Source organism: Tenrec ecaudatus, chromosome 18, assembly GCF_050624435.1.
Source record: "Tenrec ecaudatus isolate mTenEca1 chromosome 18, mTenEca1.hap1, whole genome shotgun sequence".
In the NCBI taxonomy this organism is placed as follows: Eukaryota; Metazoa; Chordata; class Mammalia; order Afrosoricida; family Tenrecidae; genus Tenrec; species Tenrec ecaudatus.
This window is the reverse complement of record NC_134547.1, coordinates 8622310-8726885: the sequence shown is the minus strand read 5'-3', so window position 1 is coordinate 8726885 and position 104576 is coordinate 8622310. Positions and strand designations below refer to the sequence as shown.

Sequence of the window (104576 nt, the reverse complement as noted above, 5' to 3'; positions counted from 1 at the left end):
TTATTGCTAACCAAGGCTTACGTATCTTTTGGGGTGTGCATGCCCCCTGATTACAGGTAAAAACATAGGGCACAGGAAGGAGTTGTACAATAGGCAACACAAGTAATAGGAGGGGGACATACAATGGGTTTAAGCCTAACAGGAAGGGGATGAGCTGGGGGTGTACACATGATAGGAAGGGGAGGGACTAGGGGTATACATGTGACAAGAGGGCGGCCTTGAGTGGGCTTGACCTCCCTGGGCTCTCCTACAGGGGAATAATCTACTACCATTCTTATCAGAAGGTAGTGGACCCTACTTAGGCTGGGACAGACTATACAGTCTGATTGCTCTAGGTGGCCAATAATCCTTAGGGAGACTAACCCCTGACCAAGTATATAGTATAGTCATTTGCCACGTGTAGCAAGCAACTAAGTGAAAAATATTTGGGGGAGACAACTTGGGCGAAATCTTTGTTTCCCACAAATTGTTTCTCAACTTCTTTCACTTCTTGCTCCAGACAGGAGACGAATGGTGTACTCTGCACACTAGCCTTTAAGACCCCCCAGGGAAGTGGTCTTAAAAATTGTCTCCCACTGATCCTTGCTGTTGTGTGCCATGGGGTGCCAGTGTGATCCAGCAGCTCCATAGGACAAAGCAGAAATAGCCCACGGAGTTTCCTAGGCTGTTACCTTCACAAAAGCAGAGCTCCGAGTCTCTTCTCCCACAGAGCCTCAGAGCCACTGGGTGAGTTTGTGTTGCACACCTATTTTTTTCAATCATTTTATTAGGGGCTCTAACAGCTCATAACCATCCATACGTCCATTGTATCCAGCACGTTTGTGTAAATGTTGCCATCATCATTTTCGAAGCAGTTTCTGCTTGAGCCCTTGGTATCACCTCCACTTTTTTCCATCCCGCCCCCACCTTCTTACCCTTATGAACCCTTGATAAATTATAAATTGTTATTTTTATATCTTACACGATCCCCTGTCTCCCTTCACCCATGTTTCTGTTGTTCATCCCCCTTGGGAGGCGGGGGGTGGGGTGGTTATACATTGATCATTGCGATCAGTTACTCTGTTCCCCTTTCTCCCCCCCCTACCCTCCCCCCACCCTCATGGTATCACTACGCTACTCCCATTACTGTTCCCGAGGGGTTTACCTGTCCTGGATTCCATGTGTTGAGGACTTTTATCTATACCAAAGTACATACTCTGGTCTAGCTGGGTTTGTAAGGTAGAACTGGGTCATGGTAGGGGGGCGGGCAGGGAAGCTTTAAAGAACCAGAGGTATGCTGTGTCTTTTATCCATCAGTGATGCACCGTTTTTGATTAGTGGCCGAACACTGAACCATTGAGTCTCCAGAAGTGAGGGCTTCTTGCTCCAATCAAATCCCTATATTTTCTGTCTCATTTACAATACCAGCTGCCCCTGGTGCAAAACATGATCCAGGCACCAGATGCCACAACCATTAGGGGAGTTTGGGGAAGAAGATACTGACATGGCGTGGAAGTCTCCCAACTGGCTAACCTCCCTGGGAGAGATGGAGCATCAGGAGGAGAGGCCACATGGACAGTTCACGGACAGGTGACCAAACTCTGTGTCATAAAGGTGAACCCACCTGGTTCCTCCACCCCCCAAACTTTTCAGTGTGAATCAGATGGGGGATTTTATATGGGTTCATCGTGTTGACGTCCCACAGAACTACCTGTCAAATGCCCCAGTAGCTTGCACTCCCCACCCCTTTAATTTCGCTCTTCCTCTAGTGGAGTTCGGCCTTCAGCTTCTGGGAAATGAACCCCTATCTACCTTCTATCCAAGGAGCCCTGGTGGTGTAGTGGTTACTCGGTGGGCTTCAATGCACAAGGTCAGAAGTTCAAAGCCACCAGCCACTCCGCAGGCTCTGAAGGCGACGCAGGACAAAGGTGGGACTTTGTACTCCCGTAAAGAGTTACAGTCTTGGAAACTCACAGGGGCAGTTCTATCTTTGGTAACTATCAACATCTCTTTCTTCTGATAGGAAGACCTTTTCCTTATTTTATTAAATGGGCTTTCATACATATATCATTCCTTATTTCAATCATGTCGAGTAAAATTGGACAATTGCTACCACAGTTTCCAAGCTTCTTTTTCTACATGAAGACCTACGCTTGATTAAAAAAATAGTAACAGTAGATATTCTATTTGGTATTGGCATTGATATAAATTTGTAGGTCACAAAACTGTGGCCACTTCAGCTGTCTTCCCCTGACCAGTTCGGTGACATTGAATACATTCGTCCCGTTCACCTTTCACCCTTCATCGCTCTGAAATGTTTCACTCTTAGTTTCCATTTTACAGGCAAACAGGGATAAAGAAGCAAACCAAGCTCCAGGAGGACAGAAAATGTTCTCCAGGAAATGATCTGCACTCACCCACGAGGAAAACAAGTAGGAATCACCCTATGGGGAAAGCAGGCTGTTCTTTACGCTGCTAGCTACAAGGTCAGCAGTTTGAAACCACCAGCAAGTACTCTGGAGAAAGAGGGGGCTTCTACTCCTGTAAAGAGTTACAGTCTCAGAAACCCAGGGGAGCAGTTCTACCCTGTTCTGTAGGGTCGCTGTGAGACTCGATTCGATGGCAATGGGGTCGACCATCTTCTATATTAGAAGTTAAAGAGAAAGGGCAATGAAATACAATGTGCGACCCTTGATCGATCCTGCTGTTAGGTGTCGCTGAGTTGGTTCGGTCCCATAGAGATCGATGCACAACAGAATGCAACACTGCCCGGGCCTGCGCACCATCCTCCCAATTGTTCTTAGGTTTCAGCCCCTTGTTGCAGCCACGGTGTCAGTCCATCTTGTCGAGGGCCTCCTCTTTTTCGCTGCCCCTCAACTTGACCAAGCCCAATGTTGTTCTCCAACGACTGGTCTCTCCTGCCAATGTGTCCAAAGCATCTGAGATGATGTCTTGCCACCCTGGCCTCCTAAGGAACCATCTAGTTGTATTTCTTCCAGGAAAGATTTGTTTGTCCTTTGGGCCGTCCAAAGTACTTTCAATATTCTTCGCCAGCGCCATAATTCAAATGCACTGAGACTTCTGCACATTTTCTCTCTCTTTTTTGTATTTTATAAATTCTTTGTTTTTAAAAATCATTTTATTGGGGGCTCGTATAATTCTTATCACAATCCCTACACACATCCATTGTGTCAAGCACATATGGACATTTGTTGCCCTCATCCTTCTCAAATCGGCACTCTTTCTTAGTCAATGTCCAACTTGATTGAATCCTAGTTGGGTTCTGTGTTAATACGGGTTAACTAGAGAAACAAATCTAGGGAGACTCATGTGTATAGGAGAAGGCTTTATATAACATTGTAATTGTATATTAAGAAAACATCCCAGCCCAGTCCGGATCAAGTCCATAAGCCTGATGTTACCCCATACATCAATACTAGTCCTCAAATCCCTCTTTGGACTTACGCAGCCATACAATGATGCTGAATGCGGGAAGATCACTGGACAGTGGGTGGAAGATCTTGTGGATCCAGTGGTGGTGGAAACATCTCAGCGCTGGTGTGGGTCTCTGTGTGGCTCCCCCAGCTCTAGGGCTCTGGCTCATCAGCATAGCTCCATGTGGCTTGTCATCAGGAAGACAAAGCAGAGTGTCTGCTCTCCAGCGAGCTCTTTATCTTTGTCATGCTTCCAAGTGAGGTCATCAAGCTGCGACCTGATTGACAGGCTAGACTCCACCCCTTCACAAGTTGACAGAAGATTATGTAACTGCCACCGGTTCAAGACAAGGTCATCTGGTGTTAATTTTGTGTATTACAGTGCATTCCATACATGACGCTTGTAGCTGTAGTCTTTGTGACTTCCATGTGATGACTGGGTGCCGTTTTGTGGGTAGGTCCCATCGAGTCAGTTCTTATTCAGAGCAACCCTCTACCCTCGGTGCAACCAAATGAACCACCATCTGCTCCTACGCTAGCCTCGCTGATGTTTGTTTGAGCCCACTGATGCAGCCCCTGTATCAATTGACAATAGAAAAGTATAGGGGTGAAGTCTTGCCTGTCAATCAAGTCACAGGCCGATGGTGTGACCTTGTGGGCGTAACCTCCTCATAAGGAGGGTCCTGGGAACGTACTGCCACCCTCCCTCTGCCTTCACCTTCCTATTGATGAGCCACGCTGAGACCTCTGAGAGCCCTGTGATGGATCCACAAGACTTTGCACCCACCAGCCTGTGATCTTCCTGCATTCTGCATCATTGCCTGTGGCTGCATGAGTGTGAAGAGGGACTTGTGGACTAGTCTCAGACTTAGGGACCGTTTGTGGACTCATGCCCCTTGATGTGCACTGGGCTGGGATGCTCTCCTGATATACACCTACTTCTTTTTTTTTTAAACCTATTTTTTGGTGGGGGTGTCTTGTGGTGGTGGTGTGGTGGTGGTGGTGGTGGTGGTGGTGGGGTGGTGGTGGTGGTGGAACACTTACTTCTTGATAGAAAGCTCTTTCTTATACCTATATGAGTGTCTCTGGATTTGTTTCTCTAGTCAACACAGCCTCACACATGGGCCTTCCTCTTTGTTTGCTGACCCCCTCCTTTACATGTTTGTCTGCAGGGACGGATCTTTCCTGACTACGTGCCCAAAGCATGTGCCACAAAGTCTGGCCATCCTGCTTCCGAAGAGTATCCTGGCTCTACTTTCTCCAACAGTTTTGTTTCATGCGCCTGGAAGTCCACAGTGCCTCTAACAATCCAAAGGGATCTATTGCAGCAGTTTCACCCAGTGTAATATGTAGTCTGATTTCTGGACCGTTGCCTCCATGAGTGTTAACTATGGATCCGAGGGGCTTTATTCAAATACGAGGCGTGCTTCAGAAATTCATGGAAATATCCCATTATCTTTTCTTTCTATTTCTCCATGAACTTTTGGAAGGCCCTCTCATAAGGTGCTTCTGGATCACCACGGTGATTGGAAAGTGGGCTGCGAATGTGACCAAGGTGTATGGACTTCTGGGGTGGTTACGAGTCTGTGTGATTTGGTGGTTATGTAATTTGGCAGTTATATTATGATGATGTAATGCTTCTCCATTTTGTGGTGTGACTCTATGCCTGCGGTTATGGAAGTGAGTTGTGTGTTACATTAATGAGACAGGATTAGGGTAGGATGTATCGCGTCCCACTCACCTCCCTTCACACACTTGTATTATTCTAGTAAAGTAAGTTTCTTTGGCGGTATGATCTGCATCTAACACACACGAATACTCTGGCAACATTCTCCTTTTTCACTTTGGATCCTGCATCTGATTCAGTATCAACTGATCTCTGGTTCTTGCAACTGGTGCCAGCAGCCTGTCGTCAGACCTGATCCAGTAGTTTCTGCAGCCTTGTAAGCCAGCAGCCTGTCGCCGGACCTGCTTATCTGGGTTCCTCCACTGCAGCAACCACACGAGTCTCAAGAAGTCTCCAGAATGGGGGCTGACAACACGAATCTGGGATTTGCTGAGCTCCACAACGGCCTGAGCCAGTTCTTTGATGATGTAAGAACATTCTGTGAGAAATGTTGCAGTGGCTTATGGAACCCAGAGACGGGAGGGAGGATCCCGAGACCGGAGCAGTTGTGGATGTTAGAGAGGATGGCGTGGCACAGCAGCATGCAAAAATCAGACATGTGGGATGACTTTAAGGTCTCTTACAAGAACAAGCTTCATGCTGAGCCTCCCAAATTATTCACGCCATTGGAGAAATTGGAATAGGGGATGGATAGGCTTTGAAGGGAGTGAAAATGATTTTGTCATTATGGGGGGGGGAAACTCTGTTCTTTTTCTTGGGAAATGCATGTTGAGGGAATTAGGGATGAAGTGCTGGTACAATCGCCTTCCGTTTGTCCTGGAGGGGAAGGGAAATGTAGTTCCGCATGAAAATAAAGCAAATTTGACACACACACACACACACACACACACACACACATATATTTTACTACGTGCTCTTCGATGACATATTCTTGAGACATGAAATAGGAATTAAGATGTAATCATGTCCGTAGTTATGAAACAATTGAACTCACCCTCAAAGCTTAACATACCACACTTGACTCATTAGACGTCTAAAGGGGTCTAAATAAGACCTGGGTAACATATGGTTCCTGCCATCTGGTCTCAACTCGGGACTTTTTCACCAGAAAACCAGATGTCTTAGATGTGATTCTGACTTGTGGCCACCCATATGGGTCAGCGTAGCAGTGTGCCCAGTAAGATTCTCCATGGCTGATTTTTTATAAATAGATCGACAGGACACCCCCACGCTCCGCACCGCCCCCATGCTCTGGTTGGATTTGAACAGGGACTTCCCAGAGCCTTTGCACTGGCTGTTGACTGTGCCCACTGTCTGAAAAGGTCGATACTTTTGTTCAGATTTATGTATTTTAAAGTTAATATTGATTTTTATACTGAATCAAGTGCCAGAAAAATATTTTTAAAATTACCAGTCAAGAGACCAGACCAAAACCAGGGATGTACATGGTAGACAATGGTGGAGGAGGTGGGGAAAGGAAAACAAAAGGATGAATACAAGGAAGAAAAGGGTAGTGGGGTCATGGGGCATTAATCCACCCGAGGGGAGGGTATTGTTTATATCTCCACAGGGAAAGTGGGACCAGACTTCAACCCAGTGTCGCAAGGTGTGAATGCAATATCCCGGCGTGGAGGAGGGAACCGGTGGAGAGGTCTGGGAAGCTGGCCCCAGCACCATAAATTAAGTGGATCCTGCCCCTCCCCCGAAAAGAATTTGTTCCAAAGGACGACATTGACTCTGCAGCCCCGGGAGATGGACATATTTGATCAGAGCACACGGGAGCAGATGAAGGGGCAGGAGGAGAGAGTGGAGCAGCCTGGCCCACCAGGCCGTGATGATGATGTTCCTGAGTAGAGCAGCCAGTCCACAGAGAGAACAACATGGCTGGCCCCACTATGAGAAATGATGCCCCTTCAGTGACTAAGGGCAATACAGGGGACAGCACCGGAGACACAGTGTGGGAATTGCACCTGACCTGATCCCACCACACCGAGGCAAATCACTGGGGGAGTGCAGCGGAACAGCAAGGGAATGGAGTGGCAAGGTCCCCAGGGAATGCTGAAAGTGGACTTTGGGGCCAGGGCGTGGTACCCCAACAGACTGGACTGGAAAACGCTCCTAAGGGCCAGCAAATGATCCCTGAACTAACTACAAGCTTTTCTCTTGTGAAAAAAAAAAAATTACCAGTCAATAAATCTGCAGTGTGTGTGGTTTTTGTTTTTTTTTCCCCGCTTGGCTTTTACATCATAACTATCTCTTCCTAGCGGCCTTCCATTCTCACCTTTTCTAAACCAGCTCGGCTCTCATCGCCTATTCTTTTACCCTGAATATTTTTCTCCATTGTGCCAGCCGCTATCTGAAACTGTTATTCATCTAAATGTCTATTGTTTGCCCGCATAGAATGCACACTCAATGAAGGAGAAGCCTAAGTAGTCACATGCTATCATCCTCAGCGCCCCAAACAGTGCCCTGAACGCATTATTGACTCTAAAACCCGTTAAGGATCGAATGCACTAGACGTCAACCTAATCGGTATTCACGTATGGACTCTTTACCTAGCGGCGGAAGGGTACATACAGTACGTGATCAACACGCATGCGCGTAAATCCGGGAAGTGTGTTAGCAGAAGGGGCGGGGCATCGGGGGCAAAGTCTCGCGGACGGCGGCGGTTAGAGCAGAGAACGTGTGGTGGGGTGTTGGGAGTAGGTCGGTCGCAGGTGCAGGGCGCGTGCGCAGTAAGACCGCCAAGCTGTGGTGGCAAAACGGCCGGGCGTCTCTGCGCATGCGCCGGCGCCTTCGGCGGGACTCGGCCACCGGCCGTGCGTGTGGGTGGTTCGCCGGGCGCGCGGCGCGTGCGCAGTGCGGCCAGCGGAGTGATCTGACGGCGGGCTCAACCCCTCATTCCCGTCGCGAGCCGAGGCCGCGCGGGTTTGTGAGCAGCGGCCTGGTGCGCGCGCTGGGCCGACCGAAGAGGCCGACGGACGTAGACGCCGGCGAAGTAGAAGCCGGAGCCAGCAGTCTTTGCTGCTGAGGGGCCGCCGCGAGCCCCCGGACCGACGCCTGGCCGAGGAGGGCGCCGCGCGGCGCGTAAGTGACTGGCTTTACCGGGAACGGGACCGCTACCCACAAGTCCGCGCGGTGGGCCTCGGTCCCGCTCCTCGCCCCCAGACCCCGCGCCCCGCGCCCCCGCCACAGCACGCTTCTTCCTCGGCGGCCCTGCGCCCGCGCGCTTGGAGTTTTCGGGCCCTTTTCTCTCAACCTCCCGCGGCCCCCTACCCAGAAGCCCTTGCGGTGCGTCGCTTTTTTCCCCCCTCGTCGGCTTCGCCCTGGACCCTTACCCATAATTCCTTTCGCCCTGGGGGGTGGGGTGGAATCCGACCTATTACCCACAAGCCTTTGGCTTGAGGGGTTTGCTGCCTAGGCTCCCCGACCCATTCATTGGAGACTTCCGGCGACCCCTACTCCATAACGTAGTTTGCGCGGCACTGGGACTCTGGAGCCCCGGTTGCCCCTAGTCCACCCAGGACTCCAACGGTTTTCGCCTGAAAGCTGTTCCAGTCTGTTTCTCGCCGCTCTCGAAGAACTTCTCTTTCAGGCTCCCCCTGTGGCCTGCGACCGAGGGCCCGTGTCCTTTCAGAGCCGCTGTTGGCCCCTAAGGCCTCTTTTCTTGGGTCCTTCGTTTCTCTTGGGAGTCAGTGGCTTCCAGGGGGGGGGGCAGCCCACCCTAACTGGTTCCGGTTCTGCCCTCAGACTTGGCAAGATGACCCAGTTCCTGCCGCCCAACCTTCTGGCCCTGTTTGCCCCCCGTGACCCCATCCCATACCTGCCACCCCTGGAGAAACTGCCACACGAAAAACACCATAATCAACCGTACTGTGGCATTGCGCCGTACATCCGGGAATTTGAGGTGAGTGGTGGAGCCCCCGTGGATGTGTCCTGGGGCCATCGGGCTCTCCCTGGAGTCCAGCCTGGGGCTGTTTTCCTTCTGGTGGGGTTGAAGCAGGTGAGTTAGTCTTTTGGGTCCCTCTGTTTGCCTGTCTTCCATGAGGTTGGTAAGGCCTCTGTGGGAGGGCCCTTCTAAAGGACGCCTGGTGGTGCAATGCTTCAGCATCTCATGGTGAACTGACAGGTTGGTAGTTTGAACCCGAGGGCCTCGTCCCTTCCCCCACAGTACTGCAGGAGAAAGACCTGGCAAATTGCTTTGCCAAAGATTTCAGCTTAGGGAAACCCCGTGGGGCCCGTTGTCTATCACTTGAGGTACTTGAGAGCTAGAGTGGGAAGTTAACTCCACCCCTAAGCAGGAAGGTTGTTCTGAAGATTGAGAAAGTAGCCCCTTTGTGGCAGGTTCTCGAGACAGGTAGAACCTGGGGGGCACCTGCTCTTTATCGATCAGGCCCCGGCTATCCGCCAGCGGTCTATCCATTTAATACTCTGATCACTTTATTCCTCTCTGGTAAGGTGGTACTCTCTTGAGATTGATGGAGAGGTGAAGGTCAAAGTTCACAGCTGAGCCTGACATCATCCCCTACCACCAGTGTTAGTAAAGGGCAGTGTCCATGCAGTGCTTACAGCTGTGGGCACAGGAGTGAGTGGTGAATGTGTGCTCGAACTTGCTGTGTGTTGGCGGAGCTCACAGTCCTCCCCTCAACTTGCACCCAGACACGTGAGAGGGGTTGGCGCACAGCCAGAAATCTGAGGGATAAAGTTCTGCCTTCAGATGGTGGGGCTGGGGATTCAACAAGCAAGCTTGCAGGAGCGGGGAGGGTCTTTAGTAGGTTGTTCCGCCCTCAGCGAACGGTACTTGGTGGACATGTTATTAGCCAATTAAATGAATTGAGTGGATGCATGTCTGTAGTGATGGGAGTTGTGTCTGTTTAACAAGAGGATCATGAGGCCTGGCCCTGGAGACTTCCTTCTGAGCACTGTGGGGCCGTTTTGGTGTCTTGGCCCTCCTGTCAGCCCACAGGGTGTTGTATGACCCTCTACTCACTAGAGTGATGAGTGGGGGCTGTGGCCAGTGGTAAGGCACTGCTGGTTGCGAACTGCTGGCTTTGCTTGCAGTTAGCAGCAGCACAACTCATGACGCCGGGGCACCCTTTTGGTGATAGTAGCTACATCCACCATCTTTTTTTCTTTTAAAAAAAATACATTATTGGGAGCTCATACAGTACACTCACCATCCTACTGTAGCCGTTTTTACTATCCACTTTTAATATCTTTTCTATGCCGTATCTACTAGTTTCTCTTTGAAGCAGGGCTTACATTCCACATTTCTTTAAAGTTTATACAATTGGGTGCAGCAGGCAGGTTGAGTCCCTTAATCTTCATACCTTGAGTTTGTGCCTTTATTGTCCTGGAAGCGGTGGCAAGCCTTGTCAGGGCCGCAGGCTCCTTGCCACTCCCTTCCTCCCCTGTGGGGCTCAAGCTGCCCCTGCTTGTTGTTGTAAGAGGATGGCCCTTGCTGTTTCCCCCAGTCCTTCCCACCCTGTCACCTCTCTCATTCCCAGGACCCCCGAGATGCCCCTCCTCCAACTCGAGCGGAAACCCGGGAGGAACGTATGGAGAGGAAGGTACGCTGCACGATTGTTGCTTCCAGGCTTTGTCCCCCTTTGGTTACCTATTACGGACTGTCCTGGACTCGGGACACTTCTGTCTGCATTCACTCTTCCGTCCTCCCCTTTATCTGAACAGAGGCGGGAAAAGATTGAGCGGCGACAACAGGAAGTGGAGACTGAGCTGAAGATGTGTAAGTCGCTCCTTCCTCCCCTCGCCTCCCTTCCCCACATCTTGTTTTTCTCTCCCGGGTCTTCCCTACTCTTGGGAAGGTGTCTCAGTGCAAGCTTGTCCTTAGATTGAGTTGGCACCACTTGGCAAGCACTGGGTTTGGTTCTGATTTTGAAGCGTAAGAATGAGGGAAGGGTTGACAGGCAGGCTGAGCCCACTCACCTGTGTTTCCAAGGCTGCTGGTTTGTGACGTGTCATGGCTTCTCCCTTGGACTGGGCTTGTGCCTTCCCTTGAGTGAGGGAGACATGGCAAGATTTGTGATATATTCTTGTTAGTCACCCACCCACCTTACAGGAGAAAGGCTTGGTTTTCAGAGGAGCTGGGTTTGCCTCCTGCCCCGTGGGGTGCTGGTTAGCAACTTCTCTGGGTGAGTGGGTTCCTCAGGTAGGACCCTTGGTGGGTTCCTGCCTGTGAGCTCTCTCTACCCTATCCCTCTTGTGCAGCTGCCTGCCTGTGTACTTGTCCCCAAGTCTCCACTTGAGTCAGGTGCTCACGCCCAGCCTTGATTCTGTAGGCGTCCACCATGCCACTCATAACCTCAGCTTCGTCACCCAGTTTGTCTTTAACATCCCTTTTGCCCAGTCTCCCGATGCGTCTCCAAGGCTGGTCTGCTTACTTGGTACAGGCCATCCTGCCTGGAGACCCAGGGACAGGGTAACTTTTCGCCCAGCCCCTGAGTCTTTGCAAGAACAGCTCCGACTGTCCTCCTGTGTGCGCAGTTTCCCTTTGCTCCCCACCTAAGGGCCAGAGCCCCTTCCTGGCCCCTACTGTCAGCCCTGTCCCGCCTCTAGTAGCAGGCTGCTCGCAATCCTTCGCTCATGGCCCCTTCATCTGTCTTCAGAGTGCCTCACTGCAACCTCTATTCTACACCTGTCTCCTCTGGCCTTTGACATTCCTGTTTCCCGCCAGGCTCCTTGTGACAGTGGGTTCCCCCAGGTAACCAGGATCATCTCCCTCCTTATGGGAAGAGCCTTCCCTTCACAGCTATAAGGAGCCTTTTGCCATGTGACTTAAGGTAGTCAGCAGTCTCTACAACTTGGACGTGGACATCCTCCTCGTCTTGTTGAAGCCTCTTTTAGTACCATTTTGCCTTATCAACAGGGCAGGGTTCCCACAGGCCAAATGCTGCCTTAACCTCTAGGGCCCTGCGGTTTAGAGGTGGAACCATGTCTCACGCTACCAGCCTGGCCCCAGCCAGGGTCATCATTGCAGCCTTTCCCTGGTTCCCCGCTCCTGTTCCTGCAGTTCAAGAGTTTCAAGTTGAAATTCTCCCTGTAAACCTTCCCCAGGCCCCTGCTGGTGTCTGAGGAAAAGCTCGGCATGCCTTTAGCCATGACCCCCCCACCCTTTCTGTCTGTTTGGAACTCTGTCCCCTCCTCAGATTGTCAGTTGATGTCAGCATCAAGACTGATGACTGTGTTTCTTGAGCAAATTAAAATCTGCCCTTTACTCACCTGCCCTGTCTTAAAGAGCCATGTGGCTAACTGTCAACTAGCTGTGCCCTCCCATTGGCCCCTCAGCCCTGTGATGGAAAGACTCTTGGTCAGTTCAACACAGTGCCCCTAACACCTGCGACGGCACCAGGCACATAACCAAACTCCCTCAGACTCGGAGTAGCCTTATAGGACAGGGTAGAACTTCACTGTATTTGTCCTCAGGCACATAACAGGTACTTAACAAATACTCGAGGAATGAATGAGTGCCTGAGTCAGGCCTGGTGTGGCAGAGAATGTGCACAGAATGGCTGTGCTGAGGGGTGGGGGTGGGGGGTGGGCAGGACCTGGGATAGGCAAGGTGGAGCTGTCTGCAGGTTGGCCAGCACTGCTTCCTTGGGAGAAGTCCCCCCAAAGCCCCCTGATGTGCCTGCACAGCTGGCTTTCAAACCTATTGCAAAGTTCAGCTGTGGTTAGTGGAGACCAGAGACACGGGCACGTGGAGTACCTGTCAAGAGCCACAGGGCCACTGCCGGCCTCCAGCTGTGGGTGGTGGTTTTGACATATCACTTCCCTCTGTGAGCAGCGCACCGCCTCCTGTCAGTCGCTGTTGCCTCCTGTGTGTCTGCTGGCCATGACTGGGCCAGACTCAGGGGAAACCAGTCAGTGACCTTACTTCTCAGGATTCTGTTACACCTTGAGCTGCCTTCCTGCGTAGCTGGTGGCCTGAGCGGGGAATGCGCAAGACTGGATGGAGCTCAGACTGGCATGTAGAGCCAGGCCCTTGGTCACTCTACAGGCCTCTGCTGCCCAACAAGTCGGTTCTGGGCATCCTCCAAGTTGGCTCCAAACCACCTTGTTCTCCCAGGACTTGGCTGGCTCCCTCTGCGGGGTGACGCGATGGCATGGGAGGTTACCCATAAAGATTTGTCTACTCTGATGTGTGGGGAGTGGGTACAGGAGTCCTTGGGACCACCAGGCTTGGGAGAAGAGACTTTCTTGTGGACCCTGCCCCATTGAATCACCTCTGGGGAGTGGCTTTCTAATGGCTTCCTGGTCCACCCTTGCAAGTTATTACTGCGTGGCCAGATGGGACAAGTTCTTGCCTTGTAGCACTCTCTGGCCTTGCTCTGGTACCAGGCCTGGGCCTCCCTCAACTTCCTCATGGTGCCTGGGTCTCAGGTTTCCTGTTGCCTGCACTTGCAGTCTGTGTCCAGTGGGTGGCACTGCAGCTCCATTTTGGGGGATAGTGCTCCTTCCCAGGGTTAAAAGCTGGTTCTCAGCGCATCCGTTTTGATTCACAGCAACCTTAACGGGCAGAGTAGAACTTCATTCTCGGTGTTTCCAAGACTTAAGTCTTTTTGTAATTTTTTTCTAAGACAAGTCTTTACGGGAACAGCTAGACTTGTTTTATCTGAGTGGTGAGTTTGGACCGTCCACTTTATGTTTAGTAGTTCTAGGTCTGGGCCACCAGATCTGTCACCCTGCTGAAGGCTGGCTCTGTCTCCAGCAGTGGGCTCCAAGGTGTTACCCCTGCCCCTTGGGACCTGTAGCTCTGGGCTGGTTCTTACCTTCCTCACTTTGCCCTGCTCCCCAACACTGTGACTGCCTGCTCCTCACAGACTCCTCTTCCCTCACAGGGGACCCTCACAACGACCCCAATGCTCAGGGGGATGCTTTCAAGACCCTCTTCGTGGCGAGGGTGGTGAGTGTTCAAGATGGTGGGCAGCAGGCTGGGGCCCGGTGTGCTCAGGAGGCCCTGAGACAGCACCCCCCCCCCCCAATGATACTGTATCTGTCATCTTGCAGAACTACGACACGACAGAATCCAAACTCCGGAGAGAATTTGAAGTGTATGGCCCCATCAAACGAGTAAGTGGTTCAGAATGGTAGGAGGGTGGGGAGGTTGTCTCTTCAACAAAGAGAAGTTGACGGGGGCCCACCAGGGCTCGGGCTGCTGCTGGGTGTGAGGCAGGGTTGAGTGGTCCCATAGATGGCCTGGCCTACAGCCATGCAGTGTCTTGCTACTCTGAGCCTTTGTTGTTGGTTGGCTCTGGGTCAAAAAAAGCCTGATGGCCGTGTGGTAGATGGACCTTTATAGGAGAGGGGTGCCACTCCTGGTGTTAGCTGAGATTCTCCTTCATGTCACTTTCTTACTGTGCCCATTGTAAACAAGCCTCATCTCAAATGGGAGCGTCCCCTCCTTGCTGCTTGTCCTGGGGCTCGAGGGCCTCAGCCACATGAACTTCCAGGCCCTGCAGCTGTCCCCAGGGTGAGCTCAGGCACCAAGTAGACTCGGTGTGGAGGCGGTTCCCCAGCCAGTTGGAGCATAGGTCTCGCATCCCAGAGATGGGGAGAAGGGGCTACAGGTAGTTTGTGGAGAAGTGGAATTTTCCCGCAAAGTCTCCTAATAACATGGCCATCCTTCAGCGAGCAGTTCCCAACTCTCATCTCCAGAGAGCCTTCTCTGAGTCCTCCTTGCCCCCTGCTGGCCCCCGAGCGTGCCTCCTCCTTAGAGCCTCCTGGGCCACCAGCCCACCCTCTCTCCTGTTGGCACCCATCTGTTCCTCCAAGTGGCCTCATGTCATCTCCCCAGAGGCCACCTGGCCTAGCCCACTGGGGTCCTCCATGGTTAGAGTCTTCCAGCTAGACAGAGGGACACCTCAGCATCCCACCTAGCCCCCCAAGGCTGGGGATGCATGACTATTTGCTGCCACTCTGCTGGCCAGCTTTCCTTTTGTGCCCCATCTGCACTCTGGATCTAGGCTTGAGTGTCCTTCCCCAGTGGCCAGGGAGGCTGTCCCCCCTTAGTGACTGCCCTGTCCACAGATCCACATGGTCTACAGCAAGAGGTCGGGGAAGCCCCGAGGCTACGCCTTCATCGAGTACGAGCATGAGCGGGACATGCACTGTGAGTTGCGCGCCCATCTGCTGCCCCTCCTCCTCCGCTGCCCCTCACATGGTCGTCTGTCCCCAGACCTGACCTGAACAGTGCCTCTTCTCCGCCTCCCTTTGTTCTGATATCTTATTTTTTTGTTTGTTTTTTTTAATATGTGTGTTTTTTTAAAACAAAAACCAAACCTCCCCCCCCCACAATGTGTGTATGTGTGTGTGTGTGTATGATCCTGGGGAGGTAAGTGTCACACGTTGGACCTTGGCACAGAGGGAACTGGGTGGGGGCTGGGGTGAACTGGAGGTGGGGGAGGTGGGGTGGACCCTCGGGGAGCTTCTTTCCCCGTTGTTCCTCCCCACGTCCCCAGAGTTGGGGCGGCCAGCGTGGGATGAGGACTGGCCTTTGAACCTGTCCTTTTTCCCTCACAGCCCACCTGGGTGAGGCCACCTGACCCTCCATCCCCCACCCTGTTCCTTGGTGGGCAGTGGGACGGTGGGCGTGTTTAGTGCCTGCCCCACACCCCTGAAGCCCCCCTGAGGCTGCGGCGGCCACACGGGCAGGGCTGGGTGGGCGGGCGGGCAGGGCTGCGGCGTGTCCAGGGGCCGCCGTATTAATTGACTGTTCTTATTGTCACTGCAGCCACCACGCAGCTGGCTTGCAGCTGATGCTTACGCTCCCCTTACAACACCTCAGTGTATGGTTGGTATAAGGGTTTGTATCATGGGTAAGCTCGCTCAGCACCGCACACCAGCCCAGCTTAGCCAGGCAGCGCAGGAGCAGCGAGGCCCCCTTCCGCCGCCCCTGCCTCCCCACACCCAGAGCCCTCCTCCTCTGGGTGCCCTCGGCCCCTCCTGCCCCAGAGCCAGCTGCTCTCAGGAGGCCCTTGCTGGTCCCCGGAGGGGGTGAACCCTGATAAGGAAGGCACTGCCTCTCCAGTCGGCTTCACCGCTTCCGACCCACCCAGCTTGCTCGCTCAGGACTTGGGTGGGGAGAGCTGAGTCCCAGGGGCCAGGCCAGGGCTCTGGAGGAACCCTGTACCCCCTGTCTACGGGCTCCTTTGGGGCCATCACTGGCGCCCCATTCCCTGGGCTGTTAGGCTGCTAGGTGCACAGTACTCTGCCCCCTCCCTGCCTTACTGACTGGGGGGGCTGGCGCTGGTGCCATCTGCCCCCTAGGGGCCTGGTGTCGGGGGCAGGGTGGGGTCAGGAAGTAGCGCAGGTCGCTGCGGTGCCATGGTTCCGGGCCAAGGCTCTGTGCAGTCAAGAGACTTAGCGAGGGAGAGAGAGAGAGCGTAGCCTGCAGGACATACCGCCTGTCTCCTTTGTTGTCCCTGGGTTGGGCCTCTTTTGGGGTGGGGACATGAACTAGAGCAGGCTTCCTGGGTTTGGCAGTGGCCCCCAGCCTGGATGCCTTCCCCCACCCCTCTTCTGGGCTCAGGGGCCAAGTGGCCCCCCTCGCCCGATCTCAGGCAGCACTCAGTCTCCTGAACCCCAAGCCCCCGTGTGCCGGCCTTGGGGTGAGGCAGGCGGGGGAGGGAGTGTGGCGTGTGGGGGGGATCATCCTCCCACAGCCAGGTCAAACACATGCCTTGTGCAGTGGGATGAGGGGGGAGCGGATGAAGGCTGGTGGCTTTTTGGACTGTGCCAGCCCTCTGTAAACACAGGCCCAAGAGCTGCCCACTCTTGGGGTTTGGTTTGAGTCCTTGGTGCCCATGTATATGGGCTTGGACCCACGGTTGCCCCCCCGCCCCCGCCTGTCTCCAGGCGCTGCAGGTTTGGCCCTGGCCTCGCCCCCTAGAGCCCCCACTTCCCCTCCCTGTAGCTGTAGCTGACTTGTGGCGGGGGTGGGGTGGGGTCTGTGCGCGTGCTCAGGTAAGCTTGGGGGCTCCAGGTAAGCGGTCCCGAGTCCCCCCCCGGGAAGCCCGCCTCCTCGCCAGGCCCCCAGGAGTTGCCGAGCCCCCCCCACCCCGCTCGGTTTGGACGCCCGCAAGGCTGGCATCGGTAAATGGCACCTTTTTCTCTTCCTCTGGTTGTTATGGGGGGAGCGGGCTGGGATCGGGCAAGGGATTGGGGTTGGTTGAGGACCCCCCCACCCCACGCCAGGGTGTGGGGGGAGCAAGGGCTTGCTTGCCCTCCATCTAGATTGCCCCTGATGATGGCCTAGGGTACCAGGGCACCCTTACAAGAGCAGGCCCATGCATCTCCCCTCGTCTCCCCCTCTGTCCCCTGCTCCCAGAGGCGCTCAGGGGCCCCCCTACCAGCGTTGATTGAGCGGGGGGCAGCGAGGGAGAGGACGGCAGGCAGGCAGGGTTAGTCATCTCAGGTAAGGCAGGAGTTGTAACAGCACCGCACGTCTCCTGGGCCTTGCCCTGCTCCATTCCCCTACCCTGCTGTGGGGGCCCCGCTGGGCCCCCCTCAGGAGCGTCCGCACCCTGCCATGGGGAGGACTCTTCCCCCCTTCTGCTGCATTCTCTCTTTGCTGTCTGTTCCGATGGCTCCATGCTCACCCTCCCGCTCCCAGAGGAAGCCAGAGAGCGAGCGGTGGTGGCTGGGGTGTGGAGCGGCTGGCTCACGGCCGGCCTCCTGCCCCAGCATGCTGGTTAGGGTGCATGCCCGGGTTGTGCAGGAGCCCCCGGGGGCCCCCACAGAGCCCAGCACTGAGTTAACCTCCGGTTTCTTTGCAGCGACTTTGGCCGCCTTGGCGGGAGGGGGTTGCTCTGTCGGGGGGAGCTGGGAGGACTGGGGGCCAACTGGTTGGGATGAACTGTAGAGGGCAGGTCTTAGCCCCCTTCACCCCCCAATCACACTTGGGGGTGAGGAACAGGAAAGCCAAGATGGAGCAGCCCCCTCACTGGGCTGGGAGAGGTTGATCTGGCTGTTGGTTGCCTGACTGTGGTGGGTGTGCGTGCGTGTGTGCGTTGGTGGTGACAGGGTGGGGATGTGGCCCAGTGGGGCCCTGTCCTGACTAGAGAACCCTCTGGGGACTCCTCCCCCTCCCCCCCACATCTGTTGCAGCCGCTTACAAGCACGCAGACGGCAAGAAGATTGACGGCCGGAGGGTCCTCGTGGATGTGGAAAGGGGCCGAACTGTGAAGGGCTGGAGGCCCCGGAGGCTGGGTGAGTCCCCTGCCTGCCCCCCCTTGCTGCCTTCCATGTGTCCAGCCACTCAGCACATCCCATTGTGTGTGGGGCCGTTAACCCATGAGCACGGGCTTGAAGACGCCAGCTGGGCACCACTGCTGCCAGAGTGCTCACTGGCTGGCTGGCTTGGCCTCCTCTTGCTCTCTGAAGGGGGTTGGCATGGGGCCAGCTTGGCGATGCTGCATTCCTCCTCTTGGCTGCGCTTGTGTCCGGGCCGCTTTTCCATTCTCTTGATTCTGGGAATCTTTGCTCACCAGTTGTGCCAGGCCCAGTTCAGGCTTGGGCAGCCCCGCCCCGCCTCCTTCATTTTTTCTCACTGGCTGCTGCTTGGCCTGTCCCTATTGGGATGTTTCTGAACTGGCCACAGGAGCCCTGGCAGCACAGTGGTTAAGCATCTGGCTGCTCACTGAAGGTCTGAAGTTGGAACCACCACTGCTTGCTCGGCGGATAGCTGCAGCAGTCGTTCCCCTCCAGCCTCGTGACACTGTTACACTCCAACAGCAGTGGGCATTTGGTATTTTTGACGGATGATTAGTACCACCCTCATGGTTCGGCGGCTCGCCTCAGCACTTTGTGTTGGACCAGAGAGCTTCTGGAATCCTCACCAAAGTACCTGGAGCAGGAGGCTTTTTCTACCCAATGTGAATGTCCCTTACGGTGGTCCCCTACCTGGTTCTGCCCGCCCCCTGTGCTGGTCAGTGAGCACACCCAGACGTCGGCCTTCCTTCATGGTGCACTACAGCCTGGCCGGGCGGGCAGGCGGCTTCCCAGAGGGCTGGTGGGGGAGGGGTAGGAGTGGACCTAGCCTGGCCGCAGAGGTTTTCTCAGTAATTGGTGTTTGAGCTCCCGTGTCAGGTGGGTCCGAGCTGAGTAGCCAGGGGTGCCTGTGGTTCCCGCTGGGTGTGTGTGGGGGGGGTGCCAGTGTGTGGGTAGAACCACGTGGAAAGGAGGTGGGTGGGTGAAGGGAGGAGATTGGAAAGGGCCCTTGGTTTGGGCTGGGGCTAGCTCTTGGAGCCAAGTCGGTCAGGAGTTTGGATTTTGTGATGGTGGGAGTTGGTCCTCCAGTGCCGTCTCTTACCTGCTCCCTTGACAGCTACCGTGTGGTGGTCTGTCTGCTGTGGAGTTGCTAGAGCACGACACGTGTCGTTTGGCATTGTGTGAAGCTGGTAGTTGGGGAGCATGGCACCCAGCTCTAAGGCATGGTTTGCTCTGGCTGGCTTTGGGGGAAGATCTGGCTTTCTTTACAGATGCTCACGTTAAGCATTAGCGCCAGTCTTCCCCTTGGCCTAGGAGGAGGTTCTCAGCCCTGGGGCCCTGGGTCCACAGAGCATGTTCTGCTCCCAGCTCTTTTTTCATGGTAGTCCTGAGGCCCCTCGCTCCTCTGCTCATTTCTCTGTGAGGTCAAGGGTGGTGTAGGCCATGCCCCTTGAGCCCCTTACATTGGATCAGGGTTGTGACCCAATTAAGGGAGGTGTAACCTCCGGTAATCCCCTTATAACTGACTGGCTGCTCCAAACCAGATTGCACCATTGAGGGGGATGAACCTCTTTCCATAACTACCACACCACTGAGAAAGGACCAAGTCCCAGTCAAGTTGACCCAGCACTGGGGGAAACAGTTCAACCAAGGTGTCATGTGACATGGACAGACCACCCCATTTGGTCATGGGGGCCCAGTAGTGGTGGGCTTGCTCTTGCTCTGCACTTGGATACCCCTCATTTCCACCCCTGGGTGCCCTTCCTTTGCCCTACTGACCCTCTTTCTGCCCCGCCCCCCAGGAGGTGGCCTAGGTGGTACCCGGAGAGGCGGGGCCGACGTGAACATCCGGCATTCAGGCCGAGATGATACCTCCCGCTACGATGAGAGGTGAGAATTGGGCACCCGGGTTTCCAGTACGGGGTGGTGACGTGGGGAGCCCAACTGCAACTCTCTACTCCCCTCATCCAGGCCCGGCCCCTCCCCACTTCCACACAGAGACCGGGATCGGGACCGCGAGCGGGAGCGTAGAGAACGCAGCCGGGAGCGAGACAAGGAACGGGAACGACGACGCTCCCGCTCTCGCGACCGGCGGCGGCGCTCCCGAAGTCGAGACAAGGAGGAGCGGCGACGCTCCAGGGAACGGAGCAAGGACAAGGACCGGGACCGGAAGCGGAGAAGCAGCCGGAGCCGTGAGCGGGCTCGACGGGAGCGGGAGCGCAAAGAGGAGCTGCGAGGGGGCGGGGGCGGAGGCGACATCGCAGAGCCCTCCGAGGCCGGCGATGCACCCACTGATGACGGGCCTCCTGGGGAGCTTGGTCCCGATGGCCCTGACGGTCCTGAGGAGAAGGGCAGGGATCGAGATCGGGAACGACGCCGGAGTCACCGGAGTGAACGTGAACGACGCCGGGATCGTGATCGGGATCGTGACCGCGAGCACAAGCGAGGGGAGCGGGGAGGGGATCGGGGCAGGGATGAGGCCCGAGGCGGCGGCGGTGGCGGTGGTGGCGGTGGTGGAGGGGGCAGCCAGGACAACGGGCTGGAGGGTCTGGGCAACGAAGGCCGAGACGTGTACATGGAGTCTGAGGGGGGTGAGGGCTACATGGCTCCCGAGAACGGGTATCTGATGGAGCCGGCTCCAGAGTGAACAGGCCACGGTTTTGTTCGGCTGTGTTCTTCCCGCCCCGCTGTCATCTCCCACCTCTACTCTGTTGGCCATCTAAGTTTGCTAGCCAAGGGGAGGAAGCCGCTATTTGGCCTGACCTCTTGGATTTAAAAATAAAATTAATTTCCTGTTGATAGAAGCCATCTTGGTTTTGTCTGGCTTAGAAGGGGTCTGATGTCTTCTCTAGAAAGCTGTTGGGGTTTTGAGAACCATCCTTCCCAGGGCGGGCCTGGGACTTATGCCTTCTGACCCAAGTCTGAGACCCTGCAGGGAGCAGCGCTGCTACAGCCAGGTGGAAGAGACCCTGCCCCATGGCTGGGTTTCTCCCCGAGCCTTTCCCCAACCTGGGTTGACTGGAGGGCTTCCAGGTTCACAGAAGCACTCGGTGGTGCCCCAGCTATGGGGGCGGTGGTGGTGGTGGTGGGGTGTTAGCTGCACAGCCAACTCTGCAAAGGCAAAAGATTTAAAACAAGGTGTGCTGATAGGTGGTTAGGTAGAACAAAGGCAGCTCTAGGCCTGACTTCTAATGTGAATACAAGACTGGGAGACCAGTGGGCCAGGCGCGGTGGGGATCCATAAATGTGAGACCAAGGAGACGTGGAGGGGTTATCAGGGAAAACCCTTGACTTTGCAAGGACCCTTCACCAAGGCTTCAGCCCCAGGACTAGCACCAGCAGCACGCTGGGGACAGCCAGCCTTTTCCTCGTCCCTCTGTGCCCAGATTTTGCCCCAAGAGGCTGTAGGATTAAAAAATACTAAAAAAAAACAAACAAACCTGGTCTTGTATATTTTGTAAGGCTTCTACCCCCAAGGATGTCTAGAGAGTGGTGGTGACTTGGAAGGGCAGTCTGTTGGACCGACAGACCAGTCAGAAGAAAAGCTGATGAAATAGAGATACACGTGTGTTCAAGGTTTTGAAGAGCAGTCTGGGGGCCTGGACTTGGGCAATGATTTCCAAGAAGGAACCAAGTGCCTGTTTTTGGAGGGCATTTACCAGTATAGTCAGGCTGGACCTCGCTGGTTAACGGGCTGGGACTTGACAGCAGGGCTTTGAGCCCTGTAATCTACAGGCCATCTTCCACCCAGCCAACTCCCTGAGTGTGATGGGGCATCCCAGGGACACTGGTTCATATCACAGAGCTGGAACCTTCCACCTGCACCCTGGCAGAGATGGCAGACTGCCTCCATAGAGATGGACAGCCTTGGGGATCAGCAGCAGTAGGGTGGGGATGTGAGCCCTCCAAGGATGTCCTGAAGAAAACGGATGCCTTCAAACTCAGGAGGGGAGGGGAGAGGCACCCACAGAGAAGCAACATGTGCCTACTCAAATTCAGTGAATCACCACCCTCAGGCAGTCATTCAAAGCCCTGGTTAGCCTATGGGACAGGGCAGAACTGCCCCTTGGGGTTTCCCAGGCTGTCAATCCTTCCAAGGAACAGAGCCCAGCTCCTGTGGTGCAGCTGGTGGATTCAAGCAGCCCAATGCGTAACCCCAAGGTGCTACCAGGCCACTTCCAGCTTCCACAGACCAGGCATAATCTATCCTGCTGCCCTTGCCACCTTTAGAGACCAACCTTCCTTGTCATCCAGCCAGCTGGCTGTACCTTCAGGCCTTCAACAAACTCATACCCACCCTTCTGCCTGGCAGATGACTCAGGCCCCACCTTCAAGGACTCCATACCAATGCCCTTCCCGGAGCCGGATCCCACAGCCCAGCGCTCCGGTGCTGGCTTGAATCCATTTACTGGTGCTGTGGACGAGCAGGTTACAGCCATATGGGGCAGTGTAGCCGTCACACGGGGTCTCCCGAGTTGGCACCCAGTGGGTGACATCCAAGATGCCCATCTCATTTGGTGCTACAGGCTTTGCTGGTTGGCCGCTTTCTCAAGACTAAGCTGCGCCAAGGGAGAGCAGTGGGCTGGCCCTCCCCACCTCCCTGGGCTCAAGGTAAGTTTAAGAAGTGTGCTCTGAATGAATGAGGGAAAGCGGAATAGAGGGGGGCACAAGCATGGCAGGAAGGACTGCCAAACCCAGGCGGCAACCGGAGAGGTCACAGCCAGGACAATCCGCAGGGGCCCCGAGGGCAAGTGCAGACGGTGGTGAGCCAGGGTGCCTCCGCGGGGGGGGGGGGGGGGGAGGCGGGGCCTCCAGAGTCCCCGCCCTCGCCGGCGACGGGCAGCGGGCGGCTTGCAGCGACGGCGCTGACATGGCTGCGCTGGTGGAACCACTGGGACTGGAGCGGGGTAAGCGCGCTCCAGGGAGCCCCTGGGTCCCAGCAAGCGTCCTCCAGCGAGTCTCCGCCCTGACCCAGTGGTGGCCCGGGCCAGAGGGCGGGCAGCCCGGCACGGTGGGCGGGGCGTCGGGGGCTGGGGTGTAGGGGGGTCCGTGGGCAAGCCAGCCAGGGAGGGGGTGCCTGCTGCCACCCTGCCCGTCTTGAGGTGGGGGGTGGGGGTGATGCTGGGGACCGACGGGCCGCAGTTCCTCCGTGGCCCCCAGTGACTGCGGGTGAGTTGCCTGCCTGGCTCTCGGCCGTTTTGCACGGTGTGCCTGGCGCGCACCTCACTCCACCGCTCACTGCCTCTCCCCGGTCCCCGCGTCTCCGTGCTGGGCGCCGCCGCCCCGCAGACGTGTCCCGGGCCGTGGAGCTCCTCGAGCGGCTCCAGCGCAGTGGGGAGCTGCCTCCGCAGAAGCTGCAGGCGCTCCAGCGAGTCCTGCAGAGCCGCTTCTGTTCCGCCATCCGGGAGGTGAGCACCGCCCTGAACCTCCAGAACTACGCCTCCCAGCAGCGCCCGGGGCAGTCCGCCTTGAGGTGTCCGAGCTTCGACCCCGGTGCTTTTTGGGAGTTGTAGTTTGTTTGGGCTCGGCGTGCCAGAGTGGGCGGAATCTTGAGTGGGAGAGAAGAGAGGGTCTGGGGTCTGGGATTTCAGGGTCTGAGGGAGGAGGGGTCTGGGAGCGGGGGTGAGGGGGAGGAGTGAGGCGCTGAACTCCCGGGCCTGAGGGAAGATAGGTAGGGGGCCTGGACTCCTGGACGCAGAGGAAGGGACTATGGATCAGTACTCCCAGTTCTGAAGGAGGGAGGAAGCGCTGGGGGTCTGAACTCGAGTCCGATGAAGGACGGGGCTGGAGATTCCTTGATGTTGCTGCGTCCTCTCCCAGGTGTACGAGCAGCTCTATGACACACTGGACATCACCGGCAGTGCTGAGATCCGGGCTCACGCCACAGCCAAAGTAGGTGACCCCTACCCCTACCCCTCTAGTATCCACCGACAGCTTGGCCTGGCTCTGTATTTTCTTAAGGCCCAACTCAGTCATTCCTGTTTTCTCCGGTGTCACTTTCACCCAATCTACATGCCGTGGTTTGTGCATTGACTACTAACTGAAAGGTTGATGGTTCCAAACCACCCAGCGGTGCTATGGAAGACAGGCCTGGCGACCTGCTTCTGCCAAGCGTCCGGTCAAGGAAACCCTACAGGAACAGTGCGGGTCTGTAACACAGGGGGTTGCTGGGAGTTGGCTTACTTTGCATCGTGTGTGTGTTCATGTGCATTCCCTATTTAGTCACTTTCTTCCGAGGCTCGCTCTCTCTGCTCGCTCTCTCTTTAACTCAAGCAGATGTCATACAAACGCCACTTTGTGGTAAACTGCAAACTGAAACCAGGGCTGAATCCAGGAATAGAATTCCCCAGTTAAAAACAACACAAAACCCCAACCAACGCTATACTTAAAAAATGTATTAAAGTCAAAACCCCTCAAATCTGTTGCTACAGAGCCAACTCTAACTCATGGGTACCCCATAGGTATACAGTGACACATAGGGTTCTCAAGGTTGTGACCTTTCAGAAGTGAATCACCAGGGCTTGCTTCCGGGAGCACCTCTGCGAGGGTTCAGTAGTCCAGTGTTTAACTGTTGGAGCCATGGAGGAACTCCGTATTAAAATATCATTTGCTGCTTTCCCCGTTTCTTGGAGAACTTCAGCTCTCTGCGGGCCTTGTTTCCCTCTGAAAAAGCAAGATCGGCACGTGTCGGGGATGAAAGAACTGAAGCATCTCACGGAGACTTGCTCTGTGACGTGTCAGAAGCATCTGAAAAGGACAGGGTCACCGCTGGGTGACAGTGCTGAGCTGTGGCAGGAGCTTGGGTCCACTGATTGTCCCTCAGTCAACCCTCCGAAGGCCTGCCAGCAAGGGCCCCTCACCCGTGACACCTTCTTTCCCCCAGGCCACGGTGGCAGCCTTCACGGCCAGTGAGGGTCACGCACATCCCAGGGTGGTGGAACTGCCGAAGACAGATGAGGGGCTGGGCTTCAACATTATGGGGGGCAAAGAGCAGAATTCACCCATCTACATTTCCCGAGTCATCCCCGGGGGCGTGGCTGACCGCCACGGAGGCCTCAAGCGTGGGGACCAGCTGCTGTCTGTGAATGGCGTGGTAAGTAGGGGCTGGGGACACAGGCTGCCCAGACCAGCAGAGTCCCTTGTTTTAACTCGCATTAAATCCACATACTGGTTGAACCATGTCTGGGCCCAGCTGCACATCCTGAGAGAGGTTGGCCTTAGCTTCCCCATGGGAAGACTTCTTTTCTGTAAGAGACGGAGGGAGCGAGAACCAACCCGAAGAAGTCCTCATGCAGGCAGATAATGGGTGGTAATGGAGGATCCCAAAGCATTGTGAGAGCCCCGATATGACTCTAGCCCAGTCTAGATGAGGGCAGCTTTGGCAGAGGAATGGGCATTTGAATTGGGTTTTGAAGGATGAGGAGGAGTTCTCCAGGCAATCAAGATGAAGAAGGGTCTTCCCGGCTGAAGGTATTATAGGCTGTGACTCTGCCCTCCTGAACTGAAGAGGGCCTGGCCTTGATGAAGGTCTGAGGCCTTCAGGTAATTCATTAATTGCCTGTGGTTAGAACTGGTGGACAGAGCCCTGGTCATTAGAGTTGGTGGACAGAGCCCTGCTGGCCCAGCTACCCAAGTATGATCACTGGTTCCAACCCAACAGCTGGATGGGCAGTGGGACCAGCCATGGAGGTCTACCTGAGGATGCTGGGAATCTTTCATAGAGCTGTGAGTAGACCTAGTGAGGAACAGACTAATTGGAGACAGTGGCCATCAGAAGGCCAGGAAGGAATTGTGGGATAGAAGGCCAGGAAGGAATTGTGGGATAGAAGACCAGCTGTGAGCTGCAGGGATAAAGAAGAGGGAGTAGAGATGGGAATGACAGGGCTTGTGAGGCTGTCCCTGCCATGGAGAGGCTTGGGAGAGGACACTGAGCCCAAACATGGACCTCAGGCTCACAAGTGGTTGGTCCTGGGTCTGGGCCGGGGCCTGGGTGACAGCCCTGCCCTAGGCCCAGCCGTGTACCTGGCCATGCAGAGCGTGGAGGGCGAGCAGCATGAGAAGGCCGTGGAGCTGCTGAAGGCGGCCCAGGGCTCGGTGAAGCTGGTGGTGCGCTACACGCCCCGCGTGCTGGAAGAGATGGAGGCCCGCTTCGAAAAAATGCGCTCAGCGCGCAGGCGCCAGCAACACCAGAGCTATTCGTGAGCGTTTTGCACGATGCCCCTGCCCACCTCCACCCCCGCCCCCCTTCCATTGGGATACTGACCACTGATCTAAGCTCTTACCCCAACCCAAATCCAGAGTCCCAGACCCACTTTGCTGCGTCTTTACCTCGGGCCCTATCCTTTATCTGTCCAGACCCCTCCCTGAATCTGTCATCCCTCTCTCTGCTCCACTTGCAGGTCCTTGGAGTCACGAGGCTGAAATCACAGATCTGAACCAACTACTCCACATACCCAGCCGGCTTCCTCCCCCCCACCCCTTCCTGCCCTTGTACAGTATTTATTGTCATCGGCCCCCTATTTAAAGATCTCTGACCCCCATGACTTGTCTGTGTGTCTGCCCTGCTTTGTAGGGGTAGGGTGCGGGAAGGGGGATTTGAGATCTGAGCTCTTTCTGAGCCTGAGGGCAGAGGGGGGAGACATCCCCTCCTCTCGTGGGAAGTTTCCCTTGGATGATGGGAACGCAGAGGAGGAGACAGGCCAGTTTCCTGGGGGAAGGTCTGAGGATGGAGGCCCGGATCTGAGTGCCGGTGCCAACGCCCCCTACCCTTATGGGGGAGTTCGGATAGGGACTGCACCCCACGCTCTAGTGACCCATGGGTCCAGCCTAGTCCCGGGACGCTGCAGGAGCGGGCTCAGTCGGGGCCTGGTGGAGCGAACCATGGGCCTTGTCCGCCAGGGGAGCCCTGCAGGCCTCACCACCGTCTGCGTGGGAGGCGGGGTGCCGCGTGCAGTTCCCAAGGCGGGCGCCAGGGCTGCGGGCCAAGGTGCACTCGCCGACCGGCGCCCCACCTCACCTCCCAGCCCTCCCAGTCTCTCCAGGGCCCGCCCGGACTCGACAACCCAGCCTTTATCCCCACCCAGCCCTCCAGTCCCGTGCGGCGGGAAGGGCGCCGCGCGCCCCCGCCGGGATCCGAGGTCGCGACTTGCGTTCCACGCCGCGTTCACTCGCTTTAGGTGACATCATCCCCCCGCCGGGCTCCGCCCCGCACTCTAGCCGCCGTTCGCCGCGCGCCTATTGGCTAACGCGCCTTTCGCCCCGCCTCTCGCTCTCCGCCCGCGCGCCCCCTCCCGGGCTGCGCGGAGGCGGGGCCTGGTCGCCGGCCGGCGCCGACGCGGCCTCCCATTGGCTACTCAGAGCGGTCTGTCAGTCTTCTGTTAAAGGGACCACGACCGCCCTGGAGCTGTGGGGGGGTGGGGAGGGGAGGAGGATTTTTGGGGGGGAAGGTGGGATTTGGGGGGGCGCTGGTGGGCACCCCTCGATCTGTCGGCTGCGGCCTTGAGGGGGAAGCTTGAGAGGTGACCGGGGAAAGGGGCTCTTTTGGGGGGGGCCGATCGCTGTGAACTGAGGGGGAGGAGGGTCCCCAGCGCCCTAGCCGGAGCCAGAGACGCGGAGCCCGCGCGAGCGGCGAAGACAGGGCTCCAGAACCACAAATCCGGGCCCCGGCCGCCGCCTGGGGCCCCGCCCGGTGCCCCCACCCCACCTCACGTCCCTCCTGCAGCCCAGCTCCGCCCGCAGCCGCCGCGGACCAGGTAGGTAAGCGCCCGGCCCGCCTGGCAGCGCCCACCCCGGGGACCCCTGGCCGAACCTCCTCCAGATCCCGGATTCTCTTTCTCATCCTCGGGTACCGCGAGCCTAGACCACACAAGCCCACCACCGGGGACCCAGGCGTGCCGCTTCCGGCGCACAGAGTCCCCACCGAGCCCCGCAAGCCCAGGCGGACTGCCTCAGTGCGCCTCCTCAGGGCCCAGGAGCCTGGCTGTCTGGGTCCAGACCCCGGGACCCCCTCTGAACCTGGCTTCCCCTCCTCGGCCCAGGCCCCGGGGGGACTCCAGACCCCCAGCCATGGCAGGCTGCGCCCCATCGCGCTCGCATCGCACCCCCCCGCTCACACACTGTACCCCGAGTCTGCCCGTCCCCAACCCTCCGGGCTTGGGCAGTCCGTCTGCCCAGGCCGGCTCGGCGGCGCCCTGGACACAGGCCCGCTCTGGAGCTGTCCATGGTCGGGACTCGGCGCCTCGCCTTCTCCGCCGACAGCGCCGCCGCCGAGGAGGGGGATCCCCCAGCCGCGCTGTTGACTCGGGGATCCCCGGGCCCTCCCCGACCCCAGCGCTGGACCTCAGGCTTCCGTCGGCTGGCCTCTCAGCGCCCATCTTCAGCCTCCCAGTTGCTCCGTTTGGGTTTCTGAATATCCCTGCTCAGTCTACCTTAGGGACCCTGACATAGGGTGGGGGTGGGGGTGCTCCAGCACCCACCCAGCTCAGGGAACACTGCTGGTTCTCACCCCATCTGTCTTAAGGACCCAGCTGGTAGCTCTCACCCCCTCAGCACCTAGGATTGCAAGCTCCCAGCTTCGCCCCCTTTGGAGACCCAGTTCCATAGCTCCTGCGCCCCTCAGACAAAACACCCAGCGCCCGCCCTGGCATCCCAACATCTGCCCCTTAGGGATCCAGCCGCCATGAGTCTCTTTCCCTTTCAAACCTTGGAATGTAATTCTTGGACCTCTGCCTGCCTCTTCCCCTTGGAGACCTGGATGCCTTGTCCCCAATCCTGCACTTTCTCTGAGACCCTTGGAGCTTAGACCTTTAGCCTCTGTAACCTTCCTGAGGTCTTAGACTTCGGGAAAGAAGCCAGGTTTCCAGGCACCCCCCCCCTTCCTTTGCCTTTCTTTCTTTCGATATTTATTCCTCAGACCTCACTCTTAGGGAACCATGTCCCGATGGCCTCCCATCCCTCTATCAACATCACATTTTCTGTGGCCTTGCTAGACAGTGTCCCTCACCCCCTCTCCATCTTTCCATGTCATCTCAAGTGTTGGGCTCATAGGGACCCTCTTCTCTGTTTCTCTGTTCTCCCCCAAATCTAGCTTCCTGCAAGGTTCCCATCATCCCAGGACCTCCAGAGACTCTTGTCAAGATGCCCCATCCTACAAGTACCCTCTCCATGCTAATGAGCCAAACATAACACTCCTTCCTCAGGCTGTGTTCCATGGTGTACCAGGTGTCCACATGAGCCCGCGGAGGACATTTATCCAGGCCTCCGGTTGTTTTTGCCCCGTTTGTGTTTTTTTTTTACTTCAAAATGAGTTATGTGCAGTGTGCATAGGAATTTGTTCATAGTATTTTTTTAAAACTATAGTCCGGCCCTCCAACGGATCTGAGGGACAGTAAACTGGCCCTCTGTTTAAAAAGTTTGAGGACCCCTGGTCTAGACTTATTGGAGCATCTAAAACAGTGGTTCTCAACCTGTGGGTCGCCACCCCTTTGGGGTCTAACCACCCTTTCAAAGGGGTCGTCCGATTCATCACAGTAACAAAATGACAGTGAGGCAGTAGTAACGAAAATAATTTAATGGTTGGGGGGTCACCCCACTGTGAGGAACTAACTGTATGAAAGGGTCACGGCATTAGGAAGGTTGAGAACCACTGATCGAGAACCTCATCCCACTGCCCATCTTCCCCATCACTGTCGAAACCTGTGCTGTTGCAATGGCTGCTTCGATTCTAGATTCCCTTCCAGTCTTAGAACAGACTCGGGTGACACCACTAGTCCATCTGCACCCACGTTCTAAGTTCTAGGTCACATGCAAGATTCCAGGTCTTTTGTCAGGTGCTTTCATATGCGCAGGTCATGCCCCCAAGGCAAACTCTGATGCCCTTCTCTTTTTTAGCACGTTCGAAATTTCTAGCATCCACGCCTTCATCTTCTCTGCTACGTGTTCCCCTAAAGGTATCTTCTAGGTTCCAGGGGCAATCGTTGGCTTGCTTTAGATGCCATTATCTGCCCAGGAGCAGTCAACACTCTAAGATGTGTACCTTCCCAATTGTGATCTCTGGCCATTTTCCAAGTCGAGCTATCTGGTCCAGAATGTCTTTTGGCCATCTAATTCCACAAACTTAAGTCTAGAGGATTTCCATCGATGGGCTCGACAGGCCACCTTCCTGCCTTCAGCTTTCGATGGTCTCGACCATCGGTCCACCTTTCCATTCCTGGCCTGCCTTTTTTCCCCTATTCCTCTCCTCGGATGGCCTTGGTTGAGAACTTCTCTAGCGAATTGTGGAACCCCGACTAGCTACATATGTTGTAGGCTCTCGTCTCTTGCAGAATTTCTTTAGTCTAGAAATATTCTAGAACATCACACCTTATCCTAAGAAATTTTCAATTCTTTATGTATACTCCCTGTCTCTCCCCCTCCCCCATTCACACCGCTTTTCCCAGGCCTTTCTAAATTTCAGGCCAACTCCTTGCTCCTAGTTTCCAGGCTTGCCTTGGCTGCTAGGGCATGTTCTGCATTCCAGAGCAAGTCATCTGTTTTCTGAAGTCTAGCCTTTCCAACCACGGGGTACAATCAATAGGTGTCCCCTGCTCAGTCAGGTGTGGAACCTGCACCTCACTGGTGGGGTCTACATTCTAGATGCTGTCTCTTAACTGAGTATGGTGCACATCGCAGGGAGTTTGTTTCTCAGGTGGCATCAGCCATCCCTTCTGTGTTTGGGATTCTGTGATAATCCAGGCATTTTTAAATGACTGGAAAATTTCTGGTCGGATTCTAAATTCTAGGCTTCAGACCCAGGTTCTAGAATATGACACCCCCCTTCAAAAAAAACCCACGGCTTTCTGTGTGGCTCTCGCTCCAAGCATGTAATAAACATAGAATCATATGTCCTGTCTGCACTTAAAACCTCATTTCAGTACCTTTCTAGATTCTTCACCCAGGCTGGCTGGCTTTTGGATGGTTTCTGAGTGAATTTGAAGTTCTAGAGCAGTCTACCTAGAACATATTGTATTGCCTCTTCTCAGCTCAGTAGGTGCTGGGTTCTTTGGAACTTTGTCCTGACTCCTAGTGGCTGAAGGCTCAGGAGTCTGGATTCCTAGATCCGCTGTGTGAAATACCCAGCTCCCTCCTCTTCCAAGATCCAAGGCCCCTTGTCCCTTCCTCTCCTCCCAAGAGTGCAAGGTTTCAGTCCTGGACTTTTAGATGCAGTCTGTCTGCATGTTGGGTGGGGTTGGGAGTGATCCACACTCAGAACCGGTTATGCTGGGGGAGAGAGAGAGGAGGGCACAGAATGAAAGTCCTGCAGCTTTCTGCAGGGCCAGTCAGACCCGTTGGACCAGCTGTCTGGGGAGGGAGGGGTGCAGGGGGGGGCCTCTATTAATCTTTCCTCCACCCCTGGCTCCAGTGACCCAAGTCTTGCCCTCCTGCCCGAGAAATCCCGCCCCTTTCCACTTCCTCTCAGCTGCAACTTCAAGAGGGCTGGGGAGAGGATTGAGTCTAGACTTCTGGGGTCCCAAGAGAAGCAGGATCTGACAGCTGGGATTTCTGGGATTAAGGGAGGAGGCAATTTAGGACCCAGATTATGTATCTTGGGGAGGAGTGGGCTGCGATTTTGACTCTTGGGATTGAGTGAGAAGGGGCCAGAAACCCAGACTTGGACTTCTAGATCCCAAGGAGTATTCGCACCCTACCCTTAAAAAAAAAAAAAAAGTCAAGTGAGTCGCTAAATTCTCACCAGCTGGGTCCAGGTATCTGGACAACAGGAGTGGGGTTGGAGAGTAGGTGAGACCCATTGCTGTGACTTATACACATAACCACATGCCAGTGACCTAATTCCTGACGCCCAGCATGGTGGCCTCCAGAGAGCATGGTTTCAAAGGGTTCTTGCTTGGGCCTCAGTGTTCCCATCTGTGCAGTGGGTTGGGTTTCTCAGCTGATCCAGAATTAAGTGGAACCTGGGTTTTCCACACTCGCGCATCCAAGGCCCTGTCTGAGAAGGTTACACCTGAGTGGCCAAGCCTCCGTTTTGCCGCCAGTGCCTTATGAGAGTCTGACCTCACTTTCCCCAATTGCTCTGGCCCAAGTAGCCACGCCTGCTATGGCCAAGAGCAGTGCACTTTCCCTTGATCAGAATGAACGGGCCTCAGCGTCTCCAGTGTCATGCTGGGTGGCCAGGCCTCAGTTTCTCCGCCTGTGCTTGGAGGCCTGCCTCAGTTACCCGCCCCTGCCCCCGCCCGCAGGCCGGCACCGCCGCCATGATGTGCGAGGTGATGCCCACCATCAGCGAGGATGGCCGGCGGGGCTCGGCGCTGGGCCCGGACGAGGCAGGTGGCGAGCTGGAGCGCCTCATGGTCACGATGCTCACGGAGCGCGAGCGGCTGCTGGAGACGCTGCGCGAGGCGCAGGACGGGTTGGCGACGGCGCAGCTGCGGCTGCGCGAGCTGGGCCACGAGAAGGACTCGCTGCAGCGCCAGCTCAGCATCGCGCTGCCCCAGGTCTGGGCGGAGCCGAGGGCGGGGCCTAGGGGAGGCGGGGTCTGGGCCCGTGCCGGAGCCGAGGGGGCGATCAGGGAGAGGTGGGGCTTAGCGCTTGGAGGGGAGGAGCCTGAAGGAGGTTCGCCTTGAAGGGCGGGGCCGCAGCAGGAGGGAAGAGCAGGCGGGGCTTAGCAAGAAGGGGCGGGGCCTGCAGACTTTAGAGTCCCCTGGAATGTGAGAGAGGGGCAAGTGCTGATCTGATGCTTGGGACCCGGCTCATTTCCGGACAGGAGTTTGCAGCCCTGACGAAGGAACTGAATCTGTGTCGGGAGCAGCTGCTGGAGCGGGAGGAGGAAATTGCGGAGTTGAAGGCGGAGCGGAACAACACGCGGGTGAGATTGGGGGCGGGGCCTAGTTGGAGTGGGCGGGGCCACAGACGGATGCTTCCTCACCTGTCTTCCTTTCTGGTTTTCTCCCCTTTCCCGACGCCTTTCTTCCTTTATGGCCCCTCCCCAATCTCCATATCTTCCTTTTTATCCTTCACCTCTCCCCCTTTTCTCCCTCCCTCTTTTCCTGACCTGCCACCTTTATCCATGTGTCCACCCCACCTCTCTGGACCACTCTTCCTCGACCCTTCACCACCCCATCCCCGCTGATTTCGGACTGATGCCCTGACCGTTAGCTTCTCCTGGAACACCTGGAGTGCCTGGTGTCCAGGCACGAGAGGTCTCTGCGCATGACCGTGGTGAAGCGCCAGGCCCAGTCCCCAGGGGGGGTCTCCTCCGAGGTGGAGGTGCTGAAGGCACTGAAGTCCCTGTTCGAGCACCACAAGGCCCTGGATGAGAAGGTGAGTAGATTCGGAGTGGATGGAGAAGGAAGGGGAGCGAAGACGGAAACCCACCTCCGGTTGCTTGGGGCTGCCTGGCATGGGAGGGATTGTGGTTGTGATTAGCTGGAGCTGTCCAGTGTAAGAGGGACTCGGATTGTGATTGGTTGGTTTGTCCCGAAAGAGTGGGATTTTGGCTGTGGTTGGCTGGGGCTGTCCAGTGGGGGAAGAATGTTGATTGCTGTCAGTCTGAGTGATAATAGAAAGCAGTGGGCTGGGACTCTTAGGGAAAGGGACTGTCAGGGTAGCCCATTGTGATCGCCTCCCAAGTATGATCGTAACTCACTACCATTGAGTGGATTCCGACTGATAGTGAGCCTTTATAAGACAGAGTCGAACTGTCTTTTTAAAAATAGTTTTATTAGGGGATCATACAACTCTAATCACAATCCATACATACATCAATTGTGTAAAGCACATTTGTACATTCATTGCCCTCATCATTCTCAAAACATTTGCTCTCCACTTGGCATCAAGTCCTCATTTCCCCCTCCCTCTCCGCCCCCCCCCTTTTCCCGTGTGTGTGTGTGTGTGTGTGTGTGTGTGTGTGTGTTCTGGTACTGTAAATCTTTATAGGAGCAGAAAGCCTCATTCCCCCCCCGGAAAGCATCTGATGGATTTGAACAGTTCGCTGATCTTGTGGTTAGCAGACCAACAAGTAATCTACTGCACCCCCAGAGTGGGCAAAGACATTCTAACCCGGCCCACCTCACTCCTGTCTTGCCTCCGTTCTTAGGTCCGCGAGCGGCTGCGGATGGCGCTGGAGCGGGTGGCAGTGCTGGAGGAAGAGTTGGAGCTGAGCAATCAAGAGGTGGCATGTGGCCCCCAATGGGGTTAAGCCAATGGGGGAGGGACTAAGGAGCTACCCATGGAATAAGGCCTAGGAGATAGCCAGTGGAATGGGAGAAGGGGAACTGATTGGGAGAGAATCAATTGGGGTGCAACTCAGGCAAAGAAACAATGGGGTGAGACTATGGAGAACCAATGGGGTAAGACTATGGAGAACTAACAGGGTTAGACTATGCAGAATCAATGGGGTCGGACTCCTGAGAAAATCAGTGAGTTCCAAAGAAGGAATTCAGTGGACAAGGGTATAGGGAGACCCTCCCACTGAGAGTCAGACTAAACTGGGTTACTGTGGGTGGGCTAAGGGAATGGTCAATGGCATGGATGCTGAAGGGGAGGGTCCTTAGATGGGGAGACAAAGCTACAAAGGAAACGTCCACAAGAGGGTGCTAAAGCAAGATTAAGGGAAGACTTGAGGAAGGATGAACTACCATCAGGCTTGGTCAAGTGGAGGAGACGTGGGGGGAGTGGAGGATCCAGGAGGTGGATCGACACGGTGGCTGCAAACACAGCAACAGCGGTGAGGGGGTGCGGGACAGCGCAGTGATTCCTTTTGTTGCGCGTGGGATCCCTGTGGGTCAGAACCTACACCAGGGCATCTAAAAACAACAGAGGACGAGTGAGGGCACAGTCAAGGAGTAACCAAGTGGGTGGGCATATGGGTAGACCCTGGGGTGGGATGGGGTTAGTTCCAACAGGACTAGCAGCAGCACAGATGGAGGCTCCTATGACTTCAACAGTGGCAGTGGAAGTAGAACTTGGAGTTCCTAGAGCCTGTTTGCCCTGAACCCCCTTCTGCTTTTCTAGACTTTGAATCTTCGAGAGCAGATGTCTAGGCGACGCTCGGGCCTGGAGGAGCCAGGCAAGGATGGAGACGGGCAGGTGAGAGGCGGAAGGCCTTCCTGCTTCTTTATGACTCCCCATCCGTGTGACTTTCTTTCATGCCATCCCCCGACTTTCTGATGGTCCTTTTAAAAAAAGTTTAATATGGCCCTGACGGACCCTCCAGGGCAGCTGAACCCTGAAGACCCTTACTGACCTTTGCCTTCAGATTCATGGCACTTAGCTAACTGTATGAGCCTTATTGACGTATGTGGATCTACACGATCCTTGTGAGTTGCCACCTGACACACATGGTGACCACAGGTGTGCAAAGTAGAAACCCCCTGGCCCCAGCTGATCAGCTTTCTCGTTGTATCCCTTCTCTGTGTAACTCTTCTGAACTTGGGGCCCTGCTTCTTCCTCCCTCCCCACCTTGACTCCAGGCCCTTGCCAATGGTCTGGGTCCCGGTGGGGACTCGAACCGGCGGACAGCCGAGCTGGAAGAGGCCCTGGAGCGGCAGCGAGCGGAGGTGTGCCAGCTGCGTGAGCGCCTGGCGGTATTGTGCCGCCAGATGAGCCAGCTGGAGGAGGAGTTGGGCACTGCCCACCGCGAGCTGGGCAAGGCCGAGGAAGCTAGCACCAAGCTGCAGCGAGACCTCAAGGAGGTGAGGCCGGAGCCCCTAGTGGGCTGCCCTCCGCCCCTCCCCTGAGTCCCACCCCCCCTTTTGCCCAGAGCCCCCCTTGCTTTGTGTTGGGCTCTTCCCGGCTCTGAGCCTCAGGGGTCTCCCTCACCTGTCAAACCGGACCCATGAAGCTTGTCAAAGAGTAGGCTCATAGCAACCCACCTGCAGTTGTTATGTGACCCATGGGGAATTCTCTTGAACCTTAAGTTGAGTTCCTTTGTCTGCATTTCACTCCTTCCTGGTGTAGGATCCTTGAACTTAACTCCTGAGCACAAAGGGCTGCTGGAAACCATAGGACCTGGGGTCTTGAGGGCAGTGGATGAGAACGAGTGAAGAGCATTTATTTGTTATTTCCCACCAGGGTTTTTTTTACCTTGAATTTTAAGGTAAAAGGCTCCCAGGGGCTGCTGGGAAGTGTGGTTCCCTCCTCTGGACTTGTAAGGTGTTGCCTCCCAAATGGATGGGAACTTTGTTTCCCAGGATACCCTAGGACACGTGCTCTGTGATTCTAAGCCTGGGCTGCACCAGAGCTTTTGAGGATAAACACAAAACTCAAAAACTCACTGCCACGGAATATTTTGACTCATAGCGGCCCTACAGGACAGGGTAGAACTGCCCCTGTGTGTTTCCAAGACTGGAACTCTTTAGGGGAGTAGAATGCCTCATCTTTCTTCCGCAGGACACTGGGTGGTCTTGAACTGCTGGCCTTGTGGTTGGCAGCCCAATGTGTAACCTACTATGTCCCTAGGTCTCAGTATATATATTTGTCGAAAAGGTACACGGAATCCATGCACCCTCCAGTTCACTGATTTCTGCATGCTCGGTGACATGGATGGCATTCTTCTACTTGTGTAACCTGTCCCCCCCTTCTTTCTGCATTGTTCTTTCCCAGGCCGACATAGACCCACTGACTCCTAAACTCTTATCTAATCTTTGGAATTGCTGTTGTCTTTGGATCCCATAGAGATCATTATTTAAAAGAGCACAGAGCTCAAGGCAGACACTCTTTGCTAATGAAGCTAAATTATCTTTTGGTTTAATAAGAAGACTTCTGGGCATAGTTTTAGTTTAAGGTTTAAAGATGATTTCAAGGTAATAGTTTCCAAGATTCATCCAAGCCACCACAAAGCCTGGGTTACACGAGGATTTATAATTCCGTTCTACATTCCCCCCTCTTGGTCAGGATTCTAATATAGAATCATTGATCAAAAGATCCAGTACTGAACGGTAACGGGGCACCATTCAGTCCTTCTGGTATCACCACAAAGGAAGCAATTAGCCACCCATTTTTGGCTCCTCCTCTTGTGAGGCCTGGATTTTTGAGAAGTGTAGAGCCATAGCCCGCAGGCTGTGGAATTCTCAGAGAATCGAAGTCAGCATTACTCTGAAATCACTTAAAATTTGCAGTGGGCAGGGCTTTAAGGTGGACTAGTCCTGGAGGCTTTGAACAAGTGTGATAAAACCAGACAACAAGGGACTTCATTTCCCAGGCTACCCTGGGGCGCCCGGTTTGGGGTTCTAAGCTTAGCTTATACCCTTGGCCCTTTGGGGAGCTCTGGTCCACATGGCCCTTGTTCACCTCTGCAGGCGCTGGCACAGCGCGAGGATATGGAAGAGCGAATCACGACGCTAGAGAAGCGCTACCTGAGCGCCCAGCGGGAGGCCACGTCTCTGCACGATGCTAACGACAAACTGGAGAACGAGCTGGCCAGCAAGGAGTCACTGTACCGGCAGGTAGGGTGTATGACCGGAAAGATGGGGTGGGGGCTGGGCTACCGCCCAGGTGACCTAGCCCTGCTCCTTCTTGGCTTCTCTGCACCCCAGAGTGAAGAAAAGAGCCGTCAGCTGGCCGAGTGGCTGGATGACGCCAAGCAGAAGTTACAGCAGACACTGCAGAAAGCGGAGACCTTGCCCGAGATAGAGGCGCAGCTGGCACAGCGCGTGGCGGCGCTCAACAAGGTGCAGGGGAGAGATGGGGCGGAGCCTGGAGAAGTGGGCGGGACCTGAACCTGGGGGGGGTGTCTGGAGGCCCGCAGGGGAGGAGCCTGGAGCTCCGAGGGGCGTGGCCTAGTGAGGCAGACCCTGATGTCATCGGTTTCATTCATTAGGCCGAGGAGCGCCATGGGAATTTTGAGGAGCGGCTTCGGCAGCTGGAGGCCCAGTTGGAGGAGAAAAATCAGGAGCTACAGCGGGTGAGAGGGCGGGGCCAGAGGACTTGGTGGGGGCGGGGCCTTGGCATTGGGGTGGAGCTTAAGCGGGGAGGCAGCGCACTGCGCCAGGTGGGCTTTAGCAGCCCTGACCCACTTCCCTCCCTTTGCGCAGGCGCGGCAGCGGGAGAAGATGAACGATGATCATAACAAGCGGTTGTCGGAGACGGTGGACAAGCTGCTGAGCGAATCCAACGAACGCTTGCAACTCCACCTCAAGGAACGCATGGGGGCTCTAGAGGAGAAGGTGCAGCCCTCGAGGGCACAGGCCTCTCCCCCAGATCCCTTTTCTGCGATCTTTCTAAGTCGAGGCGCCCCACATGCTGCAGATTCCTCTGCTCTCCTTCAGCCCACCCCAAGGCCGAATCCTGGGGCGTTTGTACCCGGAGTCCTTGGAGTCCCCTAAAACCCCTGACCTTCTGCACTCTCCAACTTTGAATCCTGAGATGAAACAAGATGACAGATTCTGGGGTTCCCTGGGGACTCATCTCCCTCCAGGGCATCTTTAGACCCCCCAAACCCCCCCCCCCGCAGCTATCCATTTGTGCGCACCCCCATTCGCCTTGGACTCTCCTCTGGCCATTTTCCGTGTTGGGGAGGCTTCTTGCGGGGGTGGGGTGTGGGGGGAAGGGCAGGGTCTGCTGCCTCTAGGGCCCCACCCCCTCACCCCCACCACACCCCCCTGTTCCTTGCAGAATTCCCTGAGTGAGGAGATCGCCAACATGAAGAAGCTTCAGGATGAGCTGTTGCTGAACAAGGTAAAGGGCCCCCCGATAGGCGGGTCAAGTACCCGCATGACAGAGACCAGAAGCCTGGCTGGTGTGGGAGGGGCTTGCAGATTCTCTTGTGACACCTCCCTGCGACCCAAACCCCACCTCAGGAGCAGCTCCTGGCAGAGATGGAGAGGATGCAGATGGAGATTGACCAGTTGAGAGGGAGACCCCCATCTTCCTATTCTAGGTGACAGTAGGCCCCCGGGGTGGGGGTGGGAGTCCAGCTCTGCCTGTGGAGCATCCATCCCCCATGGCCAAACTCATTCCTACTCACATCCCTAGGTCTCCCCACCTCATGCCTGGCTCTCCAGGCACGTTCACTGCCCTCTGGCGGCCATGCCTCCCTCTTCTTTTGATGTAACCTAGGGCACTTTTCTCTGACCTTTGACTTCTGATCCCTAGCCCAATTCGCAGACCCACATCCTGCCCCATAGATCCCACACAGCTTCCTTCTTTTGTTCCACACACCCACCCCCTCCACCTCACTGCCCTCTCCATGCCCACAGGTCTCTCCCTGGCAGTGCTTTGGAGCTCCGTTATTCCCAGGCACCCACATTGCCTTCTGGTGCTCATCTGGACCCCTATGGGGCTGGCAGCGGCCGGGCAGGCAAGAGGGGCCGTTGGTCAGGGGTCAAGGACGAGTCCTCCAAGGTCAGCAGCTGCCTCTGGGGATGGGACTGAGCAAGGCTGGGCTGGGAAATGGATCCAAAGACGGGGAGCTCTGAACTGAAGAGCAGGGTTCTCCTGGATTCACCCCACCTTCTCTTTCTGCACCCCCACCCCCACTCCTGCCAACTCCATCATCCTTACCTGCCTGGATATCTCTTCCTGTGGATACCCTGATCCTTGGTGAGAATGTTAGAGGAACAAAGGGGTGGGGGCGGAGGAGGGATCTGGTGGGGGGGGGGGAGGTTGGAATGGTAGGAGGCTGCCAGAGAAGCAGCTTAAGCTGGGTCAAGGGGAACAGTGTTTGGGGTCATCCTGGATGGTGGGGGGGGTCTTGGTTTGGAGACAGTTGAGGGGAGCAGGAAAAGGGGACCGAGCAAGAGAGAAAGGTAGGCTGGGGAAGCATGGAGGCTATGTCTCATGGTGAGACCCATCCAGCTCAAGGGGTATGGCCCATGTCAGGGCCAGTGGGAGAGGTCAGGAGGGGGCGAGCAAAGACCAGTGCCAACCGCCCCCTGGGATCATCCTATTGCGTGCCCCTGTCCTTGCAACAGAGACAGGAGTGGGAACGATCTGCCCCTGCCGGGTCCATGCCACCGCCATTTCCTGGGGAGCTGGATGGCTCCGATGAGGAGGAAGCGGAAGGGATGTTTGGGGCTGAGCTGCTGTCCCCCAGTGGGCAGGCTGACGTGCAGACATTGGCCATCATGCTTCAGGAGCAGCTGGAGGCTATCAACAAGGAGATCAAGTAGGCAGCTGGGCCCAGCCTTGGACCCCCCCCCCCCCAACTATATCGAAACAACCGTTACCTTCCATTTCAAACTGCTCAAAAGGGCCTCACTCTCAGTCCCTCTGGCTGTGCAGACCGATCTGAAAGCCTGAGTGCATTTCCCTCCCCACTCTCCTCAAGGGATTCTCACAGCCCTACCCTCCCTCCAGTATTCAGGAATCCCTGAGGATTCCCCTAGAATTCTCCTGTGTGCTGCATATTCATGATTTCCCAATCCCCCAAAGACGGAATCCCCCAAATCTCAACCCAGCACGTCAAGGATCTTTGCAGTACTCCACGGATTGTGTGGTTCTATACAGCCAGGACCCAGAACCTCCCAGCACACACCACGACTCTCAGCATGAAACAATAAGCTTCCTGATCCAGACGATCAAGAATCTTACCCTAACTCCATCAAGAACCCCAACTTTGCATACCAAGTGTTTCCACCCACTATAGCCAGATCTCATTAAGCAAGCCCAACTGACATCACATCTTCTCTCCAGACCCCAACAAGGGTCTTTCCTATTCAGCAAGTCTCCTCCAGCCATACACCCCCCTATTTCCCCCCAACAAACACACGGACACAACTGCCACCTCCCATTCAATCTTCTTTCTGACTTGATACATCAGCGCTCATACACTTCACAGTTCCTTGACCTTCTCAGGTCCTAGATCCTCAGAGCCCCTGGACATATCCAATCACATTAGAACCTTGCCCTTAGAATCCAACTTGGAATTCATCTTCGTACCCACAATAATCCTTTTATGCTTTTCCAGAACCACTTGGGACTGAGAGAACCATCCAGAGTAGATCCCGAACCCTTTGACATCCCTAATCTCTCCGTGACCTCCGGAGCCTATCATGACCCTTTGATACCCCTGGAAACCACGAGGCCCTGATGGGTCCACCTATAAACTCATGGTGCCTCCCCCAGAATTCCCCTGGACCCGCCAGGGCTTCCTGGCCCATTGCGATTCCCAGACTCCCTCTTCCTTTCATTGTCTCACTTAGTCTCCTTTCCTGTCCTCCTCAGGCTAATCCAAGAGGAGAAGGAGACAACGGAACAGAGGGCAGAGGAGTTAGAGAGTCGGGTGTCCAGCTCTGGCCTGGACTCCCTGGGCCGCTATCGAAGCAGCTGCTCCTTACCCCCTTCTCTCACCACCTCTACTCTCGCCAGCCCCTCCCCTCCCAGTTCTGGTCATTCAACACCCCGTCTGGCACCCCCTAGCCCTGCCCGTGAGGGCACTGACAAGGCCGTGAGTGTTCTGAAGTCTCCTTGGTTGGAGGGCGGGGGTGGTCAGAAACAAGGCTTTCTGGCAGATAACCACACTAACTCTTGACACCAGGGGTTTATTAAAAAAAAAAAAATCTCGTGTTCCCTAAAGGTTCAACTCAAAAGGGGAGGTTGAGACCCTAGGTTCTTCATCCTTAACTATTCAGCTGTTAGTTAGTTCTGGCCTACTTTCACCTGTTTTATACACCAAAGTTTCCACATACAATTAATTAAAAAAAAATTTTTTAGGACTAAACAAATATTTAAGGACTATATTAAATACTCAACACTGGCTGTAGAGAGAGGCCCAAGAATTATCAGCCTTACTTTATTGACTTGAGCCCCAACTGCCTGCTTCCAGAATCTATACCTTTATAAGCTTTCTCTGCGAGTGAGAAGATCCCACTGCTGACACCAAAAGTTCAGAAACTAGAAAGATGCGTTGGCCAAGCCCTACGATCATGGCAGTGACCGCATTCACATTTCTGCCGCTCAACCCCCCCTTAACCTGGGCTACCTTCAGAAATGGTTTCCCACCCCTTCCCCAAACCAGATGCATCTCCGACTCATAGTCCGATCCACATCCTGACTCGTGGGGGAATTCCCAACACGACTCCTTCAACTCAAATGACGAACTCATTCTCTCCATCCTCAGAATCATGTCCCCAAGGAAGAAGCTGGGGCTCCTCGAGGAGAAGGACCAGCCATCCCAGGAGACACCCCACCTCCCACCCCTCGTTCCGCCCGCCTCGAGAGAATGACCCAGGCCTTGGCACTACAGGCAGGGTCCCTGGAAGATGGGGGACCTTCACGGGGCAGGTCAGGAAGGACAAGGAGCATGTTTAGCGGGGATGAGACAGGTCTGGAGAAGACTTGGGGAGTATGGGATCTGCTTTCATCCTATCCTTCTTACCCAGCGAGGGTACCCAGGATTCTCTGCACAAGGCCCCCAAAAAGAAGAGCATCAAGTCATCCATAGGCCGTCTCTTTGGCAAGAAGGAGAAGGGGCGCATGGGACCACCAGGCCGGGACAGCTCTTCCCTGGGTGAGGACCCCTGATCCCGTCTCTTTTTTTCCTCTTCTTTTTGATGTATCTGTTTCATTCGTTCACATCTTCATTCATTTGGTAATCAATTCAGAATATGGGAGGGGCGCGAGTTGGCCGTGGGATAGAGGAAGAGTAAGGAAAAGGAAAGAGGGCCCTCTGGAATGACTGGGTGAGTCAAATCGATTCATTCCTGAACTATTTATTAAATAACAGAAGGAGGACGGGCCTCCCGAAGACCTTGTAGCGACATCAGTGGGATGATTTACACCAGGGGCATTGACCAATGCTACCACATCAGGGTAGCTTCCCCTTTTGTCCTCCCCTGGGTAGTCAGCTTTTAAACATTAACTGGTACAGGACTGCCGCCACCTCTCCAAGGGCATTCCAGGGAATTGATGGAGCCCTACTTTGGGGAGGTCTCCATGTAATTTTGGGGGAGGTGATTCTGGTCTGTCTCTATCCCTACTCTCTTGGTTCCTCTGTCTTCCCGGAATCCTCCTCATCACCCCCAATACGAACAATTCCTGCATCCTCCCCGAAATCTCCAAATTTTTACCTCTCCCTACCTCCAGCGGGGACACCCTCAGATGAGACCCTGGCCACTGACCCTCTGGGGCTAGCCAAGCTGACAGGTCCAGGAGACAAGGACCGAAGGAACAAGAGGAAGTAAGTGTGTGTGTGTGTGTGTCCATTCACATGCATGCTTGTGTGGACACACATGATAAAATGCTGGAGGGGATGACTCAGATCTTGGATCTGCTTTCCTGGGAACCGGAGAACTTCCAGTCTGCTCTCTCGATGGGGCTGAGGGCAAGAGATTCACAAGCCTGGCTTCGTTTTTAAATGTGTCTGTGTTTTCTGCATGTATGAGAATGAGGGTGTGGGGAAGGGGGCTGTCCAAGAGGGCTGGAGGTCTTCAACCGTGACCGACTCTGTTCTCTTCTTTCCCCACTCCAGGCACGAACTCCTGGAGGAGGCCTGCCGCCAGGGCCTGCCCTTTGCTGCCTGGGATGGGCCCACTGTAGTCTCCTGGCTGGAGGTATTGGGGCCCAGAAATGCCCTCTTGACGCCCGCCCCCAACCATTCTGACATCCTTCCCTATGGAGTCAGCACCATCCTCCTAGCTCAGCGGTGGTGGAGGGTGAGGGTGGGACAGGGGAAAGGTCAGACTCTTCTTACTCCCATTCACCCAGCCAACTCCTGCCGCTGTGACGAAATCCACCTTGGTTCCCGGTCTTCCGTGGTCTGTCTTTCTTTTAAAAATCATTTTAATGGGGGCTCTGACAGCTCTTATCACAATCCACACACACACACACACATACACACATACACACACACACGTATATATATATATCCATTGTGTCAAGCACATTTGTACATATGGTGCCATCATTTTCTAAACATTTTCTTTCTACTTGAGCCCTTGGTATGAGCTCATTCCCCCTCCCCACCCCACCCTTCCCCACCCTGCCTCCCTCTCTCATGAACCCTTGATAATTTATAAATTTTATTTTTCATGTCTTACACCAACCGCTGTCTCCATCACCCACTTTTCTGTTGTCTGTCCCCCTGGGAGGGGATTATATGTAGATCATTGTGATCTGTTCCCCTTTTCTCACCCCACCTTCTTCTGGTATTACGACTCTCATTATTGGTCCCGAGGGATTTATCTGTCCTGGATTCCCTGTGTTTCCAGCTCTTATCTGTACCCGTGTACATGTTCTGGTCTAGCCAGATTTGTAAGGTAGAATTGGGGTCATGATAGTGTGTGTGTGTGTGTGTGTATGTATGTGGTTGGGGGGAGGCAGGAAGCGTTAAAGAACTACAGGAAAGTTTTATGTTTAATCAGTCCTGTACTGCACCCTGACTGGCTCATCTCATCCTTGTGACCCTTCTGTAAGGGGATGTCCAGTTGCCTACAGATGGGCTTTGGTCTCCACTCCGCCCATCCATGGTCTTTCTCTGTCTGTGTGTGTGTGTCTCTCTCTTGGATTGCTTGTTTGTCTCTCTGTGCATCCTCCCATCTCTCAGGTCTTCCTTTCTCTCTCTCTCTCTCTCTCTCTCTCTCTCTCTCTCTCTCTCTCTCTCTCTCTCTCTCTCTCTCTCTCTCTCTCTCTCTCTCTCCAATGCCTTTTTCTGCTCCCTTTCTCCTCCATCTCTGTGAGCCTCTGCTCAGCTCCTGTCTGTCTCCCCTCTGCTATGCTCCTTGGTCTTCCCGTTGAGGATGTTTCTCTCTGACGCTTCCAGGGTCTCTGCGTTTTGCTCACTCTCTGCTTTTTCTCACTGCATCCACAGGCCTCTCCTGCTCTCCCCTAGCTGCCTTTCCCAATCTCTCTGACGCGCCCCCCCTCCGCCCACCTTTCATCGCGGGGGGTGGGGTGGGGGTGGGAAAGAAGGGGGGGATCGCAAATTGGTCTCACTCTCGCCCCTCCCTGCGGCCCAGCTGTGGGTAGGCATGCCCGCATGGTACGTGGCCGCCTGCCGCGCCAACGTCAAGAGTGGAGCCATCATGGCCAACCTGTCGGACACGGAGATCCAGCGGGAGATCGGCATTAGCAACCCCCTGCACCGGCTCAAGCTGCGCCTGGCCATCCAGGAGATGGTGTCTCTGACGTCACCCTCGGCCCCTGCCTCCTCCCGCACGGTGAGCGGCCAATCCGGGTGCTCGCTCATCGAGCATCCCCCCCCCCCCCCCCCGCCCGCCTCGCACACCAGGGGGCCTGCACACTCCAGTCTTGCCCCTGGCTGCTCTGCACCTCAAATTTGGGGGTGGGGTCAGCTCTCCTCAGCTTTTCCTGCTTGTGCTCTACCCTCACTTCCGGTCATCTGGTTCATACGCCAGGCCAACCACTTCTTGCAAAAATCACTTTGCCCTGCTTCCCATTGTTTCACCTTTTGCGCCTTCTCCTCTGGGCCTCCGCACTGGCCATTCCGGCTGCTTGGGACATTCCTTCCCTGGTCCCAGTGACTGGCTCTTGAGCCTAGAGGTCTCCGCTCAGATGCCACCCCCTCCCAGAGGCCTTGGCTAACTCATCAGCTCAACATACCCTCTCCTTCCCTCTCACGTACTTAGGTAACTTCAACACCTAATTTCTCCCCACAGGGTTGTGATTGGTTTGTTTGTTTGGACTCTGTTATTATCCATTTGCTCCAACGATTGGATAAGAGAACCTTTGAACCTGCCTGCTGGAAATTAGGTGAAACTCAGAGAAAGGTCGAACCGGCAGAAAATGAGGCATAAAACCAGAATTTTTCGATTCCAACCCCGAGGCGACCCGTGGATGTCAGAGTAGAACTGTAGGACAGAGTCGGAGGCTTTTGTTTTTATTTTGTCCCAATGACTGAGATGATTAGAAGTACCTCTGCAGGGGTTTGAACTTCCAATCTTACCGTTAGCTGTCCAGCGAGTTAACTGCACCACCGAACCGATTCCAACCCTACGGGTTGCTGAGGTTGGTCAATATTTATGGGCCCCGGTAACTTCGTCTTTCTCCCCAGGAGCAGTGGGTGGGTTGGAACCGGTGACCTTGTGGTTAGTAGCCGCCCAACGCTTACCCGACAGCACCCCTCTATTGCCACGGTGTCGATTCCCACCCAGAGCAAGCCCATATAGGGATTCTGAGGCCAGGCAAATTTTTACGAGCGTTGGAAGTCTCATCTTTGCCCCTTGGAGTGGCTGATCTTGCAGTTAGCGCTCCCGGGCTTACCTGACCCCATCACCTTGAATTAGGTTAAACCTTTGCAGTGTTTGAAGACCCAGAGATGCAGTTCTAGTTTTAACCACACGGAGTCGCTATAAGGTAAAATAGACTGCTGGCCACTTTCTTGATTCTTTGGTGTGGCTCTGGCGCTTTCGAAGGTACAATGACCAGTTCTCTTTCGCTGCCATCGAGTCATTGCTGACTCCTAGTGAGCGTATAGGACAGGGTAGGACTTCCCCTGTGGGTTTCCGAGTGTAACCCTTTACGGGGGTAGAAAACCTCATCTTTCTCCCACAAAGTAATTGGTGGTTTTGAACCGTTGACTTTTCAGTTAGCAGCCCAAGTAGTAGCCACAGCAGATATCCTCTAAAAAGAACATTCTCCTACATAGCCTCCACGCTGTTGTCGCCTCTAAGAGTGTAAACGTTGTTAAACTTCATCGACGACTCAGTATTCAAATTTCTCCAAATTCCGACCTGAATTTGTCCAGCCCCAAAGCCCAGGCTTTGTGTGTGCCTAGCACACACTTGCGTGTCACTGCTGAGCAGAGATGACCTTTTGGAGTCTGAGAGCTGATAGGATGAATGCTTATGGCCTGGGGTCTCCAAGGGGCGCCACCTCTTTCCCTTCTCCTGCTGGATCTCTGTTCCCCCACCACGCCCATAACACCCCCTGCCCCTCAGTCCACAGGAAACGTGTGGATGACGCATGAGGAGATGGAGTCTCTCACAGCCACCACCAAGCCTGTGAGTGCCCCCTGTCGACGGCCTTGGGGGTGGGGTGGGGTGGTACTAACCCTTTGCAGGGGTGGGGGATGGAGACTGAGTCTGTAGCTGTCTGCCCATCCCTTCCTCCCTCCCTTCCTCCCACCCTCCTCTGCCTGCCCTGTAACCCATCCCTTCTCTCCCCTCTTCCCACTAACGGGTCAGGAGACCAAGGAGATCAGCTGGGAGCAGGTAGGGGGCGTGGGGCGGGACGTGGGCGCATGAACAGGTTGTGCACGCTGCATGGATGCCCACCCCTCCTTCGAGCCCCGCCTTTACCCTTATTGAAACGTTCCATCATCACGGCTGGGGGACGTTGCAGCTCTGGACATGGTAGCTGTGTGTGTGTACGTGCACGCGCTTCATTGTCAGTGTGGTGTGCACAGGTCATTTTTATTGCGAGGGTGCTGTTCCACTATAGCCACTAGAGGGAGACGCTGAGCAATGTTGATGGGAACTAGGGGGGAGGGGACAGGTCCAACGGGCAGGAAGGTTAGGGCACTTCAGGCAGAGAAGCTGGGGAGGATGGAGCCATAGGTGCTTCTGATGAAGGCGGAGGCATGAATTTTTCAGGAGGTACTGCAACCAGGACTTGGAGCTGAGCCAGAGGCAGGACTATCTCCTTTAGCCTAAAGGGAGAGCTGGACTTTGGGTTCCAGAATATTGTCTTGGGCGGGCTGTGGCCTGGAATTAGACTTTTCGAGAACTTGCCAAGTGGTGGCCGGATCACTTAGTCTTTCCTGGCCGGTGGAGCTAACGGTGGAAGAAGACATCTTTCTTGGTTCGGTGGAGTAGTGATGTTGGACCGGGTCATCTTGTGTTGGGAAGGTTGGGGCAGTGCCCCACCGGTGTTTCTCCAATTCGAATGTACAGTTCAGATCCCCTGGCGATCTAGCAGAAATGCAGAATTGGAGGCTGTAGGTCTGGGATGAATTTCAAGGTCCTGACGTTCCAACAAGTTCACGGGTGATGCTGAAACTGTGACTCCCAGGGCCATCCCTTTGAGCGGCCAAAGTGCCTGAGCTGATGCAGTTTTAGGCGCCAATTTTGGATTGATCCATTGTCCTAAGCAGAGACTGGTCCCTGTCCTCCTCTGGGGTAGGGAAAGGTCTTTGGGTGGAAGATGGGTGGACTGAGCCCCTTTCATGCATACATGGTGAGGGGGCGTGAAGCCGAGGGCCTGACCCCTTCCCCACCTGCCCATGGCCCCAGATCCTGGCATATGGCGACATGAACCACGAGTGGGTGGGGAACGACTGGCTGCCCAGCCTGGGGCTGCCCCAGTACCGCAGCTACTTCATGGAGTCGCTGGTGGATGCCCGGATGCTAGATCACCTTAACAAGAAGGAACTCCGGGGCCAACTCAAGATGGTGGACAGCTTCCACAGGTGGGGGCTGCCTGGCCAGTGGGAATAGCCCAGGGGAAGCCCCAGCCCCTAGAGTCTTTTGGTCAATGGGACTGACAGAAAGGGACATTCCATGGCTTATTTTTGACCTGTCAGCCTGGGTTCTTAGAAAATCCTGTACCTTGGGTCCTTAACTCTAAGAGGATGGCCCATTAGGAAAAGTTCACTTCCTGAGAGAGTTTGGCTAATTGACCCCCCGCACCCCCTTCAGGCTAGCCAATAAACTGCCCGTGGCAAATCCATCCCCCCTTTGTGGAGGGCCAACAGCCAATAGAATTCCCACAATGGAGGACCTCCCCTAGCCTCCCCCGGAAGACCACAGCCAATGCCTTAGGACATGGTAGGAGAGGCAGCCAATGGGATTGTGAAGGCGCCTCTGTGACTCTACTTCCCCTGCCGCTCAGGGTGAGTCTGCATTACGGGATTATGTGCCTGAAACGGCTCAACTACGACCGGAAGGACTTGGAGCGGCGGCGGGAGGAAAGTCAGACGCAGATCCGAGGTGAGCGCAAGCGCAGAAGAGCCCCACGGGGAACCTGGAGGCAGGGCATCAAAACGTTCGTGGGAAAATGCCATCGTCCTTTAAATTTCATTTTTCCCACGAGCTTGTGGAAGCTCCCAAGTACCAGGGGTGGGAGGCCAGGGAAGGGCGGCTTTAGAAATGCAGGGTGGGGCCAGCAAAACGGGGCAAGAATAGGAAAGCCGAGAGGGCCGCCTGGCCACGGGAGGACCTCAGCCGAGGGGTCCCTTCCTTTCTCAGACGTGATGGTGTGGTCCAACGAGCGGGTCATGGGTTGGGTGTCCGGGCTGGGTCTGAAGGAATTCGCCACCAACCTCACGGAGAGCGGGGTGCACGGGGCGCTGCTCGCCCTGGATGAGACCTTCGACTACTCGGATCTGGCCCTGCTCCTGCAAATCCCCACGCAGAACGCGCAGGTGAGCTGCCGCGCGGCCCCCTGGCTCGAGCATGCTTAGCGGCCCTTCTGGCTAACAGCTGCAAGCCCGCGCTCATCTCTCCTCCCTAGGCCCGGCAGCTTCTGGAGAAAGAATTCAGTAACCTCATCTCCATGGGCACAGACAGGCGGCTGGACGAGGTGGGTGAGACCGTGGGCCGGGCTGAACTGGGGTTTGATTGGCTGAGTCATGTTTCGGGGCGGGGCTGGAGGGGCGGGTTAAAGGAGGTGAGCTGCAGAGAGGGGTGGAGCCACGGCCATGCGGTGGCGTGCAGAGAAGCAGGAATGGACTCTGGTCCCCTCACTGGTCCCCTGCCTGGGTTCTCCTACCTAGGACAGTGCCAAGTCCTTCAGCCGCTCCCCATCCTGGCGGAAGATGTTCCGAGAGAAGGACCTCCGAGGCGTAACTCCGGACTCAGCTGAGATGTTGCCCCCCAACTTCCGTTCAGCCGCAGCAGGGGCCCTGGGCTCACCGGGGCTCCCTCTCCGCAAAATGCAGCCAGAAGGTGCTTGGGAGGGATGGGGGTTCGGGGGAGGTTCCCAAATTAGACAGCCCCGCTCTATCTTCCCTGCCCTCAGTTCGCGTGTGGATCCAGTCACCATGCCAGAAGGTTCCCTCTTCAGGTTCTGAAATGACCTAGAAAGATGAGGCTTTCTACCCCTGTAAAGCGTTAGTCTCGGACACCCATAGGAACAGTTCTACCCTGTCTTATAGGGTCACTGAGTCAGAAATGACTCGATGGCAGTGAGTCTGATTTGTTGAGAGCTTTGCTCACCGCCCCTGACAAATAGACCCTTCCATTAAGCCAGACTTCCTCCACTCTGGGCGGGAAATCAGCTCACCCAGTGCCACTCATGTGGGTGAATTCATGGCTTGACCGGGGGTGGTGGCAGGGAGGGCATGGACGGCCCATCCCATCGTTAGAGGGTAGAGACAAGAACTTGGAGCGGTCTTGATGGGAAAGGTGATTCAGGCTGGTTCTCCCTCCAGGCCAGACTTCTGGGAGCTCCCGGGCAGACGGCGTCTCGGTCCGGACATACTCCTGCTAGTGTAAACCTCCAGGTGAGGATTGTACCCGGCTACCGCGTGGGTGCAGGGCGGCACATTGGATCTTCGCCGCTGGACGCACCGCTCGGCAAGAATGCAGGTGACCTCACTCGGATGGAAGAGCCTTCCAGAGGCTGGGCAGTGCCAGCTCAGGCCGGCCGGGTTTGGCCGCACGCACCTCGGATTGCTGAGAGCAGGCGGGGGAAGCGCACGCCTCGGACTGGACCATCTGTACAGACATGCGGGGGATGCGCTTCCCCGCCTCACCAATGGCCTGGACCAAACCACGTGAACCGGACCGTCGGGGGGCGGGTGGTACCGGGAGAGGAAAAGGGCAGGAAGAAATCCAGCCGCACCCTTCCGCCTCCCTTTTCTCTACTTTGTAATTTATTGATCAGTTTCCGACGGGAGACGGGTGCCCTTTCCCTGTGGGAAGGGGGCGAGGCTTCCCTCCGGGGCCGCATGCTAGGAGAGGCTGCCCCTCCCCTTTGTCCTCCTCAGTCGCGGGGCCCAAGTCTTCCTTCTGCCTCCGAAAGGAGCGGAGGGTGACTCGCTGCTACAAGCCTCGCCCCCGGTACCATTCGGCCCCACCCCGTGGCTGTTCCCCTGGGTCAGCTGCGTGCGGGGGTGGGGGTGTCCCCCATCTCCCCCGCCCCCCTTGTCTCGTGTCCCCGGGCCCTGCCCCCGCCCCCGTGCTGTTGCCGTGTTCGTGCCCCGGGGAAAGGGGACGCAGACCTGCGTACCTCGTTCCCCTCTGGCTCCGGGGTTTGCATGGGAGAATCCTCTTTCCAAGATGCCACTGGGCGACGTGGCGTGGGGGGAGGGGGGACGGTGGGTGAGCCCTCACCCCGGACCCTCGTCGGCCTCCTTGCCCCGGGCGCCAACTCAGTGATCACGGGTAAAGAGAACTGTTTCCAAAAGCCCCCCACCCCGCGCTGACTGGTTTATTCGGCAGGACAATGAAAAAAACTACCCAAACAAACCAATCCAAGGACCCAGGAGCCCAGGCCTTCAAGTCTCTCCTCCTTTGGACCCACGAGTCCAGATCCCCCCCCCTCCCCGTGCCTTGAGAATGCAAACTCCCACGCCTGATAGGTTTCGGGGGTGGGGGGCACGTTTATTCAGAGAAATAAATATGACTCTGGAAGGGGGCTCTTGGCGGGGAAGGGATGCTGCACTGCGGCAGGGTCAAGGTTCCGGAGTTTCCAACAGGTCGGCCAGGGCTCTGCAGGGAGGACCAAGAGGTCAAATACACGAGCCGGAAGGTCCAAAGCCAACCCGAGGGCGCTCAGAGGCCGTTAACCCAGATAGAGTGCACCAGAGTCCAATAAAGCCAGTAAGTCCAGTAACGTTCAGACTCAGTTCCAGGTGGAAAAGCCCCATAAGCCACTCCCCCCTTCCGCCCAACAACGACACACACTTACTGGTATAAAGAAGAAGAGAAATAGTCGGCGTAGCTTCCTGCGAGAGAGAAGAGGGAAGGGTACTCGGAGGGCGAAAGCAGCAGAGCCCACTGGGATCAGGGCTGGCCCCACCCCTTTTTCTAATCTATCCCCCCAGGCTAAAGTTCTATTGGAATTCCTCTAAAGCCCCGCCCCCTAACTCTGGGCGGGCCCCTTCTCCACTTAGCCCCGCCCCTTCGACGTCTGTTAGGTTTGGTTCCCCAGTACTTCACCTTGGGTCTCCTTTAGCTTTCTTCCGTCCAGGCCCCGCCCCTTCGGGTCGCCCCCGCCTCCAACCCCTGCCCGCCTCGCCCAGGTGCAGGGGCACCCCTGCTCCGGGTTTTCTCCGGGCTCCGCCCGCGTTTACCTGGCGTGCAGACGGTTTCGCAGACCAGAGGGCAGAGGTAGCAGAATTGGCAGTGCTGAGGGGAATGGAGAGAGGGAGTCAGCAGGGAGGCGTGGTCACGCGGCGGAGGCGTGGCCACGGGGCGTGGCCAAGCTCCGCGGTGGAATGCGGGCTGCCGCGGAGAGGGTTTCGGGTCAGTTTGGGATCAGAGTTCAGGGTCCTCAGATGGGGCTCCTGGGCGCCGTTTTGAGCGGCTGGTCTCACCTGGCATTGGTCACAGTGTTCGCCCATGTTCTCCTGGTCGCAATGACAGTTCTCGCATTCGGTGCATCGCTGGGGGACGGGAGGAGCCTGGTGAGGCCCAAACCCTAACCTCTTGTGGAAGACACAATCGCCACCCTTTCCCCGCCCTCAGGTCTTCAGGCCTCCTCGTGCTTGTGACTTCCCACAATGAGCTCAGAGTCTGTTCCCCAAACCCACTCCAGGCTCCCTCTCTAGGGATGACCCCCATACCTTCCCATCGCTGGGCGGAACCTTCCCCTGCCCCTCCGTTCTCACAGCCTGGTAAGCCCTGGGTGTGTCTCTTTCCCTCCCACTCTTGACCTCGGACTTTCCACCACCACCCGAGCCTGCTGGCCTCCAGCTTGGCCCCAGCCTGCCCCCAGAAGCCTCGTTCTACCTCCAGAACTTCCCTGTCCCGTGTCCAAGCCCTCCAATGGCACCCCAGGGGTGCCTGGGGCAAATGGCAGGTGACTCTGGGTTGCGGGGGCATATACCTTGCAGAAGGCACAGTAACCACACAGAGACCCTGGTTGGTAGTTCCCGTACTCATGGACATCTTGTGGACCTATAGGGACAGGAGGGCAGCAGTGACCCAGACTACCGATCCTTCTCTTCCTCACCCCCACCTGGCCCAGGCCACTCACCTGTGTCCTCCCCACTCTCTTCCTCACTGGAGGCACCTGCAGCCATCTCCCGACTGACCAGTGGGTTGGGGATGATGGTAAAGGGAAGCTCATCTTCTTCCAGCCCTTCCTCCTCCTCCTCTTCCTCCAGCTGCTGCTGGCCTCCTTCTTCCTGGTCATCTCCCACCTCCTCTCCGTCCTCCTCCGGGCTCAGGCGATGGCCTTCCTCCTCCTCCTCCTCCTCTTCGTCATCCCTCGGGTCCAGTCTGATGTGACGGACACCTTCCTCTCTCTGCTCCTCATCTTCTTCCTGGGACCCCTGGTCTTCCTTGACCCCCTCCTCCTCCTCTTCCGAATCACTCTCTATTCCAGGGCCTGTGTCCTTGGGCCCTGTGGGTTCTAGGGATTGGGGGTCCAGCTCCTCTTCAATGGACCCTCTGTGGCCATGACTGGGGACCTGATGACCAAACTCGGCAAAGATGTCTTCAGCTTCCTCCCTGGGGACTCTGTGATGATGGCCAGGGACTGCTTCCTTAGGTTCATCTGGGAAACCCTCCTCCTCCTCCTCCTCCTCCTCCTCCTCCTCACTCTTGTGACCTTGAGGTTGGTGGCTTGGAACTTGGCGGCTGAATTTGACTGTGATCTCCTCCTCCTCCTCCACCACCTCCTCCTCCTCCTCCTCTTCCTCCTCTTCCTCTCTCTGCTCATTTCCATGGCGGGTATGTCTGGGGACCTGGTGCCAACGTTCAGTGGACACATCCCCCTCCTCCTCGTCTCCATGACCTTGGTGCTTGTGGCTGGTGACGTGGTGGTGGGACTCATCTGAGACCTCCTCGCCGTCTTCATGCCTGTGCCTTGGGTGCCTGTGAGGCTGGTAACCATCATCGCCATCCTCATCCTCACCATCATCATCTTCTTCTCCCCCACGGGGTTGGTGCTTGTGGCTAGCGACATGGTGGTGGTGTTCCTCTGAGACCTCCTCGTCGTCTTCGTCCCAACGGCTTCGGTGCCTGGGAGGCTGGTAGCCATCGTCATCATCCTCATCATCGTCTTTGTCATCGCCATCGTCTTCTCCTCCTCCTCCTCCTCCTCCTCGGTGTTGGTGCTTGTGACTCGCGGCAGTGTGGTGGCGGCCGTCATCCTCGTCGCCATCCTCGTCGCCATCTTCATCGCCATCATCTCCTTCATCGTGGGATCGGTGCTTGTGGCTCTCGGCACCATGGTAGTGGTGGCGGCGCCCATCGGAGACATCTTCATCCTCCTCATCGCCCTCCCTTTGGTTTCTGCGGACCTGGGCTTCCCTCTCCTCAGAGGCCTCCCCCTCCCCCTCCTCATCTGCTCCTCCACGGTGGAGATGCCTGTGGACGGGAAGATGGTGCTCCCCGGAGGCGTCCTCGTCTCCGTCATCCTCCTGATGGCCGTGGCTCCTGCGGCTGGGGATGGAGGAGTATTGATGCTCATCGGAATCCCCCACATCCCCCTCAGGCCCACGGACCTGGTGAGTGTGCTCGGGGAAGGTGTCCTCCTCATCGGAGACTTCCTCATGGTTGCCTCCGTACCTGTGGCTGTGGACCCATAGCCCTTCTTCACTGGAGACATCTTCGTCCTCCTCTCTGTGGCTGTGGAAATGATGTCTGCTCTCCGAGGAAAGGCCCTTACCCCCCTCTTGATGGCCCGCATGGCTGTGGACGTGAGGGTCAGCCTCCGCGTGCCCCGCGACACCTGCGTTATTGTTGCAGTTGTGGGGGCCCAGCCTGGCCCCTCTCAGCTGCTGGGTCATGGCAGGGGGGAGGAGCAGGCTGGCCACTGCCACCCAGAGGAGGGGAGTGTGTAGCCATGACCCACGGTGCCCCATGGGGACGGACGGGAGGAGACTTTCTCCCTGCTCTGGCTCTCGCTGTCCCTGTGGCTGGAGGGCGAACCGTGGGGTCCTTCTGTCCAAGAGGGATTGCCTCTCTCGACGTCTTGCTTTCGTGCTGTCTGTCTCGGTTCCAGTCAGTCTGCTTTCCTCTGGCCCTCTCTACCCAGCTCTGGACACCCCCAACAAGGTCTCCACAGCACTCTGACCCCCCCCCCACACTTCAGGCCCTCCCTCCCCACTCCCAGCCAATAGGGTCTCTCCCCTCCCCTGTTTGTGGCTAAATTTACTCCTAGGCCCGAGTTATTCTGGGTCCGTCCCCTTCAGTCCCTTCCTTCTCCTTTGCCTCTGCCCAGCTCGGGGTGGGTGAGGGGGTCTCTCGTTGGCCAGGGGAGGGGAGCCAAGGGATCAGGCTTTGGGCTGCCAACAAGCTTGTGTTAAGCAACTGGAGAGATGAAGGCTAGGCTTGTAGCTGGCCAAGGTGGGGGACCCTAGGGCACCTCAGAGGGCAGGAAGGACATATCTGAGGGGAGGGACGCCTGCAGTGGGAGGGGTAGGGTTATGGGGCACTTCCAGTTGGAACAGACTACTATGGTGGCTGCCAATATGGAGACCTGGAAAGGGAGCAAAAAGAAGTCCTGCCTCCAACACATGATGCTCTGCTGGAACCCAGATCTGGGGGCTGGGGAACCAGCCAGGGCCTGGGCTATAAATACCGCACGGGGTGGGGGCTCAAGTTACAGAGGCACAGCTGTCCCGTCAGAAAGCAGGCCAGGGGACATGTGGCCCTGCCAGTCTCTGAGTCTTAGGAGCTTCCCAGATCTGTCACCAAGACCCTCCCTCTTTGGGGCTACGCCCCGGTCTGGATCTGTCTTCTCTGCTCCCCGTTCTTAGTGGATGGCACCCCTTCGTTCCTGGCGCCTGTTGTGGCCCACAATTCCTTTTCTCTGAGTCTCTGGCCCCCACCCAAGCCATCGTCTGTCTTACCCTTTCTCTGGGTCACTGTGACTCCCCTCATTGCTGGCTTCCTCTCTCTGAGTCTGTCCCTTTGCTCTCCAGGTCTCTGTCCCCTCTCTGGGTCCCTGTCCCCCTCTCAGGGTGTTTGCATCCTCTGGTTCTCCATACCCTCTGACCCTCAGATCTCTGGCTTCATCGTCCTGGATCTCTGTCCCTTTCTCTGTAGGTCTCTGTCCCACCGCACCCCTCCCTTTCTGGGTCTTTGTGCCCCCTTTCTGAATCTCTGTCTCTCTCTCTAGGTCTCTGGCCCGCTCTCTTCTTGGTCTCTGTCCTGGCTCCCTACTCTCTGGCTCTCTGAACACACTACCCCCACCCCCACCCCTTTTGGTCTCTATCTTCTCTCCCTGGATCTATGTCCCTCTCTGTCCCGGCCCTTCCCCCCCCCTCTGGGTCTTGGCTTCTCTCCCTCCATGTCTCCAGCTCAGTCCCGCCCTTGCCCAGCCCCCGGCTCTACGTGTCTCTCCGAGTCTCCCCGCCTCTCCATCACGCTCCGCCCCACGTTGAGCTGGGAAGTGGCGGATCCGGTTTTCCCTGGGCGGGTCTGGGAAAGGGGGGTTGGTGGAGGGAATGTGGGGAGTCACTTGGGGTGCTTGGTTCGGGCGACTGCAGCAGCATGGCGGCTCCGGAGAAGGAGCAGGTACTGGACGCGCCCCCACCCGCGGTCTGACGCAGCGGAGAGCTGGCCCCCAGCCCCTCTTGCTTCAGGAGATCCCCATTCCTGGGTCGGACCGAGGCGGGCACAGTGGGGGTGGGCTTCCCCCGTGGTTCCCAAGTCTCTGGGCAAGAGTAGCGCTGAAGGCGGGGTCTCCTGGGCCTGGAGGCTCACTGCGCTCCCGGAGTGCAGGGTGGGGTGACTCCGTATCCCACGAGGACTGAAGTGGGGACACCCCTCCTCCTGACTCTAGAGCTGGATACCCAGGATCTTCAAGAAGAAGACTTGTACCACTTTCATCGTTGACCTCGCAGATCCGGGGTGAGGAGCTTGACCCCAGTGACCAACCAGGAAGGCACCCCCCCCCAACTCCCCACCCACTGTGTGCTGGCCCCTCCCCCTCCAGGCCCCTCCTCTCCCCCCTATTCCTGCCACTGTGGGCACTCCCTAAGGCGTTCCCTGTGGGTTCGGGACTGGGTCACTCCGTGCCCTCCAAGAGCCCCACGCCTAGCCAGCCTTTAGGACAGTGTAGATCTGGGGTGGGGGTGGGGATCCTTAGCTGTCAATCTTTACCAAAGCCAAGCGCCGGGGGTCTTTGGTCCTCAAAATCACTAGTGAGTTTTAACCAGAGACCGCTATCTTTGCAGTCCCCTCACCCACCCTTCCAGTTCCCTACCGCTTAATTCTCAGCGGGTCACGGGCTCCAGCCGCTCCTTTGGGGACCCACGCCCCTAGTCCCTAACCCGCTCATTCAGGTGTTCCTGGGCTCCATCCTTTCTGTCTGGACCTGCCTTTCCCCTCGGGCTTCCTGTTTCTGTCGGTCTTATTCATCCCATCCATCCTTCTTCCCGGCTCTGAAGGAGGACAGGGCGTACCCTGCAGGAGCTGTCGGCACAGCCACCCCCCACCCTCCGCTGTGTGTCTTTTGGCAAATCCTCTGGCTCCTCTGGGCATTACACGCAGGTTACCTGCGAGTTCGACACACTTACAAGGAGCAGGGCCAGGCACCCCAGCGCTCCAGTCACTGCACCACCAGGTCTTCTAGGCCTCCACCATCCCCCTCATAAACTCCGAGAAACCAAAAACCCAGCCCAGACTCCCTGCCATGGCGTCCAGGCTGACTCTTATGCCTCCATAGGACAAGGTAGAACTGCCCCAGTGGGTTTCTGAGAGGGGCCGATCTTGGTGGAAAGACTCATCTTTCTCCCGAGGAGCATCTGGTGGCTACCTCTGGCCGCGTGTCTTATCGCCCGCATATCAGCTTAGGGCACCAACCGCCCAAATTTTATTATTGGGCGTTGATACATACATCAGATCACTCCATAGTTCACTCACACCGAGCAGCTTCCAAACACTTTTTTTCTTCCTGGGCTTCTGTTTTTTTGTCTCCACCAAAATTTCTTTTTCTATTTTAGATCATTTTATTGGGGGCTCTGACAGCTCTTATCACCATCCATCCATCCATCCATCCATCCATTGCGTCAAGCACATTCCCAAATAGGTTGCCATCATCATTCTCAAAACATTTTCTTTCTACTGGAGCCCTTGATATCAGCTCCTCATGTCCTCTCCCTCTCCTCCCTCCCTCATGAACCCATGGTAATTTATAAATCGCCCCCTCCATGTCTCACACCAACTGCTGTCTCCCTTCACCCATTTTCCTGTTGTCCGTCCCCCTAGGAAGGGGTTATATGTAGATCATTGTGATCCGTTCCCCTTTCCTCCCCCACCTTCCCCTTCCCTCCCCCACCTTCCCCTTCCCTCCCCCACCTTCCCCTTCCCTCCCCCACCTTCCCCTTCCCTCCCCCACCTTCCCCTTCCCTCCCCCACCTTCCCCTTCCCTTTCTGGTAAGCTACTCTCATTATTGGTCCTGAGGGGTTTATCTGTCCTGGATTCCCTGTGTTGTGAGCTCTTATCTGTACCAGTGTACATGCTCTGGTCTAGCCAGATTTGTCAGGTAGAATTGAGATCATGATGGTGGGGTGGCGGGTACAGGGGAAGCATTAAAGAACTAGAGGAAAGCTGTGTGTTTCCTGGGTGCTATACTGCACCCTGACTGGTTCGCCTCTTCCTTGTCCCACCAAGTTTTCCACGGCTGATGGTTTTGGGAAGGTAGATTACTAAGAAGAGCCCTGTGGTGCAGTGTGGATTAAGCGTTGGGCTGTTAACTGAAAGGTCAGCAGTTCAAGCCCACGTTAGAAGAGAGACAGGGCAGTGGGGTTCTGTTGGGATTGGCAGCCTGGGAGGACCAGGGGATCAGTTAGTTCTACTGACCCCCACAGAGCTGCACCGAGTTGGGATGGAGTTGACGTTGACCGCCGTCAGGTTCCGTTCCCAAGTCTTTCTTTCAAGGTACCTCGGCCTTTTCCTACTAGTAGCCGAGCGCCCCCTTTTGTGCGTCCCGAGAACTACTGGTATAGGATAGCTTTGGAGGGATCTGGATTACGGAACGCATCCATTTGGTGTTGGTGATCGCGGTGGCGGCGGCGGTGGCGGTGGTGGTAGTGGGGTGCATCAAGTCCGTTCAACTGCGAGTGTGAGAGCATCAACGTGTCCCCCAACCAGCTGTTTCTCAGGCTATCTTTGTGAATGAGAGGAAGGCGCAGGACTGGCCAGTGTTTCCTTCTATTGTGTTCTGTTGTCACGCCAGGTCGCAACCCACTTGATGGCCCTTAACCACCACCACCACAAACAGCCATCTTTTCAGGAGGGTTGACACCTGGGTCTCCCTCTCGTGGAGCCACACACGGCGAATCTGAACCACTGGCGACCTTTCAGTCCGCGGCTGAGCGCTTTCAAGCACCTTAAGAGTGAGGGCCTGAGATCTTTCACTGATGGGAGAGGGCGGGCAGAGAAGTCCAGGGCACCCTGGTCTGCAGGCAGGATGCAGGCCCATAAACTGGGAACCCTTGGGTGAGGAAAGCCGCTAGGAGAAGGCGTAGGGCTAAGACTGTGTCACCTGGTGGTTCTGGGAGAGGAGGGGACAGTGAGGTGACATTCCAAAGGTGGCTTGCATTTGGTGATTGATGGCAAGTGGAGGGAAGGCCCCGGGGAAAGTGACCCAGGACTGGAGATGGCACGGGCAGAGTCCTTTCCAAAGGACAATGTGGCCTGGCGGGTGCAAGGATCCTCACCAGGAGAGAGGGGGCTGCAGGGAGGATAGGCCAGGCCATGCTGAAGGGTCAGCACTGGGTGTAGGGGGGCCTTGTTGGGACCGTGTGAGGGTACATGGGAGTTTGAGAGACCGGTGGGAAAGCTGGGGCCAGGATCCAGGCAGGAAGGGAAGAGGCTGGAGGCAGGCCAGGATGGTGGGGACAGAGAGGAGGGGACAGGGCTTTTGAGGGGCTGATGGTTGTGGGAGTGAGAGGGGGGCCGGGAAAGGATGGCTCCTGGCCATCTGGTCAGGTGGCTGTGTGTGTGTGTGTGTGTGTGTGTTTCTTGGGGACCAAGATGGTGAAAATCCAAACAAATCCACTAGTTTTTTCCCCCCTCCCTCTAATAATTTTTTTTTTTAATGATAACTTAGTCAGGGGTTGACATTTCAGACCATCAGCATGGTATGATCAGTGTAGTTCATCAGATCCTCAGTGACTGACTCCTCGATTTCTCCTTCTGGTAGACCAGCCTCACTCGATTCACCTAAATTAACACCCGCCAACACTCTTGTCCATTGCTTTACCTTCCCTCGCCCCCAGCAAGCTCCAAAGTCTGTCCTTTGGGGATGCCCTGACTAGTTTTGTATACACCCCACCACAGGACTAAATTAGCTCCATCTGCCCCAAAGAGAGTGAGACATCTCATGGGAGACCAACGAAAGACGGAGACAATGGATATAAAATAAAAGGTTATTTACCGTCTGCTCCAATTTCCCTAGAGCAAGGCCCTCCTCTCTGTTACCAAAGGGCTATCCCTGTGGCACACACCGCAGACCTCAGCTGATCGGCTCCCCCGGCATCATCAGGAGGCAAGAATGAGGCACGACTTCCCCACAGTGAAAGTCAAGGCTGTGCTTAAGGTTGCCCACCCGTTCTGCCAACTCTCTGCCTGGCATGGGTGGGCAGTCCTCATCTCGGGGAAACTTTCCCTTACTCCACTGTTGCTACAGAGCCCAGGTGGCTGAGCGGTTACACGTTGGGCTTGCCAACCGCAAGGTTGGAAGTTCGAAGCCACCCTCTGCTCTGTGGGCGAAAGATGAAGCTCTCTACTCCCGTGAAGAGCTTTGTTTCACAGGGTAGGTGCTGTTGAGTTGGTTCCGGCTCGTCGTGACCCTCCTATGTACAACAGAAGGAAACAGTGCCCGGGCCCGTGTCATCCTTCAAGGCTGGGAGCTCTGAGGATGGCCCACCGTGGTACCCGAAGGGTTGCAGCCTTCTGCATGCATGGCAACTCAGTGTAAAAAAACACCCAAGTCCTTACAACTGGACCGATGGGCGGCACTGTGAAAAATGCAGGAAAGATTGACATTGTCCAGAATATCGCAACAGGCTCAGGCACCCACAGGGTGCCCTGTGCTGCAGGCTCACGGTGAATCCGAGTGGACTCGATGGCAGTGATTAAAAAAAAAAAAATTCCAAGTAGCATGCTGGGTAAACAGAGGGGCAGCGCAAAGGGGAAAGGTCCTCAACAAGGTGGGTGGACTCGTGGCTGCACCCAGGGGCTCAGACATGAGAAGAGTTGGGAGCATGGGGCCAAGCTGGGCGGTGTCTCGTTCTCTGGGGCACAGGGTTGCCGTGAGTCAGAACAGACTCGGTGGCACCTGACAACAACAACATTGTGAGTTGATAACAGGGAGCCACCGGGTGGTGCAGTGGATGAAGCGCTGGCCTGCTAACCCAAAGGTCGGTAGTTTGAATCCACCAGCCACTTTGCGGGAGGCAGATGAGGCCATGTGCTTCAGAGTGACAGCCTCAAAAAAAAAAGAAAAAAGAAAAAGATAGACAGTCTCAATAAAAGATTGAGTCTCAAAAAAAGAGAGATTAATCTCAAAAAAATGATTGACAATCACAAAAAAGATTGACAGTCTCAAAAAGAGATTGACAATCTAAAAAAAAATTGAGTCTCTAAAAAAGAAAAGATTGTTTAAAAAAAAAATTTCCAGTCTCGGGAAAAAAAAAAGATTTCCAGTACAAGAGCAGTTGCACTCTGTCCTGTAGGGTCAGGCTCACTGAGCTGGGATGGACATGCCGGCAGCCGGTTGGGCTAGATTTTCTTCGTCAATCGCATGGCGTGGACTCTGATGCATGGAACTCAATGCGATCGGTCTCCCACGGCAGCATGGCCCATTGCCCAGCCCGGAGCCACCTGCATCCTCACTGGGGTCGCTGGGCTCTTCCATACACTGTGGCAGCTCCCACGCAGGCTGAGGTCCAGCTGACTGAGGGGGCTTATCTTCCAGCGCTGGTCTCTTGTCACTTGCTCCATGTTCCTTGGCTGGATTTCAGAAGTAGATCATCAGACACGTGGCCGGGTGCCTCTCTATGTTATCAGGAGAACTGAAAAGGGAATTCATGCTCCCCCTCCAAAAACCCAACGGCCTTACACTATTTTGTGTTAAACTCTCGATGTGGAAGCATACAAGCCAAAGAAGAAACCAGATGATTTGCCAACGCAAGTTCAATGGATCAGCTGGTGGCAAAAGTCTTCATCCAACTCAGCATGACGGACCGCCAGTGAGCCTGGGCAAACACTGCCCTGTGTGCCATCCCTCAGGGGGCTCCTTGCCAACCCAACTTGGTTCTACTCCAGTGTCTTCTCTTGGAGTTGCACCTGATCTTATTTCCGGTTTTTATTCAAATCCACTGGGGAGTGGGCCGATTCTGCTGGTTTTTTGGCCAGGAATCTCTTGATCCTGAAAGTCTTTTTTTTTCTTCCAAGAAAGAAAAGGTTGTAGTTAGTTCAAGGATCATTTGTTTGCCCTTAGGAGTGTTTTCCAGTCCAGTCTGTTGGGGCACCACGCCCTGGCCCCAAAGTCCACCTTCAGCACTCCCTGGGGACCTTGCCACTCCATTCCCTTGCTGTTCCGCTGCACTCCCCCAGTGCTCTGCCTCGGTGTGGTGGGATCAGGTCAGGTGCAATTCCCACACTGTGTCTCCGGTGCTGTCCCCTGTATCGCCCTTAGTCACTGAGGGGCATCATGTCTCATAGTGGGGCCAGCCATGTTGTTCTCTCTGTGGACTGGCTGCTCTACTCAGGAACATCATCCTCAAGGCCTGGTGGGCCAGGCTGTGCTCCACTCTCTCCTCCTGCCCCTTCACCTGCTCCCGTGTGCTCTGATCAAATATGTCCATCTCCCAGAGCTGCAGAGTCAATGTCGTCCTTTGAAACAAATTCTTCTCGGGGGAGGGGCAGGAATCCACTTAATTTTTGGTGCTGGGGCCAGTCTCCTAGAGATCCTGAAAGTCTTGAGATGACATGGTGAAGTCGGAGAAATACCACACTCAGGATGGCGGAGACACTGAGAGAAGGGAATGCTTTTCACAGAACTTCTCTCTCTCTCTCTGTCTCTCTCTCTCATCTTTCTCTGGAAGTCTACTTAGTCTGGAAGCAGCCTTGGATTTGCCTGTCATTGGGGGCCCTGCGGTTGGTGTCAGGGGCCATCGAGTCGGGTTGGACTCCCAGTGACCTTGTGCCCAACAGAAGGGAACACGACCCGTCTTGCACCGTCCGCACCACTGCTCCCTGGCCTGAGCCCAAGGTTGCGGCCAGTGTCCATGCATCGCGTGGCAGGCTTTTCTCTTTGACCCCGCCCTTCCACTCTACCAAGCAGGATGTCCTTCTCCAGGGACTGACCTCTCCCGACCATAGGTCCCAAGGGCGTGAGATGGAGTCTCGCCATCCTTGCCTTGAGGGAGCCCTCTGGCCCTACTTCTTTCAAAACGGAGCTGCTTGTTCTTTTGGCCGTCGGTGGGATTTTCGGTACTTGTTCGCCGGCCTGTCCTGCAAAGGCATCGATTGCGCTTTGTTGCTTCTTTGTCATGTGCGACTTCCACAGGCCTAGGAGGGGCTTGAAAGAACCGTGGCTTGGGTCAGGCGCCCCTCAGTCCTCTGAGTACCCTCCTTGCTTCTTAACACTCTAAGGAGGTCTTGTGCAGCAGCAGAAGGCAACGCAGCATTTGATCTCTTGCCTGTTGCTGCCAGGAACATCGGTGGTAGATCCAAGCCGACCGAAATCCTTGACGACGTCAGTCTCCTCGCCCTTGGTCACGATGTCACCTACTGGCCCACTTGGGGCTTCTCCACACTGAGTTGTCATCCACACCGATGACGTACTTCCTCAGCAAGTACTTCAGGCCTCTGACTTTCCGCCAGCGAGGGGGTGTCACCTGCAGATCGCCGGCTGTTAATAAGCAAGCCGTCCTCCCATCCTGGATGCACGCTCTTTGCCATCAGATGAGCTGGCTTCTCTGATGATTTGCTCGGCATCCAGACGGAGTGAGGGTAGTGAGAGGGTACAACCCCGACACACACCTGCCCTGATTTCAAAGCAGGTGTTTGAAATACCAGGGACATTGCCTCCAGCAGCACACAAGCCACCCCCCGTCCGACAGACTGACCGACACGTGGTGGGTAGGTGACCCGGAACACCAGTGGCAAAGGTCCCAGCATCCTAGAGCTGCGTCAGCCTCCACAGGGGTGACCAGCAGACAGAAGGGGCTGGTCCTTCCATGGATGCTTCGTAAACCTGTGGAGTAGACAGTGCGATTATTTTCTTTGGTTTGAGGAGATTTAGGCTCAAAGACCTGTAACCAGGTAACTCATCCAAAGAGAGTCTTAGATCTCTGTCCCTCTCTCTTTGTGGGCCTTTGTCCTTGTCCTCTCTCCCTGAGTCCCTGCCTCCCTCTCTGTATCTCTGTGCCCCTTTCTCTGGGTCTCTGTCCTCATTTCTCTCTGGGTCTCTGTGCCTCTCTCTCTCTCTCAGGGTCCCTGTCACCCTCTTTTTGGGTCTCTGCGCACCCTGGCTCCCAGAGTTCTCCTCTCTGGGTCTCTCTCTCTGCCTCCATTCCCTCTGCTCTTGGAGTCTCTGTCTCACCCCCTCAGGGTCTTTGTCCCCTTTCTCTCTGGATCCGCCACGGTCAGTATGGGGGTGTAGCTATGCCTGGGGGAACAGGGTTCGTGTAGACAGCCCCGCTACAAAACCCAGACACTTCTATCAGAGGCTTGGGGTTTGGAGGTGAGGACCCTGAACTTCATGCTCCCTCCCCCCCCTCCAGAGGAACCCTTTGCCAGTGTGGGCACCCCCGGAACACACACCCATCAGTGGCTGTGGAGGACGCGTTCGGGGCAGCTGTGGTGACGGAGTGGGATGGTGACGCACATACCACCGAGAAGCCCACCGATGCCTACGGGGACCTGGATTTCCTGTACGCCGGCCGCAAGGCCAGTAATGTGAGGCTGCATGGCTGGGGGGTTGGGGGGTTGATCGAGCATGCACCAGGGTGCCCGGGGCCAGGTCTGGGCGCCTCAGCTGAACCCTGTCTCTCCACTGGCCCTTCCCTGTGTTCCTCCCGGCGTTTCTGCCTGACCCACTCTCTGGGACTGTCGGGTCTGTCTCTCTGTCTCGGAATCTCTGTCTCTCTCTTTGTCTCCATCCCATGACTATGGGTTGCTTTTTCCCTCTCTCTGGGTCTCTGTCCGCTTGCCTTTGAATCTCTGTCTCCTGTTTCTTTCCTTCACTCTCTGGGCCTCTGCCCTATCTCTCTGGGTCTCTGTCCCCCTATCTCTGAATCTCTATCCTCTGTCTCTGGGTCTATGTCCTCTTCTGTCTCTGTGTCTCTGTTCCTCTGTTTCTGGGTCTCTGTACCCCTTTCTCTTTGTCCCTGTCCCCCCTTCTCTGGGTCTCTGTCTTCTCCCTCTTTGGGTCTCTGTCCCCTTGTCTCTGGGTCTCTGTTCCCTTGTCTCTGGGTCTCTGTCCTCCTTCCCCTGTGTCTCCCCCATGTGTGTCCGCAGTTCCTCCGTCTCTCTGACCGCACGGACCCAGCAGCAGCCTATAATCTGGTCACAAGTACCTGGGGCTTCCGCCCCCCGAACCTGGTGGTGTCGGTGCTGGGGGGCTCCGGGGACCCAATCCTCCAGACCTGGCTGCAGGATCTGCTGCGTCGCGGGCTGGTGCGGGCTGCCCAGAGCACAGGTGACCAGGGCCAGGGCGAATGGCTCCCGTGGGGCTGTCTCTTCCCTCTGGGCTTCAGTGCCCATCTTCGCCGTGGTTGTTCTCTTCTGGGCTTCGTCTCTCCACGCCCCTGCCCGGCTCTGCGTCCAGCACCAGCTCTGCCTCTCTCTGTAGGCGCCTGGATCGTCACAGGCGGGCTGCACCAGGGCATCGGGCGGCACGTCGGCGTGGCTGTGCGAGACCACCAGACGGCCAGCACTGGGGGGAGCAAGGTGGTAGCCATGGGCGTGGCCCCGTGGGGAGTGGTCCGGAACAGAGACACCCTTGTCAATGCCAAGGTGAGACCAAGGGGCTGGAGTGAGTGGGCAGGGCTGGGGAGGGTGGGACTCCTGGTTCTGAGGGAGGAGGGGCTGGGGGTCAGGACTCCTGGTCTGAGGGAGGAGGTACTGGGGGTCAGGACTCCTGGTCTGAGGGAGGAGACTTGGGGGTCAGGACTCCTGGTCTGAGGGAGGAGGGCTGGGGGTCAGGACTCCTGGTCTGGAGGAGGAGGAGGGCTGGGGGGTCAGGACTCCTGGTCTGAGGGAGGAGGAGGGCTGGGGGTCAGGACTCCTGGTCTGGAGGAGGAGGAGGGCTGGGGGTCAGGACTCCTGGTCTGAGGGAGGAGGATGGCTGGGGGTCAGGACTCCTGGTCTGAGGGAGGAGGGCTGGGGGTCAGGACTCCTGGTCTGAGGGAGGAGGGCTGGGGGGTCAGGACTCCTGGTCTGAGAGAGGAGGAGGGCTGGGGGTCAGGACTCCTGGTCTGAGGGAGGAGGGCTGGGGGTCAGGACTCCTGGTCTTAGGGAGGAGGGCTGGGGGTCAGGACTCCTGGTCTGAGGGAGGAGACTTGGGGGTCAGGACTCCTGGTCTGAGGGAGGAGGGCTGGGGGTCAGGACTCCTGGTCTGAGGGAGGAGGAGGGCTGGGGGTCAGGACTCCTGGTCTGAGGGAAGAGGGATTGGGGGTTCAACTCCTGGTCTGAGGGAAGAGGGATTGGGGGTTCAACTCCTAGGTCTGAGTGGGGAGGGGTCAGGGGGTTGGGCTCTGGGGTCTGAGGGAGGGAGGCAGGGGGCAGTCAGGGCCCTGGACTAAGGTTGCTGGGCACAGGGTGACCGCTGTCTGCCTCCCTACATGAAGCGCCCCATGGTCTCCCCTCTTGCCCGCAGGGCTCCTTCCCGGCCAAGTATCCGTGGCGCAACAGCCCCGAGGCCGAGGCCCAGGCGGCCCTGGGCCAGTTCTCGCTGGACTACAATTACTCGGCCTTCTTCCTGGTGGACGACGGCACCCACGGCCGCCTGGGTGGCGAGAACCGCTTCCGTCTGAGCTTCGAGTCCTACATCTCCAGGCAGAAGACGGGCATTGGCGGTGAGCAGCCTTTTCTCTCGCTGCACCTACGGGGGTGGTGGTGGTGGTGGTGTCCCGGGCAACATGTGGGTGGAGAGAGCAAAGACATCCTTGGATTATTGAGTCGGTTCTGACTCATAGCGAGCCGGTGCCCAGCAAAGGAAGTGCTGCCCGGCCCTGCGGCATCCTCGCCGCGGTTCCTGGACCAGAGCGCATGATGGCACCTGCCCTGCTTGCCCTTTGCTTGATCCCAAGCACGATGCCCTTCTTTACTGGTCAAAAATCTCAAACGCAAACTCCTTTCCATTGGCAGAGCTGGCCCTGTCTCTCTTTTTCTTTCTTTAAATCATTTTATTGGGGGATCGGACAGCTCTTATCCCAATCCATCCATCCATTGGGTCAGGCACATCTGTACATAGGTTGGCATCATCATTCTCAAAACATTTTTCTTTCTTTCTTTTTTATATTTTTCTTTCTACTTGAGCCCTTGGGATCAGCTTTTTTTTTTAATTTTTATTTATTTTTTGAGGTGTCCATCTGTGTCCTGCAGGGCCTTCCTCTCCCTCGCTGCCCCTCTACTTGACCAAGCAGATGTTCTTTTCCAGGGCCTGGTCTCGCCTGACAACCCGTCAAACTGTGTGACAGGGAGTCTTGCCATCCTTGCCTCTAAGGAGCACTCTGGCCGTAAAAATGTTAGCAAATGATCTAGAACAAACAAACAAACAAACAAATAAATACATACAAAGAAACTCATTGCCGGCAAGTAGATTTTGACTAAGGGAAAGAGATGGTTTTTTTTACCCCCATAAGGAATTAAACAAACAAGCTCACCTCCATGGAGTCAAAGCTGACCGAGAAGGTTTATGGGAGTAGAAAGCCCAGTCATTCTCCCTCAGAGCTGCTGGTGGTTTCAAACCGCTGAACAAGCGGATCACACCCCAACTCGTGATCTCTATAGCACCAGGGCTCCCCTTAAAGGCCTCTGGTCTCGGAAACCCACAGGGCCGGTTCTCCCCTGTCCTCGTGGGTCACTGTGAGTTGGAGTTCACTCAGGGCGGCGAGTTGAGTCTTTGGGTTTTGATAGCTCATGCTAGATAACGTCGTAAAAAACTGGGGTTGCTCTCATTCCCATGGAGAAGGTGTGCAAATGTCCTTCTCTCTCCAAATGAAACGAGCTAAACTCTCCAACCTAAACGGCAGATTTGTGCTTTAAAAAAAATTTTTTTTCCCTTTGCCACTCTGCTGAGCAAGTTTCAGCTTTTCACTTGACTGTGCATGTTTCGAAGGACAATGAAAAATCTATTTTTTTGTGGACCAGTCAGCTTTCCTGTTATTAACGGCCAGTTCAAGTTCTTAGTACACTTTAAAATGAAGGCCTCTCTTATCTTTTTGTAGGAATTCCCTGTGGCCCGTGGATAGCTGTCATTTGAACATTAGTATGTGCTACACATTTTTGTAAAAATGAGTTGTGGTGTGGAGTCAAGTGCTGTCACACGGCTCTTGTCATTTTTACGTGGTTAGCTAAGCCTTTCAAAGCCCGTTCATTCCGTCTCCTTAGCCATGCTTTCCCCACTCCAGGGCTATGGTAACTTTCTACTCCGTGTTCTTTTATTTTTAAATTAAAAATTTTTTCCCTCTGTGTTTTTTAAATATTGAATAGTTCTCTCTATCTATATATATATATATTTCTGTTGTACAAGACTTTTAATTTATTTTTAATTATTTCTTTATTTTTGTCTTTAAAATCATTTTATTGGGAGCTCTTGCAGGCATCAGAACATCCCATAGTCCAGACCCATCAAGCAGTGTTGCACAATGGCTACCAGCATCAGTTTCGACAGATTTTCTTTCTTCTTGAACTCCTTGATATCAGCTCCCCTTGACCCCTTCCCTCCTGTCTCCCAACCTACCCCCCAGTAATTCTATATTTTTAAGGTTTAATCCACCCGGAAATGATTTTTACATATTATGAGTTAGTGTCGATTTCTTCCAGCTAGCAAGTCATTTTTCTTCATGGCTCCGTCATAAATAAATCATTCTTGTCCAGCTCAATGCCCCTAAATACTCCTTCCATTATAGAGTCAGTCCCTTTAAATCAGTGGTTCTCAACCTTCCTAATGCCGTGACCCTTCAATACCGTTCCTCAGGTGGTGGTGACCCCGCCCCCAACCATAACATTATTTTTGTTGCTACTGCATCACTGTCATTTTGCTACTGTGATGAATCCGCATGTAAATAGCTGATAGGCAGGATGAATTTTCATCGTTACAAATTGATCATTGTGAAAGCAGAGTGATGAATCACAAAACAATATGTAATTATGTATTGTGAAATATTTATTTCTAATGACAAATCAATGACATGTTGTCTTGAAGCATGGTGTCGCTTGGGTAACAGTCTTCACGCTGGGTACTCGTAGGTGGGTGCATCTGCATGTGGGTGGACCCGCTTGGAGACTCATGCTGGGTACTCATAGGTGGGCATATCTGCATGTGAGTGGACCTGTCTGGAGATGGATAGAGGAGCCATGTCTTGGTTCCTAAGACCATCGGAAATATGTGTTTTCTGAGGTCTTAGGCGACTCTTGTGTAAGGGTCGTTTGACCCCCGAAGGGGTCATGACCCACAAGTTGAGAACTGCTTCTTTAGATGTTGAAACCCGTTTCTGAACCTTTTCTCTTTCGCCTCTTTATTTTCTTTTAATTTATTAATTGGGAGTTCTTACAGATATCATTCCCTAGTTCAATCACATGCTAGCAGACTTGTACAATTGCTACCACAATTGGTTTCCAAACCTTCTTTTTCTTCCTGGAATCCTTGACATCCTCTCTCTTTGATCTCTTTCACATCTTGACTTTCTTATTGGCGCTGTGAGTTAGGCACCGGGCTTCTAACTACAAGGTCGGTGGTTCAAACTCACCAGCTGTTGCACGGGAGAAGAAAGAGGAGGCTGCCTGCTTCTGTGCAGATTTGCAGTCTTGTAAACCTTACCTAAGGTCTCTATGTGTCAGAATCGACCCAGTGGTGGTGGTGGTGTGCTTTTATCCGGTGTATCCAGAATGATGTTTTCCTGATAGCACGTTCAAGACATTTTAATTGGTGTTCCCTGTTACTTGTTCTTTCTAGAAGGAAAAGTTCCTGGCTCTCCTCTGATACTTATTCTTCCATAGGAGTTTCCCCTCCTTTCTTTCCCTTTCCTGCTACAGAGAAAACACGTGCAAAAGTTCCCCAAGTCCTCTTTCCTCCCCAAATGACACTGATGGACGAAATTGTGACAGGTTGACATGGCTTAAGTTTATTCAGGCTTTGTCGTTAAATCTGCTTTGTATTTCCTTTTAGGAAGATTCTGCCTTCCAGGGACAGAAATGTCCCTGGAAATGACTTGATGACAGTACATTTGAGCTTGTTTGAAACCTTTCCAGGCGAATTGATTCCCAAGCTTTTGTAATTGTTAGTGAGTGAAACACAAATAAGATACATATCACGATTGTGGGGAAAAGTTTTTTTTTAATGTTTGTGTATTTTTCTTGTATCAATCCTCTGAGTGGATTGTTTCTTTTCTTTCTTTTTTTTTGGATTGGATTGTTTCTTGCTTTTCTATTTTTTAGTGGAGTTTCTCTAATTTTCTGGGGGACAGCGAGCATGTTTTCTTTAAGTAAATAGCTTTTTTGTCTCTTCCAGTGCTTCCTTTTCCTTCAGGGATTCCCTTTTTCATGAGGTATCAGCCTAGCTGAACCATCCCGGGTGAGGACGAGGAAGAGTCACACTGTCTTACTTCTTATTTTAGTGGAAACACGGAGTTAGTAGAAAACCACTTCTTATTCTCTTGCAATTGGACGTTGGTCAATGTCTTTATGGCGTTTACCTAGTCTTTTGGATTCCCATTTCCTTCACTTTATCTTTGAACTTTCGCCCTTCTGGCTCCTTGACAGTTAATCAATTACAGGAGTGACTCACGCCATAGTGCCGACCTTGATCTGGGACCCAGGGAACCAGCCCTGAGGGGCTGGGAAGGGGGCCACCACAGCCCTCAAAATCCGTGTCTTCTCCTAAAGTGTTCCAAGGGCCAATCCCAGGGTTCTCAGGGCAGAAGCTTAGGAAGAGACCATATTTACCCCCAGAGACTCCTGGGAAATGTGTTTGGATTCCCATCCCCTAGCAAAGGAGGTTGGGAGGGAATTCTGGGTATCCTCCTTCACGAGACCCGAGTGTCCAAGCCCTCCGCTCTCTTCTATCCTCAGGGACTGGGATTGACATTCCTGTGCTCCTCCTCCTGATTGATGGTGACGAGAAGATGCTGAAGGTGGGGGGACCTTGGCTCCTGGCTTTGAAGGAGGACGAGGCTGGGAGGATGGATGCCTGGGTCTAAGAGAGGAGGTCCTGGGGGGGCTTGAACTCCTGAGTCTTGAGAAGAGAGGAGACTGGGGACCTGGCGTCCTGGCGGGATGAACATGTCTGCCTTGACCTTCTTCTCCCCCCTTTATCTTGTAGAGGATAGAAAATGCCACCCAGGCTCAGCTCCCCTGTCTCCTGGTGGCCGGGTCTGGGGGTGCTGCGGACTGCCTGGCCGAGACGCTGGAGGACACGTTGGCTTTAGGGAGCGGGGCGTCCAGGCGGGGTGAAGCTCAGGATCGGATTAGGCGTTTCTTTCCCAAAGGGAACCCTGAGGTGCTGCAGGCTCAGGTATGACATCATCGAGGGCCGAACTCCAAAATTAGGTCTGGGCTCTCCAGGGAGGAGGGGGCTGGGGACCTGCGCTTCTAGTGCTGGGGATAGAGGGCGCTGGGTACTCAGACCTGCAGGTCCCAGAGTGAAATGGCCTTCTGAGTCTTCTTTCGGGGGAGGGCTCTGAGCCTGGCCTCCTCCAGGACCCAGGAGGAGTTGGCAGAATTCTGTCTCTGGTAGGTGGAGAGGATCATGACCCGGAAGGAGCTACTGACCGTCTATTCGCCGGAGGACGGCCCCGAGGAATTTGAGACCATTGTTTTGAAGGCCCTTGTCAAGGGTAAGACCTGCGTTCTCCCCTTTCCTCAGCTCCACCCTGGACGCCTTGCCTGGCCTGACCCCTTTGTCCATCCTCTCTAACCTGAGGTCTGTGTCTCCTCTCAGCCTCTCCATTTGGTTCTTCACTTTTGCAGTGTTGCTTGGGTGGGGGGTTGCCTTGTCGTGTTGGGACCCATCCCTCCAGGTGCTTTTATTAAGTCCCAGCATGCTCTGTCCCTCTGTGAGATCCATCCATCCTCTTCCCACACACCCATCTTTTCATCTGTCCATTAACCCGTTAGTCCGTGAATCCCCCACTCTTCTATCCTTGACCCATCCATCCATGATTCCTTCCATCTATCCATCCAACCATCTATCCATCCACCCACCCATCCATCCACCCATCCATGAATCCTTCCATCTCTCCATCCATCCATCCATCCATCCATCCATCCATCCATCCATCCATCCTTCCTTCCATATATCCATCCATCCACCCATCCACCTATCCATCCATGAATCTTCCATATATCATTCATCCATCTATCCATCCATCTATCCATCCAACCATCCACTTTCCCCTTCTATTCACTTGCCTTTTCTTTCATCCATCCAGTCAACTAGCAAGCTATTCTTCTATCTAGTCACCAGTCAACCATCAACTTTGCCCCCCTCCGCCCATGGGCAACCCCATCCACCCATGGGCAACCCCATCCACCCATGGGCAACCCCCTCCACCCATGGGCAACCCCCTCCACCCATGGGCAACCCCATCCACCCATCCCACTATCTATGCATCTTCTCATGCCCCTCTGCATCCAACTGTTCTTTCAGCTCCCCACACACCCATGCCTCCATCATGGGTCAGGGCAAGGTCATTGGAGATGAATTCATCTCCCAGCGAGAAGTGGCCGATACCTCTGTGAGGTTTCCAGAGTGGTTCATCTCTCAGTTCCTGCTGTGCCATGCTGAAAGAATTCAGGCAGCAGAAGCACTTTTGTAAATACAGGTGACTTGTAGGAGGAACAGGGAAGTCTTGGGTCTTCACAGGAAATCCCAAGAGTGCCCTGAGAGGTCTGAGAGGAAGCTCAGCCTTGGGCGGACCCCCGCCCCCTCTAAGAGTGCATGGGAACAAGAGAAGAGTCAAAGAGGCATGGCCTTCCTGTCTCAGGCTCTTATCTCCTCCGGCCGGGGAGGCGTGGTTGAAGGTATTGGCTGACCTCATTGGCTGAGCTTAAGAGTACCTGGGTGATGTCATGTGGCTGGGCCTATAGTCTGTGCACCCAGGTGGATTTCCCTCCTGGGCCCAGGGGGCTTGTGTGTGAGCATGCACAGTTAGAATCTTTCCCTACGTGTCTAATGAACGAGCCTGATTTCTTTCCAACCCCTTTGTTGTGGCCCTCGGCAGGCATTGGGGAGACAACCCCCCTTTGTCCCTATTCTGGCAACCTAACACTTCCTTAGAAAAGGCAGCTCAGAGAGGTGCTTAATGCAAATCAAGGCAGGAAGCATAATGGCTGGGAATGGAGACTCATTCATTCATTGAAGAAACACATAAAAATGGCCATGATCCTGGCACCATTCTGTGACCTAGAAGTTAAAGAAGATCCATTTCCTGCTCTCAAGGACCCCAGATCTTTGTAAGGTTGTTTGGGTGAAGTCTTAAGTAAAATCTAAGGTGTGTGAGTCCGGTTGACTAGAGAAACAAATTCATAGACACTCATATGTGTATAAGAAATAGCTTTATATAAAAGAACAATTGTATATCGAGAAAACAGCCCAGTCCAGTCCAGATCAAGTCCATACATTGGATATTAGCCCATAGGTCCGATGCTAGTCCATGAATTCCTCTTTAGACTCATGCAGGACATGCAATGATTTGGAATGCAGGAAGATCACAGGCCAGTGGGTCGAAAGTCTTGTGGATCCAGTGGTGGTGGAAGCATCTCAGTGCTGGCATGGGTCTCCATGTGGCTTCTCCAGCTCCAGGGCTCTGGCTCCATCAGCATGGCTGCGTGTGTCTCTTCAACAGGAATGTGTGGCAGAGAGTGTATTCTGCCTCCAGGGAGGAAGACAGGAATTCCCAGAATCCTCAGGAGAAGGCCATGTCCACACAGAGGCCCCATTAGCTATGGCCTGATTGACAGGCTAGTCTCCACCCCTTCACTCAAGTAGGAGATTATGTAACTGCCACCTAAAGCAGACATGTGAGGGAGGGATCGTTCTCAGTGGGGAAGAGACTTCAAGGAAGTAGTTGTATTTAAACTTGAACTCGAAGAGTCAGTAGTTTGGACTTAGTGTTATAGAGGTGGGATAGAGAAATGGTATGGAGCAGGGGCTTACGGGGGAGAGGGTCATTTTTGGGGTGTTAGAAAAATATCAAAGGGAACACCTCCACTTAGATAAAAGTAGGGTCAATGGAGAAAGGGCAAAAGAACTGGGGCCAGAGCGGACGTGGGCATGAGAGAGTCTGTGGGCCCCCAGTAAGCCTGGTATGGGCCCTGAGGAGGCATGCCCAGACCATGGTTCATGTGCTTCTCCATCCTCCGACCTGCCTCTGACCAGGAGCAGGGTGAAAGAGAGAAAGACTTTCCCACAGCCAGGTGATTTCACACCTCTGGCTGCTGGAGGCATAGCTGATGGCATTGGTTGACCCCATTGGCTGTGTTGAGCCCACCTGGGTGATGTCATGGGTCTGGGCCTAGTTTGGGCTACCCAGGTGTACCTCCCACCTGGCTCAGAGGCTTGAATTTGAGCATGCTCAGTGAGGGTCTTCACAGGTGTGTAACGGTCACCTGAGTTCTTCCCAACTTCCTTTATGGGGCCCTTGCAGGCCTGGGAGGGACAACCCCATCCCTAAGCCAGCTTCTTAAGCTGATTCTGTTTCCTGGGGAATCAGGGTGGGGGTGGGAAAGGCACATCCTTCCCGAGTTGATGGCTGAACCAGGGTAAGTCTGATTCACTCTACAAACATGAACCCAACAACCTCCTGGAGAAAGCAGGGCACCTCCGTAAGGCGTGGTTGGAGAGACTTGTGGTTTAACTCTACTGCCTGCAAACATGGGCGTGAGAGCACTCTGCCCTGGGCGACCGGAGATGGTTTGATGGCCTTGGTGATAACGCTGTTGAGTGAATGAGGTCTCAGGAGGTGGGGAGCAAGGACGTGCTTCTGAAGAGCCTTGTACGGGCCAGGCACGGTGGTGAGCAGATGGTATACATTTAGCCTCCATGGTTCCTCCTATCCTGTAGATGAAGAAACTAGGGAACCCTGAGAGGAGAAGCAAGTTGCCCGAGGATCAGGATTTTAATTCAGGTCCATGTCTGAATCCCACTGCTCCGGGCCACAGGTGAGGTAGGAGGGCCTTGTGACTGGTGGGAGCATTGGAGACAAAACCAGTGAGGTGGGCAGGGCCAGATCACCCTTGGCCTTCAAGGCCAGGTTGTGGGATTAGACAGGCCGGAGAGGCTAAGTGTCCGTTCTGGGTGCAGAAAGATCCTTTGGAGTTGAGTGAGGGGAGATTGGAGAGGACAGACCTGGTGGGAGAGGACCAAGATTGAGGGTGGGGCCAGGGACAGTGCGGAAGGGACTCATAGAGAAAGTCAGGACTAGAGAGATGGAAACTGGGCTGTGGGGTGTGGAGGGAAAGGAACAGGCAAGGGTATCATCAAGGGTCTCCATCGCTTTGGGTAGAACTGGACTAGAATGGGATGGAGTTGCCTCGGGCATCGAGGTGGAGCGAGTGAAGGGACGAAGGAAAACGAACTCCACGGTACAATAGGGGCGCTGAAACCCACAGTGTCTCAGCTTGGCTTTACTTCTTGGTGGGTCCCCTCAGTGATTTAGGACTTTTCACGCCCCCTAGCCCCCTTTCACTGCACAGGAGCCCCTGTGCTGCAGTCAGGTACACACCGGGCTGCTACCCACAAGGTCGGCAGTTCAAATCCAAAAGATACTGTGAGAAAAAAGATGAAGCTTTTTCTGCTCCCATAGAGAGGTCAAGCTTCGGAGAACCGCCCCCCCCAGGGGGGACCATTTTACTCTAGTTCAATGGTTCTCAACCTTCCTCATGCTGCGACCCTTTAATACAGCTCCTCAGGTGGCGGTGACCCCAAAACCATAAAATTATTTTCGTTGCTGCCTCATTACTGTCATTTTGCTACTGTGATGAATCGGGCGACCCCTGAGAAAGGGTTATTCGATCCCCCAAAGGGGTCATGACCCACAAGTTGAGAACTGCTGATCTAGCCTATAGGGTCAGAATCAACTTAGTGAGTTTTTGGTTTTTAAAAAATTTTTCTTGACTACCGTGTTTGGATCCATTCAACGGTTGGATCAGAATTTTGAAGGTCTCCGGGTCTTCCCTGCTCTTTGTAAGATCTACCGGGTCTTGTGGAATTGCTCTCATGTTGAATTTCTGCTGGGAATCCCCTTTCCTCTCACGACACACCCTAGGCGTCAGGAAGTGAGAGTGACGCATTTGTCACGATGTTGTGGTTGGTAGGTGCTGTCGGGTCCGCTTACCATAGAACCTCGGACCTCAACGCTAATCCGACCTAGAAGGAGCGTTGAGATGCGATGGAGTTGAGTTCTGGATCAATTTTCCCATAAGAAGTAACTGAAAACAGATGAAGCCGTTCTCGATCACCAAGTTTTTCCCCTAACCATGCCTTTTTTTTTGGTAAAAAATCATTTTATTGGGGGCTCATACAGCTCTTATCACAATACACACAGGCGCCCATTGTGTCAAGCACATTTGTCCATTTGTTGCCATACAAAACATGACACGGCAATTTTTAAGTAAATAAGTTCAGAGTTAAATAATATCATTTAAATAAGGAACCCAGCACTGAAACGTTTTTAGCAACTGCAGTGTGGCCCCTACCTTGAGACTGATGAGGATCCGGATCTGTGGACACGAATGTGGAGAGGAGGGATGGAGAGAGAGTCATTGTTTGGAAGGGGAATCCCTTCCATCAAATCAACTGGTAGCTGCTTTTCAGGAGATTTCCCCCTTCTGTACCTTTTTTCATTAGGACCTGGCTGCCTTTCTCTAAAAAAAAAAAAAAAAAAGAATCCGTCTAATGTGGTCTGTTGTTAGCGTTTCCTTAACTGTTTTCTAAAAAGGTTTACTAAATTATCATCAATATAGAAAACACAGTTAACCAGTTTCTCATCGTGACGACTCTGTTCAAAAAACTTTCTTAGGACCCATGTTTTTTTAAAAAAATCTAAAAACAGTACCAAAAGTCACAAAACTAAGAACATTATAGCAAAAAGCTTGGAACACAGCCGCGAAAGGTTTTAAAACTGTACTAACAATGCCAATGAACGCTGAGTGACCAAAAACACAAACTGCTTTAGTTTACAAAAATCACGTGCATCGGGTCGGATTCTGAGGTTTCCTTTGAGCTCCGATGAAAAAATGGTTTTGACATTTTGCGTCGAAATCTCATCACGTCGAGTCCTGCTGCGGTCGGGTACCGGGGTTCGACTGTATTGACAAGAGTGAAACACTGCCCGGTCCTGCACCGTCCTCACTATGTGGCTGGACGTGAGCCCACTGTAGCCACCGTGGCCATCTAGTTCGTCCAGGTCATCCTCTTTTTTGCACTACTCTCCCCAGCGTGATGTCCTCCCGGTAACATGTCCAAAGTCCACTCTGGCTGTACTTCTTCCAAGACAGGTCTGGGTGTTCATTGGGAAGTCTATGGTACGTCCCATAGTCTTCGCCAGCACCACAATTCCAATGCATCCCTTCCTCTTTGGTCTGCCTTGTTCAATGTTCAACTTTCACATGCCGTGGTTTGGGTCCGGCACACCTTAGTCCTCAAAGTAACATCCTAGCTTTTCAACACTTTAAAGAGGTCCTGGGCAGCGTATTTGCCCGATGCCACCCGCCATTTGATCTCTTGGGTGCCAAACAGGATGAAATCCTGTTTGATCTCTTTCAACCAAACAGGATGAAATCCTGGCCAACTTCAATGCCACGAGCCTGTGCTTTCCCTGGAAAGTTCTTCTCCCACCTTAGGTGCCCTTGAAAGGTCTTGCTGCCTTGGAAACTCTTTTCCCACCCAACCGCCCAGCCGATGCCCTACCCAAACGCCCGGCCTCTAGCAGGGTCTCCTGGACCACTCTGTGTCCTGGGCTCCTGGCTTCTCCGGGGGCTTCCTAAGCATTCCGTGCCCACCTCGGAGGGCACTGCTCACTTTGAGAAGAGTCTGTGTCCGGGACATCAATCTTCTAGGACAGCGATTCTCCTGTGGGTCACAACCCCTTTGGGGTGAGTGTGTGTCGAACGACCCTTTCACAGGGGTCGCCTGATTCATCACAGTAGCAAAATGACAGTGATGAAGTAGCAATGAAAATCATTTTATGAAAAATAAATCATTTTATGATTGGGGGGTCACCACCACATGAGGAACTGTATGGAAGGGTCGTGGCGTGAGGAAGGTTGAGAACCACTGCCCTAGAAGTCACCTCTTGAGGGCAGGAATAGGAGTCTTTCTACTTGAGCCCTTGGTATCAGCTCCTCCTTTTGCCCCTCCCTCCCTCACCCTCCCTCTCTCATGGACCCTTGATAATTTATAAAGTATTTTTATTTTCATGTCTCACACCACCTGCTGTCTCCCTTCACCCATGTTTATGTTGTTCATCCCCCTGGGGTTTCTGTCTACTCTGTTCTGTGAGTTGGATTTGACTCTACGGTGGTGAGGTTTTCTTGTTTTGTGCCCCCCACACCCACGTAGTGTTGTGTGTCTTCAGTTTGATTCTGACTCACAGTGACCCCTCATCACAGGGTAGACCTGCCCCCATTGGGGTTCCCAGGCTGTCATTTATAGGAACCGATCACCAGATCTCTCTCCAGGAGGATCCAGCTTTGGTTCTTTTGCTTAAAAACCATGAGGGCACATCTCCACAGGTACAGGTAGGGTGTAGGATTTACAGCACCGATGTATAGGGGACACAGTTCAAGCCACAATAGGCCTCTAATAGCCTGACCTCTTAAAGACCCCAGACTGCCCAACAAGGCCCCCCTCCTGTGGAGTCTTGCGTCAGCCATCTGAAGTGGAAGCACAGCATCCAGCAGATGTGCCATGCCTCCCTGCCCCTTGCCGTCTTTTCTCTCTCCCCCTGCCAGCCTGTGGGAGCTCGGAGGCCTCGGCCTACCTGGACGAGCTGCGGCTGGCTGTGGCTTGGAACCGCGTGGACATTGCCCAGAGTGAACTCTTCCGGGGGGACATCCAGTGGCGAGTGAGTCGCGGGGTGGGGGAGGGCCTTGTGTGGAGGGGTGGGCCAGGGGTCGGGAGTTCTGGTAATAGGGATGTGCACTCCTACCTCCCTGATGGCTCTGACGCCTGGCCCTGCCTTCCATTACGGCTGTCCAGCCTTCCCTCAATTGTCTACCCATCTCTGAATGTCTGCCCCCATCTTTTGCCTACTCTCTCCATCCATCCACTCATTTTCCCATCTACCCATCCATCCATGCCCCCATCTTGTACTCCCTATATCCATCCATCCATCCATCCATCCACCCACCCACTCCTCCATCCACCCATCATCCAGCCATCACCATAGACCCATGCACCCATCCAACTATTCATCCATCCATCTTTCACATGTCCTTCATAGCCTTGCACCCTCCTCTCCTTGACCTCTTCTCTCACCTGGCCTTCTGTGTGTCTCTCTGTCCATCATGCCCACAGTCCACTCACCTGGAGGCCTCCCTCCTCGACGCCCTTCTGAATGACCGTCCTGAGTTCGTCCGCTTGCTCATCTCCCGCGGCCTCAGTCTGGGCCACTTCCTGACGCCGGGGCGCCTGGCCCAACTGTACAGCGTGACACCCCCCAACACGGTGGTCCACCACCTCCTGGGCCAGTCGGTGCACGGTGTGGGCGGGGGATCCAAGGCCCCAGCCTCTGCAGGGTCTGCGGAGGCCCCTACCCCTAACATAGGGCACGTGCTGAAGCTGCTGCTGGGGGAAATGTGCGCGCCCAGGTACAGCGCCGTGGATGTCCACTCTGGCCGTGACTGCCATGAGAGCGTAAGGACTGAGCTGGGCTGGAGTGGGGCTGTCCCAGGGAGGAGGCGTGGCCACGAATTGTGGGTGTGGCCGAGCCAGGGGCGGGGCTGACAGGGCTGGTGGGGCGGGGCCAGGGAGCTGTGGGCCGGCCGCGGCCTTTACCTGGCCTTTCCTACTTGCAGATGTGCTTGCTCTCAGCCAGGGCAACCTCTGACCTCAGGCTGGACGCTCTCCTTGGGCAGACCCCCTGGAGTGACCTGCTGCTCTGGGCCCTCCTCTTGAACCGGGCTCAGATGGCCATATACTTCTGGGAGATGGTGAGTGCCGAGTCTGAAGCTCCTTCCTCTCAAAGTCCGCTTCATTTATGCCTCAACAACACAAAGCAGAAAACTACCCAAACTCACTGCCATTGAGTTGATTCTGACAGAGTAGCACCGCTGCTTTGTGCTTCCAAGACGTTAAAGCTTCACGGGAGCAGACAGCCTCATCTTTCTCCTGGGGAGTGGCTGGTGGCTTTGAACCGCCAACCTTGTGGTTAGCAGTAGTCTAATAGTTTACCTGACAGCATCCCCAGCATCCCTTTGAGTATGATGTTAGCTGTAGGTTTGGCTGTTTAATACATTCCCTTTATCATGTTGAGGAGATTTCCCCCAGTCTTAGTATTTTGAGTATTTCTCTTTTTAAGCGTATTGAAGGCAATTCATTTAAAGTCACGTCTAGTAAGTCAAATGTCTTTAGACTGACTTACTGCTTTAGGCGGACTTACTTAGTGTCTTTAGAGATTGTATCTGCTATTTTCTTCTGTGAAAAAAGTACTTTGTGTATTTTTTTTGTTACTTTGTATGCAATCTTTTTCCGTTCAAAACCAAGCATTTCGAATATTCCAATGTGGCAGCTCAGGACATCTGCTTTTCCTCCCCCTCACCATCTCAGCATCTAATGTTACCACTTGTGGGTTGCTGGTGTTTGTTCAGCCGCTTGTCCACATTCTTTTTGTAAGGGCTGCCTTCTTTGTCCTGTGTGGTCACTGAAGTCGGTGTTCTTTTAGCTTAGTTGTCATCTAGTGATTGGTCAGGATTTTCTTAAGCACCTGGAGCTGAAAACCAAAGCCCAAACTCGGAAGTCTCAGTCCTTGCAGACTGACTCCTTCAGCTCTCAGCCAGGCCACTTGCGAGTCTATCTTCCTGTGTTAGTCTCGGTAGACTAGAGAAACAAATTCACAGACACCCATATGTGTCTAAGAAAGAGCCTTATGCCAAAGAGTAATTGTATATGAAGAAAAGATCCGGTTCAGTCCAGATCAAGTCCATCAGTCCGATTTTAGCCCATAGGTCCAATACCAGTCTGTAAATCCCTCTTCACACTCACACAACACATGCAATGATGCCAAATGCAAGAGGATCACAGGCTAGTGGGTGGAAGGTCTTGTGGATCCAGCGGCGGTGGAAGCATCTCAGCGCTGGCGTGGGTCTCCACGTGGCTCCTCCAGCTCCAGGGCTCTAGCATAGCCCCATGTGTCTTGTCATTAGGAATGTCATGCAGGGAGAGTATATGTGTCTGGCCTCCCGTGGCCCCTCCAAATGAGGTCATCAAGCAGCCACCTGATTGACAGGCTAGACTCCACCCCTTTGCGAGTTGACAGGAGATGATGTAACTGCCACACTCCCTATCCCCAATCCCTCTCTGAACCTCACATCAAAGGCTGACCCTCCCTGCGACCCTGCCCTCTGTTTCTCCAGGGCTCCAACGCAGTGGCTTCGGCTCTTGGGGCCTGCCTGCTGCTCCGGGTGCTGGCACGTGCCGAGTCTGAGGCCGAGGAGGCGGAGAGAAGAAAGGATCTGGCGGCTAAGTTTGAGGGGCTGGCTGTCGGTGCGTGGGGCAAGGGTGTTGGGGAGTCAGGATGGAGAGGCTGCGGCCCTCCTCTGATGCCCGGATCCCTTCCCTAAAGCTTCCTGCCCTCCCCTCATAATCCTGCCTCCCGACCCCATCTCTTCCCTGCCCTCACGTACGCCCCCTGCCCTCAGGCCTCTTTGGCCAGTGCTATCGCAGCAACGAGAAATGGGCTGCCCGCCTGCTCCTCCGCCGCTGCCCACTCTGGGGGAATGCCACCTGCCTCCAGCTTGCCATGCAGGCAGATGCACGGGCCTTCTTTGCCCAGGATGGGGTACAGGTGAGTACCCAAGCCTCCAGGGACCCAGCCCACTCCCAAGAGGATGCTGAGAACTGGGGATGGTGGGGGGGGGGGCATGGGGAAGCAACCCCATCCATTTGTGGGAGGCCCATCTTAATCCATTCTTCCCCTTGAGGCCACCCCTTGTCCTGGAAGCCTTGCCTATCTTCCTGGAAGGCTGATCTCCCGAAAGCCCTACCCCTTTGCCTCAGGAAAAACCACCCTTTCCAACGCAAAACCCACCCTCCGAAGAAGCTCCCCTCCAATGCAGGGTCAAAGGAAGTCCTCTCTTCTCCCACCGGAGCCCGGGTAGCATTAACCAGTTATGTGGTGGACTGCTCACCCGTAAGGTCAGCAGTTCAAAACCACCAGTTGCTTCTCGGGTGAAAGATGAGGCTTTCGACTCCTGTAGAGATCTACAGGCTTGGAAACCCACAGGGGAAGTTCTACCCTGCCCTATAGGTTCACTGTGAGTCAGAATCAATTCAACGGCAGTGAATTTGGAGGTTTAAAAGAAAAAAAACGATAGTTAAAATTTTTTTTCCTCTCGCATCAGAAGTCCTGCTCCCCACTCCACAGGAAATACAATTTCTCCTCAGGGAAGTCCAGCCTTCTCCACTGGACACGCCCACAATTAGAGAGCCTTCACAGGGCCATTATTGAATGTTTTGTTTGCAACGGAGGCAAACTCTAGTTCCAGAGAGGCCACCCTGCCTCCAGGAAGCCTTCTCTTTGGGAAGCCTTGCTGGTCCCCACAGTCACTTCCATCTTGACAACCCTGACCATTCAGAAACCATCCCAGTAGTTTAGATCTGAGTCTGTCCCGGCCGCAGCGAGTAGTCCTGCTGCTTTAATAGAGGAAGTTCTCCGGACTCTCAAGGGAAGCTCCTGCCACACCTATTTGGCAGGACCAGACTGGCATTTCAAAGAGTTGCCTGGGGGAGTCCTTTGCTTTGAATAGTGGCTGAGCGCGTGGATTTTCAGCTGGTTGTGTGTGTATTCCTCTCCCATCACCGTTTACAGCCTCGGAAATACCTTCAGGGTCCGTCTCGATCCTGTCCTATAGGGCCGCTGTGAGTCCAGTTAGACTCATGGCAGTGACTGAAATGAGAGAGAATACCAGTACCTATTTCCTTAGGCGCGAGGATGGGGAGATTTAAGTGAGCCAATCTATGCAAAGCACTCCCTTCACCCAGGGTCTGGAGAATGAGGGTTGCATCAGTCAGCACGAGCTGTGTAACGACTAGCCCCAACCTGGGACAGCTCATCTTCCCCTGTAACCATGATGCTGGGCACTTGTGTCCCAGAGCTGTGGCCCCGTGCTTGCCTGGGGCCTTAGGAAGGGGACTGTAGGGGGTGATCCTGGCTCTTAATCTTACTCACGCCCCACAGTCTTTGCTGACACAGAAGTGGTGGGGAGAGATGGACGGTACCACGCCTGTCTGGGCTCTGGTTCTCACCTTCTTCTGCCCCCCACTCATCTACACCAACCTCATCACCTTCAGGTCAGTCCTCTGGGGTTAGAATGGCCTCGGGGGTGGGAGGTGGGGTGTGTGCGCTGCTCAGATTCTCCGCCCTGCAGTTTCTGCCCACGTGTCCCATGTGGTCTGCTCAGGGTGCAGACTTGGGAGAAGGGCACATCCCGGGAGGTGAACTTCTGGGAGTGTCTTTTTTGGTGTCTCTAGATACAATACTCTGCCTCTGTGGTCCTGTCTCTTGGGGAAAGCCCTTTTGGGGGTGACTCTAGCGGGGCACCCCTGTCCCTCTGACGTGTCTGTGGGTGAAGGAGAAGTGAGGGTCTCTGGAGACTTCATTGCCCCTCCCCCCATGTGCTTCCCCTCCGTGCTAGGACGTCCAAAGAGGAGTCCCCTGAGAAGGACCTGGAGTTTGATGTGGATAAGGGCATTAATGGGGAAGCGCCTGCCAGGTGAGTAGGACCTGGGGGGACAGTGGAGACCCCAGCACGGTGGGAGTGAGATTGGGGCACCCCGGGCATCCTTAGGAGCACCTGGGACCAAGCCAGGCCAGAGGGGTAAGCGGAAGCTCTTGAAAGATACGGAGAAAGTTTCCCGGATGCTCGGGTCTGCCACCAAGGAGGTCTCCCTTGGAAACCAACTTGCAATAACAAGTAGAACAGGTTGGCGCGGGCCCATCTGGGGCGCTCCATCTACGGTGTCTTTCTGATCTAAGCTGTCATCTTTATGGGTTGACTGACAGCCAGAACAACCCCTGTGCTCAGAACCGCTGGGTTGTGATGCCCATGGAGGGAGAGTGGAGCATTTTCTATCCAACTGTGGACACTTTTTTTTTGAGGGGGAGGGTTGTTTATAAGAATGCCAGAGGGTGGAGGTGCTGACGGACTTGGCTCTGAATCAGGTAGAGGTCATGAAGAGACAAGCACGCTAGAATCAGAAGCCAAACGGGTCGGGGTTATGACCGGGGTCAGAGGTCAGCATGGGCTGGTGGGGGAATGCAGGGCCAGGGGCTATCCGTAGTTGCCAGTGTCCATTGTCTTTGGGTCAAGGTCAACTCACAATAACACTGTCCCCTCTCTCCCCCACCCAGGGGGCAGAGCAAGACTGCTCTTTAGGGCTTTCAAGGTTGTGACTTAGCATCAGATCCCCAAGGTGCATCTGGGTGGGTTCGAATTGCCCGTGGGAACTTTGAACTGTTTGCAACTCCACAGTTGAGAGGGAAGAGGTCAGACTTGGTGTCATAGGTCAGGCAGGGTCAGAGGTTATGAAGGCACAGAAGGCCCCGTCAGTGGGTGGTCAGAGGGCTGGCAGCGGTCAAGATCTGCCTTCAGAAGCTGGGTGGAAACCTCCCATCTCTCCCTGTGTCACCCCACCTCCACCCCAGGCCGGCAGACCCTGCAGAGAAGATGCCGCTGGGGGTATCAAGGCAGCCAAGGCGCCAAGGTTGCTGCGGGGGGCGCAGCTGCTGTGGGGGGCACGGCTGGCGCCACGGCCTGCGTCTCTGGTCCCACTTCTGGGGTGCGCCCGTGACGGCCTTCATGGGCAACGTGGTCAGCTACCTACTCTTCCTGCTGCTCTTCGCCCGCGTGCTGCTCATTGACTTCCATCCCGAGACGGTCAGCGTCCTGGAGTTCCTGCTCTATTTCTGGGCCTTCACCCTGCTCTGTGAGGAGTTCCGGCAGGGCCTGGGCGGAGGCTGGGGCAGCCTGGCTATCCAGGCGCAGAACCACGGCCGGACCCCGCTGCGCCGCCGACTGCAGCTCTACCTGGAGGACACCTGGAACCAGTGCGACCTGGTGGCCCTCGCCTTCTTCCTCCTGGGCGTGGGCTGCCGGTGAGTGCCACCGTGACCTTGGAACCCGTGACCCCTTGGCTACCCCTGGCCCAACTCTTGAGCTGTCAGAGGGGTGGGGGGGTGCGGTGGGGGGGGCAACACTTCAATCACCAACCCTGTGGAACCCTCGTTCAGAAAGCAAAGACAAGACCCTTGTGGATAGCCAACCCCAAATCTTTGCCCTTGGCCAGGGCCCTGATGTGTCAGAGAGTAGAATTGCCCCGGAGGGTCCTTTTGCCGCCCGCCCCACTGTAATCTGTATAGAAGCAGATCACCCAACCGGTCCTGCATGAAGTTATTGTTCTTGTGGTTAGGCATCATCCAGGCCGTTCTGACCCATAGCGATCTTATACACAACAGAACGCAACACTGCCCGGTCCTGGGCCATCCTGATAGCCGTTCCCATGCTTGGGCCCATTGTTGCAGCCGCCCTGTCAATTCATCTGTGTCCACCCCCCCTTTGGAGCCAACGTTTAAGCTCCTGTCATGGCTGGTTGTTCTTTAGCGCCCCCGTGGGGACAGAGTAGAACTGCCCCCTAGGGTGTCTAGGCTGGCATCTTTACGGGATGACTGATGGCCAGATCTTCCTGGGTGCATTCAGACTACCCACATTTTGGCTAGCTTATCCACTGCGACACCAGGGCCTCCTTTTGGGGTGGTGGTCCGGCCCAGTGCGAACCCATAAGCACCAGCAGGGACTCCTACCACGTGATTCATTCTTACTTGGGTTACCCTGACCACACACATTAGACTCAGTCTCCACGCTTTGGTCCACATAGAATTTTGCTAATATTCAATATGGGTCTGCCTTGGTGAATTTTCTTTCATGTTTAAATCATTTTATTGTCGGGGGGCTCTTACGTCTGTCATCCCAATCCATGCATCCATCCCGTGTGTCAAGCGCATCTGTCCAGATGTTGCCGACATCCTTTCCAAAGCAGGTCCTTTCTCTTGGGCGCCCTGGGCATCAGCTCATGTTCCCCGCGGCTGTCATGTCTTGTCCCGTTTCCCTAAGGCAGCCTTCCTCGAGTCAGACTTCACAGATGCTGCCGCGTGGCTGGGTGATGTCTAGTTCTCACGCAGAGCGGTCCGAGGCACAACCCTGCGGGGCCCCCCCGCACCATCCTCACCGTCGTTCCCACGTTCGAGCCCATTGTAGTCGCTCGTTGTGCCAGTCCATCTCCTGGAGGGCCGTCTCCTTTTCCACTGACCCTTCAGAAGCAGTGTGTCCTCCTCCAGGGATGGGTCCCTCCTGAGATCCTGTGTAGCGCACTTGAGCTGAAGTCTAGCTATCTTTCTTTCTTTTCTTGCTTCCTTTCTTCTTTGTGCACTTTTAGGAACCCACCACCTCGTTTCTAAGGAGCATCCCTGCCAGGCTTCTTCCAAGACACATGCGTTTGTTTTCCTGGCTCCTATCTTGTGTCTACTTTAGTCCTTGGGCCCTTTCAAACCTTGACTAAGTGCGGTCTCATCTCGTGCTCAGGAGGTTTATTTATTTATTTGTTGTTTTTCTGGGGGGGGGTTTCATTTTATTGGGGGTTCATACAATTCTTATCACAATAATCCATACATAGATGCATATTTATTTATTTTATTTTTAATTTATTTTTATTTTTTTTGCTTATTTATTTTTTTAAAACAAGTTTCCCCCTCTAGTTTTCTTTAGCTTCCATTGGCCAGGATGATATCTTTGAAACTCATGAGAGGAAGTGTTTCGGTTTATTTCTTGGCTAAATTCACTGAATTCACTCAAATAGCTTCTGTTGCCAGGACTGGGGTGTCTATTGTTAGTCCATTTCTTCCAAGGTCTGGTGCCAGACACAGGGCAAAAGGCAGGTCAAAATGCCCTTGGGGACCAGTATCCTGTCTTTGGATCTTGGCCCATGCTGTTCCACTCACCTTGAGCACTTTTCCTTCCTCTCTTGGCTCACGCCTGTACTTCCTTCACGGCTCTGCTTGACTGTCCCTGCCTCTAGAAGCCTGTCTTTATCCCTTCCAGGCCCAAGGTCCCTCTCTGCTCCGCCACTGCCCCGAGATTCCTCACAATGACACTCTGGCCTTGGATTGTGACGACCTGCTTCCTCACACACAATGTTCAACTCCTCAGGTCTCATCTTACAGCCACTTAAAAAAGGTCTTTTAACCCAGAGTCTGTCGCTAAAGAAATGCCAACACATGTCCATGTTGGGCCAAATTAAACAAATGAAAAATGATACAGGACAGACAGACTCCAAAGATTGTCCTTGAGAGGTTGCAGACGGAGGACGGGGCTGCACACCGGCCAGAGGAAGGCCGGGGCGGCACAGAGCCCCCTCCTGTCGGTCCCGGGTCTTTCGGCACCAAGATGAGAGGTTGGAGACGGAGACGCGGAACAGAGATAGAATTTAGCAGGGAATGTGGAGTTGAGAAAGGCTTTATTGAGGCAGGGAAAGAACTCCCAGGAGGGAAGGAAGAGCAGAGAAGGACGGGGGCATCTTGAGCCCCCGGGTGGGTTCTGAGACCCAACGAGTTAGGTCAGGGGAACCGCGTCTGGCAGTGAGGCAGGGGGACATATGTAGGGCTTGAGCCAAGGATGTATGTGCTGATAAGGGGAAGGAGGGCCTTCTGGTGCTGCAGCTGCAGGATCTGAGTCAGGATGTGGTCTGTGAGTAAAATCATCCCGGAGCACTGAGGGAAGGGGCTGTACAGACCCGGCCTGGAGAGATAAGCTCCTTGGACCGCTGGAGGCAGGAACTGCACAGTCCAGCTCTGGCTTGTGGGGGGGGGGGCGGGGGGAAGGGGCCGCACAATCCAGCAGGCTATCTTTCGGTAGAGCTGGGGGAGGCGACTGCATGGTCCGGACTTGGCCCAAACATCCCTCGGTTCTTTCTTTCTTTTAAAAATTATTTTATCGGGGACTCCTCCAACTCTTATCACAATCCATCCATCCATTGTGTCCAGCACATTTGTACATTCATTGTCCTCATCATTCTCAAAACATTTCCTTTCTACTTGAGCCCTTGGTATCAGCTCATTTTTCCCCTCCCTCCCCTCACCTCCCTCTCTCATGAACCCTTGATAATTTATAAATTATTATTTTGTCAGGTCTTACACTGTCCGACGTCTCCTTCATCCACTTTTCTGTTGTCCGTCCCCCAGGAGGTTATATGTAGATCCTTGTAATCAGTTCCCCCTTTCTACCTCACCTTCCCTCCACCCTCCCAGTATCGCCACTCTCACCACTAGTTCTGAAGGGATCATCTGCCCTGCATTCCCTGTGTTTCCAGTTCCTATCTGTACCAGTGTACATCTTCCTATCTAGCCAGATTTGTAAGGTAGAATTGGGATCATGATAGTGGTGGGCAGTGGGAGGGGGTCCTCAGTTCTTTCAAATGTCCTTTCTTAACCCCTGTAGACAGTCTGGTGCACACCCGCCTGTTCTTTATGCATTTATACAACAAGGTGTTTTATGTATTGTCTTCCACTTTTTTCTCTTTCTCCACAATATATTCTGGAATTGTTTCCACGCCAGTATGTACGAGTACACCCTTGCATTTTGGTTGTTATTTGTTTTTGCAATGCTGCATTCGATTCCAGTTGAAAGGGTTTTCAGCGTCAGGGGTTACTGATTAGAGGAGACAGTCTTCTGCTTGCCAGGATTTCATGAACGAATCCAGTCTGGTTACAAGGCAGCGAGACAAAAATGTCCGACTTCAAGAGACGGAAATCAGTCAGAAAGAGTTTCCCAACAAAGTCTCCTTCACTGTCTGCTCACGATGAGACGACTTTTCTATCTGACACCAGGGGCTCTGGTTCCAGTCCTTTGCTGATGAGGTTTGTTTCTTTTGGAAAAAAAAAGTATGAATAGTTAGGAGCTCCGGACTCTTGGAGGAGAAACAAAAGATCTTTGGACACAAGCTGGTGACTTTTCCCAAAGGATAATGGGATCCACACTCCCCCAGCCCTCCAGTTACAACTGGGATGTGTGACAGCTGCCACGCTGTATTCAAGCTTTCCATGGACGACTCCCTAAGAGGCTCGCTTCCTGCTGTCTTAGGAGCGTGACAAAATACTATGAACAACAGACAGGCGGTCTTCAATTGAGGATGAACCACACGCCATTGCTTTTGGGTTTTGCCTGTGCATAGCAGACGGCGTAGTGGGCGACTCCTTGAGCTGCTAGCTGCAAGCTCAGTGGTTCGAACCCTCCAGCCTTCCCATGGGAGGACAATGAGGCTGGCTCTTCCTGTAAAGATGTAAAGTCTTGGGAAACCCTTTTGCGTTTGATTTGCGTTTGATATGTGTTTGCTACGTCTGGAAATGCACTCAATGGCAGTGAGTTGAATTTTCTTAAAAGAAAAACTAAACTCACTGCCATTGAGTCGATGCTGACTCCTAGCAACCTGGGAAGTTCAGAGTATGTAACTGTTTCTGGAAGTAGAAAGCCCAGTCTTTCTCCCACGGAGCTGCTGGTGGTTTCGAACTGCTGACCAAGTGGATCACAGCCCCGCACATTCCCAGTCTCTCATTAGGGTTCCAGAGTTGGGTTTTCCAGTGCATAGAATCGGAGAAGTAGGAAATGACGATGTTTGAAGCTTATGTAGGGTTACTTACGCCACATTTCCAACCTTTCAAGACCAAAGAAGATCAGACCCATAAAAAATATGGGTAATAAAAGGCAATGATAATGAAAATGGGAGGAGAGGGAAGGGAGGTATTCGATTTATGTTAGAATAACTTAAGACAGAGTCTTCCACACAGAACTCTGTTGCAAGTCCTCATCTGGGGACTTGCTGTGTTCAAACAGAGAATTCAAGAGATCTTTGGCAAGGCATTCATGGCCCTTTCATCTCATGCTTTGTGTAAAACATATTTTTAAAAATTTTGTACACCGTTTTAACTTTCATTTTCCTACCACAAGGCACGGATGCAGTGCTTCCAACCAAATAGCCCCCATTTACATCACTGTTAGTCACTTGCTGAAGTCACTGCCATACCAGTGCAATGATTTGGACCCACAAAACGCGAATCCTCAATGGAAGATGCCTCTTCTGACAACTGATGTTTTAAAAAGGATGCTCATTTTGGAATTGTCTTTGGGGATTCCCAAATCTTTTTCTTTTTAACCTTCTGGGAGCTTTCACGTTGTTGGTGGTCCACCGAGTTGTCATTTCATTTCCCAAGGCAGTTGGAAATGATGCGTTTGTCGGTTCATGAGAGTTGGCAGGCCCTTCGCAGATCTCCCGGGTTGTTTTCCTGTTGTTGGCGTTGTCTCGAACTCATGCTTACCAACCTGTCCTTTGATGCTAAATCTTCACCATGCTGCTACAACTGAGGTCGGCAGGAACATGGCAAGTCACAGAAAGCTTTCAGGGTCCCACCAAGCGGGAAGGCAAAGGGGCAGAGAGCCAGAGGGGGGAGGAGCCTCCAGGTCTCACCAATAAAAAGGCCACGCCTCCTAGGAGGCGTCATCAGGCAGGGATCTGATTGACAGGTTGGACTCCACCCCTCTACTCATGCATATTCAAATAGGCATAAAATCTACTTTGCAAGCCACTTGGTGGGCAGAAAGGTCCCTGGACAGTGCAAACAATGGTTTGCCCTTGGCTGCAGACCGAAAAGTCGGGAGTTCAAACCCACCCAGCTGGGCCATGGAAGAAAGGGCTGGCTATTTGTCAAGATGACAGCAAGACAGCCAAGACAGCCCCTCAGGAGCAGGACTATGTATGTAACATCTGGGGTTACCATGAGACCGGAGTCAGACTTGATTGGAGGGCAGGTTGTTGGTTTTATATTTTGGTCATTTAGTGAGTTAGTCTAAAGAGTCTCATCTCCTTTGTAACCTGCCCTAATCAGATGGTCCAGCGTGCTGGTGTGTGGAGCCCACGCCTGACCTGAATGATGTAAGGTGTTCAGACAGAGGGTTCCCGTTTTTTCCTTTGCGTCCTGTGGCCCTTGAGTAATGCCCGTCCCCCCACCCCGGTCTCCCCACACCCCAGGCTAACTCCAGGACTGTATGACCTTGGCCGCACTGTCCTCTGCCTTGACTTCATGGTCTTCACGCTGCGGTTGCTGCACATTTTCACCGTCAACAAACAGCTGGGGCCCAAGATCGTCATCGTGAACAAGATGGTGAGGGGCGGGGCCTGAGGAGAGGGGCGGGGCCCGCATGTTGTGAACACCGGCTGGGTGTCAATCAAGTCGTGGGGGTGGGGCAAGAGGAGGGCCAGGCAAGGTTACCTTAGGGAAGGATGGGGACCCAGCTCCCATAATTACCCCTTCCTCTTCTGGCAGATGAAGGATGTGTTCTTCTTCCTCTTCTTCCTCGGTGTGTGGCTGGTTGCCTACGGCGTGGCCACGGAGGGCCTTCTAAGGCCGCAGGACCGTGAGCTCCCTAACATCCTACGGAGAGTCTTCTACCGGCCCTACCTCCAGATCTTTGGGCAGATCCCCCAGGAGGAGATGGATGGTAAAGAGGGACGAGACGATGCTGCCCTTCCAGAGTCTCAGGCCCCCCTCCCCTCCAGGGACTGTGCCCACCTCTCTCTGGGCCTCTGTCCTCCTGCTTTCTGGTTGCTTCTGCTCTGGATTTCTCTTCCTGTCCCCCAAGCCCCTCTGGGATCTGCCTTCGTTAGGTCCCCATCGCTGACCATCTCTCTTCACAGTGGCCCTCATGGATCACGTTAACTGCTCCTCGGAGCAGGGCATCTGGGCGCGCCCGTCGGACACCCGCATGGGTTCCTGTGTCTCCGTGTATGCCAACTGGCTGGTGCTGGTGCTTCTCATTGTCTTCCTGCTGGTGGCCAACATCCTGCTGCTCAATCTGCTCATCGCTATGTTCAGGTGAGGCCCGAGTGCCGTCTGTCCCGTACGGAACTCACCCTGCTCAGTTCCATCCAAAGCCCCGGAACATCTCTCTCTCTCTCTTCACGGTTTTATCCACATCTCATACAATGGTCTTTAAGACGATTCGTACAACAAGAGTTCTACAAACATCACCACAGTCCATTGTAGAACGTTTTCTTCATTCTTGGACTCGTCGTGATTAGCTCTCCATCTCTCCCAACCTCTCCAGCCATGCACCCAAGGAACCATGGATCCAGTTACTGTCTCTATAGATTTACCTACCCTGGACTTCCTATACAGAAAAACATTAAAAAAAAACCCCGACTACTACTTAAGTAAAACAGATAAAATCCCCAATTGAAAAGAAAGTAGAAAACATTAAAAATTAGAACAAATTTTCAGTGGCTCCAAAGGGAGGTCAAATGTTACATTTTAGCCTAACTACATCTGCCATAATCGATGTTTTATTTTCCAAGTTTTATTCTTACGTACTTTACTTATCATATAATTCAATAGTTCACCCAGTCAGTCCTATTACAGACTTGGACAATCACCCCCACATCAATTTTAGAGCATTCCCCCTCCCCCGTGGTCAAATTGCCTTTAAGATGATTCATGCAATTCCAATCCATTCTAGTGCTCCACCGCCCCCCAGTCCCCCACCCCATATACTCGACTTTACAAAGCTTTCTGTCTGATAGCAAGGTAATTCACATCCCTCCTTCGACTATGGTCAGAGGGGATTCAGGGGAAGCTGAATGCATATGAGGATCCTGCAAGTGGATTTTGGGCTTCCGCTGCCTGTCATCCATCACCTTCTGCAAACCAGGTGTTCCCAATTTAAGCACTGATACCATTCTCTCCTTCAAATTTGGATTTCCTTCTTTACAATCCACAGGATGCTTTTCTTCTTCCACTTGGACTTAATTGATGCTCCACTTAGATGGCTGCTTGTTGGAACACAGGCCTTAGTACCCCAGATTCTATTCCTCCTGATAGGGCACCATCTAGTTTTTTCACCACACATTGTTATAGCGCTCAGCTCTTCAGCGATCTCTTAAGCCCTTGAACTTCTGATGCAAAGCCTATGTTGGCTGTCCCCAGCCCCGGCCAGACCCATTCCTGACTCGGACCTGGAACTCTGATGATCTTCCAGAGAGCCCAGATTGACCTTGGAGCCCCGACCCCAATCTGTATCCCACCCAATCCATGAGACCATCTCCACCTTGACCTCTGATAGGTAACCCCTGACCTCCACATCCGACTTCAAACTCCGTTCTGTAGTAACCTCTGACTTTATTGATCTTGACTCCCTGCCTGCCACCTTGGACTTGGAACATCTAACCTTGACCCCCTGGCTCCGGAACTCCAGTGACCCTTGACTTCTGGCTTCCGTAGCTACACCTTCGGCAAAGTGCAGGGCAACAGCGACCTCTACTGGAAGGCCCAGCGCTACAGCCTCATCCGAGAGTTCCACTCGCGGCCCGCGCTGGCCCCGCCCCTCATCGTGATCTCCCACGTGCGCCTCCTCCTGCGGCGGTTGCGCAGGCGCCGTGCTCAGCTGCCCAACTCCCCGCAAGTGGAGCACTTCCGTGAGGGCGGGGTCTGGAGGGACAGGAAGGGGTGGAGGAGGGGCTTACGCCCAGGGGGCGTGGTCTGTACGCCCCGAAGGGGCGGGGCCGGTGGGGTGCGGACTTTCTGAGCCCCACCCCCTGGGACTTGGCCCTCCAGGGGTCCACCTCACGAAAGAAGCTGAGCGGCGGCTGCTGACGTGGGAATCGGTGCAGAAAGAGAATTTCTTGCTGGAGCGTGCGCGGGACAAGCGGGAGAGCGACTCGGAGCGGCTGAAGCGCACGTCGCAGAAGTGAGGCGGGGCTCCGTCGGGGGCGGGGCTCCCGCTCCGAAGCGAGGAGCAAGGGGGTGGGGTCTTGCAGAGACCAGGTGCGGGAGGCGGAGCCTGAGGGTTCCCCCGGAAGAAGGCATGGCTTCAGGGCGGGGCTTAGGAGGTGGGCGGGGCCTAGCATCGCACTGACTCCGCCTTCCCAAGGGTGGACACTGCGTTGAAGCAGCTGGGACAGATGCGCCAGTTGGAGCAGCGTTTGAAAGGCCTGGAGCGGGAGGTGAGGACCGGGGACTGGGTGAGCGGCGTGTGGCAGTGGTCCCGGGACAGGAGTGCCCATCACCCACCTGCCCGACACCCCTCTGGTCCTCAGGTCCAGCACTGCAATCGAGTCCTGGCCTGGATGGCTGAGGCTCTGAGCCGTTCTCCGATGCTGCCTCCTGGGGGCCCAGCGCCCCCATCCCCGCCTGCATTCAGGGGTCAGTGCATGGGGCCCTCCTGTGTCTCCTGCCTCTGTCACTCTCTCCCACGGTTGTCCCCTTGCCATCCCGTCTCCTCTGGGCCGCGTCCTCTTTGCCAGTCTCCCACTCAAGCTGGGTGCTTCTCTCCCATAACCTACTCTCTCCTCTCCTGTCTCCCCCCAGAATGAGTCAGCTGGCTGACTTCAAGGAGTAACCTCACCATAACCATCCAGCCGGACCTTACTCCCTGCACCTGGCCTTGTCCTTGAGGGGGGCCCAAAGCCCAGGGACTACCTCTGGGCTTCCCTAGGCTGCTAAATGCAATACAATGGGCCCTGCTCCTGGGATAACCAGCCTCGCTGTGGAAGATCAGCCTCTGGTGCCTGGTGTGGGCTCAGACACAGCTGGGTGCAGGGTCCCAGGAGATTCTACTCATTGCTCCCCACACTGGGGAAATAAAGCCCTTTGAGATACGTAGGGTTTGGATGCTTGCGTTTTCGGGGGCACTGGGGATGTCTGAAGGAGCCCTGGTGGTATAAGGGGTTACACTTTGGACTGTATGTTAGACAGGGTTCTCTAGAAAAACAAAACCAGGACACACACACACACACACACACACATATATGTATAACATGAAATACACAGCTAATCAGTCTACAGAGCAGTACAAATGGCTCAGTGCAACTCACTTCCATGAGACAGCTAATACACTGACAGCTCTTTGAGTCTTGAGGGCTGCCGGGTGCAAGCCAAGGAAGCAGACAGCTGAGTCCTCTGTAGAGCATTTCAGGTTATCCGGCTACAGGGAGCAAACAGCAAGTCAGGTCACCAACAGCCAGCCAGATGACAGGAGCAGACAGTCCCCAGCTCAAGTGATGTATACTCCAGTAGCGTGGCGAAGCAGGTCTTGAAGGAACCTCAGACTACAGCGACACAGCCCACGGGTTAGATGTCCCACAGGTAGTGTAGCTTGCGAACTGAGGCAGAGAACCAGCCGCACACTGATCCGTTCATCAAAGAGCAAGAGACAAGAAAGGCAAGGCTCGCCAAGCCATTTATCTCTCCACCCTCCAATTAATCCCACATGTGTTCCTTGGCCAGGTTGGTACAATAAACCTACTTATCGCAGACTGCTAATCACAAGGTCGGTAGTTTGAATCCACTGGGCAGGAGAAAGATGACACCCGCTAGTCCCATCCAGACTCGTTGTTAGTTGTTTCTGACTCACAGCGACCCGGTGAACAACAGATGGAAACACTGCCCAGTCCTGCGCCATCCTCACAATTTTGAGCCACTGTGTCAGTCCACCCATCTCCTTGAGCGTCTTTCTCTTTTTCGCTTCTCCTTCACTCTGCCTCCCCACAACCGAAAGGGCCCAAGGGGTAAAATTAAAGAGACATCAGACGCGATAAAGCATGCAATTGCTTACCTCCCAGATGGCCATGATCTTAGCAGCCAGGTCTGCGACGAGAGAGTGAATATACTTCCGATCAAGGCTTATATACACTCGGGGTGTGCACGCTTCCCCCTAAATATAGGTACCCACAAACAAAACAAAGAGTGCTGTACCCTAACCCTAAAGGTCCCTGAGAACGTTGGAGGAGTAACCTAACCAGTGCTGGGCGCAGGTAAGGGGGAGTGGCTGTCTTCAGAGCCTAGAGCAATAGCAACACATCTGCTCCTGGGGATAGAGCTGTCAGCCAGAGAGCCATCAGCCAGGTGCTTGTAAGAGGTTCCTTTAAGGCTGCACTACGAAAAAAAAATTAAAAAAAATCAAAAAAAAAAAAAATCAAAAAAAAATCAAAAAAAAAAAGACTGCACTACGATGGGAGGCTATCGTGGGGAACAATGTTAATGATGAGAACGTGATTGGGACTCACCTGCAACTCACAGGGTGAAGGTCTCCCTCCACCCCAGAGACCCAGCCTGCCAGGCTTCTTAATAGGTGAGACTAAAGGACTCATCCGTAGACACCCTCTTCCCGTTCTCTGCTCCCCACACGTCATCTTCACGGTCACTGCTGTCCATCTCATCGAGGGTCCCGCCTCTCTCTTTTGGCTGATCCTCTCCCGAGCACGAGGTCTTTCTCCGGGGACGGAGCCCTCCTGACAATATAGCCAAAGCACGTGAGAGGAAGGCTGGTCTTCCTGGCTTTGAAGGGGTATCCTTCCCAGGAAAATCCGTGGGGGTTTCTTTTTCCTTTTCCCATCGCCCCACCCCCCTATGTTTGCAAGGAGCTTGTCCGTCAGGAAAGAAGCTGCGTCGCCTTCAGGTTTACATTTCCTCCTTTTATAGCCGCTCAGACCAATGTCTCGATCCAAGTGGTCTGACACGGGAGGGCTTTAAAGGCCGTCACCTCCCGCCCCCTCTCATTTAAAATTTTATTTATTTATTCGGGTTTTCAAAGATGAAGAAGAAAAAACATATTCGTGTAGTGGTACAGGCTCTCATCAGAGGAACTCAGTAATCATTTCCTGTTAAGCTCCCCCCAAGGCAAAAACCCCTTCATCCATTCATCCATCCATCCATCCACCCACAGTTTCCTGAGTTTTCTGATAGATGGTGCACTATTCAGCCCCAAAGAGCAGTGAAGCCCTGCTGCATGCCACAGCACAGAGCAGTGGTTCTCACCCTTCCTAAGGCCACAACCCTCCAGACAGTTCCTCATGTGGTGGTGACCCCCCCCAACCATAAAATTATTTTCGTTGCTACTTCATCACTAATTTCGCTACTGTGATGAACCCGGTGATCTCTGTGAAAGGGTCGTTCGACCCCTAAAGGGGTCGCGACCCACAGGTTGAGAACCACTAATGGCGTCTTGGAAACATCGCGCTGAGTGTGACACGGCACTTAATGCCATTTGAGCTCCTTTTAAAAAAAAAATCATTTTATTGGGGACTCGTACAATTCTTATCACAATCCATCCATCCATTGTGTCAAGAACATATGTACATTTGTTGCCATCATCATTCTCAAAACATTTGCCTTCTACTTGAGCCTTTAATATTGGCTGCTTATTTCCCCCCTCCCTTTCCACTCCCCCCTACCTCATGAACCCTTAATAATTCATAAATTATCATTACTTTGTCATATGTGACACTGCCCGACATCTCCCCCCGCCCTCTTCTCTGCTGTCCATCCCCCAGGGAGGAGGCTATATGTAGATTTTTCTAATCAGTTCCCCCTTTCTACTACCCCACATTTCCTCCACCCCTGTTCTTTTTTTAATGCATTCTTTTAAGTTTTGCAATGACCACTTCAAGAACGTGGTCCCCATTCTGAGTAACTCAAGATGTCACCACTAGTTGTAAACATTGCTGGTTTCGAGTAGAATGACACTGGAATGAATTCCTTCCTTCCTTCCTTCCTTCCTTCCTTCCTTCCTTCCTTCCTTCCTTCCTTCCTTCCTTCCTTCCTTCCTTCCTTTTTACATAGCATGCCACTGAATTATTCAAGCACATTAGGGAGATTTCTGCAATCCACTCCACAATCAAGTCTCAGAACATTTTCCTTCTCGTACTCGTTGCTGTCAGCTCCTCACCACTCCCCACCCTCCCCCGACATGCCCCTACCCAGTTGCTGTCCCTATAGATGTTCATGCGCGAGTTCATTCTTTATTTCTCCCACCCCTTGATTGTTATTTTAAAAATCATTTTATTGGGGGCTCTTACAGCTCCTATACCAACCCATACATCAATTGTTTCAAACACATTCGTACATATGCTGCATCATCCTTTTCAAAACCTTCTCTTTCTACTTGAGCCCTTGGTATCAGCTCCTCATCTTTTCCCCCTCCCCACCAACGCTTCCCCCCTTGTGAACCCTTGATAATTTGCAAATTATTATATTTTCATGTCTTACACCAACCGCTGTCTCCCTTCACCCACGTTTCTGTTGTTTGTCCCCCTGGGGAGGAGGGTGGTTATATGTCCATCATTGCGATAGATTCCCCCTTTCTTCCCCCACCCTCATGGTATGAGCTCAGTCGTAATGTAATTAGCACGTGGGTATAAGTCAAAGGTTCTTAGTGGTCAACGACTTTCACCTCTGTGGGGCAAGATCCTCGACCACCTGCACCCCTCATTGGCCCCTCCTTGGCGATGGGAAAATAATTGAGTGGAGACCAGCATAGGGCTCCCCAGGGTGGTGAGGGGCAGGCACTATGTGCATCTGTGTGTTAGTCGGGGTTGACTAGAGAAACAAATTAATTGACACTCATATATGTGTATAAGAGAGCTTTATATAAAAAAGTTATTGTCCAGATCAAGTCCATAATTCTGATATTAGCCCATATGTCTGATATCAGTCTATAAATTCCTCTTCAGACTCACCAACACATGCAATGACGCCGAATGCAGGGCGATCACAGGCCAGTGGGTGGAAAGTCTTGTGGATCCATTGGCGGTAGAAGCATCTCGGCGCTGGCTGTAGTGGGTCTTGACGTGGATCCTGCAGCTCCCAGGCTCTGGCTGCCATCAGCCTGTCTCTATGTGGATTGGAGTGCGTGTGTGTCTGGTCTCCAGTGAGCTACTGATCCCCTTAGGTGCCCTCCAAATGAGGTCATCACGCTGCCACAGGACTGACAGGCTAGACTCCACCCCCTTTGCGAGTTGACGGGAGATTATGTAACTTTGGCAACCCCGGGGAACAGATGATGCAAATTGGAGCTGCTACCTTGGCGCATGTCTTTTCAAAGCCTCGTTATGGGGAAATTGCAAACACGCATCGATGCCCTGGCGTGGCTTGGGCGGAGCCACCCCTCACTAACATGGTAACGATGGGGAGGAACTGATAGCAATGCTTTGCGTAATGGCAAGGAAGCGGCCACCAGCCGCAACATCCAAGCCAAACACAAAACATACCCCCTAGGCTCCCCCAGACTTTTACGTTCAAACTGAGTCGAGCCCAGGAAGGGGGAGCCTGTGGCAGCGCCACGGTTAAGCACCAGCTCGGTGCCGAGGAAACTCTAGAATGGGGTGCGGTGCAAGCCCTCGCCAAGCCAGGAGGTTTCCTGGAGGACCAGGGCGCTCCTGGCCGGAGCCACGGTATGTTCCATCGCCGCAGGCGCATGCGCAAGTTGGACACTGACTGAAGACGAGTGAAGCAAGTCAGAGGCACGTGAACTCTGGCGCGGGAGAATATGGAAAGTCCCACAGACTGCACCTGTCAGTCTAGGGCAGAAGTACGGCCCAAGTGCTCCTTGGAGACCAGGAGGGCGAGACTTCGTCTTACCTGCTTTGGGTGTGTTGTCTGGAGAGAAGAGTCCCTGGAGGAGATCATGGAGGTCAAGTGCAAGAGGAAGGCCCTAAAGGAGAGGGGTCGGCACAATGGGTGCAACCATGGGTGCAGGTGTGGGATGCTTGAGAGGATGGTGCAGGACCGGGCAGCTGCGCCGGGTGTCCTTCTGTTGCGCTCTGGGTGGGAGCGGACTTGATGGCGCCTAACAAGAAGAGTCAGCATGGGCTGGAAAGCCTACAGCTGCCCCCAGTACCACCCCAGTAGGATTAGGAATGGTATGAGGGTGGTGGCAACAAGAATGATGGCTAGTATTTTCCACGTGCCAGGCCTTGCGCTAAACTCTCCTCTGGTACGAAGTCATTTGATCCTCACGGCGACCATATCAGGTTGGCAGGGTTGTTGTCGCCTTAGAAGGAGGGTGTGCTAGTCCGCATTGACTAGAGAAGCAAATCCAGAGACACACTTATGTGTGTAAGAAAGAGCTTCATATCAAAGAGCAATTGAATATGGAGAAAACAGTCCAGCCCAGTCCAGATCAAGTCCATATGTCTGATATTAGCCCATATGTCCGATACCAGTCTATAAATTCTTCTTCAGACTCATGCGACACACGCAATGATGCTGAATGCAGGAAGATCACAGGCCAGTGGGTGCAAAGTCTTGTGGATCCAGTGGCGGTGGAAGCATCTCAGTGCTGGCATGGGTCTCCACGTGACTCCTCCAGCTCCAAGGCTCTGTCTCCACCCGCGTGTCTCCATGTGCCTTGTCAGCAGGAAGAGGAAGCACAGAGTGTATCTGGCCTCCAGTGAGCTATTTATCTCCATGGAGCCTTCAAATGGGACTTCAAGCTGTGACCTGACAGGCTAGACTCCACCCCTTTGCAAGTTGACAGATTACGTAACTGCCACAGATGGTGAGAATTTCTTGCAGCACTAGGGAGATGAAGTTATACCTCTTCCACCCATGCCCCCTGTCCCCCAGCAAAGAGTAGGATTGCTTACTGCTTGCTATAATGAAGCAGGCTCCCCAAGATTAGGGTTCTGTAATATTCCTGCAACCCACCCACCTGTGCAAACAGAGAGAAAGGAGTTTTGGGGTGCAAGCATCAGATGGAGCTTGGAGGGATATGGGGGTGAGATAGTTAAAGTCCATTGTGCCAACCTGGCGAATAAACACATGTGGGGTTAATTGAAGGTCGGAGAAATAAATGGCTCCGTGAGCCTCACCTTTCTAGTTCTTGGGTCTCTTGCTTTCTGATGGTTGCACCAGGGTTCCGCTGCCTTAGCCAGTTCCCTGCTTTAGCTGGCAAGACTCACTTTCTGCAAGATATCCCCAAGGAGAAGCCACATGGACCTACCCCTATGCAGCCCTGGGTGCTGGAGCAGCTGTGTGGAGACCTCTGCCAACACTGAGATGCTTACGCATTCACTGACTCAGCTTTCCTCCTGCAGTCAGCGTCATTGTGTGTGTTTTGTGAGATGGAGGGGGACTTGGTGGATTGGTGTTGGACACATGGGCTAATGTTGGACTTGTGGGCTTCTGCAGCACTGGGTTGTGAGGTTTTCTTGATGTGCACTTACTTACCCTTTATATAAAACTCTCTCTTATACATATGAGTTTCTGTGGATTAATTTCTCTAATGTACCCAGACTAACACGGGAGGTGGGGCGGAGGAAGCAGCATCAGTTCTTAGGTCCCGACTTGGACTGAGGGGAAAAAGGTCAACAGCTAAATATTCTTCTTGGACTGGATTGTCTATCTCTGGCCAGTCTCCCCTACAGCCCTGCTGGGGGGTAGTGTAGCTGGTGGCTGATGGTTTAAGTGTTCAACTCACCTGTGTTGAACTTCTTGGCCCATTTTCCCCCAACGGGGGCAAAAAGCGCCTGAATACAAATGATGGGGTTCTGGGCCAAGCTCGTGGAAGGGAAGAGAAGCCAGTGTCCTTCTGGGCCCTTCGGGTCAGCTCAATGGACTACTATGGTTTCCACTACTGACTGTATAATTGGTGCTTGTGTCAGTCCGGGTAGACTAGAGAAACAAATCCATGGACACACATACGTGTATAAGAAAAAGCTTTATATACAAGAGGAATTGAACATTGAGAAAATAACCCAGCCCAGTCCAGTCTAAGGCCATAAGTCTGATATTAGTCCATATGTCCGTAACCAATCTATAAAGTCCTCTTCTGACTCATGAAACACATGCAATGAAGCCAAATGCAGGACGATCACAAGCCAGTGGGTAGAAAGTCATTTCAGTGCTGGCAGGGGTCTCTCTGTGGCTTCTCTGGCTTCCGAGGTCTGGTTATGCCCATGTGGCTTGTCTTCTGCAGTGTCTCCTAGGGAGTGGCAGAGAGAGAGAGAGAGAGAGGTGTCTTCTGCCTCCAAGGAGGAAGTCCCAGATTTCCCAGAATTCTCGGGACAAGGCCATGCCCACAGAGAAGTCTCATTGGCCATCTCCAGATTGACAGCCTAGACTCCACCCCTACACTCTTCCTCCTCAAATAGACACCAGATTAGGTGACAGCCGCAGTACTGATAGTTTTACTGCGTATGCTTGAACACACTGTCAATATCGGGGCAGTTTCCTGGGCCGGGATCATCTCACGTGTTGTCCATGCAGGATTCAGCACCAAAGGAGACAGGGTCATGGACTACCATGGTGGCATGTGGTCGCGTGTGCAAAACCACTAGCTGTTTCGAGGGAGAAAGAATGGGTTTTCTACTCCCACGAAGAGAGGAGGATTTGGAACACCGGCAGCCTTCAGTAGGGATTACCACGCAGTGCAAAGAAGGCCCCAACCCTCCCAACTGGCCCAATAGATGCCATCGTGATACCTGGAGCCCAGGTTGAAGTCGTCAAGGACTCTTGTCTTGCTTAGATCCACAATTCATGCTCATTGGGGTCCTGTCAGCACAGGGTAGCATTGCCTCTGGGCGTTTCCGAGACTAACTCTTTACCGGAGGGGGGATCGCCTAGTCCAACTGCGGACGCAATACATCACTACCCGGCCTCTTTGGGTGGTACCCAGAGAGGCCATTCTCCCAGTACGACACCGCCACCTGGAGGATAGAGTCAAAAGCACATCCCTTTTACAAAGGGCCGCCTACTTCCCTGGGAAGGAGCCCTACTGGCATTTGGTGTTTGCTGCTGAGCTGCTAGCTGCGAGGTCAGCGCTTTGAAGCTCCTCCTGGCTCCTCGAGAGAAAGATGGAATTTTCTGCTCTGGTGCAAAGTTAACAGCTTCGGAAACCCACAGAGGCAGGTCTACCCTGTCCTATAGGGTCGCCACGAGTCAGAATAAACTCGAAGGCAGTGAGTTACTTCCCTGGGAAGAAGCCGAGTGGTGGAGCAGTTAAGTGCTTGGCAGCTAATGGAAAGATCATTGGTTCTAACCCACCCGCGCTGCCTGGGAGAGAAGACTTGGTGATCTGCTCCCGCGGATGTTACTGCTTCGGCAGCCCTAGGGGCCAGTTCAAGTCTGTCTTATAACTCACCTCACGGCCAGACTCTTAGCCACCCTGCAGAACTGCCCCTTTGAGTTCTTCCGTCTTATGGGGTAGCCCTTGGAGTCAGACTCAGTGTGACCCTACAATGTCCCCGGGTCACTGCTTGACTACTAGCCACGAGGCTTGTGGTTTGAATCCAGCCCCCCAAGCCAGTGGTTCTCAACATGTAGGTCGCGACCCCTTTGGGGGGTTCGAAAACGCTTTCACAGGGGTCGCCCAAGACCATTGGGAAACACATTTCCGATGGTCTTAGAACAGAGACACTGCTCCTCTATCCGTCTCCAGACAGGTCCGCCCACATGCAGATAAGTCCACCTATGAGTCCCCGGCGTGAAGACTGACCCATGCTACACCATGCTTCAAGACACAATGTTATTGATTTATCATTATAAATAAATATTTCACAATCTATAATGACATATTGTTCTTGTGGCAAATCACCAGGCTTTCATGATGTTCAATTTGTAACAATGAAAACACATCCTTCCTCTCAGATATTTACAGGACGATTCATCACAGTAGCAAAATGACAGTGATGAAGTAGCAAAAAAAATAATTTTATGGTTGGGGGGGGGGTCACCACTACATGAGGACCTGCATGAAAGGGTCGTGGCATTAGGAACGTTGAGAAACACTGCCCTAAGTGGTGCTGCGGAAGAAAGGCCTGCCAGTTAAGATTCCAGCTGCAGATTCGAGCCCAGGAAGCCTTGTGGCGGCTCAGCCCTACTTTCCGGCAGCGAGGATGAAGTTGCCATGAGCTGGAACCAGTAAAGCTCTTGTTGGGAGGTGTTGGTGGTGCAGTGGGGAAGTCTGACCTTCCATCCCTCTTGGAAGGGGCAAAATAATTACAGGGCAGATGTAGCCTTATGGCGGGTGTAACGTGGTCATCATGTATCAAGTAGACTTAGTGGTTAGCACATTGGGACACAGAA

General features: G+C 54.3%; 5 protein-coding genes across 6 annotated transcripts; 4 read left to right on the top strand and 1 right to left on the bottom strand.

Annotated features, from left to right (window-relative positions):
* Nucleotides 1-7897: 7897 nt before the first annotated feature.
* SNRNP70 (small nuclear ribonucleoprotein U1 subunit 70) lies at nt 7898-21071 on the top strand. Its single transcript, XM_075536232.1, has 10 exons — nt 7898-8127; nt 8791-8947; nt 10548-10610; nt 10732-10786; nt 13899-13963; nt 14068-14130; nt 15088-15169; nt 18166-18267; nt 20070-20157; nt 20239-21071. The coding sequence occupies exons 2-10, from the start codon at nt 8801-8803 to the stop codon at nt 20912-20914; spliced, it is 1341 nt and encodes a 446-aa protein (XP_075392347.1). The 5' UTR covers nt 7898-8127; nt 8791-8800; the 3' UTR covers nt 20915-21071.
* A 2038-nt stretch (nt 21072-23109) lies between these two features.
* LIN7B (lin-7 cell polarity scaffold B) lies at nt 23110-26807 on the top strand. Its single transcript, XM_075536306.1, has 6 exons — nt 23110-23174; nt 23557-23675; nt 24088-24159; nt 25151-25360; nt 26302-26465; nt 26667-26807. Exons 1-6 carry the CDS (start codon nt 23138-23140, stop codon nt 26686-26688), a joined length of 624 nt encoding a protein of 207 aa, XP_075392421.1. The 5' UTR covers nt 23110-23137; the 3' UTR covers nt 26689-26807.
* Nucleotides 26808-32506: 5699 nt separating this feature from the next.
* Nucleotides 32507-51748, top strand: PPFIA3 (PPFI scaffold protein A3). The gene is made up of 27 exons (XM_075536969.1): nt 32507-32756; nt 33026-33127; nt 33418-33582; nt 34358-34432; nt 35275-35349; nt 35733-35954; nt 37560-37706; nt 37797-37931; nt 38081-38164; nt 38295-38426; nt 38875-38937; nt 39060-39139; nt 39459-39603; nt 40179-40366; nt 41425-41647; nt 42320-42483; nt 42582-42709; nt 43285-43378; nt 43670-43751; nt 45156-45356; nt 47097-47159; nt 48390-48565; nt 48988-49085; nt 49344-49519; nt 49609-49677; nt 49871-50042; nt 50528-51748. The coding sequence occupies exons 1-27, from the start codon at nt 32517-32519 to the stop codon at nt 50584-50586; spliced, it is 3558 nt and encodes a 1185-aa protein (XP_075393084.1). The 5' UTR covers nt 32507-32516; the 3' UTR covers nt 50587-51748.
* HRC (histidine rich calcium binding protein) lies at nt 51689-55286 on the bottom strand. The gene is made up of 6 exons (XM_075536970.1): nt 53299-55286; nt 53149-53219; nt 52637-52705; nt 52394-52448; nt 52009-52045; nt 51689-51809 (listed from the first exon to the last, which is right to left on the bottom strand). The coding sequence occupies exons 1-6, from the start codon at nt 55130-55132 to the stop codon at nt 51773-51775; spliced, it is 2103 nt and encodes a 700-aa protein (XP_075393085.1). The 5' UTR covers nt 55133-55286; the 3' UTR covers nt 51689-51772.
* Nucleotides 55287-56678: 1392 nt separating this feature from the next.
* TRPM4 (transient receptor potential cation channel subfamily M member 4) lies at nt 56679-95392 on the top strand. 2 transcript variants are annotated; one of them, XM_075536538.1, is made up of 25 exons: nt 56679-56789; nt 57058-57125; nt 65016-65190; nt 65752-65932; nt 66086-66249; nt 67112-67310; nt 71530-71591; nt 71780-71971; nt 72194-72293; nt 79411-79523; nt 79976-80314; nt 80476-80610; nt 82033-82162; nt 82318-82463; nt 83856-83968; nt 84313-84390; nt 85323-85772; nt 91751-91883; nt 92046-92220; nt 92417-92594; nt 93996-94189; nt 94329-94461; nt 94645-94717; nt 94811-94916; nt 95082-95392. In XM_075536538.1, exons 1-25 carry the CDS (start codon nt 56766-56768, stop codon nt 95084-95086), a joined length of 3666 nt encoding a protein of 1221 aa, XP_075392653.1. In that variant the 5' UTR covers nt 56679-56765; the 3' UTR covers nt 95087-95392. The 2 variants fall into 2 exon arrangements, with proteins under 2 accessions (XP_075392653.1, XP_075392654.1); XM_075536539.1 differs by lacking the exons at nt 56679-56789; nt 57058-57125; nt 65752-65932 and having other exon boundaries at nt 65034-65165.
* Nucleotides 95393-104576: the final 9184 nt, after the last annotated feature.

Coding starts and splice junctions, on each gene's coding strand:
- SNRNP70 (XM_075536232.1), top strand. CDS start 8,801: ATGACCCAGTTCCTGCCGCCCAACCTTCTGGCCCTGTTTGCCCCCCGT. Junction 14,131..15,087: donor TGTATGGCCCCATCAAACGA/GTAAGTGGTTCA, acceptor CCCTGTCCACAG/ATCCACATGGTCTACAGCAA. Junction 15,170..18,165: donor GCATGAGCGGGACATGCACT/GTGAGTTGCGCG, acceptor CATCTGTTGCAG/CCGCTTACAAGCACGCAGAC.
- LIN7B (XM_075536306.1), top strand. CDS start 23,138: ATGGCTGCGCTGGTGGAACCACTGGGACTGGAGCGGG. Junction 23,676..24,087: donor TCTGTTCCGCCATCCGGGAG/GTGAGCACCGCC, acceptor GTCCTCTCCCAG/GTGTACGAGCAGCTCTATGA. Junction 26,466..26,666: donor CAGCAACACCAGAGCTATTC/GTGAGCGTTTTG, acceptor CTCCACTTGCAG/GTCCTTGGAGTCACGAGGCT.
- PPFIA3 (XM_075536969.1), top strand. CDS start 32,517: ATGATGTGCGAGGTGATGCCCACCATCAGCGAGGATGGCCGGCGGGGC. Junction 33,128..33,417: donor CGGAGCGGAACAACACGCGG/GTGAGATTGGGG, acceptor CCTGACCGTTAG/CTTCTCCTGGAACACCTGGA. Junction 43,752..45,155: donor CTGTAGTCTCCTGGCTGGAG/GTATTGGGGCCC, acceptor CCTGCGGCCCAG/CTGTGGGTAGGCATGCCCGC.
- HRC (XM_075536970.1), bottom strand. CDS start 55,132: ATGGGGCACCGTGGGTCATGGCTACACACTCCCCTCCTCTGGGTGGCA. Junction 52,449..52,636: donor AACACTGTGACCAATGCCAG/GTGAGACCAGCC, acceptor CATTCCCCTCAG/CACTGCCAATTCTGCTACCT. Junction 51,810..52,008: donor TTCTCTTCTTCTTTATACCA/GTAAGTGTGTGT, acceptor TCCTCCCTGCAG/AGCCCTGGCCGACCTGTTGG.
- TRPM4 (XM_075536538.1), top strand. CDS start 56,766: ATGGCGGCTCCGGAGAAGGAGCAG. Junction 65,933..66,085: donor GCGGGCTGCCCAGAGCACAG/GTGACCAGGGCC, acceptor CTCTCTCTGTAG/GCGCCTGGATCGTCACAGGC. Junction 92,221..92,416: donor CCCCCAGGAGGAGATGGATG/GTAAAGAGGGAC, acceptor CTCTCTTCACAG/TGGCCCTCATGGATCACGTT.